Below are 144,179 nucleotides of genomic sequence, written 5' to 3' on the forward strand. Positions count from 1 at the left end.
AACTTCTTTAAAACCTATTTCTTGAAAGGACACAAATGTATCGCAGGTAGTACAGAGGCAACTAGAATTTTAAAATAGGGCTGGCCCTGGAAAGCTATACCATAAATCAATGAATACTGAATCAAACACAATGACGGAATAAGGGAGAAAGCCTGGATAGGAGACAGCCTGCGTGCCTCAATAGAATGCCTAAAGAAGGAATCGCAGGACAATGGTAAGTTTTATCAGAAATGGAAGTTAGAGAAAGGCTGCTTTGGGAGGGAAGTGTTGACCGTGCCCTGCTGAGCTCTGCCACAGGGAGGGAGGGGTCTGACCTTTGTAGCCTAGCTGTTTAGTGCTTGTGGCAAAAATATCCACATGGGGGTGACAAAGACTCTCTGTGACCAAACAGTCAAGCTCCCCTGAGCCTTCTTTTTATCTAGGCCTTGTCCTTGAACCCTGTCTTTGGCCTGCCTAGTCCAGCTTTAGCAAGAATTCTGCTAAGTTAGTTCAGAGAGAATCCCCCACCCTCTATATTGGATCAAGTTTCTCCTCCCTTGTCTTTGACATATAAGTCCTTGAACCGGAATTCAGCAAGAATCCCATTAAGCCACTTTATAAGAATCCCCTCTATCCCTGATGTCTCCTCCTAGTGATTTTTTGTGACGGACCCCCTCACCCTGCTTACTGGTTAGAAATCCCTGAATTCAAAGTTGAGCCTGATTGCTCCTCTATTGCCGTAATCTTGACACCTATTGCAATGCAAATCTGAACAAGTTTCTACACTTTCCCTGCTTCCCATTACCCCCGGGAACCCTCAGATTCTGCTCCTGCCTCCCACTCTGTATTCAGGCTCAAGTTCACTGATGAAGTAGGCTCAAGTTCACAGATGAACTGTTTTGTTTTGTTGTTTTTGAGGCAGAGTCTCGCTCCCGCTCTGTCGCCCAGGCTGGAGTATGATGGCATGATCTCGGCTCACTGCAACCTCTGCCTCCTGGGTTCAAGTGATTCTCCTGCCTCTGTCTCCTGAGTGGCTGGGATTACATGTGCCCACCACCATGTCTGGTTAATTTTTGTATTTTTAGTAGAGATGGGGTTTTGCCATGCTGGCCAGGCTGGTCTCGAACTCCTGACCTCAGGTGATCAGCCCGTCTTGGCCTCCCAAAATGCTGGGATTACAGGCATGAGCCACTGCACCTGGCCAGGTTCAATCTTTATAAGCACCCTGCGATCTCTGTTTCTGAGCTTTTAAAATAATATCTTTTCCTTGTCTAACAAACATTGTTTTCTTTCTAATTAATATCTTCACCTCTCTCAGGCCCGGCCAGACTTTTAAAATCTGGGTTATGTGCCCTTCTTCTGTGATTCCATGGTACCCTGCACCTCTTCTATCATTGTGCTTGTCAATCTATATAATTCATTTTGTCTGTGTAATTAACTTTCTCAAATTTTTATTATCAGATCATAAATGAGGAAGAGAAGGTAACTGTATTTTTATTGTACCGTCGTCATGTTGTTTCACATATGGAAAATGTCTAAAACATTGAGAATTACAATTGAACTTGAGATTTGGGTGGGGACACAGATTGAAACCATATCAGACATCTATAAGGGCTTCAGTTTTATAGCTGAGATAGTTTTCCTCATAGAGTCTCAGGCAGGGTTACTAAATGTTAAGGATAGATTGAAGTAGGTCATTGAACTGGACTACAATCTATTTTGAAGCTATCTAACTGTTTAGAATCATACTAGGTTTGCAGTTCTGTTGAAATTCTGTCTTACCTAAGCAAGACAGAGCACATAATTTATAATATAAAATAAGGCAGCTCCTGACCAGCTGTTATGTATTTTTACAGAAGAGCTGGCAAATGTAAGCATAAATTGCAGTAAGATATGCAAAATAAAGACTGGATGGCAAGGGGGGGATGGGTTAGAAGTGAAATAGCCTATGAGAGACACTTCCCTAGAGATAGTTCCCATCTCAGTATGTGAAATGTTTATAGATAGATCCTAACAAGTATAATTTTTCTTAATGGAACTTGGTTCTGGGATTCCATCATGCATCATTTAAAAAAATCAAAATGGAATCTTCTCAAGATTAAAACAAGTACGTTAATTCAACAAGGCTTATTTCATTGTATACAAAAATATACAGTAGTTCCAGCTACTCAGAAGGCTGGATTGAGCTCAGGAGTTGGAGGCTGTAGTGCACTATGATCAGGCCTGTGAATAGACACTGCACTCCAGCTGGGCAACATGGTAAGGCCCTTTCTCTAAAAACGATACATACATATATATGTGTGTGTGTATACACACACACACCTCTCAGGTATATATATTTGATAATCTGTTGTATTTTTACATTTTTCCTTTATTATGATTTTCTTAACTAGAGATTTTATATTTCAAGGAAGGAATGGCATGATGAAACCAATAAGATCTGGCTGGTCTTTCTGTTTCTTGTTACCAGATTCTAAATCTTTCCCCTTATCTGGCTCAGGATTCAGGTGTACAGCAGATAATTCCATTCCCATCAGGGTATTGACTGAGATTAAAAAAAAGGGGGGGTGACCCCTGAAACCCCACCTGCCTCACATTATGAATTCCTCACTGGCAAACAATACTCCCCATTGTCTTTGCTTCATTCATAGCTCACAGTGTCAAACCTGTTAGAGCCTGGAAGCAGCTGCCCAAACTCACTTAGATTGCAGTGAGCTGAGATCCGGCCACTGCACTCCAGCCTGGGCGACACAGCGAGACTCGTCTCGGAAAAAAAAAAAAAAAGAAAAAAGAAAGAAGAGAAACAAGAAAAAAGGGTAAACTGAAGTTAGGAGGAGATTCAATGTATCAAAGTATCATTTTATGTTTTTGAGTGTAAGAATACTCAATATTCTTATGGGCGTGAATTTATATTAAAAAATGATAAAACCTACCATGTATTAGGTACTTTACATACTATAACTTATTATACACATTCAGTTAGGTACTTTCTCTACATGATAGAACTTAATATATACATTCAGTATACACTTAATATACACAAATATACCCAGTTTGATTCCCTCCATTTTTAAAGCCCAAGTTCTTTCCTCTAACATATGCTGCCTCAGAGAAAGCAAAGCCCCAAAGACAATCTCATTTGAGATTTTATCAGCTTGTTTATTTAGTTAAAAAAAGAAAAGAAAGAGGAAAAAAGGAACGCATGTATGAAATGAGTCTGTCTAGGGTATCCAAAGATCACGAGGGGCCAGTATTTGCCATTGGAGGGGCTGTTTCTTCCTCTCCGCCTCCTTGCTTCCCTGCGCTGCACCTCTAGGTGAACCTTCAGCGTGCTGCGCGGTGATGCGAAGGTGAGGGCAGTGCGCAGAGGAAGTAAATGGGGACTGCAGGGGACCAGAGACGTGAGATAGCCCTTAAAATGCATATTTAATCTGTCCTTGTCACTTTCCACAGCCACCACCCTATTCAACTACTCAGTAATAACCTTGTAATTCTCCACTCTCCAATCTGCCCTCCCCAAACCCTTCTCGGTAGGCAGCTCCTCAGAGGATCACCGGGTGGAGTCCTTGTCCCTTCTGAACCTTCCGTGGCTGCTCACTGCTCCGAGGACCAAGTTAAACATCCTTGAGGTTGTTAACTGCATGTCCTGGCCCCTGCTCTGTACAGTAGCTTCTACATCTGACCGTGTATCCACCTGTTCACCGTGCTTCAGCCACCTGGCCCTTTCCTCCAGCTTCTTTGCACAACTGGTCTGTTTTGGCTCCTGCTTTAATCTCAGCTTTGATGCCACATAGGCCTTTCCTAGCTGATTCCCGCCCTCACCCCCGTTACCCGCCATCTAATTAGAGCTCTCTAAATGTGCTTCAACAGCACCCTTCATGTCACTGATTGCAATTTGCATTGAATACTTGCCTGATTATTTTTAACGTCTGCAAGTGCCACATGGGTTTAGCCCTACTCCTGACAAGCACACTGCTGAACTGAGTAACTTTTGAATGAATGAATGAGTGAAGGTCCTACTTGGCACTGTCATCATCCTATCATCAAAATATTTCGAGTCCCTCGGTGTTGCTATCCTTGGCATGCCCATCCCCGCGGGCTGGCAAAACCCTGGAGGGGGCAGCCTTCCAAGGCACCGCCGCGGACTCAGCCCCTCCAGGAAGGACTCCCTCCGCACCATGCGGCGAGGGGCGGGTCCGGCGGCGAGGTGTCCTGCTGCCTAGCAGGTTCACGTGTACTGGTGCAGGTGGGGAGGAGGGGAAGGAAGGAGCGCAGCAGGGAGCGCCAGATACGTGGAGGGGAGCGCGGGCGGCGCCTGGCTCGCCTCCGGCCTCGCCGTCGGTCAATGCCTGGGAGCGCGACTTCCTCCTCTGGGGGCCGACGTGCGGGGCGGGGAGGGGCGGGGCGGGAGACGCCCCCGCAGGGCTGGGCTCAAAGCCGCCCCAATGGGATTCGGTGCGGGGCAGCGGCTGCGCCCGGTCCCGGCGCCGCGCTCTGCCGCGGAGGAGGCGGCGCGGCCCCGGCAGCTGAGGCGCGGGGTCCGTCGAGGGGAGGCCGAGCCTGCCAAGCTGGCGCCCAGCGGGGTCATGGTGCCCGGCGCCCGCGGCGGCGGCGCGCTGGCGCGGGCTGCCGGGCCGGGCCTCCTGGCCCTGCTGCTCACGGTCTGCGCCCCGCTCCGGCTGCAGGCGGAGGAGCTGGGTGAGTGGAGAGCGTCCGGCTGGCGGCGGGACCCGGGGCCTCGGGGGCGGGCTGCGGGCTGCGGGGCGGGCCGGGCCGGGCCTCGGGGGACGGAGCGCGGGAGGAAGTCGGGCTCGCTGCCTGCCATCCGCGGAGTCCGGCTCTGCCCGCGGGGCTGGGGGCGAAGTAGGTTACTGCATTACGTATCGCTCCCCCACCAAACTCCTTCCTTCCCCCCAAACCAGAGAATCAACCTGGCGTCTCTGCACTCTCTCTCTTCGCCGCCCCCCAGCCCATTTCACTTAGTTTCCAGACTTCCTGACTCTGCTGGCCCCGTGAGAAGTGACCTGACCCCGAGGGTCGCCTTAGGGGACAGCCGTGTTTAGGGCGGGTTCTCTCCAGCCGCCTTTTGACAAAGCCGCCCCTCTGCCGGCGCTGGGCCCGGCCCTCCCTGCCGCTGCTCCTCCCGCGCGGAGTTGGAATCCTGGCGTGTGCGTTCTGGGCTCGTGCGGAATGGCCGGGGCACGTTTGCCGAGGTTGGCCTTGGACGCGGGCGAGCAGGCGGTGCTGCCACCTCCTCCCGAGTGTCCTGCTGGCGCCGCAAGTTGGAATCCTGTGGCTTCCTGTGTATCTGAGCGGGTAGACTCTCAGCCAGGCTGCTTTTTCTCTGGAGCTGGTCTTTGACTTGGAGTTAGACCTAATTAACCCACAACCGAGTTTACACTCTGTCTGTCCAGCAGATTAAAGCAGCAACCCCGTTAACCAGCCCTGGGTGTCCCTGTTTCATTCATCCTCATTAATTAGTGTTTTTTGGTTTTTTTTTTTTCATAGCAAGGGCCAGCTTTCTGCCGAGTTGTTTCAGTGTTTCCTCTCCTCCCTTGCTCCTGGCCCTATATGCCTTTAATGGCTCTGAGTCTATCCGGAGTACTTTGACAGCTCCCCCAGCCACCGTGCTTTCTGGCGAAACAACAATCAAGACTAAAACCGGTGCTGGCATTTTTTTTTTTTTTTTTTCACTGAACTATGCCTCCATTCTGAAACATTGATACTCGAGATGGTGGTGGTGGTTCCTAAGTTTATGTGACATACCAGTTTGTTTAAAAAACAAAATCCCTAAAACCCTGAAGTTATTTTGTCTGGTACTGTAGCACAGTACTAGGCAGACTGTAAAATTACAACAAATACGTAAGATTTTGTTAAATGCGTAGGACTTTTATAATGGATGTTTTAAATATTTTTATTTTTTTCTCAACTCACTGTTTGAAGGTGCACCTTTAATACTATATGTCTGTGAGAATCATTCCAACAGTATGTTCCTGTACTAATCTGGCCAAAGCTGTCACTTAATCTTTCCCAATAAAGTTTTAAATTTTGTATGGTCATCCAGGCTGTTAACTGGGCACTTTGTGAGAGCAGTTCTCTAGGAACAAGTGTGATTGCTTAGATTCTTTTTAAAAAAATTATTATCATTATTATTATTTTTGAGACAGGGTCTCACTCTGTCGCCCAGGCTGCAATGCAGTGGCACGAGCTCAGCTCACTACAGCCTGAACCTCCTGGGGTCAAGCCATCCTCCGGCCTCAGCCTCCTGAGTAGCTGGGACTTCAGGGGCATCACACCACACCTGGCTAATTTTTGTATATTTTATAGAGACAGGGTTTAGCTATATTACGCAGGCTGGTTTTGAACTCCTGAGCTCAAATGATCCGCCCACCCGGGCCTCCCAAAGTGCTGGGACAACAGGCATGTAGTTGCTTAGATTCTTACTGGGCTTCAAATCTGAAACTTTATTGCAGTTGACTGATGGAAGAAGATAGTATCATTGGAGTTTCCATGAAACATCCTATATATTCAGGATGTTAAAAGAACCAGTGAAGGAGCAGATATTCAATCACACACAAAGAGTAAAGCTTAGATTTGAGACATTTACTGAAACACATCTAGGAATTCCAGCGCTGATACTTCTTGAGTGAAATATCAGTTACTTTTGAATATTATTTTTGAATATTTCTCACATCTGTGATTTTCCCAACTAGCACTTGGTCACTTATTTTTTGAGTTTTCACGGAGTTAAGCATGCACACCTATTTTTAGATCTTGAGATATACTTTTGGCTATATAATTGGATGGTGGTCATAAATGATAGTAGTGCTTTCAGTGTTTAGGAGAGAGCAGCTTTGTCTGTTTTTGGCGAGAAGAAAATAGCAATTTTTGCATTTCAGTTTCATTGTTTTTGTAGTCAGCTTAGCCTGGTGCTTCTTGGTTCTCCCAAGCTTCCCAACCTATCTGATCACGCATCTCCCTAGAGATGTATAAAGTTCCCACCCCTTATTTTATTTATTTATTTATTTATTTATTTTTTTAATTTTATTTTTTTTTTTGAGATGGAGTCTCGCTCTGCCGCCCAGGCTGGAGTGCAGTGGCCGGATCTCAGCTCACTGCAAGCTCCGCCTCCCGGGTTCATGCCATTCTCCTGCCTCAGCCTCCCGAGTAGTAGGGACTACAGGCGCCCGCCACCGCGCCCGGCTAGTTTTTTGTATTTTTTAGTAGAGACGGGGTTTCACCGTGTTAGCCAGGATGGTCTCGATCTCCTGACCTCGTGATCCGCCCGTCTCGGCCTCCCAAAGTGATGGGATTACAGGCTTGAGCCACCGCGCCCGGCCCCCCACCCCTTATTTTGAATCAAATTGTAGTGGGTGAAGCTTGGGAGTATACACTTGGAAAAAGTTACCTCAGGTAATTCTGATTCTAATCAGCTATGAGACCGTGAAAACATTTTATAATGTTAGGGTTGTGATAAAATGCTACCATCTGTGTTATAAGCAATTTCGTGTTAGACTTTTATTTATTGTGTGGTTTTAGGAAACAAATGCCATAATTTAACCTCAATGTTTATAAGCCTAATCAGTACAATTAATTAAATTTTTGTGTGTCAGAGTCTGATGACCCCGTAAAGCTATACTGGGTCCTTTGTAGGGCAACTGTTTGCCTATCTGGTGTTTCTCTTGAATTACATTTTTAAAAAAGTGTCCACCCCTCCCGTTGTTTGCAGCCAGCCAGGTCCCAGGCATTTGGGTTTAGTGGCCAGAGCTTGGGATTATTTCGGCTCCTTATGGCCCTGTTCCTCTGGATCCACTTAACTAAAGGTACATATTTACATAGACTGTTTCACATAATTTTGACCTTTGATAACAAGACATTAAGTTGATCATTAGTTTTTATTCAACTTGTATAAATTAATAGATTTGGATGTAGTCCAAATTTACCTTGACATAAATTTTTGTAGCATAAAATACCCTTCATTTGTGTAATGAATTTCTGCAACCTAAAACTCTCTGCTTCTCTGTCCACCACAAGATTTGCAAATGGTTATTAGCTAAAGTTTTCCCCCTTGTGATATAAATGAAGAATCAAAATGAGCGCTTGACCTCTGAGGAAACTTCTAAGTATAGATTCAAATCTTGCATACTTAAAAATTCTTCAAAACCCTCTGCCCAACTCTTAATTTGTTATTTAGAAGGTCTGCTGTTAAATCATCTGTCATTTACTTTGGGTTAGACATAGGATCAACTGATAGATGATGTTTTAGGTGAGTGGCTTTTTCAGAAGTCAGCACAAGTTTATTCAGTCACCTTCTGTACCAGTGTGTGCACTTACCCTTCTCTTGTCTCACCTGGACAGCCAGCCTTGTAGACTATAAGATCCTGAGGGCAGAGACTGCGACTATATAGTCTTTGTCTTCCTGGTATCTGACAAACGTGCTCAGTGTTCCTTGAGTTGAACTGAACAATCTCTTTGTGTTTAGGATATATTTTCAAATTACTTCCTAACTAGTGGAAACCAAGTAATAAAGAGCCTACTGACATTCTTTATAAAGGTGTACATCTGCTGCTTCTACTAATTAATTTTGTTTATCAAGCCCAGCTCTCTTGGCATGCTTATTTCTATATGTAAGGATGCCTTTTAAATGAAAATACAGCAGAAAAAAGGGAACAAGCCAGCAGAACAATATGTACAATATCTTTTGGCTCTGGTAGATATAATTTGTACACTCAGAAACAGTAAGTTATATATTAATATTTCAGAGAGGAAAGAGGTTATGTTAAAGAATTCGTTAAACAAATCAAATGATATGTTTAAAGCAGAATTCGAACTCTGAATAATGTCCCAAACGGCTTTTATTAACTTCTCATGTTACAATTTGAACCCTTTAGCCTTGTGGAACTGCCACAGACTTGAAAATCATATTTAAAAAACCACAACTTGGAAACAAGTAAGGCATCTGACATTTATGAGGAATTATGTCTTATTTTTAAGACACATGGGGGCATTAATTTAATTGCAGCATTTAGCAAAGGTTTTAGTTGTGTTAAAGCAGAAAAAAAAGTTCGTTCTGGGAAATATATCCCATGGCGTTTTAGACCTATTTCTATGTGTGTCTTAAAGCATGAAGTCAACTCTGCACATATTAGAGCAATTAGTTATTTTTCTTTATTAAAATAAACAAATCAATAAATGTTAGCTATCCTAGTATTCATTACTGTTTATTACTATTGATTTGACAAATATTGAGGCCTCTTTGTTCTGTCCCCTCCACTGCCCCTCTGACCTCATTCCCTGAAATGCTCCCCCATACTCAGGCCTCTAGCCGTATTTTTTTTGTTTTTCCTTGTTTTTGTTTTTGTTTTTGTTTTTTTGCTATTTCTCCAAAATGACAGGCACCATTCTACATCAGAACCTTTGCTGTTCTCTCTGCCTGGAATAGTCTTATTCCACAAATATCCACAAAGCTTGCTCCTCCTCCAGTGTTTGTTTAGATGTTGCCGTCTCAGGGAGAACTTTCCTAACCACTTGAAACCCTCTCTTCATTCCCAGAACTCCATGTTCCCCTTCTTAGCTTTCAGTTTTATCTAGAGCAGGGATCCCTAAGCCCTGGGCCGCAGACTGGTACCTGTCAGTGGCCCGTTAGGAGCCGGGCCACACAGCAGGACGTGAGCAACAGGTGATGGAGCATTACCACCTGAGCTCGCCTCCTGTCAGATCAGCCAGGCATTAGATTCTCATTGGAGCTTGAACCCTGTTGTGAACTGCATGTTTGAGGCATCTAGGTTGCCATGCTCCTTATGAGAATCTAATGCCTGATGATCTGAGGTGGAGCAGTTTCATCCCCCTCCAACCCAGTCCCATAAATGGAAAAATTGTCCTTCACGAAACTGGTCTCTGTTGCCAACAAGGTTGGGGACCACTGCTCTGGAGCACTTACCCTCTTCCAACAAAGTGTATAATTTACACTTTAAATTGTCTGCCTTCCTCCTACTAGAGTATAAGGTCCATGAGGAGTTTTGTGCCTTGAACAGTGACCATACTGGGAGCTCAATAGGGGATGGGAGCTTAGTGAGGATGGGGTGAGAAGGCAGTGAAAACACAATTCCTGCCCTGTAAGACTCAAACCTCGCTCTAGTTAAGAAAGCAAAACCAGCCAGAGGCGGCTCACACCTATAATCCCAGCACTTTGGAAGGTTGAGGCAGACTTGAGCTCAGGAGTTTGAGACCAGCATGAGCAACATGGCGAAAACCCATCTCTAGTGAAAATACAATAAAACTAGCCAGGTGTGGTGGTGTCCTGTGGTCCCAGCTACTCGGGATGCTGAGGTGGGAGGATCTCTTGAGCCCGGGAGACAGTGGTTGCAGTGAGCTGTGATTGGGCCACTGTATTCCTGCCTGGCAACAGAGCAAGACCCAGTCTCAAATGAAAAAGGAAAAGAAATTAAAACCTGGACACAGCAAAGTAATGAAATTGTATGTCTCATCTAACGTTGAATGTAAAAGTCTGAAAGTATGTATGTAAAATAGAGAAATTCATTCTGGCATATTAGAAATTTGGCATTGAGGGTGAAGGGAAAAATATAGCCAGGATTTCAGATTGTTTTTTTTCATTAGACCGAGGAGTAGTTTTGCTTTTTTGCAAACTGAGGAGTCATGTGGATGTCATCTTCCAGATGTTCATTGTCTGCTTTGTATATTAAAAAAAAATAGTTGTTTGCTTTACTGGGTGAGGGAGACTTAATTTATGGGAAAAATAAAACAAACCCATGTGATGACTTCTTACCCGATGTGGAAATAGAGTCGTGACTGTGAGCCCTGGTATGCTGAATCTAGAACCAACTGCCACACTTGCCTTTCAGTGGGAGTTGAAGAGGAGGGGTTTTCAGGGGTTGGGGGATAAACATTGCAGGATTCCCTAAGATCCATGAAAGCAGAGATGAATCTCAGCCTCTTCTTTCACCACTAGCACCCAGTACGGTGCCTGGCACATAGCTGGCGCCAGATAACTAGTTCCTGAGTCAGCGCATAAATGCTGTGGTTGAGATTTGAAAGAATTGAAAGGAGGATAATATTCACTATGTTATTTTAAACAGAAATTGTATATATGGCTATTGTGGAGCGTTAGGAAACACTGTGCATGTATTTAAGAAAATAACTAGGCCGGGCGGGGCGGCTAACTCCTGTAATCCCAGCACTTTAGGAGGCTGAGGTGGACAAATCACTTGAGTCCAGGAGTTCCAGACCAGCCTGGGAAACATGGCAAAACCGCTGTCTCTACAAAAAATACAAAAAATTGCCGGGCGTGGTGGCACACGCCTGTAGTCCCAGCTACTCCGGAAGCTGAGGTGGGAGGATCCCTTGAGCCCGGGAGGCAGCTGTTGCAGTGAGCTGTGATGGTGCCACCATACTCCAGCCTGGGCAACAGAGTGAGACCTTGTCTCAAAAAGAAAAAGGAAAAAGAAAATAACTAAATTCAATTCTGAAAAGAACCGGGAATCTCCAAGAAAGACCCTTTTACAGGCAACAGCAGGAAAACTGCCATGAGTGAGGGACTGGCAGTCTTGAGATTAGAGGGAGGAGCAAATGATCCCCTGATTTAGACCAGGGGTCCCCTATGGTCTGCTAATGCTGACACATTTAGGGCATCAGGTGCCTACTTCACCTCAAAGATCATTTGGGGACAGTGTCTAGGCATTTGTGACATCAGCACTGTGTTAAGCCATATTGTCGTGTATGACTTTACTGTTTACTGCCATTTCTACTTGATTTATTAATCTCATTCTTATTAGCTGTTTCCTTAGGAGCTACATGCTGTGTAGTAATACACCTAATATTTGCAGAAATGTCTTGTGTCTTGTATATAATTATATATGATTGCATTAGTCTGTTCTGTGTTGCTATGAGGGAATATCTGAGGCTGGGAAATTTATAAAGAAAATAGGTGTATTTGGCTCAAGTTTCTGCAGGCTGTACAGGCATAGCATAAGCATGTGGTTGGCCTCTGGTGAGGGCCTCAGGAAGCTTGCAATCATGACAGAAGGAGAAGGAGAAGCGCGTGCATCACATAGTGAGAAACAAAGCAAGAGAGATGCTCTTAACCATCTAGCTCTTGTGTGAAGTAATAGCAAGAACTCACTCATCACCAAGGGGATGGTGCCAAGCCGTTTATGAGGGATCTGTCCCTATGATCCAATACCTCTCACCAGGCTCCACCTCCAGCATTGGGGATCATATTCCAACATGAGATCTGGAGGGGACAGAACATCCAAACCGTATCAACAATAATTTTAGGCTAGGTAGATTTTTTTGTAGGAAAAGCTGCAAAGGATAATACTGAAATAAGGTAACAGCTTAAGTAGCTCTGTGTTACCCCCATACCGCCTCCCTTTTAAAAATAGAGCTGTGCTTGAGCTTCTTTTTTTAAAAAAAAAAAAGAATAAATTTCTCTTAGATTGGAGCTTTCTTCCCTACTTTCCCAATGATCTTCCCTAATGCTTACAACAGAAGCAGAGTAGTTGTGAAACAAAGTAGGGTGTCAATAAATAACATTGTACTGATATATCATAATCTTGGAAAATGTTACACATAGAACCATTGAGGACATGTTTTGGTTCTATATATTCTTGTAAATACACACACACACACACATCTATAGCAAATACATGTGTGTACATACACATTTACTATTGTTTTTATTAAATATTATGTAGACACAAAATTATAGACTATAAATAAAGGTATAAAGAACAACAATAAAACTAATACCTAGGTTCCCCCCTCTGCTACCTAGTCAGTGTATGCTTTTATATTCTGCTTTTTTAAACCTATGTTTTATTGAAAGTTTTTGTTACTTGGAAAAATTGCCTCTTTATATTTATTTTAGAATTTGCCTTGAAGTAAACCAAAAACTTATTTCTAAGTCATTTATTGCTACTGAGAAATATATAATGGGAAGGTAGAATTTTTGTCTGGGCAAACTTATAATCGATGTGTCTTGTCAATGTTTTTGTTTTATGTTATTCAAATAACTCTTTCTTACTAAGGGAGTCAGAAATAATTTGCCTATTCATACTTTATTTGAGAAAAGCACATAAGTTTAAATATACTAAGTGTCAGAAAGTTAAGGTGTATTTTTTTTATCCTTCTTTGGTGAGATTCTTCATTTGTATTGAATGGATCAGGCTTGTTCATTGTTAGACTATTTGGAGTTTATCTTTGTTGAGACCCACATTACTTTTTATAGTCAGCATCTTCAAACTCAAATTATAACTGCTATTGTGGCCTTTTTATTCAGTGTTCAACATGTTTACATTTACTGAAAAAGAATAGTCTTTATTTTCTTTCATCACAAAATTAAAATCATTGAAAACTAATAATATATATAGCTCCATTTTTACATTTGAGCACATTTAGTGGCTGTGCTTAAAGGTGGTGTGTAAATGATTTTTATGAAGCACAGTATTCTTGAAAAACAAAGGAAAGAAAATCTTTATTTCACTATTTCTGACAGAAAACAAGACAAAAGGATCTTAAAAGTGTGATGTCCAGTTAAATTTGAATTACCAAGGGGTAAACTTTCCTACAGGGAAAATAGATAAACATCTCTGCGTTTGTTGCCTAACTTTTAAATGGCTGAGTGGATTTAATTCGGCCTTTTTATTGCTTTTCACAAAAGAAAGTTTACCTCATATGAAAATGTGGTTGATTTCAGCCCAAAAGAGAAAACTGTAGAGACTTAATGACCCATGGGACCACTGGAACATGAGGTTCATGTATTGAATGCTCCCATTCTGAGGATTTTAGAATGGAGGCTGCTCATTTTGAGAATAAAATGAACCAAAGTTTGCCCCCACCCCGCCCACCATTTTTCTGGGATCCCTGGAAAGCTCCGGGGCTTTGCCAAGAGACTAAAATAAGAGATGGCCTATTGCAGACAGAGAAATGGCCCTGTACCTACTGTTGCTGCCAGCTCAGAACGGTCTACAAGTCTTTTGAGACTCCAAAATCTGTTAATAAACTAAAAATTTATTAAGGATTTCTTGACTTTTTTCCTATCTCATTTGAATCTCTAAATATTTTCTTGCATAGCCACAATGTTATGAGCACACCTAAGAACACTAATAGTTGTTCTTTAATATCATCTAATACTCAAGTCATATTCACATTTCCCAAGCTGTCCTAGACATGTCTTTTAACCTCTGGTTTGTACAAACAAGAATCCAAACAAGGTCTACATATTAGTTATTATGTCTCTTTAGTCACTTTTAATCTGTCACTGAGCCCCACCCACATACTTTTTCTTTTCCTGCAAGGAAACCAGGTTCAGTTGTTCTGTGACACAGCTCACATCCTACAGTGTACTCACCACTTCAGAGTAGTTTATCTTTTACTTGGTGCATTATCTGTGTATTTCTGTATAAGCCCGAAATCTGACCTAACAGCTTGATTAGATTCAGACTAAGTGTTTTTGGTAAAAGTACTCAAAGGTGCTATGTACTTCTAATTGTATCACAATAGGACACGTATATTATTATTATTGTGATTATTGCTCCACTTTTAGTGATGCTCAGAATCACCAGTGACTTTAAGAAGTGACACATTGATCTCTCCATTATAAAACTGCCATTTCTCTATGACTTACAAGTAATTTTTGGAATGTTAGTTTCTTACTCAATAAAAGTACTTCCCCATCAACAATTCACTCTATGGTTTAAGCATCCAATCACTGTTGTTGCTTGTCCAGTCTGGTTTTTCATATAGACAAATTTTAAACCTCTATCTTCATATGTATTTTGAATCATTGTATGTTTTTTACATCGAATTTAATCCAAACAATTCTGAGAGCTGTTGAGGGAACTGAGATTCAGAGAAACAATTATTTACCAAGACACATTTACTTTGTGTGTCCGAAGTGGAACCCAGGCACGTACCTTACAATTCTAAATGCCTTGAAATGGTTTCCTGCCCTTTGTCTCCAAGGATACCCATCATATGTTCCTATCCAGGGGAGAAAAAGTTAGGAAAGAAGTCATGGGGGAACACAGTTTGAGGGGGTTACTTATGCAATTAAGCCTGAAATTCACAGTCTTTGGTTTCTCTTAGAGGTGATCACATTTGCCATAGAAATACTAAGATTTTTTTAAAGTCCCAGCTGGCAGCTAACCATTGCTTTTAGAGTATTGCAATACATCCAGCAGTGCAGAATATGGAATGCGCAAAAGTAGTACAATTTTCAGGACTGGACTGTGATGTGAGTTTTATGAGATTTATTTTTTCTCTCTCATGTTTCATACCTTATTAGATGTATGATAAGATACCATCTGTCTCCCAACTGAGATTTGCTATTTTCTTGTCAGTAAACCTTGATTGCTTGTTCCCTGAATATGGTGCATAAACCTACGCTTGCACAAACCTTCTCATCCTATTTCTTTGTTTATTTTCCACAGTATGCTCAAGTAATTTCTGAATTGACACTTTTATCCAGGTTTCAGAAATGTCATTTTGGCTTAACTATAGATCCTGGAACTTGTTGTCTGTCCTAGACATATAAATGAAATCTGGAGTGAAAATAAGTATCAGATACAGATGTGTTCCAATTGTAGGAATAGATATTAAAATTAAACCATAAAAACTTTTATCTTGAGGATTTTCTTTCACTTTAAAAAATATTCATGGCAATAGAATATATCTTACAGGATCCAATAGAATAGTCACTAATAAGAGCTTTTTGGAAATGAAAAATTTTCCAGACCCTGCATTTTGACAAGATCCCCAGGTGATTCGTTTGCATACTGAAGTGTGAGAAGCAGCACTTCAATACACTGACACCTTCTTTTACAAAGCATCTTTCAGGAGCTAAGCAAAGTGAACAACCTTCGTTGGAAGTAAAATAGGCGCACCTCTCATTAGACCTTTCCCTTAACAGTCTAATAAAGAGTACTTCGATGATTAAAGAAAGGGTATGGTAGAACTTCTCATATCATCATTTTTACAAAAAAAAAAAACCCTCCTAATTAAACATGACTATTTTTCTCATGTTAATTTTGAGACAAAAAGAGTATGACTACAAAAAACTAAATGTCAGTTATGCTGCTCAGAAGTAATGTGAGGTTGGACAATGTCTTAAATATCGCTACCTCAGTTTTGTCACCACTTAGGGAATAGTGGCCTTAGAGCGTGTGATTCCATTCCATCGTCTTTGAAGTCAGACTAGTTTCAGGTTAGGATCTGATCCTAGCCCAGCCACATGGGCTGAGTTACTCTGCATCTCAGAGCCTTGACTCCTTCACACACAGAATAGAGATAATAAGAGGGATGTGTGGTGAAGAAAGGGTATTGTGGGCTTCAGTTTTGTTGTATAGGAGATGTCCTATCTTATAAGCTACTGGGTATACACTTTGATGTTTGTGAAATTACTCTTTGTATATGTATATCTGTATATATATATGTATGTGTATATATATATGTGATAATTTGTAATCAATTTTTTAAAACTATCATCAGATATGGTTGTCATGAAGGCTAAATAAGGTAATATAAAGTCCTTAGAACACTGTATCTGCTACTTTTTACAACGAATTTCTGGTAAATGCTAGTTTTTAGTAAGGGCCCTTTCATCATTTTATTTTTTTCCTTTCCCAATAACTTTTTGGCTCTCAATTTTTAAAAAACTATTATCTGTGAAAGTGAAGACTCACGTCTATGTGCAAAGGAGAAATGTTTACAGTTTTAATTTATAAAACTCAGTTTAACTTTGTCTTTACTTGGTAATATTGGATTTTCTGGACTCCATAGAGAAAAGTCAATATCAGTATTATACTTTATCTGAATACTGGCAGTATGCATATTTAACATGAAACCAAGGTTAGAAAGATAGCGTGTTCTAGTGGCAGGAAAGATTTCTTGACTTACCTTCAGCTGAAGCAGTGGCAGCTTGGATATTACATCAACATCCTGACATTAGTAACAAAGGTCAGCAGCCTCTTTTCTCTGACTTCCTTATTCTAAGCATCTATTGAACAGAGATAAAACAGTTCTCTTAGAATTGTTTTGCTGAACAAACAAGTTTTTTTTTTCTTAAAAGTCTTCTTTGAAATTAAGAAACTTCTCTTAACCAGTGTGTCCAATTCATTGTAGATGCCCACAAAGCACTTATAACTTAACAGCAACAGTGGGAAAAGTCTTGCTCGATTCACGAGTCACATAATATAATTTCAGTACCATTTTTAGAACTCCAGAGGCCAGAGTCCACTTCTCCACATAAGATCTTTAATCCCAGAAGCTCTATCATAGGACGTCTCTGTATGTCCCACTGGCGAGAGTCTAACCCAGGAGTTCACCAGTATGTCTCACAGAACGCTACTCCCAGGAGATGCCCCAAGAGGAAAGAGTTTTCTGGGAAATGCTGTAAACTGCAACATGCATCAGAGCTTCACTGTGCACTCTAAGGGCTTTGAGATGTTCTGTGGTAAAGAAAAAGGTGGGATTCTGCAAGCTTACTGACCTTGCAGCTCTTTTGAGGAGGGCGAGGGCATAACCTCCTGGTAAACCGCCCAGACTAGTACCACAGTGTCTACTTCAGGACATGCTGACATAGCAGTAAGTGGGCATTAGATAAATACTGGGAAATGCGTTCTAATTAGACTTTCTCAGCTGATTAAAGCACACGCACACAGCCTCATTCATCTTCCCCACACCCAGTTATGGTTGGTAATTTTACAGATGAGGAAAATTGATACACACTAGATGGGGGATTTCTTAGGATCATACAGCCAATGGGCAATGGCATTTGGACAAAGTCAGCTAATTCAAAGCAATATTTTTGATACTTTAATAATGTGTAGAATTTTAAGATAAAAGTAGTAGCAGTTAATGTATTGAACTTTTACTATATGGTTGCCTCTTTGCTTGATACTTTGCTTTTATTAGCATTCTCCCTTTTAATGCTCATGAAATTGGGCACTATTGTTGTCTTTATATTGCAGATGATGGAATTCAGTTTTACCTTAGAGAGGTAAAAAGACTCACCCAAGGCCACAAAACCAGTGTTAGGCAGGGCTGTGCCAGAATCCAGGTTGTAACCATTATGCTCTGTCACCTCCCAAGTATATGGAAATAATTTATGAATTAGGAAATGATAGGTGTGTCAACTCTCCTCCCCCACATCCACAAGCCTTCTACTAATCTTCTGCTTTTCAGCAGAAGTCTCAAGACTGGAGAGTGACCAAGAACTGCAGTGTTCACTGATTTTACATATAGCACATTAAAGAATAGCATTGGCTAGATTTGGGGATTTTTTTCCATTGGCAGCAAATTAGGAATCTTTTAAATATTTTAACATGGTAATCATCAATGTCTTTGGACACTGATGGAAGTAATCCCACATTATTTAGGGAATCAGAGAGGAATCATAGATAGGACCTCTTGAAATGATTTGGTTCATTTTCATACATTCAGATTGATTTATTTTAAGTGATACTTTTAGCTGATAGGAATGTTGAAAGTTTCCACGGAGAGACTTTTGACAGATTCCTTGTGTTTCCTTTTATTTTACTTTCAAATGTTTCATCTGCTGAGTCAACAGCATTATCAACCTCATTAGATCACTAGTCATATCATTAGCATCTATTTTATATGTGGTGAGAATAAAGTTGAAAGAGATTGTCAGTTTTATAAAACATGACCATGTGTTTCTAGTCTATAGCTGTAGCTTCTTTCAGCATAGTATTATTATCTTTATTCCTTTCAGAAAAACTAAATATTTTGAATAATTATTTGGTTTTTTCATTACAAGTTCTGTTTTGCCTTTGTTCATTCTCACATAGCAACTGAGGCCCTTTTGCCCCTGTTTTTCTTTTGCTTCTGGCAGCATGCAAGGTAAAAAGCTAAGCACAATTGAAGAAGAGCAAAATTTCTAAGGCTAAGAATGGAATTAATGATACCTTGGAAAATCTGTTTGCCCTACCATCAGACAAAACTCTGTAATAACTGCAAGCTCTCCTTTGTGGTTGAAAAGATTGTAGTCATCAAGAGCTCACTTGATCTTAGACATGGGAAGAAATTTTCTCACACCCACACATGGATGATTGTATATGTATTGAGACTTGTTGTAACTTGAATATTAGAAGAGCAAGGATACAACTAATGAAATCATGTTTCTAGAAATGGTTTTACTCTTGCGATATTTTAGAGCACTCTTTCCTAAGTTGCAGGTTGAGACCCATTAATAGGTGATGAAATCACTTCAGTGGGCACAACCAGTGTGCTTTGACGAAAACAAAAATGAAACCTAATAGAATAGGAAATAATCACAGTGCATTACATATAGTAAAATAATTGTATCACTTAATTTTTGTTCATTGTTTATGCATGTGTATGCATATGTGATTACTTGGGGTGTGATAAAAAAAATCTGTTCTAACTATAGGCCATAATAATAATTTTTTAAAAAAGCTTGAGTTTTCTGTCTTACTCTAGGGACTAGTTAATAATCAATCTAAAAAGTATATTTGCACTATTCATTTTACTCCACCCAAATCATTCTCCAAGAAGTACAATTCAGTTACAAGTTTTCTTTTAAAGTCTAATCATGCTTTCTAGTATTGCAGAACTTAGTCCATACCAGGTATATCTTACTTTTTGCTTTTCTTTTAGTGGAACATGATTTCTTATCAAAGGGAAGTAGTCTTTTAGGGAAGTTATTGTGTTCCTTTCGTAGTGGGTGGAATTAAAGTAGACTAAATAAAGGATTGGCTTGTGTATACAGGCATCTAGGATTTGTTCTAAGCTTATTTAGAAAGTAGCATGTATATCCACAATTCCTGAATAGCAGATGTTAAAGGCTAAAAGGTAGAGACCTATCCATTAATTTCAGGCATTTGGAGAATAGATATTGTCCATATCTCTGTATTTGTACATGTCAAGTTAGTCTCAATAATTTACTTGTTAATATATGTTTCTCCTCTTGACTGTGGACTTCTTGAAGTGAGAACTACAGTATACTAAGTTCCTAGTTGTTTGTTTCCTGAAATTTTAATGACAGTCTGAGACTTCTTCCTATCTGTATTATGAGGCTAATGTTGAAAGTAGCCTTTAGTGTTACAAAGAATGTTAGGTGAATTTGGTAGGTTTAATTTTATTATTTTTCTGCTTTATATGTATTCATATTATAGAAAATTTAGAAGATAAATGTATAAATAAAATGAAAATCACTTGTAAACTTATACCATAGAAGTAGACACTTTAAATATTACATATCTATGCGTGTACAATATATTCTGTTTTAAAGTATTTTTATGTTAAATATTCTTCTAAAACATGAGTAACTTCCTTAACATCACATTGCTTGGAGATATCAGTTTGGCTATTCTTTTCTAATTTAGATTGTTTCCAAATGTTCAGAATTAAAATCTGTATACTTAAATTCTATACATAGATCACTTTGGGAATTCTAAAATATTCATGAATACTTGCACCTTTTTCCAGAATCTAAGCTTCATACATCAGTTTTATTCTTGTACATTGTTTTGAGGAAGTGGTGGTCAGTGTCACAAACCAGCTGTGGCTCCAAACAGACACCAGGATTTAGGCCCATTACAGAGAGACCACCCTGGAAGTATTCTATAGTTGAGAGGAGCTTTCAGTCTAGAAGAGGAGGAAATGATACTTAGTTTAGTCATCATGTGCTTTGGCAAGAAATTACAGTCGAAAGGAAGGAACAGATAAACATTGTGTAGTAGCCACTTTGAAGAGTGGTCAGATTCCTTATGGCAAAACTTCCTCCTCCCCTTTTCATTGCCCGTTCCCCCTATTTTGATGTTAGATAGGTGGCACTTTACTGTGTCACTGCCCACAACCCTACTTGGAGTTTAGTCATAAGACTGTGGTTTTATTTTTTTCCCTTAAAGATGGATCTTTATTTCTTTTAATTTTTAATATTTTAATTTAATATTTCTTTTAATTTTTAATTTTAATATTCTTAGAACCGTGAGCCCTCATCATTCAGCTATAGCAACCGTCAACATTTCTCCATATTTTTTCATTTATTCTGCTTCTCCCCTTTTTTTCCAGGTGTTTTAAGGCAAATCCCAGACCTTATGTCATTTCAGCCCTACATATGTCAGTAGGCATCTCTCAAAAAAAATGGCATTTTCTTATGTAGCCTCAATACTACTATCTCACCTAATAAAATTAATAATTATCTGAAATTATTTAATATCCCAATTATCTATTTAAAAGATTTTATAAGGTTGGTTTTTCAAATCAGGATTCAAGCAAGTCTCACTTAATTGTTATGGCACATAAGTGTCTTTTAAATCTAAAATAAACACACTTCTTTATGTGTGCCTCTTCATTTAATTCAATCCTGAAGAAACTAGGTCAACTGTATTTCATAGAGATCTTTTTATTGCAGATCTGTTTAAATGCTTTAATTTAAAAAAATTTAGGCCAGGTGCAGTGGCACACACCTGTAATCCCAGCATTTTGGGAGGCCAAGGCGAGAGGATCGCTTGAGCCTAGGAGTTCCAGACCAGCCTGGGCAGCATAGTGTAGCCCCTGTCTCTACCAAAAAAAAAACAATCAGCTGGGTGTGGTGTGCGCCTGTAGTTCCAGCTACTTGGAAGGCTGAAGTGGGAAGATTGCTTGAGCCCCAGAGGTCGAGGGTGCAGGGAGCAGTGATTGTGCCACTGCATTCCAGCCTGGGTAACAGAATGAGACCCTGTCTCAAAAAAAAAAAAAAAAGAAAAAAGAAAAAGCATACAGGATAACAAAATACAAAGAGTATAAAATAGGAAAAGTAAAAGCCTCCTCACTTCCATCCCCAGCCAGACAAACTTGATTTACATTCTTTTTTCAATTCTTTAATTAGCCTTTTTATTTTCAGATCATTGTAGATCCCATGCAATTGGAAGAACTAACACAGAGAGATATTGTATACCTTTTACCCAGTTTCCCTCAATTATAACATCTTTGCAAACTACAATACCATATCGCAACCAGGATACTGACATTGATACATAAGACAAAGAAGATAAACAAATAGATTTTTAAGTAACTTTTGTCATCTTTGTCAGTTATTATCAATTAGAGAGTCAGGCTATGAGAGGTAGGCTACCTAAGTGTCAGAATGAGGTCATAAGAATAATGCTTCTCCTCATCTCTACTAAAAATATAATCAGCTGGGCACGGTGCTGCGTGCCTGTAATCCCAGCTACTCAGGAGGCTGAGGCAGGAGAATCACTTGAACCCAGGAGGTGGAGGTTGCGGTGAGATGAGATTGCACCATTGCACTCCAGCCTGGGCAACAAGAGCGAAAATCCATCTCAAAAGTAAATAAATAATGCTTCTCTATTGGTTTTCATGTGTATGCATCTCCCTTCTTCAACACATGACATTGTAGGCATTTTGTCTCCCTAGCAGTTTTTCATTTTCCCCTTTGGCGTCTTTCTACCTAATCGTTTGAAATCACCCAAACTGTGGGAAATTCCTGATGTGGTTGATACCCATGGAATAAACTTATTATATTAGTCTTGCCACAGAAAACTCCATAGTCTACTTCATAGGTTAGAGTGATATTAGAACTTCTGATGACAGTTTGCTTTTTAATAAATTAGGACTCAGCACTTATTTTGCGATTCAGGTCTTTGGCAGAACAAAGACTCATGGGGTTTTGTTCTGATAGTTAATGGAAGAGAGACATTTTCCCAAAGAAGTACAGATCCCCAGGCAAAGTAACGATGGAAATGTTGGCGATTTGAACTTGCCTGCATTGTGCCAGCATTGCTGGGTAAAGAAGTTTCCTCTTGGGCCTTAGAGTGGAAGTGGTGGAAGAGAAATATAATTACAGGGCTGAATAAAAGTGATACCCTGGCCGGGTGCAGTGGCTCACACCTGTAATCCCAGCACTTTGGGAGGCCGAGGTGGGCGGATCACGAGGTCAGGAGATCGAGACCATCCTGGCTAACACAGTGAAACCCCGTCTCTACTAAAAATACAAAAAATTAGTCCGGCGTGGTGGCGGGCGCCTGTAATCCCAGCTACTCAGGAGGCTGAGGCAGGAGAATGGCTTGAACCCAGGAGGCAGAGGTTGCAGTGAGCTGAGATCCTGCCACTGTGCTCCAGCCTGGGCGACAGAGCGAGACTCCATCTCAAAGAAAAAAGTGACACCCTAAGATTTTCCTTTGCTGACACGTTACTTTAAAAAAATAAAATTTAGAATATGATAGTCACATGTAGGTTGATTCATATAATTGCTCCTTATTTTATTTAACTGTGTTTTCTGGGAAAAAAAGTTTTTCTCTTCTTTTATGAGCGGAGAATCTCATAGTCCTAAGAAAAGTGACATTTAAATATTTGACCAAGAGATTTCTTGGTGGCCTGGAGAGGTTGTGTTGTGTTTATATTTAGATGCATATTTGTTTGTACTAATTACCCTAGGATTGCTTTATGGGGGTGCCCAAAATACATGCTTACAAAGGTAGGGCAGGTAATAGAAGTAACAAGGACCTGGTGAAGAACTAAGGTGTTTGGCTTCTTTTAAGGGACAGCCACTGTATCACTAGCCCTGTGAGAATGCCCGATCATGTGGTTGCCACGTCTTTCAGTTTTTGTTGTTGTTGTTGTTGAGATGGAATCCCACTCTGTCACCCAGGCTGGAGTGCAGTGGCATGATCTCAGCTCACTGCAACCTCTGCCTCCTGGGTTCAAGCGATTCTCCAGCCTCAGCTTCCCAAGTAGCTGAGATTACAGGCTCGCACTACCACGCCTGGCTAATTTTTGTATTTTTAGTAGACACAGGGTTTCACCACGTTGGCCAGGCTGGTTTCGAACTCCTGACTTCCGGTGATTCGCCCACCTTGGCCTCCCAAAATGCTGGGATTACAGGCATGAGCCACCACTCACAGTTTGTCCTTCAGTTTTAAAGAGAAACTATAAATTGTATTTTTTATTAAAGCCCTTTAAAGCCAACAAATAATTCAGATTTTAAATCAAAGCCCTGTGCACTGTGTGCTCCTGCACAGTATGCTTCTCTCTAGTATCATTTTCATTTAATTCTTGGCAATTTTATGTTTACCAACTGCCAGGGAGCCCAAGGAATTTAGCTGTCACCTCAAACTTAACCAGACTTACAACCTTTATCCCTAAACCTGCTCCTTCTCTGGACTCTTTTTGCTGTTTATATTGGCCTCAGTGTTCCAATCATTTCTGAACTGAACAAGGCCTTGGTGTTTTTTCTTCTCTTGTCCTTCCCACTATAATTCCCCAAAACCTGAGTCTGTTGATTTTGTCTCAAGAATTTCCCTGTCTTCTGTTCCCTTCCTTCCTGTTCCAGCCACCCCCGTTGCTAGCCCGCCTACTGCTCATCCAGATTCTGTCCCCATTGTAGTTCCTGTAGCATTGTCCAGCCAGGTTGATCATCTTTTTCTAATACCTCTTTTGTTATCTTCCTACTCCAAAAATTCTATGTGTCCTTGTTGCCTACTATGTAAATTTCACTAATTCTGCCTAGATCTCAGGGCTTCATAGTAGTTTTATCTTGGCTGTCTAAATTTCCCCCCCGGCACTCCTTAACCCATTGGTCCATTAAAGCCAACTCTACTTCCCCAATTCAGCCCCCTTTCAGGGGCTGCCAGGAATCTTGTGGGAGTTTCTGGATAATGGGTAGATCCTTTCCCTAGGCCTTGGCTGTTGAGATGACGTAGATTCTGGAGTTGTTAATTTTTTTTTTTTTTTTTTTTTTGATAAACCTCTATTACCATTTGGCCCCGACACCTCAAGGCAAGAAGGAAGTGGAATAAAGGAAGACTCCAGGTGAATCCAACTCTAACTGGGGAAGATGCTGAGAGGGAAGAAGGCTGCTTTGAAGTCCTCAGATTCCCAGTATACCCAAGTTGAGGCTTCTCCTTCAGAGACTTTGGGACGGAGAGGTCTTATTTTACTACCTTTGAGAGTTCCTACTTCAGCAGCTTTCTGCCTCTCTCCCTCCAGCTGAGACCAGAAATTTTTGCTTTGAAACATGAAGCTATACTAACCACAGGCATTTTGCAACCTAAATGCAGCGTATGCTCATTCTCCTTGCAGCCCATCTAGTTGTGCGTGTCCTTAGATAGTTGTGTGATCGACTTGGTCACTTTAATCAACTAGAACAACTTGTAGGTTAATAGGTGAACTTCCCTATTCAGAAAAGTCTTCAGATAATTTCTTGTTTTGATGAAATGCTGGTAATTTGCTGAAACATTCTTTCTTGCCTCTCTCCTTTGCATTTTGTTTAGACCCCTGATGTATATAACACATAGCACCTAGAATTATAGTTATCTGAATGTGTGACTATTTGCCATTTTACTCTGAGTTCTATGAGGTAACAAGTGCTGCTTTTGTGTTCCCAGCTTTTAACACCATGTCTGGTTATGAAAAGCACTCAACAGAGTAGATCCTTGACATTTTCTGATTGTACATCCCAAGTCTATGAGGAACCTTAGAATCTGTGACTGTCATTAACTACGACATACATTTAAAATGATTATTAGGCCCAGTCCCCAGCTAAATAACTTGCAGCTAAACCGAATTATGTCAGCTTAAGCCTCAGATTCTGACAGGAGCATTTTCTGTACTTTATCTCATTTAATCAGCACAACCACCTTCTACAGTGAATAATATTTTTTCTCCATTGTGAATTATTATATGACATCGACTTTGGGAGTGGCTTGGCAAATGCATGCAAGGCCTGCTGAGCAAGTTTGGATGGGTGAATAGATTATTAGAAAAAAATAATGATTAAATGATTTGTTTCCTAAGGGCTTTCCATTCTAATATGTGAAACATTTTGATCAACAAGAAGATAAAACTGGAAAACAAGAGATGAAATAACAATAGATATTGTTTAATAATTCAATCTTCTTTTTTGTTTTTTGGTTTTCCTTCTCCCCCAAAACAATAAAATACGTAGCTTGGAGATTGTATTGGACTCTCAGTCCTCAGTAAGAATTAATTACCTTTTCTTCTTTTATTCCCCCCCGCCTTTTTTTCTTTACCAGGTGATGGCTGTGGACACCTAGTGACTTATCAGGATAGTGGTACAATGACATCTAAGAATTATCCCGGGACCTACCCCAATCACACTGTTTGCGAAAAGACAATTACAGTACCAAAGGGGAAAAGACTGATTCTGAGGTTGGGAGATTTGGATATCGAATCCCAGACCTGTGCTTCTGACTATCTTCTCTTCACCAGCTCTTCAGATCAATATGGTAAGAAAAGAGACCGGGGTTTCTCTGAGCATCAAAATTTTCGATATTTGCAGAGAAGGGCAAGTGGTTTGTTAATGAACAGTATATCCCGAGAAGATTAGAAGAGAAACTTGCTTGTGTAAGCTCTTGGGGGGAACTTAGAAGAATACATTTACTTCCTAAGCTGAAACAGCAAAAGAAATCTAAGGAGATGTGAACCTTGTGTGTGTCTCAGAACCTTTGAGTGAGTGTCAGTGCTGCTGGGGAGAGAATTGGAGATACGTGACATTTGGTAAACCATCTACAGTTCATTATTCATTTGACAAATATTTATTGAATAGAAGAGTGACTATGTTTCGGGTACTCTGTCAGGAACTGGAATGTAACAGTGAAAAAACAAAATTCCTTTATGAAACTTGCATCTGCGGGGAGAGGAAGGTAGAAAATAAGCAAATATATCTGTAGTATGAGAGATGGTGAGAAAGAAAAGGAATAACGAAAACTAAGGCATCCAAAGGTGATGTAGAGCCTGCCTTTGTTTTTGTGCCACTTCCAGTGGGATGGTAGGGAGGCATCATCAGTAAGTGGACATTTGAGCAGAGACCCAAAACGAGGTAAGGGAATGGACTGTTTAGGTATGACTGGGTTCAGAGTTTCTGGGGAAGAAAACGGCAAGTGCAAAGCTCAGTTTCCTGAGTAGCCTTTGAAATTTAGTGTTTTGTGCTGTGAGATGTGCTGTTAGCCCTCTGGAACCTGAAATCGCAGTCACAATGACCCTTTGATCCTAAGCCCAAGGAAATTGGGCAGTTTGAAAACGATAACAAAATCTTACATACATTCTTTTGAGTATAGAGATTTTGTGAAATTCTCTGTGCACACAACTTTAAAAATGATACACGTTTTAGGTAAAATCCTGTCTGCCTGCTAGCTCTACTGATAATTTCTCAAACACTCACAGCTTTCTCACCTGTCTTGACCTTTGCACTCAGAGTTGCTTCCTCACTCCTGCTGCCTCTTCCTACAGTTCAGAAGCCCAGACAAGCCTTGTGACGATTCAGAGATCTAAACCAGCTCCCATGGGATAAAAAGATCTAAGATCGTTTTTTAATCCCTAGGAACATTGTCTGTTTAATGATGGTTGAGTTACTCCGACAGAGTCAAGATGGTAATTTCCATATAATTGTTGGTAACTTTTTAACTGTAGTTTGACTCAAATGGGCAGGATGACACTTCCAGGGATGCTGAAGGCCCCTGGGAACACTTACTGTTCCATTACCTCTGATAATCTAATGTGTGTTAACTTATGGAGGCATTTGTCAGGGAGTCCCTCAATAGCCAGGAGGTTTCTTTCAGATTTTGAGGAGGGGGTGAGTGTCAGAGATGCAGTGTGAAAAGTGATGCAAAGTGCTGCAGGGCCGGAAGCAGCTTTTCCACACGGGTCTCTTTGGGGAAGCATCTGCCTTGCCTGGAAGATGAGCATTTCATTCCACCTGCTGACATAACAGTGGAGGAATCATTCTGTTGCATAAGACTGTCACGTCAGAGGCTGAAGTGAGAGCAACTAAGGGAAGCAAATCCTCCCAAAGCAGGATGTGGAGAATGGATGTGGCTTTCCCACACCAGGGAGTTTCCTCCATCATCTTTGAGGTATATTCATAAATATACACAAAGGCAGAAAAGGTCAGGGGCGGTGGCTTATGCCTGTAATCCTAACACTGGGAGGCCTAGGAGGAATGATCGCTTGAGCTCAGGAGTTCAAGCAATCTAGCCTGGGTAACATGGTGAGACCCCCATCTCTCTATTATAAGAGAAAAAAGACAGAAAATAATGGAATTAACTACATATCTCAAGCTAGCTTGCAAGGTGATCATGATCTGCCTCCTCATTTCTAGATTCTTGAGCTTTCAAGCTTAGATGCGTCACTAGAAAATGAATAGTGAATTGCAATTCATTCATAGCAATAAAGCCAAGTAATTTTTCTCCTTGAATTTTTTTCTGTATAAATTGAATGTTTGTCTTTTGGAAATAAAATGTATACTCATTATAGAAATAAATATATTCAGTGCCTATTGTATGCCAGGTACCTGCTTGGCTCTTACATATATTGTCTAGAATCCCCTAATCCACCTTCCAAGGTAAATAATCAATGCCTTCCACAGATAGGGAAACTGAGGCACAGTGTGATTAGGTTAACATGCCCAAGATCCCAAGAGTGTACAACTGGGGTGAAAGAGAGATTTATATCTGTGTCTCTGTGGCTGCAAGACACCTACTCCCACTGCTGTTGTCTCCTGGTTTCACCATCACCAAAAACCACATTGCACTATCATCCTTCCCGGGTGGACTAGCCCATTATTACACTATGCGGCAATTTCGTCTAAAACACAAGAAGTCAGTAGTATTTTTGATTGAGGATGTGCTTAAGATAAACTATGTAATGATGCTCAGAATTTCTCTCTTTTGTGGCTACTTTAAAGATTTCCGGTGACCAAAAACACTAACCCGACCTGTATTTTAACTTAGTTAAATAAACCCCTGGTCTGTTTGAACATCCTCCAGGAATGCAGAAGGAGGAGGAGACAGAAGTGCTTTGTCTTTCAGTGGCTGGCGCTCAGAGAGTGGACATTCCTGTGCAGCTGTTGCCCAGCTTCCTGGAAGCGTGGAAGGGTGGGAGGCACCTCTGCAAGCTGATGTGGCCACAGGATCTGGCATGGCTGCGGAAGCAGGGCCCTAGTGCCCTTGCAGACTCCCAAGGATCTAGAGCTATATTGCCTGAACCAGTGAGAGAGGGGAATGCCTGCTGAAATTCGGCAGGGAGAGAAGGCGTGTTATGGAATACCACCTTTAATTCCAAAATATGATGGCTTCTAATGATTATATGTGTGGCAGAAACAGCAGCATCGTTTGAGTTTATCCTGCCTGATATTTTTTATTAACCAACTAATTGTTAAAACCCACTGCCAAAGGATTTTAAAACTTAAAACTATCAGAATTTGAATGTGGAGTAAGTGTTTTGAAAAAGAATAATGTTTCCTGGCATTAATGTTTGCAAGCTCTGCCAAGAGTGGACATACTTGTGATGACACTAACCATTGTGAATATGCTAAAGTTGTATAGTGTTCATCATTATGCAGTTAATGTTTAATGGTTCCCCACCATGTCAATTTTGTTTTAAATATTTGGTTTATATACTTTGGGTATTTTGATAATTCACATTCTTGCTAGCAAAAATGCGTTGTAAACAAGTGTAAACACCCACAACAACTTTCACAGTAATCTAGCAAAATATGCACTTGATCTCACTGTTTCCTAATACAGACAAAATGGGATTATTCTTCTTCTGTTTGTCATATGATTACGGCTGATCTTTCAGATTCAAGAATCCATTAGAAGAATGTACTTGTATGCCTATGACTGAATTAAGACACTAAGATATGTGTGCTATTAATATTATGCTGGCCAAAACAAAACAAAAAAATCTTTAAGAAGTATCATGCTTTTCTTAGTAGACATCATTTTCACTATAGCTAGGGGAATTCTAGGTTTTTGTTTAACAGACCAAAGTAACTGAGACTCCCTTTGAAAAAATGCTAATATCCGTTTTCCAGTCTGTGGTCCAATTCAGGATCATAAAGCAGTTACTTGTCCTGACTTCTCAGTCTTCCTTTATCTTTTGAGAATACTGACCAGTTATTTTACAGAATGTCTGTCAGTTCAGTTGGTTTGATGTTTCCTCGTGATTGAATTCAGATTATGTATTCTGGGCAGACATAATACTACTACTTTTTAAAGAAATCTTTAAAAGGCTTGCTTATGACAGTTTCTAACATTAGAAATTATGAGGTCATGTGTCCCTTCAAGAATGAGAACTAAATCTGCATTAAATTTCTTTGCTTCCCTCTTGACTATTTGATTAAATGACTCTTCTTTTTTCAATCAAAACTGCATTGATTTTTAGGTTATTTCAACCTGAAGTGTCTTCCTGGAGGAGTTCTTTGTTCTTCAAAGAGGCCCATGTAATATGAAACTTTGAAAGGACTCAAATATAAGGTGTTGCCTTTTCGTAGAAGACAATTTTGGAGAAATCTGGGCACATAAGATAATAGAAAGTTGATTAAGGTAGCCTACCCAGGCTGTTCTAGGATTGAACACACTTTGAAACCTGGAATTTGAAGATTCAGACAAGTAGTTTATTAAAGAACATCTCTTTAAATTTAAACATATTGTATAAGACATTTAAGATGACTGCCTTGGTCCTGTTCTCAGTTCCCCCCTTCCTCATTTTACATATATGTGGTAAAATAACAGAAGGTTAGTTATATAAAACACTGAAATATCTTAAACTTTGAGGAAAAATAGCTGCTGATTCAGGCGTTGTGTCACACTAATATACACAGATTTAAAATATTAAATATATAATGTTGTATTTATTTAGAAGACTGAAGAGGGAAGGCTTTGCATTCATACTGAAGATACTACTCTTAATTTTACAGCCCTTTAGTGAGCTTGTAACCTTGACTTCCCCTCTGGGTAAATTCCATTTCTAGTCTTACTGACTAGAATGGACTTAGACTGGAATATTCGCTCAGAGGTTTGTTTTTGCCCCCACTGCCGGTAGGGACCTCAGAGGAGGTCATTTCTGTTTTCCTGATCTTTCAAGAAGGTTGAGTCTGAGTTTCCCCCTGAAAGGTGACCTCCACACTGGATGGAGTTTGGGGTGGTTCGGGGACTGCCTGAAGAGCTGTTGGAGCAGTCTTGGCAGGAACCAGACACTGGCCAGTCTTCATAGGCATCTCAGGGTCTCAAAGGAGCTTGTTCTGATGGAGACTCTAGACTTTCCCACCTGGATCAGTGTGGATCAATAAAACCAGGCTGGCCTTGAAAATGGATTGAAATTTTTGTTGCTGCCTCGATATTACACTTGTGTTTAAGAGCACAAACTCTGTAATTGGAGTCCCTTGCCTCAAATTCCTGCCTACTCACAGGTGTGAGCCACCACGCCTGGCCTTTACTGCTTGTTTCTAAATTGCTTGACCTTGAGCAAATTATTTAACCTTTCTGTGTCTCTATTCCCACATATTTAAAATGAGCAGGCCAGGTGCGACGTCTCATGCCTGTAATCTCAGCACTTTGAGAGGCTGAGGCGGACGAATCACTTGAGCTTAGGAGTTTGAGGCTAGGCTGGACAACATGGCAATCCCCTGTCTCTACGAAAAATACAAAGATTAGCTAGGCATGGTGGTGCATGCCCGTAGTCCCAGCTACTTGGGAGGTTGAGGCAAGAGGATCACTTGAATTCAGGCGATCCAGGCTACAGTGAGCCATGATCGTGCCACTACACTCCAACCTGAGTGACAGACGGAGACACTGTCTCAAAATAAAATGGGCAAAATAATAGTATCTACCACACATAGTTGACTGGCATACTTATATATGACTTTAAAGAACGATACCTGGTACATAGTAAGCACTTAGTAAATGTTAGGCATTATTATTCCTCCTCCTCCTCCCCTATCCTCTGCCCCTCTACTTTACTCTTCCTCTCCCTCTTCCCAGCCCCCTCTTCTTCCTCCTCCTTAGTTGTCTTGCATACTGTTTATTGTTTGTCTAAGATGCCCCTTGCTCCCCTCATAATACCCTGAGCACTCTGTTCACAAAATAGAGGCTGAGCTCCAGCAGCACACCCTACCCTACTCCTCCTGGTGGATTCCTGGTAATCCAAGAGTTTGCCCAAATCATGCCAAGCTGGTGGCAAGGGTTCACTGAGCCAGAACTAGCTCCATAAACAGATTTTCTACAGTCTCATGAGATGAACAGAGAACACATATTCTCCAAGCAACAGTATATTCAGTTTGGCTATTTTATTTACTTCACTGCCACTGCCAGTATATGTCTTTGCATCTTTTTCTCATTGAAGGACCTCTTGATTTTTCTCCTCTCTGCTTTCACCAGTCTCAATTCCTTCTGGGCCATTTAATGTTGTGTAATTAAACACAGTTGCAATAATTTCTTTCCTTATTTCAAAAATTGTTAATTGTGCCCCACCGTCTGTAGAAACTTGCTAGCTTAGCGTTGACGCATTGTCTTGCTTTCTTCTTCACTCTCATTTCTAGCCTCATTTCTGAGTCCTTCATCTCCATGCCGTTTCCCAAATGCATCATACAGTTTCATGGCCTAGTACATTTTTACAGTCGTTGATGTTATTCCTTCCATGTCCCCCTCTTTTTCTTCTTTTCCTGCTTTTTCTGTCCCTTCTAATACACACACCCCCCCGCACACACACCCACACACACATGTAAAAGTATACCCTTCAAGTTTCAAATTCAGAGCTGTCTGCCTTAGAACCTTTTCTGATGTTCATCAGTTTGTCCCTTTTCTGTTCTCATGTTCTCTTTCTAAAGTTTCAGTAGAGCATCAGTTTCGGGTTGGGATAATTATTGTAGCTTCTCTGTCAGATATAGGGTGCCCTGAGCCAGGAATTACATTTTATTCATCCTGTTTTATTCACCTATTATTTATCATAGTCTTACAATTGCAGTTGCTCAGTCAGTGTTCAAGGACTGAGATTATAAGTAGCTTGATTTTGGCAAACATATTTAAAAATCTGGGTTTTTACAAAAGATAAATTGGAGTGTCAGTATTCACACTGTAGGGAAATTTACACTAAAATTCCTCTATAAACATTCCCTCTGCATTTAAAGAAAGCTTTGGTTTACATAAAATTTTAAAACTATGCTTATTATGCGGAAAAGACCAGGTAATGATATGGAAGGTGCCTGTGAGTGAGCATTCAACTATGTGCAATGCACTGGGCTTAGTACCTTAGTGTTACTAACTCATTTAACCCTTATAACAGCCCTGTGCGACAGGTCCTGTTGCCAACCTTTACACATAAGGAAACTGAAGCTCAAAAAAGGCCAACTAACATGCTTATAAGATCACTTAGTGGGACCTGGGATTCAAGTCTGCTCAAATGCCCAGAGGCCCTGCTCTTAAGCACTGCACCACCCGATTCAGTGTTTGTGTTTTTTGGCTTTTTTTTTTTTTTTTTTTTTTTTTTAATTGAGACGGAGTCTCGCTCTCTCGCCCAGGCTGGAGTGCGGTGGCCGGATCTCAGCTCACTGCAAGCTCCGCCTCCCGGGTTTATGCCATTCTCCTGCCTCAGCCTCCCGAGTAGCTGGGACTACAGGCGCCCGCCACCTCGCCCGGCTGGTTTTTTGTATTTCTTTTAGTAGAGAGAGGGTTTCACCGTGTTAGCCAGGATGGTCTCGATCCCCTGACCTCATGATCCGCCTGTCTCGGCCTCCCAAAGTGCTGGGATTACAGGCTTGAGCCACCGCGCCCGGCCCAGTGTTTGTGTTGAAAGCCATCCGATCTGCGGCTTGTGCCTAAGAAGACCTGAGTTGTAGTTCTTGTTCGTCACTTGCTGGAAGAAATGGAAACTTCTCCAGGCCTCCCCACAGGAGTATCCAGAGAATAAAGTGGGAGTCTGAGAAATCACTTACATAGAGTTCCAGTATAAGTTTAAAGTTCAAAAAATGTTTCTTAGTCAAAATGCTAAGAGGAGGCATGGTGGCAGTGACAGAAAGAAACTCTTTACTATAGGATCCTAATTGTAGTCAGTTAAATTGGTTGTGTTCTGCATCATGATTTGTACCAGGAAGTTCAAAAACTGTTCTCCTCCATTTTCTGTACTTCCACTTCCAATCACTATTTTTTTAAGCTTTGTCAGTGACTTACAAGTACAATGATGTGAAGTCAGCTGTTAATGTTTGTGGTACACTAGCAATGAGAGAAATAGGAATAGTTGGAAATAATACTAAGTGTTTAGACTCCTAATCACAACAGGTTTCTGCATGCCATTTTTTAGAATGATACCTGTCTGACATATTGCAGTAAGATCGACTCATTACATCTTATCTGTTGAAGTTTTTTAAATCCCAAGGAGGGAAAAGCCCAAGATTGACAGTCTCGGTTTTACAAATGGTTTATATGTCTCTGAGACATATTATGAAGTAGAATGAAAAATGTTTATGGCTTTTAAAGATAAAACAAATAGACTTCAAAGAAATTTCCAGCTCACAGAGAGTTGTTTTGGGCTGCAAACACCCTAGAAGTGCGTCCTCCTCTATGGTTGAGGCTACTTTGGTGGAAATTATTGAGAGGGACTGCTTTTTCTTTGTTTTGTTTTGCCTTTTATGCCAAGATAGAATTCAGAAAGAATCTTGAACATATAAAACGTTATATCAACCAGAATGCTTTACTCTAGGTATTTTTTAACACAACCATAAGCCTCAAGGAGAAAAAACTATTGGGTTCCTCCTCCTCTTTCCCCATAAATACTTCCCTGGAGACTCACTGTGATTCAGTTTCAGTAATTGCCATCTTTCATTGGGAGAGAAGTAATGGCTTAAGTGGGTAGTGAACTCCCTGCGTTGACACACTTCTTGACCTGGGTCCTGTAGCCCCAAGGAAAGCCGCACCTTTGTCTCAGAAGCCGCGTGGTTCATTTATCATCTGTCACTGATTTTTGTGTGGGAATGAGAGACCAAAATTCTCCAGGGATACCACTTACTGTTACGTGACTATGGTTTTAATGGCACAGTCCAGGAATATCCCTTTTTTATGCTAATTTCTCTCCTTTTCAAAGAAAATGGCCTTGACAATTCTGTAATTTTGTACAATGACCCTACTGCAATTAGCAAGCAAGGACAAATCCGCGATTTGACGGCGTCAGAGAAACACATCGAAAATGGACACAAATCTAGTGGCGTTTGCAGCTTCAGCATTTCTGGAGACTGTTTTATCAGCACGCCTCTGAGCACAGATCTGGGCCACGAGGAATACCACTTTCCTGGCTGCCAAATATTCCACGTGGCTGACTCCACCCACATGTACTACCAGGGAGGGTCACTTAGGTCAATCAAGCATGTTCTTATCTGTCGTAAGAAAGAATTGTGTGCGTCAGATGATGCTCCAGAATGTTAACGAGGGTTTTCTGGAGGTTTTGTGGTGGTGGTGGTGTTGATTTATGACAGATCTTTCAGGAGTAGGTTTTTATTTGCTCTCTCAGTGGTTTTTACCACTGACAGTATGGTGGTTTAAAAAAAAAAATCAGAAATAATACTACTAAGAGAAAGAGGTTTATTTATTTCTCTAATGGCATACATACTGTTCTTTAAACATGTCTCTTCTATAGATAAAACAGTAATTTAGTTTTATCAGTTTTAAGATAAAAGCCTTATACTCATCTGAAGTGACTTGGAACAGTTTTTAACCATACCATCATTGCCTTGTAATGTCCAGAGTTTTAGGCACACAGTCCAGGAGAATAGAGGAGTACTATACATTGTTGTACAGACTGTCCGATTGCCAGAGAATCAAGAGGATTTCAGACTTGGCTTGTAGCAGACAGTTTATTCTTCCTTGTAGGACAGCTTTCTTTTATTCACACATGGAAAGATAAAGGGTTTCCCTTGCAGCTGCTAATGAAATAGTAGCCCCAAACAGGGAATGTGCTGAGAGGAACTGGCCTACTGTGCTCAAAGAAGGCAATTCCTATAGTTCCTGGCCCTTTATTCCCTTTGTCCAAGGAATCAGCCCATTGTCTGCTGAAGTCTCATGTCCGGTGCCAAATGCCACAGGGCTGTTCCATTTGGTATCTCTGATAGTTCTTCCCACAATATAGCGCCGCCAGTTACATTCCACAAAAGATAAAAGTTTTTCTTTTTTCCTGATTTTTCTGCCTACTTGATTAACTGCTGTGCCCCAGTGTGATGGGAATTTGTGACTGCAAAGTAAGATGGAACCTGCCATGCAGACAGATAGATAGAAGTGAGAGAAGGTAGGAAGTTAGATGGCAAGTCCAAGTGCTATAAAACACATAGCACTGCTGGTTCTGAAGCAAACATCCATGCAAAATTGTGCGTCCTATTTTTAGGGAGGGGTTGGATTTCAGTCTGACTGAACTGAAGTACGTTTGCCAATCTAAACACTGCCTGAGCCCAAGAATATAACCACAATCAAAGTTAGAAGTCACCGAGCTCTCATGTGGATTTCCAATGAAACTGTCTTTGTAAATATTTAAATATAGGTGTAGATCCTTTTTAAAAGTCAGGAGACCTTTGGAGAGGACCAACAGTGAAGTATATCGCGTGGGCAGGGGTGAGTGGAGAAAGATTTTCTTTTCAGAAGACGAGAGAGAATCCTTAAAGGAGTCTGGCGGAACACTGAGGACATTGCTTAGGACAGACTCCCAGGATCATTCCGTGGTTTCCCATTAATTATTTTTCCCCTCACTGCTACCATATTTTTCCATTTTTCTCTCTTGCCTTTTAACTCTAGGAATGTAATTGTTAACTTCTAGTCTATGAAAAGGAATTTTCATCTGTCAGACCTTGAGGCAGGCAATAATTTGGATGTTTTGCCCTAGGCAATACTACAGCCAGTATTCAACTCCTGTCCCCCACCCTGAATTAAAACTCACTATTTTGATGTTTGTAATCATGATGAAATGGTCAAAATAACTCTTCAGGCCAGGCACTGTGTCCCATGTCTATACTCCCAGCACTTTGAGGAGGCTGAGACGGGAGGATTGCTTAAGGCCAGGAACTTGAGACCAGCCCGGGCAACATAGTGAGACCTCATCTCTACAAAAAATCAAAAAATTAGCTGGACGTGGTGGCACACACCTGTAATCCAACTTCTTGGAAGGCTGAGGTGGAAGGATTGTTTGAGCCCAGGAGGAGCCGTGATCACGCCACTGCACTCCAACCTGGGTGACAGGAGAAAGACCCTGTCTCAAAAAAAAAAAAAAAAAAAAGAAAAACAAATATCCTCTCGATGATATTTATACAGAGAGGGTATCTCCTACCCCCTCTAGAATGTAGTTACAATTTTGCAGCACAGTAATAAAAATATGAAAGGGATTGATGTCTGTGTGGTAAGGGTAATTAAAGGGGTATGTGTTTACATTTTCCTTCTTTGATCGGCTTCCAGAAATATTTACATGCTTATCATAACTGGGAGGATGAAACCAAATTAGAGTTCTACTATATTTATATGTTTTTGGTCTAGGAAATCATATATATTGCACAACTTAGTATGGTGGTATACACTCTTATTTGTGTAAAATATGTATACTTTTTGCAACTTTTCCTTTCAACTGTTTCCTGAAATCTAAAAAAAAAAAAAAAAATCTAAACAAGTTCTCGCTGATAATCAATTTAGACTTGCTTACCTTACAGTTTGTGTTTTGTGGGGTTTTTTTTTTTTTTGAGATGCAGTCTTGCTCTGTCACCCAAACTAGACTGCAGTGGTGGGATTGTGGCTCACTGCAACCTCCATCCCCCAGTTTCAAGCAATTCTCCTGCTTCAGCCTCCAGAGTAGCTGGGATTACAGGCACCCACCACCATGCTTGGCTAATATTTTTTTGTATTTTTAGTAAAGATGGGGTTTCACCATGTTAACCAGGCTGTTCTTGAACTCCTGACCTCCTGACTCCGCCCACCTTGGCCTCCCAGAGTGCTGGGATTACAGGCATGAGCCACCGTACCTGGCCACCTACAATTTTCATTAGAACTCATTGGAATGCTATAGAAATGTAAGGAGAGATTACTATCATCATCACCATTTGGGGAGGGGTGTATTAGTGGGTTAATATAAAAAATGTGATTTGAAAATATTGTAACTTATTAAAAGCAACAAGTTACAGTTACTTCATAATATTCATCCTTAGGTTTACAAAGCAAGTATCTTCACCCCTCATATCTGTGCAAAGAACAGAGGAATTTCAAACATATCTAAAACAAACAGAGTAAGTTGGAAAAGTCAAGTATAGCTGTCTGACTCACCTTAACTTTGCAAAAATGCTTATCATTCTACTTATTTAGTCTGAATTGCCTATCTGCTGTGCTTGTGAGCAAGACTAAAGTTTATAAAAATCCATATTATTCATTACACGAATTTTTTTTCTTGCTTCTTTACACTTCTCTTCCTGACTTCTGCATAGTATTTCAAAGTGACAAGATTAAAAATATTTTACGAATCTCTTAGTTGAATTTGGCTTTTAGAAACTGTTGTAAAAAGAGCATTTCTATTCAATTCAAACAGTTTTTGGGAGGCTGTCACCTGCCAGGTACTGTACAGTCTGTTGGAGATAAAGGGATGGATATAAAAGTTCCTTGCACTATGGAACATAGTCTAAAGAGAAAATAGGTATTACTTATTTTTTAATATATTCATTTATTTAATAAGCACTTATATAACTCTTACTATGTGCTAGGTACTATTCTAAGTAATTGGAAAGTATTAACTCATGTAAGTAATTAGATATGATGAGTGCTTCTAAAGGGAAGTGAACGTTTTTATTTAGATTTCACTATAATTTAGTAATAGGAAATGCTAGAAATTTGGCATGTGAGGTCAAGGATATAGCGTTTCTTTCTTATTCTATCACATCTTCAGAATGTGAAACTTGGAACAGAGAGAAATTGGATACCAGGAGGGCAATGCTTAGTTGTGTAATGATCTTCTGACTCTTTGGCAAGTGTATTAGTCCATTTTCATGCTGCTGATAAAGACATACTTGAGACTGGGCAATTTACAAAAGAAAGGTTTAATTGAACTTACAGTTCCACGTGGCTGGGGAAGCCTCAAATCATGGTGGAAGGCAAAAGGCACATCTCACCTGGTGGCAGACAAGAGAAAAGAGCTTGTGCAGAGGAACTCCTTTTTTAAAAACCATCAGATCTCATGAGACTTATTCACTATTGTGAGAACAGCACGGGAAAGACCTTCCTCCATGATTCAGTTACCTCCCGCCAAGTCCCTCCCACAACACGTGGGAATTCAAGTTGAGATTTGGGTGGGGACACCCAAACCATATCATTTTGACCCTGGCCCCTCCTAAGACTCATGTCCTCATATTTCAGAACCAATTATGCCTTCCCAACAGTCCCCCAAAGTCTTAACTCATTTCAGCATTAACTCAAAAGTCCGCAGTCCAAATCTCATCTGAGACAAGGCAAGTCCCTTCTGTCTATGAGCCTGTAAAATCAAAAGCAAGTTAGTTACTTCCTAGATACATTGGGGGAACTGGCATTAGGTAAATACAGCCATTCCAAATGGGATAAATTAGCCAAAACAAAGGGGCTGCAGGCCCCATGCAAGTCTGAAATTCAGTGGGGCAGTCAAATCTTAAAGCTCCAAAATGATCTCTTTTGACTCCACGTCTCACATGCAGGTCACGCTGAGGCAAGAGGTGTTCCCATGCTTGGGCAGCTCTGCCCTTGTGGCTTTGCAGGGTGCAGCCTCCCTCCCCAGTGCTTTCACAGGCTGGTGTTGAGTGTCTGCAGCTTTTTCCGGTGCAATAGATCTACCATTCTGGGGTCTGGTGGCCCTCTTCTCACAGCTGCACTGGATGGTGCCCCAGTAGGTACTCTGTATGGGGGCTCTGACCCCACATTTCCCTTCTGCACTACCCAAGCAGAGGTTCTGTATGAGGGCCCCTGCAGCAAACATCTGCCTGGGCATCCAGGCATTTCCATATGTCTTCTGAAATCTAGGTGGAGGTTCCCAAACCCCAATTCTTGATTTCCATGCACCCACAGGCTCAACACCACACGGAAGCTGCCAAAGCTTGGGGCTTGCACGTGAGAGCAGCACGTGAAACACCTTCCCCCATGATTCAATTACCTCCCACCAGGTCCTTCCCACAACACATGGGAATTCAAGATGAGATTTGGGTGGGGACACAGCAAAACCATATCAAGCAGTTTTGTCCCTATTGGTTCTGGTCAATATAACCCAGGTTTTATTCATATTGACTTGGAGCTGTCTTTTTCTTTTATTCTTCTTCCTTGATCATGATTGTTGTTGCCGCTATTTCCATACTGTTTTGAGAGAAGTTAATAAATAATACCTCTCTTCAAAGTTTGTTTGCTAATCCCTGTTTCATAGAGATTGTCCTACATATGTTACTTTCAAAATGACAATTTAAAAGCTGAACTTTAGTTTGCGTAGTCTTAGGAAGAGTTTTTGTTATTTTAAGCTCCAAGTGTAATTTTGCCCTTTGAAAGTTCATTGAGTTCCTATTGCTTTTCAAGAAACTTATTTTAGAAACGTTATACCCTTAATTGTATAATTTGTACTATAATATTTCAAAACGCTTTAGAAGTTATTCTGCTTTTGTATACGTTTTATAAATCACAATGAATTGGGGGGGTTAACCAGAAGTTACTGTAAAGGAAATATCAATGTGTATGCTGCATGTTGATAAAATTCTTACCATGCTTTGCCAAGTCTTTTAACTTTAAAACTTCCCTGAAAAAAAATGATTTTTTTTTAGTTTATTTGAGCAAATTTAGGAGGCCCCTAAAATAACATTTTTGTAATAAAATTTTCTTTACTACCTAATGTGTTTAACCTTTGTCTTTTTACAAAAACCAAAACCTATCTCTTGGGTTGCTCACAGTTAACTAGTTCCAGCCTATTGCTTGTCTAGAGTAAGTCACTTTCCCCTTGGCTTAGTTCACAATCAGTCAGAAATTATGAGTCCGGGCGTCAAGCTAAATTTCAGTTGGTAAAGATTATAATCATACATATGTATTGTCTAGTAAATTTGGCCTTTAAAGGAAAAAAAAATGCCATATACTAATCATTTGTGCTGGTATAAATTTTGAAATGTGCCACAAGTGTGCTTTGTTTTTAGGTCCATACTGTGGAAGTATGACTGTTCCCAGAGAACTCCTGTTGAACACAAGTGAAGTCACCGTCCGCTTTGAGAGTGGATCCCACATTTCTGGCCGGGGTTTTTTGCTCACCTATGCGAGCAGCGACCATCCAGGTATAACGGAAGAATCAACACATATGTCTAAACCTTATCTGTGTAAGAATTCCTCTTGCTACTTATCACCATCCCTGGACATAATTGTGGTCTGGGATGCAGAATTAAGATATGAGGGAGAAGAGGAACATTGTATCTTTGTAAATGGTTAGGTCTGAACTGAATCATGTTGTAGCACAGGGGTGTCCAATCTTTTGGCTTCCCTGGGCCACATTAGAAGAAGAAGAATTGTCTTGGGACCACACATAAAATACACTAACAATAGCTGATGAGCTAAAAAAAAAATTGCAAAAAATTTTATAATTATGTTTTAAGAAACTTTAGGAATTTGTGTTGGGCTGCATCCAAGGCCATCCTGGGCTGCATGTGACCCAAGGGGCATGGATTGGACAAGCTTATTAGCATGTTTGATTGATCAGTTGACTTATATGGGATAGAATTCATCTCATTTTTCCTAAAAACCTTACGTAGCACACCTTTGTGTTCCCCTCCTGATCTTCTGTCCTCACTATTCTCTGGAGCCCTCCCCCAACCTCCTTCCTAGCTCAGAGGCAAGCCTTTTCACCAGTGAGCCCCTCCCCAACACACACCAGTACACCTGCACAGGAGGCATGCACAGTGTGTGCAGGATGAGGAAGTCAGTGTCACACAGTGTAATAACTGTAAAGCTGAAACTTGTATGGGAGAGAAGGGAAGGGAAACACGAACACTGGTGAGAGAGAGAAGCATGGGCTCCTGTCCTGGGCTCTTGTACTTCAGAGTAATTACTGTGCAGCCCATACCATGTCTGCCTGTAGTCATAGAGGTTTCTGCTGTCAGTCCTCTCTGGCAGAAGAGCTCTGGGAATGAGGTGTGCCATTCATTTTCCTCTTAGCCAATCAGCTCTGACTAATCACAGCAGATGCCTGCATGGCCAGTATTTACCATATACTGCTCCCAAAGAACTATTACAGTAAGTGTGGAATATTTTGGAAACCATACTATGTTGATCTAAATGCATCGAGATCCACTGTATCTTAGCCTCTATTGCTGAATATTTGTTTCGTTCTGTAAATTACTCCAGAGAGCACCTTCTTTTTTAAAATGCTTGGTCCTGGTTGATGAAAGCTTATATGCTATAGGTTTTCTTGGTAAAGGTCTGCTTCTCTGTCACCAGATGCCACCGGCTAAATTATTGAATTAAAATGTTTGTGGGAACCTTCTCTATGAACTATGTTGGGCTTTTGAAATTGTTTTCTTCCTGCCAGGGGACATTATACATACGGTCTTTGTAGGCATATAGTGGGTAGCAACTAAAGAGCGTTGTTGTTTTTTTTCCTGTTGACTATAGATTCTGCTATCATTTACTAGATGATTGTGTTGGAAAACTATCATTGGTGGCAGAAAAAAGAAATGAAAGGAACTCATTAAATACTGGAGATGGTGATTCTCAGTATTTATTTTTAAAAGGAAAATTCTGATAACTATGTAGTGAATAAATGCTTTTTCAAAACTCTCTTTTATTTTAAAAGAAAGCTTTGCAGCATGAGTGTCCTAGTTTTTATTCATTCTATTGCAATTATCTTTATGACAGATTTAATAACGTGTTTGGAACGAGCTAGCCATTATTTGAAGACAGAATACAGGTAAATATAGGTATCCTAACTGTGTTGCCGTAGTTGTGTATTGCTGAACATTTTGTTTTCCTTCACATTAAACCAGATACATTTGTACTTAAAGCTCTTTTTAACCATTCATGTTGTAACTAATGAGGAATATTTGAAATAGTTTCTTATATAGCAGGAAGTCAGCAAACATTTTCTGTCAAGGGGTAGATAATAAATATTTCAGGTTTTCCAGGCCATACAATCTCTGTTGCATTTATTCATATAATCTCTGTTGCTGTTATAGCAAAAAAAAAGCAGCCATAGACAATGTATTCACTAACAGACATGCTGTGTTTCAGTAAAACTGTATTTACAAAAACATCAGTAGGGTGGATTTGGTCCACAGGCCATAGTTTGCTGACCCCTGAGTTCCACTATAGGGCCAGGGAATCATTACTGAGTCTAGACTGTATTTTTTTTTTCCTGGCTGGTATTTGGGAGTGACTTTTACAATTCTTTCATTTGGGAGGAGGCGCATTTTGTCTTTACCACTAGAGAAAAACCTACTGCAAATAAGAAGATGAAAATTCTCAACCCAGCTTTAACCTGAAAAACTACTTAGCCACTTTGATGCACATTTCCTTATCTATCAAGTAAAACAGTCTAAAGCGGAATTTCTTAGCCTTGGCACTGTTGATATTTTGCGTCAGATAATTCTTTATATTGCAGGGCTGTCCTGCGCATTGTTAGATATTTAGCAGCATCCCTGGCCTCTATGTCCTAGATATTAGTTGTGATAACCAAGAATGTCTCCAGACATTGCCAAATGTCTCATGGTGGGCAGAATCGCCCCCAGTGGAGAACTACTGTCTAGAGATCATTGTCAACAACACTAACAAAAACTTTGACTTTTTTTTTTTTTTTTTCCAAGACAGGGTCTTGCTCTCTTGCCCAGGCTGGAGTGCAGTGGTACAATTATAGCTCCCTACAGCCTCAAACTCCAGGGCTCAAAGTATGCTTCTGCCTCAGCCTCCCAAGTGGCTGGGACAACAGGTGTGCACCATCATAGCTGGCTGATTTTTAAATTTTTTAAGAAATGGGTGTCTTTCAATATTGTCCAAGCTGATCTCTGACTTCTGGACTCAGCTTCCCAAAGTGCTGGAATTACAGGTGTGAAGCATGGCCCCCACCTGTGACTCTCTAGAGTGCTTTCCTAGTGCCCAGTATAGCTCTCTGCACTTAGCACAGAGTAAGTAGCTCTTGTGAACATTTCAACATGTCTGCAAGGAAGGTTCTGTTACATCCTAAAAAACAAAGTACAAACCAATTAAGACTTGCTGAGGGCTACATACCTCGTAAGTGTAGCCAGGAAGTCAGGCTTAAGAGCCCATAGTCCTATCTCAGACATTTGGACATTCTAATGAATGAGATTATTTTATGTGCAGAAACAACTCTAGTGTTAACTAATATTAAGTCTAATAGGGGGAATAATGAAAATGAGCAATAATTAAATGTTGCTTTTAAAGTTACTGTTCATCCAGTATACACATATGCCAATAATATCTATTCTAGCTCTACCTCTGCAGTCCCAGCTGGTGATAGGGCCTCTGGGTATCAAATGGTCATTTCCTGTTCTCCTAAAGAAAGGGAATATATCCAAGCTTACAAGGTGGCATTATGGTGCCAGACATCTCAGCTTTAGCCCAGCCATTTTGTAGTATTTAGATTAAAGAAAAGGCCTGGTGACTAATACAGGTCCACAAGCGCTCATGTGTAATTATGAAGTATAGAAAGTTTTGAAAGCCTTTTGTGACTCATTTGGTGGTGATTGTTGATTACTGTGACCTTAAATTAGTTTGACAGCCAAATTGGACTAGGTTAACATGAGACCATTTAATCTTTACATATGTTATTTAATATGACTATTAAGGCATTTGACACAGGTATTTTAATGTTTTTTATTAATGTCTGCAGACCCCACCAGCATATTACATCATATACATCATTAGAACTGTTTCACTTTTCTAGAAGCCAAGAAATTCTGAATTCTGAAATACAGCTGATTCTAAGGGAATTGGCTCTAGGGAATTGTTACCCTATAATGGGAATTCTCACTATTTTCATTTCTTAATTCCATGAGTACTGCTGCAATGCAGGGACTCCAAAGGTCAATGGGAAAAAATTATGGAATATTTATTTGGATAGTTTTGATAATTACTTGTTACATATATAATTTGCCAAGTCAGCAAGAGGACACTGAGAGGAAATGAAATACAAACAACTTCTGTTCTGGAATCTGTTTGGGCTGGTACACTCTTTTTAAACAAACCAAGTAAACATTATGTAAAGTGGTATATATATAGAAGTAAGGGCACATGGCATGCATCTTCAAAGCTGACAACATTCTTATAATACTTTGGCTTCCTTTTTGTGTGTTTTTTATAGATGTTTATAACTTTCTTCATATCTTGTTGATATGTTGACACTTGAAGGGACTAGAGATGAAGAAACAATCTAAGAGAGATTATATGCAGTGTCAGGGTCCCACTGCTAGCTAGGTAGTGCCAGAGACTGGGCCTCTCTGCTCCTAGCACTGACACCCTTTGGCTGCACCACATGCTATGACATATTTCTGGAAAGTTTCTTGAAAAATGACTGTTAAGTAAATTGAATCCTTTTTTTTTTTTTTTTTTTTTTTTGAGACAGAGTTTTGCTCTTGGTCCCCAGGCTAGAGTACAGTGGTGTGATCTGGTCTCACTGCAAACTCCGCCTCCCAGGTTCAAGTGATTCTTCTGCCTCAGCCTCCCAAGCAGCTGGGATTACAAGCATCTGCCACCACACCGGCTAGTTTTTCTGTATTTTTAGTAGAAACGGGGTTTCACCATGTTGGCCAGTCTGGTCTTGAACTCCTGACCTCAGGTTATCCACCCGCCTTGGCCTCCCAAAGTGCTGAGATTACAGGCGTGGGCCAGTGCGCCAGCCTCGGAATCCTAATTTTAAAATATATACTTTTTTTCTGATTGCAAAAGTATTTCATAACTAATGTGGACCAGACCATCTAATATGGTAGCCACTAGCCACGGGTAGCTAATGAACTCTTGAACTGTGGTGAGTGCAAATTGAGGTGTGTTGTATAAAATGCACCCCAGATTTTGGAAGTTAAATCAAAAAAAGAGAAAATATCTTACTGGTGTTTATTGCTGTTTATTACATGTAGAAATGATAAAATTTGAACATGCTGGATTAAATAGAATATATTATTAATTTTGCATGTTTCTTTTTACTTTTTAAAAATATGACTACTTGAATATTTAAATTTGTATATGTGGCTCCCATTATATTTCTATCAGACTGTACTAATATAATGGCAATATTACAGTATATATAACATGGAAAGTGAAAGTTCCTCACAATCTTACTGCCAGAGAGAATCTAGGGATATTCTTGTCTTTTTTATCCATAGAAAACAAAATTGTTACATATTTTAAACATTTCTTATAGAAACAAGATTATACTATATATAATGTTTAGAAATGTTTCTGTTTCTGAAAAATATTTATTGGACGTCTTAGAATCAAGTAAAATGCATTAGGGAAGCTCATTGTTTAATAGACTTTATGATGAATCCTTATATAAAACAAGAAATTATTGTGTAAAAGTTGCCTTCAGATGAACATTGTAGATCAATCTGTATTTTCACAAATCAGGTTTCTAATTTGCCATTAATGCAAGATATTATATGGAGGGCAGAAAGTACTTTAAAACTTTAAGTACAGTTTAATATTTTTTGGTTGTGTAATTTAATAAAATATAAATTATTTATTTTTCTTTTTCCAGCAAATTCTGCCCAGCTGGTTGTAGAGACGTAGCAGGAGACATTTCTGGGAATATGGTAGATGGATATAGAGATGTAAGTAATTGAGGGTAATGGCAGAGAATGAATTAAAAGGAGTAAGTGCTTTACTCTGTGTAAATTAATTACTGAGTAAAGTCAAAAACAAACTCTAGATAGATGCATGAGTCTCTCTTCTCTGAGAATAAATGAAATAAGTATAAAAACCAAGGTTACCCATGCATTCATTCCTATTTCCAGCATTTCCAGCTAAGCTTATTATAAATGAAATGAAAAACAAACCTTTACCATCTGAGAGTATTATCCCATCCACTTTTTGTAAGAGGTTATGGATTTGCATCCTTTTTGTTATGGTTTATTTCTTTAACATTCCAACTGGTTCCTGTAATAGAGCAAAGGACATGAATATTCACATCATAGAATAGTGACATTGTGTCTGAGGCCAATGAAGCCATCCACCCTGCTCTTATTCCCCTCTCTCTTTGCAAACCAAGTTCTTATGTCCAGGAAGACTGCCTGGGTTATGTAGTAATACATTGTTCCTGCATGTCCTATCTCAGATACATAATCCTCCACTTGTTTCTATTTACAGATTTCTGTTCTGGAAATCTAGTATCTGATTTGTTTAAAAATTTACATTGCTATTTGAAGTAGTTGGGTTTATAGCCTAGCTTTTGAGAAGTGCCTTAAGTTATGAGAAATCTATAGCAAAAACCTATTGTTGTGAAGCTGTTCTTAAAGTTATTAACGTGTATTTTTATGCCTGTGGGAAAATAACCTTTATCTACTTGTTCCAGGTGATTGATAAATCCTCTGTGGCGTGGGGGAAAAGTTTGACTGTAATTTTCTCTTTTAGCGTATTCTGATCCTGGGAACAGCAGATTTTGTTGTTACTTTGCCTTTAGTTCCACTTTTCCATATTTTTATTTACAAGATTGACACAGAATACTTACTTGACCTACAAATTGACTCTTAAAATGTTTTACATTATTTCAGTTTGAAGGTTTACTTGGCTCAAACGATTCTTAAATGACTACAGGGAATTAAGAGAAATAAAAAGTTGACATTTTTTCCCAGCAAAAGAAAGTTTTATTTATTATTTTCCTGTTCTATGCAAGAAATGTAAGAATTATGTACAGTAAGAGAAATAGCATAGTTTTTTCTTACTGTGGATGTTTATCTTACCTCCTGACAGAGCTATATTTTTTAGCGTAACAGGTAAATGATTTCCTGCATGGTAGATGGGAGTACATGATCCTTAAGTGCTGGCAAACAGGTTTCCTATTTGACTCACTAACTGATTTTGCACTGTTTGCTTTTAGAATGATTTTATCTGGAAGGAAATTTTGTGTTTCGAAAGCTACTCTCTTCGAAGAACTCGGATTAGTGCCTTTTTGTATATGTCAATGTCATGGATGTATTAGATACTTATTGCTGCATAATAATATTACCATAAACTTAGAGGCTTAAAGTGGCACATATTTATTATCTCATTTTCTGTGGGTTAGGAGACTGGACATGGTTTAGCTGGGTTCTCTGCTTCAGGGTCTTATAAGGGTGCAACAAACGTGTCAGCTGGGGCTGCAATCTCATTGGAGGCTCAACTGGGGAAGGATCTGCTTCTAAGCTCATGTGGTGTTGACAGCATTCAGTTACTTGTGGATTATTGGAATGAGGGCCTCGGTTTCTTCCTGGATTTTGCCTGGAGGCCATCCTCAGTTCTTGCCATGTAGACCTTCCCAGCGTGGCCACTTGCATCCTCAAAGCAAACAAGGGAGAGTCTTTGAGCAAAGGCATCTCCTAGCAAGATAGATTACACTCTTATATGATGTTATCATGGGAGTGGTATCCCCTCACTTTTGCCATATTCTTGTAGACTTAGAAGAAAATCTCAGCTCCCATCCACACTCAGGGGGATCCAGAGGAATCCCACAAGATGGGATACAGGGAGTAGGGATCAATGGGGGTTATCTTGGAGTCTGCCTCCACAGTGCCTTCATCTTGGGAAATGTATTCAGTTGTAGCAAGTCTTTTCAGAAGAATTTTGCAACATCAAAGCATATCCTGTAGGTCAGGATAACAGAATATGTAAAATAACTAACTAGAGGAGCTGTTGAAGAAGTAGGTACCCTGTCTCAGGGAAGAATATATTGTCTTACAGAGCTATTGTAGAAAAGGTATTGGCTTATTCTGTGTTACTCCAAAAGACAGAACTGGGATCAATGGATAAAAGTTATAGGGATGCCAATTTCAGCTGCATATAAGGAATAATTGAACAATGCAAAATGGGATAGGCTGTCTCGAGAAACAGTGATTTCCTAGTCACTGGAAATGTCAGGTGTAGATGTTAAAACCATTTGTCAGGGATAGCCTGTCTTTGTGTGGGAAGGCTGCTGTGGAGTAGAGACAGGGGTGGTCTGTCAGGAGGTGTGAGGGGGAAACTTTAAAGGCCTTTTTGAATTTTTGAGATTAGGTAGTTCTGTCTCCTACTGACAAATTTAGGCATCCAAATTGGTGTATGTTTCCAATGCCAGTGAAGGAATATGGGCTTCTCTTAAGATCTGCCTCACCTGCCCCCAGAACAGTTTTTCTTTTGGCACCTTCTCCCCAGCCTGCTAACTAAACCATCTGTTTTTAAGCAGAACACATCACTTAATTAATTTGTTTCAGCAATTCTCCTCTCCCCAGAATGTTCAAGAAGTACTGTAAAGTAGAGACAGTAAACATGTAGTGCGCTGCAGTTTAGGAGGAGAAGGGGAGAAACTGGGCCTCTTGTACACACCCAGAAAAAGCCAGAAGGAAATACATTATAATGGCAAGTGATTATCTCTGGGTAGTGACAATATGAGTGAATTTTTTTTTTTATTGTTTCCATCATCTCTATAAAGAATGCACGTTTTATGAAGAAAACATTGTTGATATGGTAATTAGGACTATAACAGCACAGAAATAATTCATATTATGGAAAGAGGCATATATTTGATAATTTAACATTTTGCTACCATTCCACCAACATTTTTACACATGTGCTTTATTCTACCTTACTGGTTTTGGTTCATGTTTTATTAAATGCAATCTAAAATGTTTACTTTTTTGTTACACTTCCTTTTAAAACATTGTCAACACTATTTTAATACAAGTTGATTTTTCCTAAAGGAATAGTTAAGAAAATGCTGGGATGATTTGATAGTTGCTTGAAAGTTGTTTAGCCTTAGTTCACACTGATCTATTTGGCCATCATTTATGGCTTAGTGAGCCTCAGAGATGTTTATTGTAGATGATGCCATCCACCTCCAATTGCCTGAGCCATGCAGGTATTCTCTTCAGCTGGCCATTGCATTCCCTTCCCTAAAGAATTATTACATTTACATTATTCTGTTTAAGTATATTTTGTTTAAGATAATTTACTAATTAAAACCATTTGTCAGGGATAGCTGAACGTCTTAGTATCAAGTAAAATTCATTAGGGAAGCGCGTTGTATTTTTTGTTTGTTTGTTTGTTTGTTTTTTGAGACGGAGTCTAGCTCTGTCGCCCAGGCTGGAGTGCAGTGGTGTGATCTTGGCTCACTGCAAGTTCCACCTCCTGGGTTCACGCCATTCTCCTGCCTCAGCCTCCTGAGTAGCTGGGACTATAGGCGCCTGCCACCATGCCTGGCTAATTTTTTGTATTTTTAGTAGAGACAGGGTTTCACCGTGTTACCCAGGATGGTCTCGATCTCCTGACCTCATATCCACCTGCCTTGGCCTCCCAAAGTGCTGGGATTACAGGCGTGAGCTACTGTGCCCAGCCAGGAAGCTTATTGTTTAATAGACTTTATGGTGAATCCTTATATAAAACAAAGAATTATTGTGTAAAAGTTGCCTTCAGATGAACATTGTAGATCAATCTGTATTTTCACAAATCAGGTTTCTAATTTGCCATTAAAGCAAGATATATGGAGGGCAGAAAGTACTTTAAAACTTTAAGTACAGTTTAATATTTTTTGGTTGTGTAATTTAATAAAATATAAATTATTTTTCTTTTTCCAGCAAATTCTGCCAAGCTGGTTGTAGAGACGGTCTGCTCTACAGAGCAGAATGTACATAGGCTAAGTACATATGCTAGGTAATATGTACCCGTGTACATAGGCTAGGTAATACGGCTTTCCAATATTTACATTTCAGTGAGACTTAGACTTCAAAATAGCTAAAAAATAAAGACATAAATTGTACCATCTCTTCAAAAGGGAATTTTCAAAAGTCAGGTTCAATAAATGTGAATTTTAAAAATCAATACCAGCCAGGCACGGTGGCTCATGCCTGTAATCCCAGCACTTTGGGAGGCTGAGGCAGGCAGATCACAAGGTCAGGAGATTGAGACCATCCTGGCTAACATGGTGAAACCCCGTCTCTACTAAAAATACAAAAAATTAACTGGGCATGGTGGCGGACGCCTGTAGTCCCAGCTACTGGGGAGACTAAGGCAGGAGAATGACGTGAACCCAGGAGGTGGAGTGCGCAGTGAGCCGAGATCGCGCCACTGCACTCTAGCCTGGTGACAGAGCGAGACTCCGTCTCAAAAAAAAAAAAAAAAAAAAAAATTCAATACCAAAAAAGTGGCAACTTAAATAAACGTCAATTTTCTTTAAGTTGCATTGATGAGGGAGTGACTGTTTTGAAGAAAATAATCCTGGAAAATGCTGGTAATTTTATCATAATAATATGATAGTGAAACATGATGGCTAGTCTTTTGGAGATGTATCCTATAGCCTACAATTAATATTAAAAGAAATGGCAAAAAATCACAATTACTTTTGCAGCAACCTGTTATGGAAAGCCATAGCTGCAATTAAATAAAATTTTTATAAAAAGGGTATACACCATTGAATTCCTTCAATACTGGGTACTGGGAGAAAGGATAATATTTGTTGGCCAATGATGCTGTTAGATCCTGTTGCTCGTTGGCCTGCGAACCTGTCCTCTTATAGCCAAGGAGGCTCTGGAACATTCTAAGTACATTGAGAGCTCTCTATAGGCAGGGTTCCTAGGATGAAGACCAGTGATCCCAAGGACAGTGGGAATAGCTGCCCAGCAGACCACTGAACCAATTTGGTTTTCATTCTGGGGTTTAGCAAGGAAGACAGGCCTGCATGGGTCCTATAAAAGGTGCACTGGGTACCCTTTAGAATCACAAAGTGACAGACCTTCAGAAAAGACACTAGACCAGCAGTCCCCAACCTTTTTGGCAACAGGGACTACTTTTGTGAAAGACAATTTTTCCACAGACTGGGTGGGGGATGGTTTCAGGATGAAAGTGTTCCACCTCAGATTACCAGGAATTAGATTCTCATAAGAAGCGCAGAACCTAGATTTCCTCACATGCACAGTTCTCAGTAGGATTTGCACCCCTGTGAGAATCTAATGCATTTGCTGATCTGACAGGAGGTAGAGCTCAGGCTCTAATGTGTGTTCGCCCACCACTCACCTCCTGCTGTGTGGCCCGGTTTTCTAACAGGCCACTGACCAGTACCAGTCCACAGCCCGGGGGGTTGGGGACCCATGCACTAGAGAGCATCCAGTCTAGGCTTGTCGTTGTCCAGAGGAATGAGAAGCCAGGTCAGGAGCAGTGGAATGACTTGCATATACCTCGTGGAGTTAGAGGCAAAGCCAGGATGACAAGATAAATTGCTAAATTTAAATTCTGGACTTTTCCTTTTCAGTTGGCTCCTCCATTTTGTTTGGACCCAGGAGTCCAAACTGATGATAAGAAAGCTTTTTAATGAAAGAAAATTCAGGAAAAATATACAGAAAATTCAGGAAAGATAACAATGCAAGCTGCATTCTTATTAAAGAGTACATCTTTTTCTCTTCTAATTTTAATTATTTTTTTTCCTCCAAAATTAGGGAGGGTAGTATTTGCATCTCTATTTCAGCATTCTCATGTTTTTTCTTTTTTTTTCTATCGTGAAATCTTTCCTCTCTTTTGTTATGATAGCAGTTATTGCAAAACTGACTCACTTTGCCAAACCTAATGTAGTTTGGGAACTAGGAACTCTCTAAATTGACGATCACAAAGTTCTCAACTTTATTGCAAATATATTAATTGCAAAATATGATTTGTCTCATTGGTCCTCATAGTATTGTAACTTAAGTCTAAGGGAACTTTTCCATTGTAAATAAGGTAAGCAGCATTGTCATTAACAAAAAGAGAAATTCTTGAGTCCAGTTATTGAGACACAATTTCATGAGCTGCCTTTCTATGTTGGCATTAATACTCATGAAGAAGTGGAGCATAGCTAAGGTTTATTGAGGAAATTATGTTTCTTATCCCCTCACTCCTGGGTCTGAGTGCCTTTCACCCTTCCACAGAGGTCTTTGCTTGGGGACCGACAGGCCTGGGCACCCCATAGAAAGTTCTAGTCATTTCTGTAGCCCCAGTTCCTGACGGAGCCGATTCCAATCCCACAACCGCCTGTAAAGCAGAGCCGGTCTGCTGCTCCTGCTGCATCTGTCAGAACAGCCAGCAGCCTGCTGACACCTCATACTGAACATCTCAGGGCTGAGCTGGCACTGGCTTTTTGATGCCTCCTGAGGGGATTCAGGAAGTGAGATGGAGGCTGTCAGCCCTGAGTTGCTCATCATCCCTCTAGGAACTTCGTTAAGCTTTCTGTTCCATTTAATGTTCTGTGGCTGTCATTACCATTGTCGTTTTGGTACCTTGATAAATCTCTAAATTAATTTAAAAATGAATATGTGGAATTGAAAGTTCAGCCTCATAAATGATAACTTGGCATGTGTGTCTAATAGCCTAAGTATAAGAAACTGGATCTGTTATCGATTTCTGCTTAACAGGCCACTCCAAAACGTAGTGGCTTGAAGTAGCAGCCATTTTATTTGCTGATGAGTTTGAGGGTGAGTAATTTGGGCTCCACCCACACTGAATTGGATTAGTAAGCTCCCTTAGCCTGGAATCGCTCTTGTGGCTACCATCATATGGCAGATTAACTGGGGCTCGAGAGTCTAAGGTGGCTTCAGTCACATGTGTAGCGGTTGGCTAGGCCCTGTTATCTGCAGCAGAACAAAGTAAGCCACACGGCCCAGAGTCAGTGAGGGAGGTGACCACTCCACATGGCCATTGGCAGGCTTTATTCATTGGGGCCACTGCTATAAATTACCACAGAAACAAAATAGAAAACGCCAACTATATTTTAACTGTGTTCTTTTAAGTTCTGCATAATAATGTTGCTGTGTTTCAGACCTCTTTATTGTGCAAAGCTGCCATCCATGCAGGAATAATTGCTGATGAACTGGGCGGCCAGATCAGTGTGCTTCAGCGCAAAGGGATCAGTCGATATGAAGGGATTCTGGCCAATGGTGTGCTTTCGAGGGAGTAAGTACTTTTTTTCAGTACCGTTTGTTCTGAGTAGAAGGTAACCCTGAAGGATGATTAATCAGCTCACAACTTTGAAAAGACAGCAGGGATGTGATAGCAAGGGTTTGTCAACTGGAAAAATATGCATGAGTGCTTAGAGCAGCATTTCTGGTCTCTGCATGGATGATAAATGTAGCAATCAGAAAGCTCACTGTTATGCTGACATGTAAATTAAAATGGCGCACTCTGAAGCCCTGGGGCAAAGGAGTATTTTTACTCTCGGGTGCTTTTGTGGGAGAAAATAAAGGCTTAATCCTTTTTGGGTTTTTACAACTTCAGTAAATTACTGGTTGTCTCCAATATTATCATCAGCTGAAACCCTTACAGAACACTGAGCTCCCTGGAAGACTCCTAGAGACAGTCGTTTAGTGATGAGTTTGGGAAGTGAAAAAAGGTGGCCTTTGTTAACACTGTTTAAAAAGATGGCCTTTGTTAACGTTATATTCTTCATTTGTTTTTATCCTATGCTCTTTTAGCTTCATGAGAAAAAAAAAATGTGTTAAGTGCTTTAAATGGTTCAACTTAAGCTTTTCATATTTTCGGATTTCCTCAGCCACTAGAAAGTGTACAACTAGAGCTGTCTAAAGCTCAGTGTCAGCCTGCCTTGTGGTCCAGACGTCCACACATATAAACAGGCAGCTCAGAATGGCCAAGTGGGAGACACTCCCAGAGTGGAAACCTAGTGAGGGAAAAGTGCTCCTTGAACCACTGTATTTCTCTCTCTCATTCTCTCCTTCTGCCTTCTGCAGTTCTGTTTCTTGGACAGGTTTTCACATGGCCTGGGTTCCAAGAATAAGGCACAAGACAGAGGTTTTAGGCATTTTGGGATCCATCAGTCGGGGAAAAAATGTCAGGACCTATATATTCTATCACTCATTAATCTGTATGATGTTCTCCCCCTGCCCCTGCTATTTTGTCCTAGCCCCCTCATGCATCAGAAAGAACATGGTCATATTTTACTGTTCCATTTTCACAATGGATGGTGGGCCATCTTATCTTGGATAGGTTCTCAAGTTAGTCAGCATAGACACGGTGACTCTGATGTTATTTTGATAATTGTACAGTAGTGTTTTCCTTCCCCCTCCTACTTTTTATTTAAATGTATTATAGTTAGCAATGTCATAGATCAAATAGGTATCCTGACCACAAGTTGTGACATTGCTTTTATTGGAAAATGTGTCTTAAGTTCTGCAGAACCAACTTATGAACTCACATATAAACTTTGGGCCTAACACCCATTTTATGATTGGGATTTTTGGCTCATGCTCACAGGCAGTGGCATTTGGAAGCAGTAACTGAAGGTAGGGGAGAGGTGGTTAGGTCATCTTCACGAAGAAGGTGAGTCTTGTGTTTGATGGAAGGCAGGAACAATGCTTAGGGGGATTATAGGGGTAGGGTCAAGACTGAGGAGCAATGTTAGAGAGGGGTGGTGGTTAGCAGGGTGCCATTGGCACACCATGCTCGCGGCCAGGAGGCTGGCTAGTGGGTGTCTATGGAGAAAAGGCAGAGCCTCTCACTGGCAATTCTGAGTTTAGGGTCAGGGTGGGGGTAACTACAGAAGATGTTCCAACATAACTGTTTCACAAGCCGTGCAAGTAGTACTGTACGTAATCCACAAAAGACTTCCATCCACCAAGGACAGCGGTGCATGCCGGGCACTTGGACATGCAGGCTTACCTCACAGTATTTGTGTTCTCTGCCTACCATGACCCTCCCATTTACTTTCCCCTTCTGGATAGATTTTTAGCTATGAGAGGACACAAAGTGTTCTTTTCATATTACCTGAACATTCAAAGACAAATAAGTCTCTAAATTTGTGCCAAGGTTTAAGATCCAAAAGTTTAGTAACAGTATGCTCTTAGAAACTAAAATCTTTACTCAAATGAATAAAATGATACATATATACTCACATATATGTAACATTTTTTACAAATATTTGCCACATACTTTTCAGAACATTAAGATTTATTTTAAAATGTACACCCTGATTTATAGTAAAAGTGATCACTTATGCACAGTAAATCTTTAAATGCCAACTTGACCTTGACTTTTGAGGATGTATTCTTTTTTATGTTTTTTGATGGTTTCTTCTGTTGATACAAGGGTGCTACTTCAGGAAGATAACAGGCTCTAGCCTGAATTTGTTAGGTGCTACCACCTCCAGACAGGAACGAAGAACTACCCTTTGGCTTTCAATCTGTTTTTTGGAATCATTTGTCTGTATTTGTATACATTTGAATGCTCTTTTTGTAGGAAAACAGGATAACAAAAAGTTTAACTTGGATTTTATCTTACTTTTGAACAAGCATTATTAAAACTATTGAATAAATTAGACTTTATGTTCTCAGTTAACTTCTGCTACGTCGACTAGACTTAATACATACATATATAACATTTTATATAATTTGAAAAGTGTATATTATATATTTTATAATATATAATTATATAATTTTACATATATAATTTATATAATTTTATATATTTTATATAATTTGAAGTTAAACTTCCATGCAAAAAGCAGAGTACAGAAATCTAAACCATTAATGAATTAGAAAAGGTTTTGCTTCATATTCCTTATAGTTATTTGTACTAATTGTCTGATTTCTATTTTGGGAGGAGTATAGAAAGTTCAGCATCATATCAAGCTCTCTTCTTATTTCCAGATCTGTGATTTTGCACTGACTTTTTGCACTGAGCAAATAGTTAACTGTATGTTCACACAGCCTCCTCCACTCATTTAGAGTTGAAATCTTCAGGGAGCAGTTGTTTTTATCTGTGGTGTTTTGCTCTTGGGGAAACACTGTACATGCGGTCATTGAACTTATGTTCCCACACATGATTGTTTGGCATTCAGGAAAAACCAGAGAAGGAAGTATTGCAGCTGAGGAAGGAGTCCCTAAAGTAAATATCCAGGGCTCTTCTGGGATTCATCTCCGGTCAGGTCATTTCCTTGATTTGAAGAGACCAGAATGGTATCAGGAAGAGGGACTGACCTCATACAGAGGACGATGGTGCTAACCATCAGAAGCAAAAACCTTCTTTCTCTTTCCATCAGATGATTCTTGATTGCTTCTGTAGCCCTCTGGGAAGGCTCCTTACTCCTGTAATCTGATTGAATTCATTCACTCTAATGTGTGAATGCTTCAGAACCCTAACCTCCCTAGGGTGTTTTTATTTTAAAAAGAATAGGCCTATTAACCTATAGAGTTATTTAAGTGGTCTGTATTTAATTCATTCGGTGGAATTAAATGGAAAAGAATTTTCCAGTTGATAATGAAGGAAAGCCAGGAAGAGAGCTGTTAGAAGCAGAGCTTCTCCTGGTTTCTTCTCAGGATTAACTACAGAGTTATCCTTTTCATACTTTTTGGTCAACAACAAAACTAATATTTCATGGCAATGGGAGTGAGCTTAGTTTCTTAGGGTTGTCGCAGCATTATTTAGGCTTATTTGAGCCACATTTCAAATTTAACAGTGCAGGAACATTAGAGAAAATGGAAAAAGAGACAAAAAAGAGGTTCTACATAAATCTTAATACAATTTTAATATGATTAGCGCCTTTCTCTACGTGTCAGGAGAGTTGAGTTCTCATCCAAGCTTTTTTGCTAACCGTGAACTTAGGCGAGTCCCAGGACCCGTGTGGGTCTGAGTTTTCTCATGTAAGTAATGATTGGTGCCTGCATTATATTCAGTGCAGAGATTATAGAAGAACCTATATGTAGAATACTAGGGTTTATGGAGTCTGCCAAGCATTGACAATGTGAAAGAGAAAATCTATTCTAGAGAGTTTCACTACCCATTACTTCTAAAAAGAGCTTTTGATGGGAAGGTACTTATACTCTTGGCCAGAGTACTTTTGGATTCTTTGTGGATTTCATGTTTTAGTACTCTCTGTGTCCATTATTCCCATCTCTAATTCAGAATTAAACATTTAAAATAATAAGCAGCACTCTGAGATTGTAAAATAGTTGTAAAAAGTTGGACACAACCGGGGCATCTACCTTTTGGTATTTACCTCTAGTATCTAATACTGTGTGCATAAAGCTAATGTTGAGGCCTCCAGATTCTCCATTCGTTCTATGTATTTTTCATACCACTGACTTTGTGAGGGATTATTTTAAAGGTTGATCTGGTCTTAAAGGTAGATAAGGACATTCCTGTGGCCTTAGGAATCTCTTCTGCACTGAAGGAGACAACTGCAGAATGAGGCTGATGCGATCATCTCTCGTGTGATAGTGACAGAAGTGGCAGTGAGGCCAGCTCACTGACATGCTGTGTGTTTTCTCCAGCTGTTCCTTGTCATCCAGGAGCAGGAGCTGGTTCAAGGCTTGGTGCTGGTTGCTACAGTAGGTAGGAGTGTGGCTGTGGAGAGAGAGAGACAGGGCAGAGACTGTCCCAGAGTAACACTGTGAAACAAGATCCTCAATGAGAGTCAAGAGATCTGTGGGGAAGGCAAATGGAAATGAGTGGGATACTCTAAGGTGACTGCTGGAACTAAGGGAGATTTCAGGGCAGTAATCCTTTCTGTCTTCATCATCTTGCATTAATTAATTGAGATGTAAGGTTATTCCTGAGACTGTATATCTACACATTCCTTTCCAATAAATTCAGCATGGTGGAAATAGCACAGGATTCTGATGCAAAAGCAGCATCTCAGAATCCTAGCCCCTTGTCACCTGTATGAATTTAGGAAAGTTGCTTACCTTCTGTGGGTCTAAGTTTCCTGTTCTATAAAATACTGATGATGAAGATAATACCAGTAGGTTTGCAGGGATGTTGTGAGGATCATGTGAGGAAGCATAGGTGGGAAAGCTCTGGGATGTAGCTATATTAGTCAATAAGATCTAGGTAAGCAACTCACCTTCTCATGTTTGTCTTTATTGTTTCAGTGGTTCCCTGTCAGACAAGCGATTTCTGTTTACCTCCAATGGTAAGGATCATGTTTTCCTTAAGAATTTGATATTTTCGGTGGCTCACACCTGTAATCCCAGCACTTTGGGAGGCCGAGGCAGGCGGATCACGAGATCAGGAGATCGAGACCATCCTGGCTAACACGGTGAAACCCCATCTCTGCTAAAAATTCAAAAAATTAGTGGGCGTGGTGGCGGGCATCTGTAGTCCCAGCTACTCAGGAGGCTGAGGCAGGAGAATGGCATGAACCCAGGAGACGGAGCTTGCAGTGAGCCGAGATTGAGCCACTGCACTCCAGCCTGGGTGACAGAGCGAGACTCCGTCTCAAAAAAAAAAAAAGAATTTGATATTTTAAAAGTCTTCAGTAGTAGTTTATTCCTCCATACCCTTCAGATTATATAGTTTAAAAGGTGTTTTTTTTTCTTTTTTCTCAGGTTACATAGCACCTTTTTTTTTTTTTTTTTTTTTTTTTTTTTTGAAGCAGAGTCTCATTATGTTGCCCAGGCTGGTCTCAAACTCCTGGGCTTAAGCAATCCTCTTCCTTCAGCCACCCACACCAAATCTTCTTGACTTAACCATCCACAGGACAATAAGCCTAATTAATATTAAGCAGAAAATATGTTTCTTTGTAATCTAAACTCTCTCTCAAACTTTTGCCAAAAATAGTAAAAAGTGAAGTATTTATTTTAAGATAAATCCCTTTATCTTAGATTTTAAGAGAAAAAGCTTTCAAATATTGCAATTTGGTTTGTTACTATTTTGAATAAAGTTACTGAAAATGAGTATACAGAATAAAGGCTTTTTAGCTTCTCCATCATGGAATGTATTCTACATAAATATTATCTCTCAGCATAAACCATTTCAAGGAAGACACTACGAATATTTCTTCTTTGCCTTTATTTGCTGACTTCACATTGGCATATTGGGCATGGTATAGTTAAGGTCCTTTGGATGAATATTGGGTACAGCTTACTGATCTTCAGAGGACTTAGACACATCTGCTTTTCAAGTACGTAGAAAAAATGGGGTTCCCCTCTGATTCTAAATATTTTAAAGTGAGAAGGAACACAGCATTTTAAACCTTTAATACAGATTGCACTTTGTTGAAATCAGGATGAATTTAGAAGGTTAGAAAATAAAATCTACAGTGGGGAGGAAGAGGTGTCACTTACAAAGGATGTGACTCGGAGGTCTATTAAAAAGAAAAGCAGTAACAGCTTCAAGGCATGGTAGTACAAATGAGTGAAATGCAAGTCTGGAACATTTAAAAGCTGGTAATTAAACACTTGATTCCATGTCAGATTAAAAGTCAACCAGTTGAATATTTCTAGGTGAGATGGGGTACTACTTTTTATTTGCTGTTATTTTATGTCTGTATCTCAAATATCTTACTGTACTCTTTTTTCCAGGTTGCAGCAGATCCTTGAGTTTGGATCCTGACGGGCAAATCAGAGCTTCTTCCTCATGGCAGTCGGTCAATGAGAGTGGAGACCAAGTTCACTGGTCTCCTGGCCAAGCCCGACTTCAGGACCAGGGCCCATCATGGGCTTCGGGCGACAGTAGCAGCAACCACAAACCACGAGAGTGGCTGGAGATCGATTTGGGGGAGAAAAAGAAAATAACAGGTGCAGAAAGTAACACAAGTGCAAAGTGCAGGGGTAGTTTCCTGACTGTAAATGACTTGCAGTTGAAAATACGCTTATCGTGTACATAGGTGCCTCTCTGCCTACCTCCAAGTTCTTGAAATATTTGAAAATGTAACAAATCTTTACATTCTTTCTGTGAAAAGAGTCTGTATGCAAGTTGTAAATATGGATATATGGATTAGAGAGATATTTTTTTTTCAATGGTGAAACCTTTATATGGTATATTGTCAGTGTGAAAACATTAATCTGTGAACAGATTTTTAAATGCAACTAATATAAGTTGGCCTGTGAGATGATTTGAGGTTTCAAATGAGGGAGAAAAAAATGAAACTTGAAATTATAATACATGTTATATTTAACAAATTTTTAAAAATAGCCTGTAAATATTATTTTCTTACAAGGAATTAGGACCACAGGATCTACACAGTCGAATTTCAACTTTTATGTTAAGAGTTTTGTGATGAACTTCAAAAACAATAATTCTAAGTGGAAGACCTATAAAGGAATTGTGAATAATGAAGAAAAGGTAAGAAGTAACCCTGGAGGCAAGAGAACTGAGTAGGAGAACAGGCCTCTATATATTTTCATCAGTGTGTTTACATTAAATATCTCATTAATAAAAGACAGTGAGACCAGGCGTGGTGGTTCATGCCTGTAATCCCCAAGCTTTGGGAGACCAAGGCAGGAGGATCATTTGAGACCATCCTGGGCAACATAGCAAGATCCCACCACTACAAAAAAATTTTTTTTAATTACTCAAATGTGGTGGTGCACACTTGTAGTCCTAGATACTTGGAAGGTTGAGGCAGGAAGAACACTTGAGCCCAGGAGTTCAAGATTACAGTGAATAATGATTGTGCTATTGCACTACAGCCTGGGCAACAGAGTAAGATCCTGTCTCTAAAATAAAATAAAATTTTTAAAATGATGATGGGCTGGTCACACTGGCTCACACTTATAATCTCAGCACTTTAGGAGGTCAAGGCAAGGGGATCACCTGAGGTCAGGAATTCGAGACCAGCCTGGCCAAGGTGGTGAAACCCTGTCTCTACTAAGAATACAAAAATTAGCCAGATGTGGTGGCTGGCGCCTGTAATCCCAGCTACTTGGGAGGCTGAGGTAGGAGAATCATTTGAACCTGGGAGGCGGAGGTTGCAGTGAGCCGATATTGCACCATTGCACTCCAGCCTGGGAGACAAGAGCGAGATTCCATCTCAAAAAAAAAAAAAAAGATGGTGCTTTCTTGGCATCCAAGAATAAGAAATGTGTCAATAAAAACCTTGAGAGATCTTTGTGATTTAATTCTTTTCCACTTCAGGAATGAAATACTTGTGATTTTCTTGGGAAATGATAATTGGCAATGTGAAATGGCTGCTTCAGTATAAGCATGGTGGATATTTGAGTTGGACATTTGTCTTGGGATCCTGTTAGTGGCAATGAGAATTTGGAAGGAAACAGCAAAAGTGAGAGAGCTGAAGCCTTGCACTCTTGAGTTTGTTTGTCTGTAGCACCAGCTAAATGTAGAAATATTAAGGTCAAATAATACAACAAGGCAATTTTAGCTTCTTTATCCAAAATGAAATTTAAATCAGTAAACAGATGAGCAGCATGATCTTAGTTAGATAAATTGGCCCTTGTTTACAAAGCCTTGTATCTTCAATATCGACAGTGTCTAGAAAAATGCAACAGACATAGAATCCTTGCCTTGGTTTCATATAACCAGGTATAAGTGGGATGATAAACATTTAAAAACTAACTAATAGAATCTTAAGGTAAAAATAACTTCCTTCTATAGGTGTTTCAGGGTAACTCTAACTTTCGGGACCCAGTGCAGAACAATTTCATCCCTCCTATCGTGGCCAGATATGTGCGTGTTGTCCCCCAGACATGGCACCAGAGGATAGCCTTGAAGGTGGAGCTCATTGGTTGCCAGATAACACAAGGTAGGGCTCAGGGCAAGCCAGTGAGTTACTCAAGTTTGGTCATATTTTTTTTTTTTTTTGCCTATCATTGTTACTAATGTGGTTTTCCCAACATCCCTCCTCTCTCAGGTAATGATTCATTGGTGTGGCGCAAGACAAGTCAAAGCACCAGTGTTTCAAGTAAGAAAGAAGATGAGACAATCACAAGGCCCATCCCCTCAGAAGAAACATCCCCAGGTAAAGCAGTGATTGTTTTGTGGTTTCATAAGGAGCATAACTAGTACCCCACCCAATATCAGTAACTTCAACAAAATTTATTTTTCTCTGTCATATAAATGCTGGAGGTGGATGATCCAGTGGTATTGGCACATATTGTAAAATGATGTATGTTTACAGCTTTTCGTTGCAGTATTATGAATAGAAAAAGATTAGGAATGAACTTATGTGCCCTTCAAACACTAGGTACGTATTTTGTGGAAAAATAAAATGTTAGCACATTCATGCAATGGGACACTCTGCAGCCACAAAAGAAAGAATGTATTGGTAATATAAAAAGCTCACTGAGATGTAGAGGCAACTTAAAAAAAAATAAGCAAAATACAGAACTATCTTAAGTAGCACGCCACCCTTTCTGCAAAAAGGAGAAATAAAGAATAAATATTCATTCCATTGTCTCTGGAAAAATGTCAAGAAACATAATGCAGCTTTCTGTGAAGGAGGAAGAGAGGTAGGAGGGACACATTCCATTCCATACTTTTGTATACTTTTTGCATTTTGAACATGTAAGTGTATAATCTGTTCAAATAATGAACATTAAAAGTACATTTTTTCAGAATATAAAATAATTTGCATATCAATTTTACGAGATTTGGAAAGATTAGAAAAACACAAATAAGAAAACAAAACTTAGTCATAAATCAGTATCCATAGATAATCACCAAATCTCACTGTTTCCAGTCAACTATATTTATATTTCTAACTTTAAGACAAAAATGGTAGCATATTATTCTGTTCTGCAGCATATATTTTTCATTTAACATTGTGTCATGAGCATTTTCCAATGTTATTGGAAGGTTGAAAACCCCAGTTATTAATGTCTTTATAGTATTTTTCACATGGGTAAACCGTTATTGACTTGACCATTTCCCTGCTGTTGGATGCTGAAGTTGTTTGATTTTCCCCAAATTTTCACTCTTAAAAATAACACCACTGCTGGGCGCAGTGGCTCACACCTGTAATCCTCGCACTTTGGGAGGCCGAGGCGGGCGGATTGCCTGAGCTCAGGAGTTCGAGACCAGCCTGGGCAACACAGTGAAACCCCGTCTCTAATAAAATACAAAAAATTAGCTGGGCTTGGCAGCATGCGCCTGTAGTCCCCGCTGCTCAGGAGGCTGAGGCAGGAGAATTGCTTGAACCCAGAAGGCGGAGGTTGCCCAAGCCGAGATCACACCGCTGCACTCCAGCCTGGGTGACAGAGTGAGACGCCATCTCTAAAAAAATAAAAAAATAAAAAAATAATAATAACACTGCTGTTACTTATACACAAATTTTGTTTTCATCTGAGTCCCTTTTCCCCTTCTTCATGAATTGCACTTTTCCATTCCTAAGCATCCCTTTATCCTCTTCCCAGAGATCACAGAAGAGAAAGATGAAGAGCAAATATTTCTCCTTTCCTTTGTGTATTTTCTACAAACTTGGGCACTGCCTTGGTGGCTGTCAAAGTGTCCTTTTTTTAGAGAAAAAGAGCTGTAGGAAAACATGACGTGGTGTTTCATGCAACATAGTGGAAATGCTGTTTGAGGTCATCAGGCTGCACTTCCTGTCAGTCCGCAGCCCCAGAGCTGTGTTACGAGGATCCCAGTTTTCCAGGCTACTGTTATGGTACAGGTCCAAACCCGCCTGCCATCTGGGGAAATGGGTTGCTTGAGCCAAAGTAGGAGCTCCACACTGTGCTGAAATCATTTACCTGTCTTAAATAGTTCTCACCTGAGGGGTGGGGGGGGTTGGTTAAACTCCCCCCTCATTTCAGATTTTTGGAGTTTAATATGGGCCAAGCAACAAGCCCAGTGTACCTGTTAGTCCCTGAGGAACATTGGAAACTGTCTCTGGGGGGCTGGGGGAGAAATTTTATTTTCCCAAACTTTAGCCAAGATTTTGAATCCTTTGTTTTTGCTTTCCAATATCAGTAAATGCCTAGCATGTATTCATTTTCCACCTGCATTAAATACTTAAAGACTTTCAATTCCATGTTCAGTTTTAGATCATGAAATGTGGTTGTCGGTCATTTATGTTGTAACGTGATGGCTTTCCCTCTTCTTTAGGAATAAACATTACAACGGTGGCTCTTCCACTGGTGCTCCTTGTTGTCCTGGTGTTTGCTGGAATGGGGATCTTTGCAGCCTTTCGAAAGTATGGTGACTTTACATGTTTAAATTTCTTCTCTAATTATGCAAACAAAAAACCAAAATGTTTATTCTTCAGAAATGCATACTTACAAAAGCAGCATGACTTGTTTCAAAATAAAATGTTAACTTGTATTTTAAAAACAAGTTAGATAAAAGAAATGATCAAGTATTACTTTATTAATCTTTTTTTATAGACAGGGTCTCCCTGTCTTCCAGGCTGGAGTGCAGTGGTGAGATCACTCAAACTCCTGGGCTCAAGCAATCCCCCTGCCTCAACCTCCTGAGTAGCTAGGATTACCACCATGCCCAGCTAATTTTTTATGTTTTCTAGAGATGGGATCTTGCTTTGTCACCCAGGCTGGTCTCAAACTTCTGGCCTCATTTGATCCTCCCACCTCGGCCTCCCAAAGCACTGGGATTTGAGGCATGAACCACCGCATCCCACCATGTATTACTTTATAAGCAGTTCTTGTCATTTAGAGACCTTTGGTAAAGACCTAACCTTTGAGTATTGTTGAAGTATCCTGAAATTGACATATTGCTTTAGAAGTGTCTGTGCTTTTCCTCCCCGAAGAGTAAAAGGAATATTAAATAGGCTGCTTGGGGTATCACCAAGCTGCCCAATAACTCAGCCTCCCCAAGCCTCAGTTTCCTTATGTATGAAATACAGTTTACCCAGATGAGTTCTGAATCTCTTCCAGAACCCTAAAATACATGTTTATTTTCACAAATGTTAGCTGTTGGATCTAAAAAGAAATGGAAAGTATTCTGAAGTTTTCTCTTTTTATATTTTAAGCAACTTCAGAATCTATAATGTGTATATTAGTACAAATAGAATGAAGAATAGTTTCTGCCGTCATGAGAGAAGGTACAAAAGTCTCTGGTTCAGGTACATACTCATAAGCTAAAGCATGCCTTAGTGTAATGTGCTTGTATGAAATGCTTTTAAAGACACCCACAGTTTTGGACTGGAGTATAGTAGAGATGAAGTGAGACCATGTGGTCATGAGGAATTGCTTCAGGATCACTGCATGAGCTAGTCATAAACTAAAGGCATCGATTTCTAATATGCAAAATAAGATTAGTATATATTCTTGTGAAATCTTGTGACCTTTCTTATAAATGAGATAAATTTATAGATAATTCTACATATTTGTATGATTTTCTAAAGCACATGGCAGCTGCCATCTCATTTAATTATCACATCAACCTGTGAGGTAAGTACTATTATGATCCTCATGTTACATAGGGAGAAAGAGGCAGATACAGTGGCTTATAAATATTCAGTAGGACTTTCTGTTTTGATAGGAAGAAGAAGAAAGGAAGTCCATATGGATCAGCAGAGGCTCAGAAAACAGGTTGGTTGAAAACTCTATCTAAAAATTTTATCTGTCTTTGAGGAAGGGACAGGATCTGCTGATTGAAAGCATAAGGAGGCCAGTGGCCTGCATTTATTTGGTTAAAAGAGATAAGCCCTGTAGCCTTTAAAGTAGCATATCTATAAGGAAGGAATTTATTGTGTCCTGTTTCTTTATTTTAATGGCCACTTTACTTTTGTTCAATGACATCCCCATCACTTGTCAACATCCTTTTTTCTTGGCCACTAGAGTTTAGGCCACGACACTGTCTGCCACCAAGGAGGTACGGCAAAAGCCTTATCAGTGAACTGAAGTAGGCCCGTGTTGTTAGCATCTGCAGGCCTGTGCTGTACTTTCCACCCTGAGAAAGTGAGAAAAAGACCAGGCAGGGCTGGTGTGCAGGTTTCAGATAATCCTGCACACCAGCCCTCCCTGGTCTTTTTCTCACTTTCTCAGACACAGGCACCCAAGCAATGAGTTAGCCATGGTCCAGAGAGAGAAGGCAGTGGGGGCAGGACCCCTGAGAAAGCTCGGGGACCATTTGAGACTCCACCTCCTCAGGGTCTGAACACCAGCTGCAGTGTCTCTTCTGTGTCACAGATGCCATGCCAGTGCAGATTGTGGGAGACCACAGCCAGATGATCTCACGAAGGGAGAATCTGGGATCTGAAGAGGGCAAAATACCTTTTAAAGGCACAGCGGAAAGCATGATTAGAATAGTGTTTGCTGTTGTGGTTAACGACCTTGACATGCTGTTCTTAGCACACACACCTGAGGAGGACATTTATCACTGTCAGCTGTCAGGAGGCAGCCTGACCTCTGACTCATCAAGGAACATGTTCTGGAGGATGCGCATTACATTTCTGACATATTCATTTGTTTCGTGTTACCTTTATTCCAGACTGTTGGAAGCAGATTAAATATCCCTTTGCCAGACATCAGTCAGCTGAGTTTACCATCAGCTATGATAATGAGAAGGAAATGACACAAAAGTTAGATCTCATCACAAGTGATATGGCAGGTAAGTGTCATATTTCCAGAACAGTGCTGTTAGATTGGAGGTGCCACTTGTGGGGGAGGGAGATAGGAGAGAAATAAAGCAAAATCCTTTTCTATTTAGATAGGGTCCAATAAATCTGAAATGTATCTTTTCTGCGTTCTGTACAGAATTACAAACTGACTCTGAGATATTACTTAAAAGCCCTATTCAGCCAGTCTCTTCACCTGCAGGGGATATAGTGACATCCAAAGTGATAGCCCTGATGTACTACTGGTATCTGGAAGCCCTGAATCTATTTTCGTTACCAAAGCTTTGATTAAGGCACTGGTAAAGAGGGACTAGAAGGAGGAATGAAATACAGTTCCTGCCCTGAGGAAGGTGAGATAGGAAATAAAGGAACCCTCTCAGTATGAGAAGGGCCTCAGTGTCCCTGACAAGCCATCATCAAGAGTCAAGCTTCCCAAACTATCTATGGGGAAATGCTTTTTGTGTCTTTTTTAAAAATTTCTACTCCATCATGAATGCATACACTGTAAAATGCAATATAAAATACTAGTAAAAAGGAAATTTTAAAGACATACAAAATACAAAACTGTAATTTTTTATTAGATTAAACAGACATAAAATTAAAAAGAGTGACAAAGAGTAACTTAAGAGTAGTTTCTTGACACTTAATCTCAATTTCTGCATCTGTCTCTGTGGCACTGCTAAAAACAGTTCTCAGATACATAGGACTCTGTGGGGCATGCTCTGAGTAGCACTGTGCTCTCTCGCTTCTCCCTCCTCACATGCAGCCTGAGGACTTGCAGTACAGGCATCACTTGGGGGCTTGTTAGAACGGGAGGCCATAGAACCAGAAGCTCCCAGGTGATGCATGTGCACATCAATGACTGGGAGTTGTCAACGTGTTGGTTGAGCCACTTTGTGGGCAAGGAGAGCATCCTCTGCAACCAAAATCTATCCTCTTGTTCCTTGGAAGTGACATGAAGTGAGAACCTATTTTCTGTACTCTTACTCCTTTCATTCTCCTTCAGGTTCTAATTCAGCCTCTCCTCCTTCCTCGCTGAATGGTCCTTCTCAGGCTCCTTAAATGTGGAATGACACGGGTTCTGTCTAACCCCCACTCACCACAGTCTCTCCCCTAAACAGTCCCACACCCTCCCCAACTTCCAGCAGTGCCCTTCCATGTATGTCTGTCCATGCTGCTTCTCACACCCAGACTTCCCTTTCAGTCCCCAGTCCATCATTCTCAGCAGCCTGCTGGATGCCTCCACCTGCAGATGTCACCCGTTCCTCAGCACCCACAATCGAATCCATTGTTCCTAACCCTCAGCACACATGCTCTGTGCATTCCTTGTCTAATGGCCTCTCGACTGCACATCCCAGCCTCATCCAGGCTTACGCTCTGGAAAGGGTCCTTGCCTCCCCTCTTTCCTCACACCCCACCTCTCATTGGTAACAAATTCCTGATTCCTGTCCCAAAGAGTCACCTGTCCTCTTTCTAGTTTGTGACCTCTATGTGCATTTCTCTTTGCTTTTTTACCTCTCACTTTTCGATCTTTTCTTCTTCAGTCAACCTCCACAGTTACCTCTGAAAGTGCCAGTCTGTCGTTTCCCACAGAATTAAACCAGACTTCTAGCAAGACAATCAACGCTTTTCCATGCCCTAACGTGTGGCTAACACAATGTGTGTTCGAATCCTACTCCATCACCCCATTGTGCGACCTAGGAAAAGTTAATTAGTCTCTCCCTGCCTTGGTTTCCCATTTGTAAAATGGAGTAACAGTCCCTACCTCAGGGAATGTTTTTGAAGATTATTAACATTTTGCTCTTGGAATAGCGCCTGGCACAGAGTAGGAGCTCTATAAATGTGAGCTCCTAGCTTCATCCTCACTGTCACCACTAGGTCCTGACCTATTGCTTTGGTCCTCATATCCTGTTAAACAAACTACTCTGTGTCCCTCATACTCTGGCCATATCAAACTCTATTCTTGGGGCTGTTCTTTTCTCCATTTCCACACTGTGTGACTTCCACCTCCAGAGCATCTCCAGAGCCAGTTTCAGAGCCACTTCCTCCCTGAAGTATCTCCCCATGCCCCAGGACGTGGTCATCGCCCGCATCTCTGAGAAGACCCTGTGAGGCTCCCTGAGCAAGCGGTGCGGTTGTGTACTGCCTGTGGGTGACTTCTATGGCGTTCACATCAGGGTTTTCCCGCAGTGCCTGGGACACCTGAGGGCCCCCGGCGGGAGAGTCAGTCACCACAACCTGAAGCAGAGTATCCCCGTCTGCCACCGAAGGGCCGGCCCGTGTGCGGTGCCTGCTAACTGCCATCTGTCCTGTGGTTTCAGATTACCAGCAGCCTCTCATGATTGGCACCGGGACAGTCACGAGGAAGGGCTCCACCTTCCGGCCCATGGACACAGACACCGAGGAGTCGGGGGCGGGCACAGATGCTAGCGGCCACTATGACTGCCCGCAGCGCGCCGGCCGCCATGAGTACGCGCTGCCCCTGGCGCCCCCGGAGCCCGAGTACGCCACGCCCATCGTGGAGCGGCACCTGCTGCGCGCCCACACCTTCTCCGCGCAGAGCGGCTACCGCGTCCCCGGGCCCCAGCCGGGCCACAAACACTCCCTCTCCTCGGGCGGCTTCTCCCCCGTAGCGGGTGTGGGCGCCCACGACGGAGACTATCAAAGGCCACAGAGCGTGCAACCTGCGGACAGGGGCTACGACCGGCCCAAAGCCGCCAGCGCCTTCGCCACCGAAAGCGGTCACCCTGACTCTCAGAAGCCCCCAACGCATCCCGGGACGAGTGACAGCTATTCTGCCCCCAGAGACTGCCTCTCACCCCTCAACCAGACGGCCATGACTGCCCTTTTGTGAACACAATGTGAAAGAAGCCTGCTGTGGTACTGAGCGTCGGGCTGTCGCAAGGCACTGGAAAAAGGGAGCCTGCTGGCCCAGAGTGTGTGTGCGTGTGTATGTGTGTGTGAGATTCAGTAGGATCCTAGAGACAACCTGTCATACTGTTTACAAAATTGTACAGCTGGTTGCGTGCTGACCGTTAGGGTGCGTCTGTTGGGTTTTGTTGGACTAGAAAAATGAAAATTTTCTGATGGCTTTTTCATTCCTCTGACTGTGATACTGAGCTGCTTTGGTGTTAAAGGTGTAATCTGTACAGAGTTGTATTTAACAAGAATAAAAGTAACTTAAGTTTGCTCTATCAGATTTTAGTTCTGCACAGAGGTTAAGTGGGAAAATGCAGCTGTTGCAAAACGTATATAAATAGTGTGTTCATGTTTTTCAGTATATTATCTGATACTGTGTTAGCAGCAGGTCTGCTGAAACCTAATCTTGTTGTTACTGTGAGTCATTTCCTCTCCTTTGATAACTAGAACTAAAAGCATTTTTAACATTCTTCTCCTGGAAGAAATGAATTACTTGAAGCATGAAAAGCACACCAGGGTGGCTATTTAGCAATTATGACTGTAGATTTAAAAACAAGCAAAGAAGGAACACCTCAGCAGCTGCCCGTTTCCTTAGTCTCCACTTCAGAGGGGGATGCGAAGAGGTGGACCCAGCTCCCGTGACCATGAAGGTGGCACAGGAATTAGTGTGAATGGCTGTGTCAGATGTTTTCATACCTCAGATTAAAAATATTGCTGAGGTCAGATGCCACACTTTTCATGACTTTCTTCAGAAGTAGCACATTTTCGTGACTTGCATTGTCCTCTGAAAAACAAAGTTATTTGGAACATGTTCATACAAAAGTGACTCTGACCAAGTCTAAATCGAGCTTTTCTACTGACATGAAACTGTTGGAAACTGATCTGACTTTGTAAGAGATAATTTTCCCCTCAAGGAGGCGTCTGTAATTCCAGAACAGCCCAGACCTCAGCTGTACCTCATGTTCAGTAGTTTTTATTTGGGTTTGTTTTGTGAGTTAAGTATGGGGGATTTGACCTCTTTTGCCAAAGAGGAAAATGTGTGTGCGTGTTTTTTAATAGAAAATATGGACCAAAAAAATTTTTCCCTAAAGAATGTATTATAACTCTATTTGTATGTTTATTACATCCTGTGAAATGTATATATGTTAAAATAATGGGGGTGCTGGAAGGTCGTGGCAGACTAACTGCTGGTTAGTGTGGAGGGTAAATAGTTTACTTTGTGGAGTTTACATGGTTTTATGTGCACACTAATTATAATAAACTATGCCAAACCAAACTGCCCCCGACTCTCACTGGTGAGCCCTGCTTGCTGGGGTGTTAGAGGCACTCAAGGCTCAGCCTCCATAAAAAGGCAAGTGCCACAGTGGAAAGAGCAAGGGCTTGGTGCCAGATTAGGCCAGACCCCAATCTACCACAGAAGAGTTGAGAAGTCTTTGGCTGCTTATATAATGATGAGACTCAGTTCCTCATGTTTGAAAATGGTGGTGGTGTGCTTTCTTCCTCCAAAACTTACTGATAAAAATTAGTTGAAACATTTATCAAAGTGTTTATTCTATAGTAGGTCCTTTTTTCTAATGTAAAGCCTTCAGTGGGCTGTTTACAGAATTTTAATATTGGAATATTAGACCATGAGTATAGGCTTAGATCTACAGCCCTTCTTTACAATACAGCTGTCTTCGTCTATCACGGTTCTTCTGCCACATTAGTGATCTAATCATGGCCAGTGGGAGAACAGGACTTTGTTTTGGATCAGCACTTGCTCAGGGTAGACTCATTGTGTAGAACAGGTTGGGGGAGTGGAAAGGTCTGATAAACCCTACACAGCTAAACCTAAACTAGAGGATAAAGGCAGAAAAATATTACATCTTTCTTTTTTGGTGTTTTGCAAAATCAGCACATGATAAGGCGTGAATGAGACAATTCTAATTGATTTCTTTTATGTTATCAAATCCTACTGGGAGGTAAAGATTGTATTCTGCCACTTACGTCTGTGGTTGAAACACATTTGCTATGACAAGCAGGACTACACGTATACAGGCTCCGGAAACTTTGCTCTGGGTTTTATCATTGTTATTTAAATTTTCATATAATCAGCTTAGAAAATAGAAAGGATGTGAGAGATTGTTTTGTGTTCATTTTATACTGCTTTGGATTCTTAACATGAAATCACATTTATAGGCACAACTGTATATACCATGAATAGCTATGAGGCCTTTCCCCACTCTGACCAGTCACAGCAGTCCAAGTGTGGCCACCAGGTTGGCCTCACTATTCCTAAAATGCTTATCTTGCATTCATTCACGTACCAAATAGTTATTGAGGTTCTGAGAGCAGTGTTTACCCTGTACTTACTTGAGTTGAAAGAGAGGATGCCTGGTCTCTCCCCCAGATCTGAGAGCAGTTGAATCCCTCCAGTGAGAAACTACGGTGAATACAAACACTCACCCCAACCTGCAAGTATTTCCTGCCCAAAACACAGCCCATGCAGTCACCCCATGCCACATTGCACACCCACCAACACTGCTGTGTTCACATCCCACTACAGATCCCCCGTCTCCCACTGATCTCGCTCCCAGCTTCTCCCTGTTCTGGAATAAATTCCCCTAGAGGCTTTAAAGGTTTTTATTTTGTCTTTGGTATTCTGCGATTTTACTACTATGTGTGTTGAGCAATGAATTTGTTTCTGTTCACATTGCTTGGGACTTGTGCCTCTTGAATCTTAGGATTTATCAACTATGAAAATGATCAGCCCTCTTTTTTGATTATTTTCTTTAGTTTCTCCTGGAAATCCTATTGGATGCTCATTGGAGCTTCTCATTCTCTTTGATTCTGATACCTGAGTATTTCCCTTTATTTCTTATGAGATTAGCTAGGCCTTGTAAAGAATTCTGATTTATTTCATCTGACATTCCTAAGAATTCATAGTAGACAGGTTTTCTTATTTGGTCTGCCATCTTGCTGGAATGATGCCTCCCCAACAGAAACAAGAAAGCATATTTATTAAAATAGCAGGCCAGGCACGGTCTCTCACACATCCCAGCACAAGAGCCTGAGGCAGATTGATGGCATGAGCCCAGGAATTTGAGGCCAACCTGGGCAATGTAGTGAGACCTCCTCTCTACAAAAAAAAAATTTAAATCAACCAGTTGTAGTGGTGCAAACCTGCAGTCCCAGTTACTGGGGAGGCGGGAGGATCACTTTAGCCCAGAAGGTGGAGGTTGCAGTAAGCCAAGATCACGCCACTGCACTCCAGCCTGGGCAACAGAGCAAGACCATGTTTTTTGTTGTTGTTTTGTTTTGTTTTTTAAAAGAAGAAAATAGCACAGGTTTAGAACCATATAGAACTTGGGTCTAACTGGAGATTCAATTTTTGTAACTATGTGATTGCAAGCACATTACTGGTGCTTTCTAAATCTACTTCTTTATTCCCAGAGTGGAAATTATGATGAAAGGGCTGTTGTGCAGACTATGTTATAGAGTTTTGCATACATTAGATGATCAATAAAATTAGCTCCTTTTCTCTCTGCCCAATCTGAAGTCATCCAACACCATTTCCCTTAGAGTCCTTTTTATTTTTCAAGTGGAGACTGCCTGTCCTCCCAACCAATGCACTTAACTGTGGCACACACCCTTCTCCCGATAGACCACTTCCACATCCTTTCTCACTCTTTCACTGCCGTTCAAAGCTCTCCCTTTTTTCTCACCTAGCTCTACCACCTTTTTCTTTTTGCTGTGACACCTAATATCTTCCAGGCCACTTTTTTCTATTCATTGAGGACATTCACCTAAGTCTAGTTCTTCTTCATTCCTCCTTTGTAATCATACCAGAGAATGAAGTGCCCAACATGGTCATTTTTGTGGTTTCTTAACTTCCACTCTAGTAACCTCCACTCTATTTAAACCATTCCCACACATGTCCACATTCTTGTCGTCAGCAAGATCCCCAGCACTGTAAACCTAATCTCCAGCAATTCTCTCTTAGCTCAAAACCCTGAGTTCTTCGCCTTTCCACCTACTTAGTCACTGATCTCATTTAGATACCTAACCCCCAGATCCCATCATTTTCCTCTAGTTATTAATCTTTTTAGGTTGCATTTCCTTCCCTATCCATCATTGAACTGTTCTGCCTCAGCATTTTCGCTCAATTTTCTTTCCAGTAACCCCAAACCATGAGACCCCAACAACATAATTCGCCTTGAGAATATCATCTCTCCATCTTCATCACAGCAGCAGGGGAACATTGCAAAACTATTCACACTGTGGCTGTTACAAAAGCTCAGCTTCCAATTTACTGGGGGCCCATCACTCCTCAATGCTTTTATTTATCTTTGATCCCTTTTTCCCTACCCCTCAGCAATTATTCCAAAGCAGTGCCACTTTTCACACTCTCCCTTACTCTGATCTTGCCACTTCCTTCACCTAAAAATAAGTCATTAAAATCAGAACAACTTCCTGTGGATTCCTCTTCCCACAGAACCTGTATCCACTTCATTCCTTTCCTCATTCCTTCCTGTGTCAGTGGAAAAAGTGTTCTAAACCTTCACCTGTGATCTTAAATCCCACTGCCTTCCCCTTATCTCTTTGCTCCTATTCTCCCTTTTTCCTTTATCTTCTCCCTTTCATTGGAGGTCTCCCCCTCAGCCTTTAAACTTCCTCAAATCTCTCCCAAGTAGAAAGAATTCTCCCTTAATATCCTAAGCCCTTCTAATTACCTGTTGTCTTTCTTCCAAGAGTGATCTGCTCTTGGAATTTTCTTATGCCTTATTTCCCATCCATTCTTTTTCTAATGTGGTTTTTAGTCAGTTATATAGGTACACAAAACATAGTATCCCTTTCCATTTGTTCAAGCCCCTTTTGCATCCTTTCAGGGGATTTTAAAGGGTGCTCACATAAGTACTGCATATTTTTCGTTTAATTTATACTTAGGTGTTTTTTGTTGTTGCCGCCATTGTAAATTGTCCTCACCTCCTCTTTTAAGTATCAAGAACCAGTATGGCCTAGTGGTAAAAAGCATGGATTCTGGGGCTTAGGCTGCCTGGGCTCAAATTCTGCCCAGTTGTGACCAAGAAGGACTTACTTTCTATGACTCCATTTCCTTATTTCTAAATGGAGATACTAATGGTATATACCTTATAGGGTTGTGATTAAGATTACAAGGCTTAATATACATAAAACCCTGACAACAGTGGCCCATGAGAAGTGCCATGTGGTGGTAGCTATTATATGCAGTCTTCCTGTTTGATTTCTGTGACTAATTTGTATGCAAAAAGTCTTTACTAAATGTCCTTATTATTCCTAGTAGCTTTTAGTTGATTCTGTTAGGTTTTTCTGGAATTTGATTACATTTGCAAATAGTGCTAGTGCTATCTCCTTTCCAATATTTATGTGTACATTTAATTCTATTGGCAATACCTCCAGTACCATATTAAATACTTCTGGTAGCTCCCACCTTAGCATGATGCTGGCTTTTAGGCAGAGACAGATTTATTACGTTGAGGTAAATCTTATTATGTTAAGAAAGCATCTATTTATTCCTTTTCTTTTCCCCTCACAAGGAATATGCTTAATTTTGACCAAAGCCTTTTCAGCATCTATGGAAAATATGATTTTCCTCCATAGGACTCCTCCCTAGAGCCAGTCAGATGATTAATCACATAATTAGATGTCCCAGTGTTAAACATCTGGTTATAGTATATGAATCCATTACTGTATTAAATTTGCATGGATAGGATTTTACTTAGGATTTTTACATTAATATTCTTTTGTGGGTCAGGCGCGGTGGCTCACGCCTGTAATTCCAGCACTTTGGGAAGCCAGGAGGGCGGATCACGAGGTCAAGTGATCGAGACTATCCTGGCCAACATGGTGAAATCCTGTCTCTACTAAAAATACAAAACTTAGCTGGGCGTGGTGGCCTGTGCCTGGAGTCCCAGCTACTCAGCAGGCTGAGGCAGGAGAATCGCTTGAACCTGGGAGGCGGAGGTTGCAGTGAGCCGAGATCGAGTCACTGCACTCCAGCCTGGCAACAGAGCAAGACTCAGTTGCCAAAAAAAAAAAAAAATTGTGAATCAGGGCTTTTGTTTTCTTTCTTTGTGGCAATCTCGATCAGATATTATTAGCTTGACAGAAACGATTCTGAATTTTTCTTCCCGTTTTTGGTTCTCTTGCTAAGCATTAGAGTTAGCTGTTGTTTAAAAGTTTAGTAGCAATGCCCTGTGAAATCACATATTTTGGTAATTTGTGGGGAGAGCACTTTGCCAATTTCTTCTATTTTTCCTATGGAAATTGGTTTGTTTAGATTTTAAAACTTCCTCGGGAACAGTTTTGGTAAATTACATTTTCCTAGAAAAGTTTTCAAATTTATTCCTATAGAATTGAACAAAGTAGTCCATTATTATCCTTTTAGTTTTCTCTTTTATGGGTATTTCTCTCTTATTTCTTATTTTGTATATTTGCATTTACTCCCTTTTTTCATGACTAATCAGCAGTTCGCCTTTTTAAATTTTTGTAGTTACTTCTACTGTTTCAGAAGCCAAAAACCCGTTTGTTACTGCCTTAGGCAGAGATTAAAAATGCCCTCAACCATGGTGAACATGACAGTAGAGGGCACCTAGTGAGTATGACACATCCTCAAATGTCACAAAAGGACACAAATATCCTTGTTGCAGTATTGCTTCCTAAAGAATATGGGGACAGTATGCACACAAGCAGGAAATAACTTATTCCGTAAGTATTTGGTGGGGCAGGGGAATGCTATAGTCTTGACAATCTAGAAATCTACTATATAACTCTAGGAGTTCTCTCATTCTACATTACTCCACTACAGCCAAACAGTTTCTTGTGAAATTCAAACCCAGCACAGTCATCATTTTTAGAAATCAAAACTGTATCAAACCTAGGCTCCATCAAACCTTGCACCCTTTAAGAAAATTTTTTAAAAATTCTACTGCAGTTGGCAAGCATGGAAAAAATAAAAATAATTGTTGGAACAGGAAGACTGAAAGCTGACAATTTTATCTATATTTCCCTTTTCCTTCTTTGTGACCTATTAAAGTAGAATGAAGAGAGGAATTTGAGTCTTGGCTCAGACACTTAACTAGCTGTGTGGCCCTGGAAAAATTAGCCTTCAATTTATTGATCTTCATAGGAGTATTTTATTTGATTTTCAAAAAGCCTTACACTGCTAATAAAAGTAAAATTAATAATGCACCTGGAATCTGCTACCCCCTGCTGGCAATTTACCAAATTGCAAATTCTACCTTTCCAATGCATAGACTCCAAGTTTTAGTGTTGGCCTATATTTTATCTAATTTTCTTTGTTATAGTCCATTACCTACCTTCCTTTTTAAAAATATATTTCCATTTTTATAGATTTAGGGGGTAGAAGTGCAGGTTTCTTACGTGCATATATTGCGTAGTGTTGGAGTTTGGGCTTTTAGTGTAACCACCATCTGAATAGTGAACATTATACCCAATAGGTAATTTTTCAACCCTCACCCCTCTCCCACCCTCCTATCTTCTGTAGTCTTCAATGTCTGTTATTCCACTCTATATCTGTCCATGTGTACCCTTTATTTAGCCCCACAAGTGAGAACATGTGGTATTCAACTTTGTTTCTGAGTTAGTTCACTTAGGATAATGGTCTTCAGTTCCATCCATGTTGCTGCAAAAGACATAATTTCATTCTTTTTTTCATGGCTGAATAGTATTCAATGGCATACATTTACCACATTTTCTTTATCCAGTCATCCATTGATGGACACTTAGGTTGATTCCATACATATCTTTGCTATTGTGAATAGTGCTGTGATAAACATACGAGTGCCACTATCTTTTCAATATAATGATTTCTTTCTTTTGGTATATGCCCAGTAGTGGGATTGCTGGATCAAATGGTAGTTCTATTTTTAGTTCTTTGAGAAATCTCTCTACTGTTTTCCATAAAGGTTGTACTAATTTACATTCCCACCAATAGTGTAAGTGCTCCCTTTACTCTGTAGCCTCCCCAAAATCTGTTTCTTGATTTTTTAATAATGGCCATTCTGATTGGTGTAAGATGGTATCTCATCGTGGTTTTAATTTGCATTTCTCTGATTAGTGATGTTGAACTTTTTTTTTTCATGTTTATCATCCATTTTTATGTTTTCTTTTGAAAAATGTCTGTTCTTTTGCTCACTTTTTATCCTCCTACTTAGACGCCAGAGGTGTTTCTTTTACAACCAAATGCCCTCTTAACTTAAAACTTTAAATCAAGCTTGTTGTTCAAATCTTCCTTCTTTCCTAATTTCCCTGAAAGTTTTGTTGCAATCTCCCACTATGATGATAGATTTAACATTGTAGTAAATTGATTCTTTAAGAAATTAAGTAACCTTTATCCCTAATGATTTTTTTCTTCAAGTCTGTTTTTAAAAAATATTAATGTAACTGTATCCATGTTCTTTTGGAGAAAATATGCCCAGTGTATATCCTTTCTTCTATCACTTTCAATTTTTTTTTTTTTTTTTTTTTTTTTTTTTTTTTTTTTGAGACGGAGTCTCGCTCTGTCGCCCAGTCTGGAGTGCAGTGGCCGGATCTCAGCTCACTGCAAGCTCCGCCTCCCGGGTTTGCGCCATTCTCCTGCCTCAGCCTCCCGAGTAGCTGGGACTACAGGCGCCTGCCACCTCGCCCGGCTAGTTTTTTGTATTTTTTTTTTTAGTAGAGACGGGGTTTCACCACATTAGCCAGGATGGTCTCGATCTCCTGACCTCGTGATCCGCCCGTCTCGGCCTCCCAAAGTGCTGGGATTACAGGCTTGAGCCACCGCGCCCGGCCACTTTCAAATTTTTTATGTCCTTATGTTTTAGTATGCTCCTTTTAAAAAACATATTGCTGGATTTTTTCCAATTTAAATTAAATGTTTTCCAATTTCAGTTCTTTCTTTTAATGAGTTTAGAACCTGATCAAGCATTCTCAAAATTCAATTCTAGACTGGACATGGTGGCTCCTGCCTGTCATCCCAGCACTTTGGGAGGCAGGTGGATCACCTGAGGTCAGGAAGTTCAAGACCAGCCTAGGCAACATGGTGATACCCCGTCTCTACTAAAAATACAAAAATTAGCCAGGCGTGGTGGCAGGCATCTGTAATCCCAGTTACTTGTGAGGCTGAGGCAGAAGAATCACTTGAACCCAGGAGGCAGAAGTTGCAGTGAGCCAAGATTGCGCCATTGCACTCCAGTCTGGGCGACAAGAGTGAAACTCCGTCTCAAAAAAAAATATATATATAAAATAAAAAATTCAATTCTAGGAGTACTCCTTTGACTTTTGCCAGAATATGCTAGATGATTCTTACACTTTTTGTGTAGTTTCTTTTCTCCTTTATCAGGCCCAGCGCATCTCCCATTCAGGCTTTATTAGGATTTAGCCCTAGTTACAGTACTGGCGGCAGACTAGGTAGGGGCAGGTATTGCCTTAGGGAAGTGGTAGTAGCAGCCTCTGTAACATCTTGGAGCATAGACAAGGTACAAGGCCTTACTGGAGAAGCGTGGGCTACTTCTTAAGACCAGACAGTCCAGTAGAGACTGCAAAGTCTCTCAGGTGCATCCATCCAGATCTCCCCATGGTTCTAGGTTTTCCACACCAGGGCCTTGACTTTCACAAAATAAAAGGGGGTTGGCTGAACATTCAAGTATCTCAAACTCAGCAACTCTAACACTTAGGCATTCAGCCTGAAGCTCAGCTGTTTCAATCCCTCCATTGTAGGAGGTAAGGCCTCTTTGGGAGCCGCCCCACCCCATTTCTGTAGGTCATCAATACAATCCTGCTGTAACCGGCCAACTCTGCTATTCTTGTAGATGTTGTTCTTCCCATATTTTTTAAATGTCTGCATCATCGACCCTCCTGGAGAGTTCCCCTCTCCATAAGCTACTATCTGGGTCCAGAATCTCTAAAACTCCCCCCAAGTTGAGTGATTTGCTTGGACTCATCCGATTAAGCATAGTTTTATTCACAATTATGATTTATTACAGAGAACACAAAGCAAAATGAGGAAAGGGAAAAGGCATATGAGCAAAGTCCCAAGAAAATCAGGTACAAGCTCCAAAATTCATCTCCCAATGGAGTCACACAGGACATGCTTAATTCCTCTAGCAGTAACGTGTAACAATACATCAAGTGTTGTCCACCTAGGAAGCTTGCCTGACTGAACCTAGGAGTCAAGGTTTTAGGGGAGTCAGTCATGTAGGTACCCTCTACCTAGCATGTACTAAAATTCTAGATTCCCAGAGGAAAGTAGGTGTTCAACAAAAATCCTATTGTTTGTACAAACATTTCAGGCACAGTAAACCACTCTTACCAGCAAGAGGATGATGGGAATACTCCTGATATCCAAGTTGCTGGACTCTGGCCAAGGTCCAACCTTGCAAGCAGACCTAAAGACAACAGGTTCAGGCCTATTCTGTTAACTCTTTTCTGCACACCATTTGTGAAATAGCCACTGAGCCATGATTTTGTGTCAAGGACTAGATAAACCGTACTTACCAACTAGATATCATTGTCTTTGCCCTTTGTGTGGATTCCTAATGCCCATCTTATTACCTGTTTCCTCAAATCTCACTCATGGTCACTTGTGTTAGTCTAGGCTAAGAAGCAGACGCCAACACCAAAAAGGGATCTGCTGTGCAACAGATTTATTAAGGGCAATGCCAGTGAGGAAAAATAGGTAGGGAGCTGGGGTTGATGGGAGGCTGGAAAGCAATGAGACCACAATGGAGGTAAGACCCAAGGTGAACGAAAGGAGGAAGGAAGGTTGGGTGACAGCAACTTGGACTACAATGTAATCCTAAGGGAGTTTGGCAAGACCATCATGGAGTGCTCAGCTAAAGTTGAGGAGTCATCATATAATATCCCTGTCATAATCAGTCATTGACTGGCAGCAGCGTGGAGAAGCATAGCCTCACCATGTACACAGGGATGAATTTCAGACCACAGTAGCTGGGCTTTCAGTAAGCTACGCTCCCTCCTGCACGAGAACTGACAGATGCATTCTCATGGCTGCCGCCATGGTGGTTATAACTCTCAAAACACACCTGAAAAAGGTTCACTATTAAACAAATATTCAGCACCAACAGCGCACGGTAATTTGCAATACTTTTAAAGTTGTTTTTTTTTTTTTAACATTACAGTTATAAAACCACCTAAAATAAAACACTGATTAACAATGAAAATGCAAGTTCTCTTTAAAATTTCATAAACTGACCAAAAAATTCATAAATTGACCAATATCCTATGGGGTTATATTCTGGGGAAAAGGCATCTTTTCAAATCACTTGGTGAACTGGGAGCTTAAATCAACACACAGAAAGCATATATGTATTAGCACTGAATCAAGATTAGTCAGTGACAAAAATGTATTTCTAATATTCATAACATTTCTAAATGTTTATAACTCAAGTAATTCATTTACAAGTATTTTCCAAAAATTATTTGACATATAACTTAGGAACTTCTAAATTATATATACTTAGATGTCAAAATGGAAGAATATCCTTTTAAATAGTATCTTAAAAACAGGATTTTCTAACTTTTATCAATGTTTTCCTCAATATTTATAACACAATATTATAACACAAAATTAAGCCAAGTCCTTTGCACAGACTTTATGACATGTTGGTACAAATAATAGAAGCTACTATAAATAAATAATAAGCCAAAATATTTAATGTCGAGGAAACAAAATGTTTATTTTAAAAAATGAGATCAATATCATTTTAATGTAGAAGATGCCATCTTTATTTACAAGCTAATAAAAAAATATTAAACTCAACTAGATATAATACATTATCATAAATGCAATAGATTTGAGGCCAACTGTAAGTGTAAGACTGGATAGATGGAATAGGGATTACATAATTAGGATGTCAAATACTGTGCATCTTACACATGAATCACATGAAACCTTTTTGTTTCTAAACATGAAAACAGAATAAGTCCACTGTGGTGGGGAAAAAAAAACAGCACCACAGACAAGTTGTGCTAACTTTCGAAAGCTGTTGACTTGTAATTATCAAGACTCACAAAATTTTCATTTTTCTCAAATTTATTTTAACAATAGTCTCACTGCCAAAATGCTGCTTTTCCATTATATTCATAACTGAGGTACTGTAGAAGAGAATTTTAGAGGTTAAGTGTAAATATATACACACATACATACAACCCTCACATTCTATTAAAACGTTTTCTCAACCATTCTGTTTGTGTATACATGTGTGTATTTCTCCTTCTGTCCCTTTCTCGATGAAATGGCTTTGCAACAGTTCCCTCCTTGTTTGGTTTTGTCTTAGAAGTTTCAGGGACATATGAATTTCTTTCCTATAAATGTGAAAATATTAAAATTGGTTCTCAGTCCTTTGGAACTAATAACTAATTCTTAGTTCATCCCCAAAAACCATATATTCTAAAATGATCTTTTAACTAGTTACTTTCTAACACCTGACAGGAAGCTCACAGCAGCATCTGAGCAATGGTGCTCTCCCGTAGGCTTACAAACCACAGTGAAGCAGGAATGAAAAGGAAACTGACCTGTGGAGTTTTAAACTACCTGGAAACTTTTCATTCTATTTATCAGTCCTTAAAAGGAATTTATATCATAACCATCTCATACAATCCTTCAAATTACACAGTGACCTCATAAAAATTCCAACTTGAGGTTTTAAAAACAAACAACCTCTTCATACACTTATTCGGTAGTTCTTGAAAATCAAAGGGTTATTTCCTAAGGATTCAGTCATAGCAGATAAAGGATGTTCTCTGAAAAAAATGCCATGGTTGTTCCATCCCAGGCTGTGTTTTTAGAAGATAAGAATAACATGGTTCCATGTCACAGCAAAAAGGTTTTCAGGTCTGCTACAATGGACAATTTTTTTGACTAAATAAATACAGTGGCTAAAATTCAGTTTGCAGATCTCATGTCATGCATGGAAGGTATGTGTTTGGCATAGGGGATAAGGAAAAAACAAGTTGTATTTTTTCCTTTTAAGAGGCCTACCCTTTCAAGAGCAAACAATAACATGTAACTTGCTTATTCATTTGTACAATTAAATACTAGCTTTTGCTCAGAGGCAAATGCTATAAAGTATTTTAATATCAGTAACAATATATACTATGAAGTGCACTTCTATTACAAATTAACATGGTGATATACAGATGAACACCACCACCCAAAACAAACCATAAAAGAGCAACAGTTAAAACATTAAATTTATAAATAGCAAAACCACAAAATAAAGTATATATATTTTATAGATTTACCCTTGAACAAATATATAGTGTATCTGGGAAAGACAAAAAAAAATGTGTTTTATCACATAACATCTGAATACCAGAAATGAAGATACTGATAATATTCTAAAAGCCTTATAGGCTTTCTCCCACTTAATATTCCCTTAACTGTATATCCTTTAAAACAGTGATATTAGCAAAACTATCACCTCTTTAATGCAATGTTTTGACTTTGCCTAGCAGGTTACAATGACCTGCAAAATATTAAATCAGAGAGGAAGCACTCCATGTTTAATCATAGGACAAGAGACCTAACAAATTTATAAACCTGCATGTGAAGAGAGTTTTAGTCAAACATAAACTGACATGAAAACCCAACCAAAACAATTACTGTATCAAAATGTCTTTATCTCTTCTTGCACACCTTTTAGATGATTGGAAATCATTTACTTAGAAAGAAAACTGCCATTTGATTTGAATATACTGTGTTTCGTGACACAGTAATAAATCTGAACTTTTACTACCAGAAACATTTATCTTTAAGTGCCAGGACTATCACAAGACAAACTTTATGAACAACTCAAAATGTATAAAACTGTCTTTTGTGGATCCCAGAAAACAAGCATTTGAGCCTTAACATGAATGGGTAAACGCTCCAGTACCGTGCACACAGATCAACATAATTGAGAACAGATGTTTTACACTCATCTGCATTTCTTTTAAAAACCAAAAAAAGTAAAATGTTTAGTAACTTTTGAGAATCTATTTCTAGTGCAGCATTGATTGATAAAGGACTGCTTAAAGAAAACTATTTCGTACTGCATTGAATAAAGCTGAAATGCAAACTCATTACAATAAATGATCATTAATAATTGGTTTTGATTTCAGGATGCACAATAAATTTTTTTGAAGTCTAAAGCCTTTCTTTCAGTTTCAAAAATTAAGTCAAGCCTATATTTCTACAATTCATTGAGTCAAGCTCTGTCTTCTGAAACACCACGGTTAACATTCTAGAATATAAAATATGAATTCACTTACTCTCTGTAAGGGTATTTCTTATAAAATTGCAGTTAGCACTGTCCTCCTTCTAAAGGGAAAACAAACCAAATAAAACAGTAGGGTTTCATTTGGTACTTAACAGCCCAGTAATACCCCTTTGGGAACACATGCTTTGGTGCTTACATGTTCAAGAAAATCAAAATTGCTTTACATGCAATAGCTAATCATGGTCTACCACAGAAAACAGTGTGTTTTATGCATTTAGAATTGTTCACATGAAGCCCTGAGGTACCCGCCTTTCATTTAGGCAACAAACAGCCTCCTCTGATTTTGTAGTCTTTGTCACCATCTTCCCCAGTGCCCCAAATTCAGAACAGTCTGATTAACAATCTTGTCTGGAGACATGGTCAATTTAATAAGATTTTTTATGATACAGAGTGTGCAGATCGTCTAATTTTGAAGCACTGTCATCTAGCAGAGTTTCACTTGCAGTGCCCAGGTCTCCATTTTCATGTGTGTCAGTTACTGCCTTCTTATTAAATCCTGAAAGAAAGGAGAAAAAAAAAGCAGATACTTTCTGGTTTAAAAAGTTAGTTTTGGCCAGGTGTGGTGGCTCATGCCTGTAATCCCAGCAATTTGAGAGGCCAAGGTGGGTGGATAACCTGAGGTTAGGGGTTGAGACCAGCCTGGCCAATGTGGTGAAACCTCGTCTCTACTAAAAATACAAAAATTAGCCGGGTATGGTGGCACATGCCTGTAATCCCAGCTATCTGGGAGACTGAGGTGGGAGAATCACTTGAAGCCAGGAAGTGGAGGTTGCAGTGAGCTGAGATCGCACCACTGCACTCCAGCCTGGACGACAGAGTGAAATTTAAAAAATAAAAATAAAAAAATAATTCATTCTATTTACCAATCCTTAAAAGGAATTTATATCATAACCATTTCATACAATCCTTCAAATTACACAGTGACCTCATAAAAATTCCAACTTGAGGTTTTAAAAAACAAACCACCCCTTCATACAGTTATTCGGTAGTTCTTGAAAATCAAAGGGTTATTCCTAAGGATTCAGTCTCAATTAAAAAAAAAAAGTTAGTTGTATAATTTCATTGCATGAAAAACAAAGGAATGCCCACTGTAATTAACAGTAGTAATCTGAGGCAAAAATAATGCCTTATATTAATCATATCAGCAATTCCTAACAGGAATTCTTCCTTCTTCTCCCTTATGGCAGGTATCAGATACTGTACAGATTTAAAAATACTATATTGGGCTTATCTAAAAATTGTATTAAGTTTCCTAATCAAGTTTTCTTTTCCTTTTTTTCTTTTTTGAGACAGGGTCTCACTCTATTGCCCAGGCTGGATTGCAGAGCTGCCTTGACCTCCTGGGCTCAAGCAATCCTCCCACCTCAGCTTCCTGAGTAGCTGGGGCTACAAGCATGTGCCACCATGTCCAGCTATATTTTAAAAAATGTTTTGAAGAGACAGGGTTCACTATGTTGCCCAGGTTGGTAACTCCTGGCCTCAAGCGATCCTCCTGCCTTGGCCTCCCAAAGTACGAGGGTTACAGGCATGAGCCACCATTCCTGGCCCCTATCAAGTTGTCTATAAGACTTAGAATAATACATATAATTGTAAAATTCAGTCAATTCTACTTATATAAATATCTACTGAACTGTGAATTATATTTTTATTTTACATTGTTACCTTCATATTACATTAACTTCACTTAATTAAGGCATATACTAGTCAATTGCTTAAAATGTAATTTGTTGGCAAGATGATGTCTAGCTAAGATTTAAAATTAATTCTGGTCATCTATAAAATACATAATAGGCTTATAAATAAATGAGTGTTGACTATATCACCTATTTACTGAGCTATAAAGTATAGACATGTGTGAAACAATAACCAATAGATACAGTTTTTAAGTAAGTCAGTTAAACGTGATACATACACACAAATTTTTAGGTATCTGAGTCACATTTTAAGTTTCTGCAATTTGCATAAGTGACAGAGAAGCCTTTAGCCTCAGTTACAAAAAAAGGAAGAGACAAGTCTTCTAATCCTGACAGAAAACAACAAAAAGGGTGAAACACAATGAAACCATCTGGAGAGCAGCCCAACAGTATAAGTCTTTGACATATTGCCACAATAGTTTTGTTCAAGATGCACAGTGAAAACAATAACTGCTACTGCTATCTTTGTGCAGACAGTTTACAACACACAATTTTATCAGAAGTGTAACAGTTTATCAGTTCACCATAAAACTCCATGCCAGGAGTTCAACATTTTTGTCTCAGGAGGTCTTTATACTAAGCATTGAGGACTCCAAGAAGCTTCTGTTTATGTGGATTATAGTCACTGATGTTTCCCATATTAGTAAGTAAAACTGAAAAATCTAAAAAAAATTCATTTATTTGTTAAAAATTACAATAATCCAGAATGTTAATATAAATAACCTTTGTCTAATGACAAATAACTCTATGTTCCAAACAAAAAAAAATCTAGTTAGAAGAGTAGCATTATTTTACAATTTTACAAATCTCTTCAATGGCTTTATAGATGATAGCTGTATTCTCATACATCCACTTCCATTCAATCTGTTACAAATATATGAAGAAAGTTCAACCTCACACAGATATGTAGTTGCGAAATGGAAGAGTATTTTAATAGCCTTTTCAGATAACTGTCAGTATTACTCTCTGATATTATACAAAATTTGACAATTATACAAATTTGAAACCTTATCAGTGAACTTTTCACACTGTTATATTAAAATCCATTTGCCTATCTTGCATTCTGAATTGATCTTTTGCCCATGCAGAATTTTATAATATCATTTACTGGTGATTTGAAAATATTGGACCATGAAGTTATGTAGCAATTCCAAAAGTTGACACACTTCACTTTACTGTACCAAAAAAATCACATTCATTAATATCATCATCAATCTCATCCGAAAAGCTCCTAAGTGTTAGGAAGCTGTCAAGCTCATGGTGATCAGTGCATGTCTCACAAAGTTCTAACTTTTACTTGAGAGCTCACATTTTATCATTGGCAACAAATATTATCAGTTGTCTTTCTTGAAATGATGGACTTTGTTCATTTTTAAGAAAATGGCTTCCAAATAGTCCGAAAAGTCATACTTTTCAAGTGATTCTTTCAAGTAAAAATTGTCTTCCATGAAGAATAATGGCTAGTTCAGTCACTTATGTACTTTCCCTTGAGAACAGCATCTTTGTTCAGTATGCAGAATAAGTATTTATGCATACTTCCCATCTCATCACAAAGAATATTAAAAAGACATGTACTCAAAGGTCAATATTTAAAAATTAACTGTTATTGCCATTTCATCAAAGGTATTTTTAAGCAAAATTGGTATCTTCTTCTCCTTCTTTTACTATGAATGGATGCCAAGGAAGAAAACAAAGATTACTAGTACAGTTACTAGTATTAGCAACACTGCCTTGATTAGTGCTAAGGCAGTTTTACCCCAATTGCTTTTGCACCAACCCAATACCATCAATGCAAATATCAACACAGCAAAAAAAGACAAATGATGTCTTAGTATTATTACGAAATGCTTTGACCTCATGAACTCTGCTAAAATATCTCAGAGACCCTCAGAGATGCACAGATCACAATTTGAGGACCACTACTCTATGTAAAAGGAAGTGCTAGAGTTTTTCCTTATAATATGTGTAAATGATAGCAAAGGAACTAAACCAAACATCCCCAAGATAATATAAGTTGATTCTAATAGCAATCATAAGATGACAGTATACTTCATACTTATTCATAATTAGCTTAAAATTCATTGTATTATGAGAGAGGAATTTGCATCAAGACAGAGAGACAATGTAGTCTACAAGATAGATCTACTCAAAATAGTATATTGGTATTTGTTTCAGAGTCTAGAAAAAATTTTATTTATTTTTCAAGGATCACTTGCAGTAGAGTAACTGGTAATGTACTTGTCTTAACAGTCCAAGATGAATATAGAAGAACATATGTGGTAAATAAACTGTTCGCATAATGTACAATAAAACAATAAACAAGGGAAAGCGCTTCATTCCTTTGATTTCCTCACAGTTAAAACAGTTTTACTGAAGAAATTCTGAGGCCTTCACATTTTTCAACATTTAAACATTTAATAATAGTTTAATAATAATGAATATGTTAATAATAATTTTTAGAGTGATTTTTACCTTGTAATACTTTGATTTCCCCACTTGTGTCTTTGCAACTAGCACCAGGGTTACCACCTCCTTCTAACTCATCAAGGTACAAACGGTAACGATGTCCACTCTCATCTTCATACTCTACGTTTTCATCATCAGAATCTACTTCAGGAGCCACATAAACTACTTCAAATTCAATCTCTCCTCTCTAAATGAAATGAAAATGAGAAAGTCAAGTTATTGTAATTGTAATTTTAAAAGGATTTCCAAATTCTTTGTGGGAAGGCTTAGTAAGGGTGGAGAGATCTAAGAGATAGCTCCTTTCCAGAAAACAAATAATAAAGTTCTAGAATCTAAACAGGTAGTGAGGCCATCATGTCTAGATCAGCCTCATGAATTCTCTCTATAGTTCCTTTAAACATTATAGTAGCTCTTTCTACTGACCATAATCTTTTTGCTAATAGATCTAAAATTTGAAAGGATGCTTAATTATTAAATTTATAGAATTTTGGAACAAGTATTCAAAATTATTTGCTATTTTGTACTGCACACAGCAATTCAGCAAATACATCTAAATAGTCAGATATTAAATAAGGATATCATACAAACCTTTCCTTAACTAATTCAAGAAACCCCTACAAAATGATTTTGTACACTGCCATAAGGACATCATACAAACCTTTCCTTAACTAATTCAAGAAACCCCTACAAAATGATTTTGTACACTGCCATAAGGACATCATACAAACCTTTCCTTAACTAATTCAAGAAACTCCTACAAAATGATTTTTTGTTTCTTATTCAATAGGTCTTGAGTAAGAACTTACACTGAGTACCAGACGCAGACATACTGTTAATCAAAGTATTCTGTCTCATACTAATAGTAATTACTATATATGTTTACTATAAATTATAGCCTTCAATCCGCAGAATAATCCTACTATAGTGTCTTTTAACATGAACGAGAAACCTGAATGAGTCCTGGAGAAAGGAGATAACTTTCCCTACATAATGAACAAGAATAAAGAAAAATAAAAGTTTGACTCTGAAGTCCTTGATCTTTATATTATGCTAGATTAACTGTGTAATAGTTGTAGTGCCATTCTTTAACAATGACACATTCAAGTAAAAAGTTACAGATCATGCCAGGCACGGTGACTTACACCTGTAATCCCAGCACTTTGGGAGGCTGAGGCAGGTGGATTGCTTGAGCTCAGGAATTCGAGACCAGCCTGGGCAACATGGCAAAACCCATCTCTACAAAAAAAAAAAAAAATTAGTTGGCCATGGTGGTGTGCACCTGTAGTCTTAGCTACTTGGGGGGCTGAGGTTGGAGGATCTGTTTGAGCCTGGGAGATTGAGGCTGCAGTGATCTGTGATTGTGCCACTGCACTCCAGCCTGGGTGACAGAGTGAGACCCTGGCTCAAAAAAAAAAAAAAGAAAAAAAAAATTCCAAGTTATAATTGTCATTTAATAAGAGACTCCAACCACTACATATAAGTGTGGTGTTGGCAACTGTGAAAATTATGGTTTGCCTTTGCTCAAAAGAAAACATGCCATTTTTGATTGCTACTCACTAAGTTAGACTCATTGGTGCTCTTCTTTCCAAGCAGTTTAAGGTTATACATCAGAATTTTAATATGTGCTTAGTTAGCATTTTCTTAAAACTTATGACTGCCCATTGGTAGCTCCTTCACCAGTTATCCCACTCTTTTACTACTGGATGACAGTCAAGATGGGTTGATAAAACACTCACTTAAGAGAACAGCATAGCATTCTTAGATCTCTCTTGTCAGATAATGCTTTAAAAATGCCATTTTGCAGAAAGAGACAGATGATGCAGTGGTCTTCAGCAAAGTTTTAAATGACAGAATTAGATCTGTGAGTAGCTGTCATGGAGACACAGATTTCAGGCTTAATATGAGAAAAAGCTTTCTAAAAATCAGTACTGTATAACAATGGAACGGACTGTTTGATATCAGCCAGTCTTCCCTTTAATATAATTATTGAAGTAGTGATGTTGCAAAGATTTATGCATCATATAGAATTGAACCAATGAACTATATTCACTTTCGACTCTGAGATTCAATTCTACAGACGCATACCACACTGATAATCCAAGAAACATCTCAATGTACTACCAATGCCTCTAATTCCCTCAACTCTATTCTTGAAAGAAATAAACAAAATAAAACAACATTTTAAGTACAACTGTATGACAAATATGACTCCTGAATATGAATCTCAATTCTCTAATTTATTTGCTCGGCAACTTTGAGTAAATCCTTTCATCTCTAAGAACTTTAGTTTACTCATTTTAAGAGTTTTGGGCTAGATAGTTTCTATGTGTGATTTCAATTTTAATATTCTATGACTAAAATCAATCTGCTTCTAGCACTGTCTTTTCTGTAATACCTTACATATAGTGTTTTAGGCATTAAGGATGTTATTTTTTCAGTCTCAGGTCCTGTTCTGAGTACTTTATATGTATTAACATACTTAATCCTCACAGCTTTCTTTTAATCCCTTCCACACAGGTGAGGACACTGAGGGACAGAGGACTTAAGTAACTTGCTCAAAGTTATGAAGTAAACAAAATGGAATGGTCCACTTTCAGTACATTTGACTGAGTGTCATCTACAAAAGCATTAAATCAAAGGAAACAAGATCTATGTATAAACACTTTACTACTTTAGAAACTCTGTAGGGAAGTATGCAGTGTTCAATAGGTTCATAACCAATTGAAAGATACAGTTCTAATTATATGAAGGGAATTTACCTGCTGAGAAAGAATGGTTACAGCTTCTTTATGCTTTGTGTCCCTTAGGTTAACTCCATTGACTGCCAAAATAGCATCCCCAACGTGCAGCCCTCCACATCTATCAGCAGGTTGACCCGGATGGATCTCAGAGATAAGGATTGGAACACCATGTTCTTTCCCACCCTAACAACAACAACAAAGGGCAGTAAATTATTCTTTGTAAAGTAGAGTTACCGATTAATCTAGAGATAAAATATTTTCTTAAAAATATCTTTCATTAAGCACCTATGCTGTCTCTATAAATGCTGGGTAAAATTTCATTTGCTACTTAAGTAATGGTAAAAATTATCAAAGAGTATTGAACAGTAAATTGGCTAAATTCTTAAATTAAAAAAAAAAAAAAAACTTATGTGTTAGTACTCCATAGCACCATTCCATTTTATCAAGTCTAAATCACTACAAATGACAAGACCAATTATTTTAGGTGCCACAATTTCAGAGAAGTTAAAATATGAAAATATATGCAATGTAGAATTGAAAAAAGTGCAGTATTTGGTACCTATCACTCTCTAGCTTGTATCGTTGTGTGTGTGTGGGGGGGGGGGTGTGTGTGTGTGTGTGTCTTATTTGTACTGCTAAAATGTATACTCTTTGAAGGCAGCACATTAAAAAAGGTAAGTATTCAAGAAATACAGATTAGATGAGCTTTTTATTATAAGAAACATTTCTACATCAAGCAATACTAAAAAAACAAATGAACTTGCTCAGTGCCTAAGTATTACCAAATGAAAATTAAAGTCACCTTGTTCATTAAAGCACTGAGACTACAACAAAATGACTCCTAAAGGCATTGAATTTAAAAAAAGAATATATAATATATGGACCCCAGAGCCAGTGAAATCTGACAGCTAATAAATGAGACAAGAGAAAGATATACATACTTGGAGAGAGAACAACACAATCTGAAGCCATTTAACCTAGACGAAAACAACCATATCTATTCCCAAGGGCTCCTAGAGGCATCACACTATATGGCACAGAACTATTAAGTGAGTCATAATAAAAATGTTAAACTATGCTTACTAAAGGTATACTTAATAGCTGCTAGGAAGATTTATTTCTTAAAAAAATGTTTACACAAAAGCAAACATTTATCCCCATGGGGATACATTTTAGTTATTTAAAAAATATATCCAGAATATTCTGTTCCCCAGTGATGTCCAACAAAGGAATATGATTATACTAGATAACTGTAGAAAAGGAGACCGGAAGCACTACTTCTTACTGTAATTGAAATGCCAAGGCCTTCGTGATCTTCCTTAAGGAGGAGAACTTTTCTAATTGGACCAACACCTTGGCTTTTCTTTAGGGAATCTTGATCCTAATTGGGAGGAAAAAAGAAGAAAAATTAGTATCATTTAAATAGCATACCAAATAGAGTAAACTCATACTATATAACTTGCTTTTACAAATCTGTATTAACTTCCTGGAATGGATAAACAGTATATGGTTAAGAAAGTAACAGATAAAATGGAAAAATGAAAATAGCTATTCTATTGATGCAAAATGTATAGATGACATTCTCACATTTTTGCCAATAATATTTAAAATATTGATACATTTATTTTTAAATTGTAGAACATTATAAAAGAAATTATTTCCAGGAATTAATTGAGGAACAAATATCCTCAAAAAATAAAAGTGACTGTCTATCTTCACTGGATGTCTTTAAGGTATACATTGATTTTAGCTGAGTCGTAGAGTTGAAAAACAAATTTCCAATTGGACCAAATTACTTATACATTCCTTGGTGCTCTGGAGTCTACCTCTTAAATAAAGGGCCTTGATCCACTAATAATTCTTTCTCTGGTACCCTTACTCTTTCTGTCTCTACTAAGCTGTTTTCCTACTCAGCAGATAAATGAATTACAAGCCTTTTCCAGTTTTAAAATACTGATCATGTGCAAACGCAAAACAAAACAAAAAAACCTTTCAAACCTTCACTATCTTCCTTAGCAACTATCATCCTCTCCCTTTCCTTAACCTCCACATGAAGTTCATCCTCATCATATCTACTTCCTTGCCACTCAGATTCAGTCCTCTGAGCTCCATAATTAGAGTTTTGCCCCTACATGCACAACTGGAATTTTCTTTTCTGTGCTCACTAGTAATCAATATTGTTACACACAATGAACACTTTGTCACTACCCTACTTCAAACTTGCAGAAAGTTGATACTGTTCACCAACCCCTCCTTGAAACCCACTCTTTCCGCTGGTTTTTATTACACTACTTTCCTAGATGTCCTGTATCTGACAGCTCTATCCCAGGCTCCTTCCTTCAGTGATCCTTTTCCTTCTCCCACTCCGTAAGTTTCTATCCTTGGAACTGATGAAGTCAGTTCCAAGATTTCAAGTATAATAGATGGACAGTTTCCCTAATATTTCTTCAAAGCAGATTTCTCTCCTGAAATCCAGAGTCATATATCCAATTGGATGTATCTTGGACATCCCATTGTCACCTCAAACACTACTTGTCTAAAACTGATCTCATCCTCTTTTCCCCAAATCCTACCTTTTCTTCTATTTCCCTTATCATTGAAGGCCAGATCTCACTCAGTTGCTCAAACTAAAAGTCCAGATTCTTCTTTTTCACTATTTAACCAAAAGCAGTTAGTCACCAATCAAGCCCTTCTGATTATAATCCTATCAAATCTGTCCTTCTTCTCAAATGCCACTTCTCCTGTCCTCATCACTTTCTCCTTAGATGACCATAGTATCTTTCTATGTCCTTGACTCCAACTTGGTCCTCTTCACTATACCAAAATAACTATTAAAAAATGTAAATTTTATGAAATCTGCCATTTTATTTAAAACTTCCATGATTATCAGGTTAAAGTTAAAATTCCTCTATTTAGTATAAAATAATTTCTATAATCCAGCCACTACCTAAAACCCAACCTCATATTTAGCTAATTTCACAAGCATGCTTTTATCACTCAGACACATCTGATACAAACTACTTTGTCTTCCTCCTAACCGTGTTACTCCATTTGCCAAATCTACTGGACCTAGAAGTTAATGGGGACCACCAGTGTCCTAGAGAAAACAATGGCATAAGTGCTTATTGTTATCCCCACTTCTCTTCCACCAACTCTATGTGCATATCGATTCTTCTTATAAAAATCTTTGCAGAAGCAACAAACTATTTTACTATTTAACGCCATACATTATCTGGTACTAAGCTATGTGAACCCTTGGGAGACACGCTTTCATATATTAAGGTCTATATTATCAAGCAGCTGTTATAATAAAATTCAACAAAGATTTATCCAGATAGAAGCTTTTATACAATGGTGGCTATAGAAGCAGACAACTGGCTACAGATCTCAAATTCCATCTTAATCCAAGACCAAACAGGTGTAAACGTTAGTTCAGCATCTACATTTGGATTCAGTTACGAAAAGTTCCCTTAAAAAACTACCCCAAAATATTTGCTGAATTATCAAAATGACCACACACTCTCAGCTAAGATTAAAACAAATTTAAGCATGCCCAATCATGATCCAGGAAAAACTGGAAATATGATCCAACATACTAGCAATATGCATTTGCTAACAATGGCTCACTGTCTGCAAAAATACCACTCTCAGAGCATTAGTAAGTCTGTGAAGAACTACTAAAATTTCTATGGGTGTTGAAACATTACCTACTTTGAATAAGTTGAATCCCATTTTTACTTTTTAAATAAAGGTTTCAAACAGTACTAGAATAAAGGAAAGAATGGAAAGCAATTGTGATTAAAGAAAGAAAGAAGAGGCTGAGTGGGAAGCAGCAGCAAAGCAAACATACATGCCCTGGTGGTGCTTGCATTGGTCGTTTCAAGTCATTACGTCCTCTGCAGGCTCTGATCACAGTTTTGTGACGATGCAAATGTATTTCAGCTTCTAACTGGTTCCAAAGCTTATCATGAGCAGGTCCCTTCATATCTCGTCCTAGCAATTGTATTTGTTGGACCCTTCATATTGGGAAAAGAGTACATTGAGTTGATTTTTTCATTATGTTCACTATAGTGAGAATTCAGAAAAATTACTGAACGTAAGTAGCTTTTGCATGAATCTCAAATTAGTGATAAAACTAATACTCAGGAACTTCTTGATGTCTCTCAGGTATAAAAAAATATGAACACTCTGAAAAGAACAGGTATCTTGAAGGGAAAAACCAGTAAAAAAATTTTTTTTAAAGGAATTAATGTGAACTCTTTTAGTCATATACTTAATTCAAATAAATCTAAAAAACAATTGATGAGATTAATGTCAATCTGTTTTACGTCTTGCAGGCAAAGTCACTGAACTCAGATACCATTAAATGTTAGCTTTTAGATGAGATTAACTGTACAAAAATATTTCTTCTAATTAGAGTTTCTTTTCACAAAATGATTATTTTAAATGTGGTTAAAAGTTACTAGAACCAGCCAGGGCAACATGGCAAAACCTTAAAAACAATTAACCAGGCCTGGTGGCATGCCTGTGGTCCCAGCTACTTGGGAAGCTGAGGTGGGAAGATCACTTGAGCCTGAAAGGTAGACGATGCAGTGAGCCAGCGTTGCACCACTGCACTCCAACCTGAGTGACAGAGTGAGACCCCATCTCACAAAATTAAAAAAAAAAAAAAAGTTACTAGAAAATGTGTACTTCAAGATGATATAGATTATTTTTTCTTTCATGTTTTTAATGTGACATTAAAAGAATATGCACAAAATGATTCAGTACTAATAAGTCACCAGAGTTAATAATTTACTTAATAAATACAAGTAGAATTCTGTGTATGATTATGATAAAATCACTGTCATTAACTAAATACCAACATGTCTTTTTGAAGGGCAAGAAAGGCTGGGTTTCAGTGATCATAAAAAGAATTCCTTATGGAAGTTCTGCTATGCACGTGAATATCAGTTGTACTGGTCTCAAGGCACAAAATAGTTGGAAAGTGCTGCTCTATAGAGCTGTTAGCATTTCACAGTAAGATACTATCAGTGTTTATGTGTGTAAACTAAACATATTTAGTATGGATAAATAGATCTGCAATACATAATGCTGTCAGTATTAATTTAACAACAGTAAGTTAAAACCAACTGTAAAACGATTCTGAGGGAAAAGATTAATGCTGCATTTACTGTAAGAAAAAAGAGTCAGCCAGGTGCAGTGGCTCACGCCTGTGATCCCAGCACTTTGGGAGGCCAAGACAGACGGATCATGAGGTCAGGAGTTTGAGACTAGCCTGGCCAACATGGTGAAACCCCATCTCTACTAAAAATACAAAAATTAGCTGGCTGTGGTGGCAGGCACCTGTAATCCCAGCTGCTCGGGAGGCTGAGGCAGGAGAATCACTTGAACCTAGGAGGCAGAGGTTGCAGTGAGCCGAGATCATGCCACTGCACTCCAGTCTGGGCAACAGAGCAAGACTCCATCTCAAAAAAATAAAAAAAGAAAAAGAGTCAACCTCATTAAATATCCAATTTGTCACTTAAGAGTACAATAATACCCATTTTTTACACACCTTCCTGCCAGTTCCTTATCCAAGTACTTGGCAGCTAGTCTCGCCCCATATACTTCAGCCTGGAGAACAGCTATATGTCTACGAAGGGCTTCATTCTCTTTTCTCAACAATTTCACTTCAGCTTCAAGTTGCGCTTCTTTCATTTTTTCTTTTTTGTTTGCCTCAAGCTCTCTTTCCTATGTAATTTTTAAAAGTATATAATTTAATGAAAATAAAAACTCTTTAGCACTAGACCATGTTCTTGAAAATGCACAAAAGCCTACAGTTCAACAATGTATCATCTCTATAAAATGGAACACAAAGATCTGGATCTAGTTCTTTTGAACTAGTACCATAACATCCTGGAACTACTTCTAGATAAAATAATTGCATGCCATGGGTTACCCTGATATGGAGGATAGTAAGAAAAGTAGTCTACTCTAAGCTCATGTTATCACATATTAGTAAAAGTGACTTCAATGGGTAGTTAAATCTGCTATCTACTTCTAAAACTGACTTAGAAAACTAGACTAATATAAAAATAATCATTCTGATGGTTGTTCCCAAACATTTAATTAACTTTAATGCAACAAGTCTATAAAGTCGACTTGTCAGAAATTGCATGCAAAGTTATGCATGTCTGTCTTAAAGTCAGAATCATTCAGTTACACAGATACATTTTATAGCTAATTTATCTTAGAGGACCACAAGAAACTTATAAGGAATAAACTAGAGGATATACTAGTTTTCTAATAAACATTTTATAGTCATGAAAAACTGCTAGTAACAACTGCATTAAAACATTTACACATTACAAAGTTTCTATAGATTAATCACATCTATGGAGTGGATTACCACTGAACTTTGTTATCCGGTTCATCTATTTGTCTGCATGTTAAGAGTGAATGCAGAACGTTTTTCTGAGGAAAACACTGGCCTCACTTGCCTCCTACGTTCCTCTTGGTAGATAGTCCATATATGTGAACATAAAGGTGTTAGCCAGAGACTTTAACCGCAAGATCTTCACCATCAAATTTTTATCAGAAGTTCATATATGAGAAATAATGTTCAATTTACCTTAAAAGCATAAAGTATAATCTTTCCTACAGATCAAGGGTTGCAAATGTAAATGCCTTCAGGATCCAAGTGCAGAAACAGGCAGGTACAAGACAAAATAGAGTACAAAACAGAAGGTACAAAAAATTCTGCCCATAGGCAGGCAAATTCAAACTCAAACACACACACAAAACTATATGGCCAAATAAAACCCTTTTGAGAGTTAAATAAGGGCCCCAGCAGACATTTTAAGTGTTATTTGTAGGTCAAAAAAATCACCTAAACACTGAAAACTTGCATTTATCCTGAGCAGAACTGCTTTTACAGAATCCACAAATCCTATGAAAACATGGTTACATTTGTTCATGATATGTGGAAGACATTATTCCCTATACCACCATGTCCCTTTTGTGAGGATGTAAATAAAAACCTACCTTAGCACCAGAGAAATTGTTTCTCTTGAGGAAATGATGAATAGTATTGTTTCTATTGTATGCACTGATTATTTTACATAATTATTTCCCTTTTTATTCTGGATATTGAGAAGCTAAGAAACAAATTTAAGCATATTTTCAGCAATTCATGGAATATATTTTGGTACTAATTTAACGTGTCTCCTTTGGTCTACTGTTTTGAACAACATCAAAATAGATATATTTGAATACTAGTCAATAAATACCATAATCCTAAAGAAAAAATTTACATACATACACACAAACACACACACACATACAAGCTAAAACTAACGACAACTACCAAATGCTAGATATATTTGTCACTTCTTTGATTAAAAATATTTGTTATATATATGACAAACATATGAAAGATTAGGAGACTCTTTCAATTTCTGGGAAAAAAAGATTAGAACATAATTTCTAGATACTAGTTTTAAAGGATTTGAAAATCTCAATCTAGAATCCTCCTTTTAACATAATTTTGGAATTATTAAAATCTTTATTTCAGAACCTATGTCCTAAAAGGGCAAGTATCTGTTTCAAAAGAAACCAGTTTGGAGATATGAACAAAAATCTTTCTTATGACATTTTAAAGTTGATGCAACTTTTAAAAAAGCATTCCTAGAAGATCAAGACTTCTTTGGTTTATGGGCTAAATAAACTTTATGTTGACGATTACCTACTTTCAATTACTTTAATGAGTTATTTATACTACATTAATGAAACGTAGGAGACGTACTAAGCTACCACCGACTGGGGTTTTAATGATTTAAATCCCTAATGAATCTGATAAACTCTCAGGCCTCAAATTAACAGAGGTAAGCAAGAATAAGACTAAGAAAACTGAAGTTAACCATTTCTAGATTTCCAGAAAAAAAATTTTTTTGATTCTTAGTTAACCTGTTTGTTACTAGGTAACACCCAAGATGTTCATTTTACATTTAGATACCAAAGATTGGATCTTCAAAAGGGGTAAAGCCATAAGACAAATTGGAACTTGATTAGGTTGGGATAATGTGAAAAATATTAAAAATGTATTGTTATTTTCGAAAATAACTTCTGCTAAAGCATTTCAAAATTCGATTGTTTCAAAGGCCACACGATTATTCTCAAGACTCTTGAAAAGCCATAACACATGCAGCAGATGAAGAAGAAACCAACATGCACATTCTTTTCTGGAAATAATTTCAAATAGAAACTTAAGGGGGTTAAAAACTAGGCCTGCTTGATATATCTTCAATACCCGAAGTGGGAAAACCTATGGCTCTTTGAAGTAGAGGTGTGAGCAAGTTACAAGGCTCAAAAATTGTCAAAAATTGTCAGGCTCTGCAAATAATGGCTATAAATCATTAATAAAAGAAAAATGTTTAACAACATGCAGTGAGAAAAGAGCAATGGGCCATCCACTGAACTTTTCAGGTACTGGAACATTTAAAAAATTGCCATCATTAATGCTATTTTCAAATACAATGAGTGACAACATATAATATGCAAATAAAACACTAAGAACACTTCAGCGTGACATATTAAAGCAAAACAGAAACAATATACTTACCAGCTCCTCCACAGAGGGGCCAGACTTCAGATATAAGAAAAAAGTTTTATAATTAGAAGAAGATCAAACAAATGATTTTATTTAGTGGTATAATCATTATAAGGAAAAACCCCACATGTTGAATATCATTTGGGTAAAGTTCATTAGAACAAATATATTTGCAATCTATAAACAACAGTAACTGTAATAGCATTAGATTAAAATTTTTTGTTTTATCAAAATTAGTCAGCATAACTAGTACAGTGTTCTTTTCACCATACTCTTTCAAATTCTAATGTTAAAACTTCACGTAAATTCTTTTCTAGAGAAAATTTAGATTGTTTTTGAATGTTAAAGTCAAATAGCTCGAAAAAGCAGTTATGAGCTTTTATTTCAGTTAAATAAAACCCTTTTAACACAGATTCACAGACTTTGAAAACTTAAGAGTTTAACTTAAAATTATTTTCATGAATTTTAACACATCAGTATTAGGAACTACTTAACCAAATGAAATTAACTGAAAACAAGTAAAGCTTATAAATGTATTACTCTCAGCATATCATCAATATCATCTCATGTCCTGCCTCTGCCAAGCAATAGCTGTCTTATTTATTGCTGTGTTCCATATACAAACAAAATATCTGATATCTTACACACTTAAAACATATGTGGTACACAGTGGCAGGAAAAATAAGAGCAAAAGAAAAGAATGTGCTACTGGCTGGTACCCAATTCCATTTTTTATTTCTTCCTTATTAACAGACTCCAGTTTTACTGTAAGTGGCCATATGACCAATAGAAGACTGACATGCAGCTGGGGATGGTCAATGAAATGCTGGCAAAAATTACTGAGAAAGATTTCATAATAAGTTATTTAAAGAAGGCTAACACAACAGAGAAGCATCTTTTTGCCCTTTCCTTAGATTAACCCTTCTTCCTGCCTGAAATGCAGACATGAAGAAATTCTGAGGATGGAAACCATGAGCTAAAAATGGCAGAGCACAGTGATGGAAGGAATCTGGATCTCTAATATTTGTGGAGCTGCCATATCAACTCTACATTTCAGAGAAAAATAAGCACTGTTCAAGAATAATCCCAATGTTACTTGGGATTTCTGTTATATGCAGCTGAATTTAATCCAACTGATACAGTAGGGCAAAAAAAAAAATCTTCTATGTTATAATCACAAATATCTTTTAAACATATTTATACATGTATTTTAAATAGGAAAAATTCTATCAGTTGATTGTTGATATCACGGATTATTTATAGGTGATGAGATTGTAGATTATCATAATGATCATAAACTTTATATTTCTTATATTTTCTAAATTTCCCACAATGAGCACATACATTTGATAATTTAAAAGTCTCATTCAAAACTGTCCTCTCCACCCTGTAAAATACATGCAAGGGCATGTCACTCTCTAAACTACTTACCAATTTTGCCTTAATGGTACCAGAGTCAACACTTTGACCAGTTTTAGCATGAAGCTGAAGCTGAATAGAGTGCAGCTGTAAAAGCTGATCATGTACTTCTTTCTCCAAAACAACTTTCTCTGCTTGGGTTTCTGTCAGTTCAGATTTCAGATCCACCAACTGTGCCTTATAAAGAAAACAGTAAAAGAAATTAAGGATGCTTAATTTTCTTTCTTTTGACTAATAATTGTTATTCAAGAATGACAACAGAGAGACTACCTTTGAAATAAATACATGAACATTAGAATACTATTATCTAAGATACAAGACATCCATCTAAACTGACAGAAAATCAATAGTATAAGTCAAGATATTTCAGTAGCAAGAGAAATCTATAAGCTGTATTTTCTAATAACACAGAATGCTACTTCCATTTTACTTTGCTTACTTTACTTTACTTTTACTGTTTCACCTTTATCTTCAAAGCTTATGAAAACACACAACTATGAGGTGGTTCGCCATGTGGTAGAGACAACGTGTGCTGTGGTGGATCACTAACATTCACAGTATTACAGAAGATGCCAGTAAGTGAGTTGTGTTCTGTTTTCAATCCAACGAGTACTAGCCCAAATCATCCCAATCATTATCTAGTAAAGTTATTTTAGGTGCTAAGGTATCAACTTCTGAGACTACAGTAAGCCTGAAGATCAGAGTTAACTGTTAAGTCTTCAGCTTTATCATAGCAGAGCAACTCATTAGGACCATCTACCAATTCAGTTTGAAGTTTTCATTTTTGCACAATTGATATGTTGTTTTACAGTTGTGCACAGGATGTGTCCCTTGTGTTTTTGGTTTTCCCAGCTAGCTAGCAGATTAAAGATCAAGACATGCCTTTGTTTCCTACTCAACTCAACATAATTTTGCTAAGCATCTAAGGGCCCAGAACTATGCCAGCACAATGAGAAAAAAAATTGTAGATAATATTTTTAAAAATCAGAGATCATAATTTATGCCCTTGACAAGCTTTCATATCCACTGGGTTGATAAATACACATATGTAGACCAACTAAAAAATGTGGCAAGTTATATATAGAGAGAGAACTGACCCAGTCCCATGGAATTCAAACTGAAGGAAGGATGAAGGATCCAATTCATGGATGAAGGATGGTCAATGCAGAGAATTTTATTGAGTGAATGGAAGTGGCTCTCAGCATGAATTCACATTACCTCATTCTTCTTGGGCACCAGACAAGAATTTGGGACTCACCAAGTGCAGGTACCCAAAAAGGCTATCACACTGGCCCTCTGCCCTTACTGGCGGAGGGCAGTCGCCCCACAAAAGGCAAAAGGCCCAGTGAGCTGATAATACAGTTTTGTCCAGCAGAGCTAAGAGAACCTTGTAACACGCCCTCTGGGGCCTTGGGTCGCAGGCACCCCGACCTGGATGCTGCCACACGGCCTGCATGGAGTTTGTTCCTGCCGGTGCTAAAGCAGCTGGCCAGTTCCTACATCTGCTTGCCTACACACTCCCTCCCATGAGGGGTGGAGTGAAGCGGACCCAAGTGAACCAAGTTTGCTCCTGCCAGTGCCAAAGCTACCAGCCAGTTCTCACACTCGTTCGTTTGTGTGCTCCCTCCTGCCAGGGGTTGAGCGGGGTGGGCTGAGTAAACAGGGCACCCCTGTCGTGAGTACTGTGAAGGGGTCAAGAAAATATCCTGCAGCAATATGAACTCCTTTATTGGGTATGAGTTACAAATACCTTCTCCCATCCTGTGGCTTCTTTTCACTTTATAAATATGTATTTCAATGAACAGAGTGCTCAATTTTAATGCAGCTCATTATGTTAATAGTTTTCTCCCCAACAGTAAATGCTTTTTTGGCACGAGTTCTACCTTATCTGGTATCAAGTTTGCAACTCCTAGTTTCATTTTATTTGCATTTACTCAGTATAATTTTGTCTGATCTCTTATTTTTAACCTTTCATCCTATTTGCCATGTTATGTTTGTATATAACATAACACACATGTAAAGTCTTCATTGCTCTCTTTGGTGGTTTTAGAAATGTACTTTTTAATTAAATCTTCTGGAAGCTCTGTATCTTTGTTCTAATGATTACTGTGACATTATATCCTAATTTCCTCTTTTGACTGTAATTTAAGGTATTATCTTTAAGGTAGTATCCCTTCTACGAGCAGTCATGAAATTAGCTAATTAACATCTCACTTCCCTCACTCTTCTCAAACATTTAACAAAATGTTACCCTTCGATTCCCAGCTAATAACAATGAGCGATCATCAAGCTTATTTCACATTTTCAGAATACTCTTCTCCCATTTTGAGAATTGAAAATAAAATCTATATTGCAGTGCATATAGCATTCAATATTATTCCATCAGGTTTAACTCCAATAGTCTTTGTTCTGCTATCAAATATATTCTATGCTCAGTACCAGACCTTTAACCAAAGCTACTCCAATGATTTCAGCTCACTCCCAGGAATAGATTTATCAGAAAGGTTTCTTTGGATTAGTGGGAAAACAACCACAACCTCAAAGTGTTTTTCCTATTCTCTCATTCCACAACAATCATCACAGAAACTTCTGTGACCGAGTGTGGGGGATTTCACCCCACCAACAAACAAGCAATCAATTTTGCAGCAGACATCAGTTGGGTGTCCTCCAATTCAATTTTGACACTATCTACCTGGAGATACTGTCAGATCCCACAGATTGAGGGCTCTGTCCCACAAGACTGCCCCATTCTTTTCAGACACTAGTTGCAAGTTTATGCTTCCAGAAGTCCTGACTGAATGGCTTCAAGTTGGGGTTCCCACATTTCCCTTTTTCGGTTCAATTAGTTTGCTGCAGCAGCTCACAGAACTCATGGAAGCACATTTACCATTTCATTATGAAGGATATTACAAAGGATACTGATAAAGAGATGCACAGAACAAGGACTGGGATAAGGGACATGAAGCCTCCATGCCTTCCCTGGGGGCACCACCCTCCATGAACCTCCATGTGTTCATCTATCCAGAAGCTCTCCTAACCCTGTCCTTTCAGGTTTTTATGGAGGCTTCATTACACAGGTGATTTGGTTTGGATATCTGTCCCCTCCAAATCTCATGTTGAAATGTGATCCCCAATGTTAGAGATGGGGCCTGGTGAGAAGTGACTGGATGGATCATGGGGTAAATTCCTCATGAATGGTTTAGCACCATCCCCTTGGTAGTAACTGAATTCTCACTCAGTTCATGCAAGATCTGGTTGTTGGAAAGTCTGCAACCTCCCCCACCTCACTCCTGCTTCTTTTCTTGCATGTGATCCATCTGCTCCCCCTTCGCCTTCCACTATGACTGTAGGCTCACTGAGGACCTCACCAGAAGATGCTGGCATCATGCTGCCTATACAGCCTGCAGAACTGAGCCAATTAAAATTTTTATAAATTATCCCCGTTTGATATTTCTTTATAGTGACACAAAAACAAATTAACACAAGAGGCATAACTGGTTAAAACACTGGCTACTGGTGATCAACTTAACTCTAAGCCTTCTTCACTCCCTGGAGGTTGGGCACCAAAATCAAAGTAATTTTTTTATTCAGAGTTTCCTATTAATCCACTTGCCTAAACTTTAATCCTCTATCTGTATTCTTTTCTAAGAATACACAACAACTGCACAATTTTCATTTTAAATATAAGCAGGTTTTTTTTTAACTGTCTTATGGATAAATACCCCTATTATTTTACCTTAAGCACCCCTCAAAAGCCTCATGTTTTGAAGGAGGAGCAAACTAAGCCAAGAAATTTGTGAACATCAAGTTGCACAGCAGGCAAATTGGATCCAGCTCACTCATTACTTTTAGCATGCCATAGAGCTCTTTTGATAAAGTTTTAGAAGGTCCAAGTTAACAACCTAAAACGTCTTTATTTTACACATGAAGAAACTGAGACCTAAGAGATTATGTGAGATGCCCCAAATTACAAATTGCATGGTATTAAAACTCAGACCTCCTCCTGACATCCATTGTAATTCTCGCAATAATAAAAAAAAATGGGGAAGATATAGTCCATGAGCTCCAAATCAGAGCACATTCCCCAAATATCAGAACTACACAAAGCTTTAACTAAACAGGGGATTCTGAACCCCATACACACACCCCATACTCCTACACATGCACACAGATAGGCACTGGTACTCGTGAGCATACACAGGCATGAATACACAGACATACCTGCAGGCATGCAAACAGGAACAGATGCAGGTACAGATATGCAAGCAAACAAAGCACACATTCCCCAAGTTGTTTAGGAATTACAAAGAAAATAATTGACTTCACATGGCAATTTAACTATAATGAACTATAGCACAAAAAGCTGCTGATAAAGATGTAAATATTATGTCACATCTACCTATAACTGCTTCTACACCTTTTGTTTTAAAAGTATGTGTACAAAAAGTAATCACTTCACCTTTTAAATATCTGTATTCTCTTTATGTTTTAAAATGTAATTTAGGATGAAAGTACAGATTGGAATTTAAATCTCTAGCAATTATACTATCTAGTGCCAGTATCCCAAATTTATCATAGACATCTATCTACTTTTCTCATATAGTCAAAAAAACAAAAATGTAAAAAATAAAAATCACATAGAGATGGCAGGATCACACTATAAAAAATACTAATGTATTAGTTATTGAGTACTATATTAAATTTAGTATAGTAAACTGAGCTTCCAATTAATAAGAGAATCTTTACAGATTATATAAATTCCCTTTTCTCATTAAAGGAAGCAAACAATTCCATTTTATCTGGCAAAACTGTCTTTTTTCCTGAAACTAAACTTTTAAAAGAATGCATCACAGAGACTTTTTTTTTGAGATGGAGTCTCACTCTGTCACCCAGGCTGAAGTGCAGTGGTGTGATCTCGGCTCACTGCAAGCTCCGTCTCCCAGGTTCACGCCATTCTCCTGCCTCAGCCTCTGGACTTAGCTGGGACTACAGGCGCCCGCCACCATGCCCAGCTAATTTTTTGTATTTTTAGTAGAGGCTGGGTTTCACTGTGTTAGCCAGGATGGTCTCGATCTCCTGACCTCGTGATCTGCACGCCTCAGTCTCCCAAAGTGCTAGGAACAGAGATTCTTATATAAAAGATCCTAAGCTACCTGACAGACAACAGAGGCAGAACCATTCTTCATAAGACTTTTCTCTTGTGACAAAACTCAAGAAGAAAATGTAACTAATGAAAGCCATTTTGATGCATTCCTTTTCTTGTATACCTTCAAAATATCATTTAATTTAACTCATTCATTTTATTATAAAAAATCTCCCTCTATTTTTTCTCTCCTCTATGTGCTTGAGGTGGTCAAAATCACAAAAATCTAATGAGTCTTATTCTAAAACACAAGACTATGACCAAACAGGAAATATACTCAAAGGTCAAATTGAAAATCTCTGCCATCCTTCAAGACAGGAAATAATACTCCTCCTTACTTAAAGTCAGCTCTTGAAGCAGTCATCTGGTCTACGAAAGTTCTGTGAGAAAGCTGTATCTGTTTATATTTTCTATCCAACCATAATGACCACTAATTTCATCTGCCATTAGTTCTCCCCCAAAAAATAACATTCTATGGTCTAGACAAGCAAATGTAATCCTCATAACATACTCTGAGAGATGCACTTTTTATCCAGATATGACAACTGAAGTACAGAGAGGTTAGGTAACTTCACCATGGTCATTAAAAAGCCAGTAAACCAGGTGTACATAACTACTAGAGAAGCTAAGGCAGGAGGATCACTTGAACCCAGAGTTTGAGGCCAGTCTGGGCAACACAGCAAAACCCCCATTTCTTAAAATAACCAACCCTCCCCAAACAATATATATATATATAACTACAAATTGTAATGAGCTGTATGAAAGAAACTAAAATAATTAGCAGAGTGGGAGTGTATGACTATTCTTCTGGGAAGAGTTTTGGTTATTACTAAAGCAGCAGGTCCCAAGGTCTATGGGACATTTTCAGGGAATCTGAAAGGTCAAAACTATTTTCATTATAATAAAACATTATCTGTCTTTTTCACTATGTTGACATACTGAAAGTACAAAAGTAATGATGAGTAAAATGTTGGGATTTTAGTACAAGTCAATGCAGTGGCACCAAACTCCATCAGTAGTCATTGTAGTCTTTACCGCTATGCACTTGCAGTTTTTGTTGCTGTTGATGTTTTTATTTATTTATTTTTTTTGAGACAAGGTCTCACTGTGTTTTTCACGCTGGGCTGCAATGGCATGATCACAGCTCACTGGGGCCTTAGAACTCCTGAGTAGAAATAATCCTCCCACCTCAGCCTCCTGGGTAGCTAGGACTATAGGAGTGCATGGTCATTTTTAAATTTTTTTGTAAAGCTAGGTCTCGCTATGTTGCTCAGGCTAGTCTTGAACTCCTAGTCTAAAGCAATGTTCCCACCTTGGCCTCTGTATTAGTCTGCACTGCTATAAAGAAATACCTGGGACTGGGTAATTTATAAATACTATTATTTTAAACAGAAGAGGTTTAAATGGCTCATGGTTCCACAAGCTGTACAGGAAGCATGGCTGGGGAGGCCTCAGCAAACTTTTTTTTTGAGACATTGTCTTGCTCTGTCACCCAGGCCAGGCTGGAGTGCAGTGGCATGATCTTGGCTCACTGCAACCTCCACTTCCTGGATTCAAGTGATTCTCCTGCCTCAGCCTCCTGAGTAGCTGGGATTACCAGTGCCCTCCACCACGCCCAGCTAATTTTTGTATTTTTAGGAGAGATGGGGTTTCACCGTGTTGGCCAGACTGATTTTGAACTCCTGACCTCAAGTGATCTGCCCACCTCAGCCTCCCAAAGTGCTGGATTACAGGTGTGAGTTATCCTCTATTAAGCCAGGAATGTAAAGGTTTGAAAAAATATAAAACAATGCTGTTCTTCTAAAACATTTTTTGGTTTTAGAAAATATAATTACGTTTTAATTTAAAATCATTTATATTAACATGTAATGAGTTTATTGTAGTTATTTTTAAATGATGTAATAAAGTTTTCTCAGTTTAATTTCTAATACAGTAAATTCTACATTTATACTTTTTTTATATTTTGTGTATTTATATATTTATACATATAACCCACATTTAAAAAAAAAAAGCTCTTTGGGGTTCTTAAAATTTGTAAGAATGCAAAGGGGTCCAGGAACCAAAAAGTTTGAGAACCTTGACTTAAGAGCTTCTGAAAAAAGGCTCATGTGGCTACACCATATAGAGTAGGGGTAGGCAATCTTTGGCTTCCCTGGGCCACACTGGGCGAACTGTCTTGGGCAACACACAAAATACATTAACACTAACGATAGCTGTGAGTTAAAATTAAAAAGAAGAAAACAAATCATGCAAAAAAAAATCTCATAATGTTTTAAGAAAGTTACGAATTTGTGTTGGGCTGCATTCAAAGCTGTCCTGGGCCACATGCAGCCCACAGGCTGTGGGTTGGACAAGCTTGATATAGAATAAGACGAAAGAATGGTAAGATACATCATAGGGCCGGGCGCGGTGGCTCACACCTGTAATCCCAGCACTTTGGGAGGCCGAGGTGGGCAGATCACAAAGTCAGAAGATCAAGACTATCATGGCTAACATGGCAAAACCCTGTCTCTACTAACAACACAAAAAATTAGCCGGGCGTGGTGGCGGGCGCCTGTAGTCCCAGCTACTCGGGAGACTGAGGCAGGAGAATGGCTGAAACCCGGGAGGCAGAGCTTGCAGTGAGCCGAGATTGCACCACTGCACTCCAGCCTGGGAGACAGAGTGAGACTCCGTCTGAAAAAAAAAAACAGTATATCATAGGAGGGATACCCAAAGGTCAGATCATGCAGAGCCTGTCTGCCAAAATTAAGAGTTTGAATTTTATTCAAAAAGCAATTGATGAATTTATGTTTTTAAATTAATTAATTAATTTTTATTTATTGTTTTGAGATGGAGTTTCGCTCTTGTTGCTCAGGCTGGAGTGCAATGGTGTGATCTCGGCTCACTGCAACCTCCACCTCCCGGGTTCAAGCGATTCTCCTGCCTCGGCCTCCCCAGGAGCTGGGATTACAGGTATGTACCACCATGCCTGGCAAATGTTTTAATTTTAGTAGAGACGGGGTTCCACCATGTTGGTCAGGCTGGTCTCAAACTCTTAACCTCAGGTGATAACGCCCGCCTTGGCCTCACAAAGTGCTGGGATTACAGGTGTGAGCCACTGAACCGGGCCCTAATGTTTTTTTTAAAGGCATTTATGTGTAATATGAGAGACAACATGAATGAACTGAGTTGGGGGATATGAAATGGAAACCAGTTGATACATGTGACAAGTAATTTGCTGTAAACCTCAAATGAAGATCCAATTAATCAAAAATGTTTCCATTTTCATTTCAAAGCCCTCAGTTGCTCTATGATCAAACTGGAGATGGGGTGGGGAGGAGAATCAACCTACCCAATATTTTAGGAATATCACAAGTACTAAATCCATACTCAATATTCCTATTTAATGTTTAAAGTTATTTTCAATCAGTTTCAATTTTTTCCCAAAATAAGATACCATGAAATATTAACTCACAAATTATATGCTTGTGAATTACATACCAGGGGAATAAATGAACCTGCAGATCAGTCTTTCAGCAATAGGGCAGGCACTGTAGACGTGAATATAGAGTCAACAAGACAGATACCTAGCTTCATCCTAGCTCTCATGAAGCTTATATTACAGAATGATTGTGGGTAATCTTTGAAGATTTATAGCAGAACACCAAATGTGTTTCAAAAAATTCATTCATTCAAATAAACACTGAATACTCACTGTATATCACAATCTGGGGACAAAAAGATGAGTAAGACATGGATTCTAGAAGTTCCCTATCTATTAAGAAAAACTAAGAATATATTTCCAGGCTGGGCATGGTGGCTCACACCTATAATCCCAGCACTTTGGGAGCCCAAGGCTGGTGGATTGCTTGAGCTTAGGAGATCGAGACCAGCCTGGGCAACATAGTGAGACCCTGTCTCTACAAAAATTATAAAGAATTAGCTGGGCATGGTGATATATGGCTGTACTCCCAGCTACTCAGGAGGCTGAGGTCAGAAGATCACTTGAGCCCGGGAGGTCAAGGCTGCAGTAAGCCATGATCGTGTCACTACACTCCAGCCTGGGCAACAGAGTGAGACCCTGTTTCAAAAAAAAAAAAAAAAGATAAAAAGATTACATTTCCAATTGTGATGCAAAGTGTGGTAAGCACCATTCACTATTTGAAAGACATGTGTGATGTACCAATTCAAAAAGAGGTAAAGGGAGGCAGTCAGAAAGAAGTTCTCTGAGCTTGGAATGGAGATCTGCTAATACAGGGAGTGGAAAGGGAAAGGTGAGATATGAAAACACCTGACAGGTGAGATAGGGAGTAACTAGATCAAAATGGCTGGTATTTAACACATCAGTTTCAAATTTCCTTTTTTTTTTTTTTTTTTTTGAGACGGAGTCTTACTCTATTGCCCAGGATGGAGTGCAGTGGCGCGATCCCAGCTCACTGCAACCTCCACCTCCCAGGTCCAAGCGATTCTCCTGCCTCAGCCTCTCGAGTAGCTGGGATTACAGGCATGTGCCACCACACCCAGCAAATTTTGTATATTTAGTAGAGATGGGGTTTCACCACGTTAGCCAGGCTGATCTCAAACTCATAACCTCAGGTGATCTGCCCACCTCAGTCTCCCAAAGTGCTGGGACTACAGGCATGAGTCACGGCACCCGGCCCCAAATTTCTAATTTTAAAAAGGGGCCAAATACCAATTCTGTAATCCATGTATAAACCAATCTGATATCTATACCAAAGGAATTACTCAGCAATGTGTTTTGGGAGCACAGAAGCAAAAAATACAAAAAACAAACAAAAAGCTCCTAGAAACCAAAACAGGTTCACAAAAAGATAATGCTACCTTCTAAATCAGCTTCACAAAGCATTTGATGGTTCAAATTATTTCCCCTAAAACATGGTTCTGACCTTCAAACAGCTTACATTCTAGAGGTAGAAAGATGTGGTAACTACTAATTATAGTACAATGTAACAAATCTAACAGTACAAGTAAGTTTAAGGGCTTAGGGCAGCCTCTGCCTATAAAGAGCAGAGAGGAGTAGAGTAAGGAAAGCCCTCACTGAGATGGTGATGTAAGTGGAGTCTTGAAAGATGAGTGGGTGTTTGATACTGTAGACAAAGGGTACAGAGAATACATTATACACCAAAGCCTATGTGAAAGTACAGGTGCCATAAAAGAGCAAGACCTATTTAGAGAACTGCAAATAGACCAGTTTTATTGAGGCAAAAGCAGCTTAGAAGGGGTGATAAGAGATAAGGAGACACAGACAGGCACACTAATCACTGGGCCAAAGAATTTGAATTTTAGAGAGATACAGAAAGAAGAATGACAGAATCAGATTCGTCTTTTTAAATACAAACTACTAATATGAATCACTCTAGAATGATCAGGCAACAAAAGGATGGTTTGGAGGGAATAATAATTAGGAGACTAGGTTAGGAATATGCAAAAAGCATAAGGACCTTAATTATGCAGAATATCCTAATCTTATCTCATTATCTTTCCCAGACCTGCTCCTCCTTTTCCTGTATTCCTTACTTCAGTAAATAGTAATGTATTAACTTCCTAGGGCTGTTACAAAAAATTAGCACAAGACTGGGCATGGTGGCTCACGCCTGTAATCCTAGCACTTTGGGAGGTCAAGGCAGGAGGATCACTTGAAGTCAGGAGTTCAAGATGAGCCTGGCCAACACGGTGAAACCCTGTCTCCACTAAAAATATAAAAATTGGCCAGGCATGGTGGCTGGTGCCTGTAATCCCAGCTACTTGGGAGGCTGAGGCAGGAGAACTGCATGAACCCAGGAGGCAGAGGTTGCAGTGAGTCAAGACTGTGCCACTGCACTCCAGCCTGGGCAACAGAGTCAGGCTCTGTCCAAAAAAAGAAAAAAAAAAATTACCACAAACGTGGTGGCTTAAAACAACAAAAATTTATTCTTTCACATTTCAGGATGCCACAAGTTTGAAAGAAGGTATTGACAGGGCTGGCTCTTTCTGGAGATCCTGTGCCTCTCTCCTAGCTTTTGGTGCTGTTGGCATTCACTGGCATCCCTTGGCTTGTAGGTACATCACTCCAATCTCTGCTTCTATCATCACATAGCCTTCTTTCTCTGTTTCTGTGTGTGGCCTTTTCAGTCTCCTATCAGCACACTTTCATTGGATTTAGGGCTCCCTCTAATCCACTACAATTTTATCTCCATCTTTACATAATTCCACCTGCAAAGACCCTCTTTCTAAATAAGGTCACGTTCTGAGGTTTTAGGTGGATATGAATTTTGGAGGGATACGATTCAACCCACTACAGATCCTGATCAATACATTTCCCAAACAGAAATCTGGTGTTATCCTTAACCCTTTCTCTTATCTTCTGCATCTACATAATTATCAAATCCTGTCAATTCTCCTTCCTTAGTCTTCAATTTATCTCCTTTTCATAAGCCCTGTTACCACCTTTCACTTCAATAACACACTTGTCTATAACAAACTCCTTTGCTATAACATTGAATGAACCTAGTTATTACTCTCAATACTGTGCCTGTACCTAAACCGATATGCATTGCTAAAGAAAGTCACACAACAGTACAGCCCGGTTGCACCATACTTTATGATAACTAATCCCAAGCCGGTCCTCAACAATGCCTGGCAGTCCTGTTTCTCTGGCCAACTGGCTCTCCCACTCTTCCATAACTATTTATTTTATCTTCTACTAGCCTCATGCTCTTACTCTCACCTACTTTCAGCAACTGACCTGGGCTCCTAGTTTACAGAGAGAGAAAAAAAAAAAAAGCCATCAAACAAAAACTTCCACAACCTCCTACTGTCCACTCTCATTCTCTCTGCCTTCTAAGTAGCTATTACAAAATCTTACTAATATTAATTACCCCACTCTTTTTCTATATTTCGCTTTTCTCTCAAGTAGATGCTTCTCACAGACTTATGTTTTGTTTTTATTTAAAAACAAAATGAAAACAAAACCTCCCTTGTACCCTACACTCTCACTTCTTGTATCTATTCAGCCACACTTACTCTTTCTGTCTGCTTTTCTCTCCACTTCCTCCATCCCCCATCAGACATAAATATGTGTTTGTGCAGAGACTGATTTCTCTAGCTCCGTAGCCTCAGGCCTCTTACTTAACTCCTGTAAAGTTGGAATAACCATACTAATAAACCTGTCTCACAGGACTGTCGTGAGAATTGGATGAATCAGTCTATGTAAAAGACTCAGAAGAGAGCTTGGCCCATAGTAATTGATCAATAAAGTTGGCAATATTGTTATTGCTAATAATCTAACACATTCATCTATCTATTCAGGCAACCAGCTGCACAAGATTGTCACTTGGATTTCTCCTGAACTCCCTCATCCCTCTATTGCAATCCATCTCTAGGTGTTTTTTTTATTTTTACCTCTCCAGTCACTCTTGTTCTGAATACTTTCCCCTACCTCCATTATCTTACTCCACACTATCATAATCTCACATAAACAGAAACCTTCTAAACAATTTTCTGCATTCATTCATGTCATTCTCCCCAACGTTCTCCATACCACAGCCAGAGCAAACTGTGCTAACTTCATATCCAAGGCTACAAACTGGTTTAAAAGCCTTCCCACGATTATGACAAAGCCCCAAATATTTTTGCATGGCCTATAAAGCCATGTAGAAACAGTCCCTCCCTGTCTGCTCAAACTTATCTTGCATCTGGCTTCTTTTGCCCTCTTCTCTTGTAACACATACCAACTGTCTCTCGAATCTTTAAATGAACTATGCGCTTGCCCATCACAGGTGCTTTTCACTTCCCATTCCCTCTACTGCAATGTTGAATGGCATTCCTATTCTTAGCTTAATTCATTCCTATTCACATATAATTCTTTTATGCCTTAGCTCAATAACTTCCTCAGGGAAGCAAGCCTTCACTGACATCCCAAAATAGGGTCTCATTACTCTTATGTACCTTTCACAGTATTCATCAAAGTTGCAATTTCTCATTTACATGATTATTCTCCCAACAAATTCCTCCAACATAATCCAAACTCCATAAAAGCCATGACTGCAATCCTTTTTTGCTCTCCATTGTATCCCAAGTGCCCAATACAGCATCAGGCACATAATTCATGTTCGTAAGTGCATACTGGATCAATACTAAACTTCAGCTTCAATGTTGCAAAACAGCCTGTTTAAAAACAGGACAGATTTAAAGCAGCAAAGGGACCAGCATATCACGAGTTCATTATCATTGTGGCTCTAGATCAAAGTTAAAAGTTTCTCTACTAATGGCTATAAATAGTAAATCACTTCAAAGAGATACTAATGGAGCAATTGCTGAGGGAAAGGAGGATGTGACAGAAGGTGTATTGTGCTGTTACTTTAAAAAAAGGAGTAAAAGGCAGAACACTATTTCAAGGCAGAGGTGGGTTTTTTAAAGCATTGGTTCACCACCTTTGTATTCCAACACGCCTACTACTGCTACTATTACTATTCCTACTGTAAACCTAAAAGGAAAAGGCTGAGGCACAAAACATACTTTAGTTTACCTGAGCCAAAATGAGGACAGCTACCCAACACATATTTCCCAGATGCCTGGGGAGTGCTCTGGCACCTGAGTTACAAGCAGATTTTAAAGGGAAAAAGGAACAAGGCAGACATAAAGTCGCTTGATAAGAATTCTCACTGGTTTACAATCACTGATTAGTGACTGACTATTCATTGTTGCACTATAAGGTATGACTTATGGTGTCCAGCATATGGTATTTTATGGCTACTTGGCGTCAGTTAGTCTAAATCCTACATAGAAGGTGGTTTCAAGAGATAACTACTTAGGTCAAAAGAGAGTGCCATAACTGTGGTTTCATTCCAATGCCTCTCTGGGCCTGACAATGGAAAGGAACTCAGGTTTTTTTTGTTTGTTTTTGTTTTTTTTTTTCTTTCAATAGGTGTCTGGGGAACAGGTGGTGTTTAGTTACATGAATAAGTTATTTAGTGGTGATTTCTGAGATCCTGGTGCACCCATCACCTGAACAGTGTACACTGTATCCAATGCGTAGTCTTTTATCCCTCATCCCCTTCCCACCCTTTACTCCAGATCCCCAAAGTCCATTGTATCATTCATATGCCTTTGCATCCTCCTAGCTTAGCTCCCATGAGTGAGAACATACATTTAGTTTTCCATTCCTGAGTAACTTCACTTAGAATAATGGTCTCCAATCAATTCCACCCACGTTGCTGCAAGTGCCACTATTTCATTCCTTTTTATGACTGAGTAGTATTCCATGGTGTCTGTATATATATATTTTTTAATCCACTCATTGATTGATGGGTATTTGAGCTGGTTCCCTATTTTTGCAATTGTGAGTTGTGCTGGTATAAACATGTGTGTGCAAGTATCTTTTTCGTATAATGACTTCTTTTCCTCTGGGTAAATACCCAGGAGTGGGATTGCTGGATCAAATGGTAGATCTACTTTTAGTTCTTTGAGGAATCTCCACACTGTTTTCCACAGTGGCTGTACTAGTTTACATTCCCACCAACAGTGTAAAAGTGTTCCCTTTTCATCACATCCGTGCCAATATCTATTATTATTATTATTACTTTATTATGGCCATTCTTGTAGGAGTAAGGTGGTATGGCATTGCAGTTTTGATTTGCATTCCCCTAATCATTAGTGATGTTGAGCATTTTTTCATGTTTGCTGGCCATTTGTATATCTTCTTTAGAGAATTATCTATTCATGTCCCTAGCCCTCTTTTTTGATGGGATTGTTTGTTTTTCCTTGAGTTCCTTGTAGATTCTGGATATTAGTCCTTTGTCAGATATACAGATTGTGAAGATTTTCTCCTACTCTGTGGGTTGTCTGTTTACTCTGATTATGTCTTTTTCTGTGCACAAAGTTTTTAGTTTAATTAAGTCCCATCTATTTATCTTTTTGTTGTGTTTGCTTTTGGGTTCTTAGTCATGAAGTCTTTGCCTAAGCCAATATCTAAAAGGGTTTTTCCAATGTTATCTTCTAGAATTTTTATGGTTTCAGGTCTTAGATTTAAGTTTTTGATCCATCTTGAGTTTTTTTTTTGTATATGGTGAGAGGAGGATCCAGTTTCATTTTTCTACATGTGGCTTGCCAATTGTTCCAGCACCATTTGTTGAAAAGGGTTCCTTTCCTCACTTTATGTTTTTGTTTGCTTTGTCAAAGATGAGTTGACTGTAAGTATTTGGCTTTATGTCTGGATTCTCTATTCTGTTTCATTTGTCTATGTGTCTGTTTTTATACCAATATCATGCTGTTTTGGTGACTTTGGCCTTATAGTACAGTTTGAAGTCGGGTAACGTAAGGCCTCCAGATTTGTTCTTTTTGCTTAGTCTTGCTTTGGCTATGTGGGCTCTTTTTGGTTCCATATGAATTTTAGGATTGTTTTTTCTAGTTCTGTGAAGAATGATAGTGGTATTTTGATGGGAATTGCATTGAATTTGTAGATTGCTTTTGGCAGTATGGTCATTTTCACAATATTGATTCTACCTATTCATGAACATGGGATGTGTTTCCCTTTGTTTGTGTCACCTATGATTTCTTTCAGCAGTGTTTTATAGTTTTCTTGGGTCTTTCACCTTCTTGGTTAAGTATATTCCAAAGTATTTTAATTTTTTTGCAGGTCTTATAAAAGTGGTTGAGTTCTTGATTTTATTCTCAGTTTGGTCACTGTTGGTATATAGCAGAGCTACTGACTTGTGTATGTTAATTTTGTATCGTGAAACTTTGCTGAACTCATTTACCAGTTCTAGGAGCTCTATGGATGAGTCTTTAGGGTTTTCTAGGTATACTATCATGTCATCAGCAAACAGCAACAGTCTGACTTCCTCTTTATCCACTTGGATATCCTTTATTTCTTTCTCTTGTCTGATTGCTCTGGCTAGGACTTCTAGTACTACACTGAATAGAAGTGGTGAAAGTGGGCACATTCTTCAGATAAAAAGTTTCTTTTCTTTTTTGTTTCTTCCACAGTGCTACTACTATTCCAGTCAATGCCTGTAATTCCAGCATAGCCATTATCAAGTGGCTCACCACAGCAAAAATTCACAAGCAGATGGAAACTATGAGAGATGTGAGCAATTTGAAATGGCCCCATGTCAAAATACACTGATATTCTCTGCTATTCCATTCTTCTCAGATATGACTCTTCCTAAATATTGCTATGGCAAAAAGCAGTCACATGGGTATCATTTATAATTTTAAGATGTAACCTATGTTCTCAAAAAACTAAAAATAGAACATATACACTAGGTATATAAGCCCCCTAAAAAGGAAATCAGTATGTTGAATAATATGTGCACTCCCATGTTTATTGTAACACTATTCACAATAGCCAAGATACAGAAGCAACCTATATTTCCACAACAGATGAACAGATTCAACAAAAAAAAAGTGGGACCGGGCATGGTGGCTGACGCCTGTAATCCCAGCACTTTGGGAGGCCGAGGTGGGTAGATCACGAGGTCAGGAGATGGAGACCATCCTGACTAACACGGTGAAACCGCGTCTCTACTAAAAATACAAAAAATTAGCCAGGTGTGGTGGTGAGCGCCTGTAGTCCCAGTTACTCGGGAGGCTAAGGCAGGAGAATGGTGTGAACCTGGGACGTGAAACTTACAGTGAGTCAAGATAGTGCCACTGCACTCCAGCCTGGGCGACAGAATGAGACTCTGTCTCAAAATAAATAAATAAATAAATAATTTAAAAATAAAAATAAAAATAAAGTGGTATATGTACACAAAGGAATACTATTCAGCCATAAAAAAGAATGAAATCCCGCATTCAAGACCACATGGATGAGCATGGAGTACTTTAAGTAAAATAAGCAAGACACAGAAAGATACATAATGTATGTTCTCACTCAAATGGAGAGGTTAAAAAATTGATCCATCATGCATGGTGGCCCACACCTGTAATACCAGACTTTGAGAGGTTGAGGCAGGAGGATCTCTTGAGCCCAGGAGTTCAAGACCAGCCTAAGCAACATGGTAAACCCCATCTCTACAAAAGAAAAAATGGAAAAATTAGCTGAGTATAGTAGCTCATGCCTGTACTCCTAGCTACTTGGGAAGCTGAAGCAGCAGCATCAACGGAGCTGGGAGTTGGAGGCCACAGTGAGCTATGATCGCACCACTGCACTCCAGACTGGGTAACAGAGTGAGGCCCCGTTTCAAGAAAAGAAAAAAAAAGTTGATCTCATAGAAGTAGAGAATAGAACAGTGGTTACTCTAAGTTGGGAAGGGTGAGGCGGGTAGGAATATGTTGGTTAACACAGTGGTCACCAACCTTTTTGGCACCAGGGACTGGTTTTGTGGAAGACAATTTCTCCACAGTACGGCATGGGGATGGTTTCAACAATAGACATTATACTCTCATAAGAAGCAGGCAACCTAGACACCTCGCATGTGCAGTTCACAACAGGGTTTGTGCTCTTATAAGAATCTATATGAGAATCTAGCGCCACTGCTGATTTCACAGGAGCCAGAGCTCAGGCTGTAATGCTTTCTAGCCCACTGCTCACCTCCTGCTGTGCAGCCAGTTCCTAAGAAGCCAGGGACCAGTACTAGTCCACAGCCCAGGGTTGGGGACTCCAAGGTTAACAAAATTAAAGCTAAATAGGAGGAAAAAGTTCTAGCATTCTATAACACTGTAAGATGATTACAGTTAATAGTAGCTTAATGTATATTTTCAAACAGCTAGAAGAGAAGGTTTTGAATTGTTTCTAACATGAATAATGTTTGAGATGATGGACATGCTAATTACCCTAATTTGACCATTATTCATTATGTGTATCCAAATACTACACTGTGCCTCCTAAACAGGTACGATTATTATGTCAAATAAAAACAAAAAAGAATAGCCCTAATAGCCTATTCAAGTAAAAAAGTAACCTATGATTTTTTTTGCAGCAAAATTTAATGTTTTAATAATAAACATAGTGTTTAATGTTAAATACATTACAAATTACCCAAATTGGAGGTGTTTCTTCATTATATAAAAATATTTTATTATAGCAATATGATTTAAGGTATTAACCTCTGAACCACTGAACGTCACCACATTTGTCATATCAAACCATAAGTGGTCTCAAATATGTCTTAACATCCATATAATTAAAACAATAGAACTAATTCAATCCTTTTACTAAAAAAGTAAAAAAGGGCAAGAAAATACAGAAATTGTTTCAAGATTTCAAACAATATATGGAGCAACCACTGAAATTCTATAGATGGTACAGCAGCAAGTCTGCTTTGAAAGGCACTGCTGACAATGAACCTCTTTCCACAGCAATACACAATTGATTCCATGAAAACGGCAGAAGCTGCTAAATGTGTACACAGTAACACCAAAGACAAATAAGTCGACTATAACTCAAAACACACAAACAAACAAACAAAAATCATTAGGATTTTCCCCCTCCCCGTTTTCCTAAGATCTTTAAATCAAGTGTTTCAAGCATGTTTAAAAAACATGCTCACATTGTGATATGCTAGCATTTCTTATTTTGAGAAATAATGCAACCTCCTAAATCACAACATAAGAGTCAGAATGTGCGATTTTAATTTCTGAAAAAAGAACATGCCTAATTTATTACAATTCTGAATACTCATCTACAATATTTAAAGACAAAAAAATGGAGCACAACCTCCTACTCAGAAAATTATCCTTCCTCCCAATTTCTATTTTTATATCTGACATCAAAAAAAAAAAAAAATCCCTGTTTAAAGTTTCCTTAGGTCATTTTAAAAATAAATATTGTTTCATTTAAAAAAAGTTGTTAATGCCCAGTTGATACTGCAGTTGTAAATGATATGAAATTTCTCATGTGATGTTTTAGTCCACTTTCTGTTGACAGAATACCAGAAACTAGGTAATTTATAAATAAAAGGAATTTATTTCTTACAGTTATGGAGACAGAGAAGTCCAAGGTCGAGGGGCCAGATCTCGAGAAGTCGAGAGCCTTCTTGCTGGCAGGGGATCTGTGCAGAGTATGGAGGCAGCATAGGGTGTCACATGGCAAGGGGGCTGAGCATGCTAACATGCTTACTCAGGTCTCTCTTCCTCTTCTTATAAGCCACCACTTTTACACTCCTATGATAACTCATTCATCCATTAATCCAATAACAAATCAATCTATGAGTGGATTAATCCATTCATAAGAACTGAGTACTCATAATCCACTCTCCTGTTAAAGGCCCCATATTGGAGATTCAGTACTGTCACATTGGGGATTAAGTTTCCCATACACGAAATTTGGGGGACACATTCAAATTATATCATGTGGCAAAAGCTACTTTTGATCGTTGTTGTTTAAAGCTAGAGAACTAATGACCGGGCACAGCGGCTCATGTCTGTAATCAAAGCACTTTGGGAGGCCGAGGCAGGAGGGTGATCACTTGAGGCCAGGAATTCAAGACCAACCTGGGCAACAAAGCACTCCATCTCTTTTTTTTTTAAATACAGTAAGATAAAATAAAATGAAATAAAGTTAAAGTACTATTTCTATAAAACATTAAATGTAATTTCACTATCAGAATGAAATCAGAAAAATAGCTTTCTTGTGAAAATTAATACTAATAAAGAAATCAAGAGATGTTTTCATTTACCTACAGTAAGAAGTGATTACCTTCATATTAGCACTTTTTTTTTTTTTTTTTTTTTTTTGAGATGGAGTCTTGCTCTGTCACCCAGGCTGGAGTATAGTGGCCGGATCTCAGCTCACTGCAAGTTCCGCCTCCCGGGTTTACGCCATTCTCCTGCCTCAGCCTCCCGAGTAGCTGGGACTACAGGCGCCCGCCACCGCGCCCGGCTAGTTTTTTGTATTTTTAGTAGAGACGGGGTTTCACCGTGTTAGCCAGGATGGTCTCGATCTCCTGACCTCGTGATCCGCCCGCCTCGGCCTCCCAAAGTGCTGGGATTACAGGCTTGAGCCACCGCGCCCGGCCATATTAGCACTTTCTAATCTTTTCAAAAAGGATAGAAGAAATTAACAGTTCTTGCAGTGGAGAAGAGCCACAATTCTTGGATATGTACATCTATGTTAATCAAGGATTAATTATGCCACATACTTCATGGCTAATAGGAGAAAAAGAATGCTGACCACTAGGCAAGGAGAGGATGTTTATCTGACATTCATATTGATATAGATACAATGGGCACTCTCAATGACAACGAGTAATGATTTCTTAGGAAAGCTAATGTTCGAAGAGTTTTGCACATCACTGATTATCCCATTTTTATCTATTATACTTTTTGAAAAGAAAGACCCATTCTCTTAAATTGCCTAGTTAGAAAATACTCTTTATGCAATAATGTTAATCTATCTTGATTTATAAATATTGTAATAATGCCCTTTTTAAATTTTCTGCACAACGTGATAGTTTTTTGTTTTTTTTGAATCACAGCCACTCCACCCTCACCCACACCCAGCATCAGAGATTAAAGCAAATGATGCTTTATACTCTCTCAAAAATAAATCTAGACTTTGGAAAATTACACAGTAATGTACAAGCATATAAAAACTCAATGTCAGAAGTAATTTCAATAATTGCAGGAAGCTCTCTGGAGGTATCTGCCTGTAATTTAAGGACCAACTATGGATGTAAACCGAGACAATGATACTATCGTTATGCACCACGAAATTTTCCTAAGAGCTTTGATCAGATTCCCCTAAATAGTTTATGCATGTCTCTGTATGCAGTAATAGGCGCTGACCTGAAATATTTAAAATGAAAATAATCAGGGCTGTATCTGTCTGAACATATACAAATTCGGTTTATCAATGTGAAAGTAGATCTGCAAAACTCAATTGTCAAAAGGTGGCCTACGGTATTTTCATGACAGAGAATCTTTGTTAGGTTTGTTAATGTAACACGTAAAAGGGGGGCTAGTGTATGTAATTAGTTTCCGCCTCAGAGAGATACTAGGAAGGTGGACGACAGTACCCCGGGGAGACTCACGTGTCGGTCTAGGGCCCTTTTTGTCCCCCACCCTCACCTCACTCCTCTCCTTCGCACACACAGACATGCACTCTCCCATCACATTTGGAAGCCCCGGTGGGCAGTTTTCTAGGGTCGTTTCACTGGAGCGTTAAATGGGATCTGACGCCACCGGGCAGCCCGGGGTTGGATGCCATAGCCGCCAGCGCCCACGGCTCACCTCCAGCTTGTGGTTGATTTGAGACACAGACTGGGCTTTGTGGCAAAGCTGTGCAAAGCAGGAGCTCAGGCTGGTCATCTTCTGTCGCCCCTCATAAGTGATATCCGCCTGGTCTGGATCGATCTCGCCCAGGAGCAGATCCACATCCACAAAAGCCTTGTCGAACTCCTTCTCCAGCACCTCCAGCCACCGGAACATGGATACCCCGCCGGGGGCCCCGGCGGAGCAGGAGGCGCCCCCTGGGCCCCCTCCGGCTGCTGCTGGGCATGGACCGCCCGCCGACATGGCGCCGTCAAGGGCCTCTCCCGACTGCTGAAGACCCTCTCCGCCCCACCCGCACGAAGGGAACTGCTGGGACTGAGGGGACCCCCCGCGCGCGCGCGCGCACCTTCCGTCACCTCGCTTCACCTCGCGCCGTTAACGCCAGCAACACAGCCACAGAACCGCAGGAGTAACGAGGCTGAGGCTGAGGCGGCAGCGGCGGCGACACACGGAAGATTCTGTCTGTCCCACCTCCCAGCTTGCCCCCGCTGCGCATGCGTAGCGAAGAGCTGGGCGGACGCAGCCTGGAGGGACAAAATGGGCGGGGCCAGGATGCGACCTTGGCCTATGAAAGGCCTCAGCTTGGGACCTGCCTGTTAGCCGCCATATTAACAACTGGCAAACTACGGCTTGAATCCCTGAGAAACGGAGCCGCGTGGTTTCTGCATCCTGGTTGGAAAGGCCCGAGGATGAGAAAGGTGTCCACGTCGCAGAAAGGAAGGATTTCCGCCGGTTTGACTTAACAGTTGGCGGGAGCTATTCCAAAGTCCTCCCAGAAAGTTGCTGCGGTGGCGTCTGGGGTCAGGGAGGGGAGAGCAAGGAAGGGCGGTGTGAGCATGCGCAATAGCCACGTTTTACCTTTTGGATTCCAGTTCCTGGTTAGGATGGAGTGGGCGTACACCCTGGCTGTTCTTGGTAAACCAACCCCAAATTCCAGGTGTGGACTGCGTAACGCTACGCATTGAAGCGGCTGACCAGATTTTGCGGAATTAATAGAAAACTTTTTGTATTGTGATTAAGGGTCAGGTAGACCTGGTGAACGTTCAGTTCTTACCCTCTGTCACATACTACCTGTGTCACCTTACATGTCTTAGTTAACCTCGAAACCAAGTTTCCAAATTTTACTTAACTCAGTTGTAAGATAAACTCTTAGCGTCACTTCTTGGCACACGGTATTCCTCTTAATACGCCATAGGTCACACATTTCAAAAGCAACTACAGTAGTGCTTCACTTAAGATGGGGATATGTTCTTAGGAATGTGTCCTTAGGTTAATCATCCCCTAGGGAACATCCTAGAGTGTATTTAAACACAAACCTAGATAGTATAGCCTACTACACACCCAGGCTGTATGATGTAGCCTATTGCTCTTAGGCTGTAAACCTGTACAGCATGTTGCCATTCTGAATACGGTAGGCAATTACAATACAGTGGTAACTATTTGTGTATTTAAACTTACCTAAACATAGAAAAGGTACAGTAAAAACATGGCATATACTCTTATAGGATCACCATAGTTTATGTGATCCATTCATGGCTGAAGCCTTGTTATTTGGCACATTTGAAAACGTACGGCGTTCCCACACGTGACATTTCAGAAAATCAAAATTGTGAATTCATATATTTACAAATATATTGAATGCAGAACTCTGTTGCGACACTGAAGACACAAAAATGAATGAGACATGACCTTTACTCAAGACAGGCTAGTGAGGCTACTAACTCTCAACTATAACTTTAACTTGAATTTTTCAGTGCCTTTAAAAGTATTCAGCAACTCCTCCCTTTACATTCTGCCTACTTCCACTGCAAGGGTAGACAATCCTAGAAAGGGAAAGAGAAACCTATGTGATTAGAGTAGGCTGGTGGAAACTCCTGCATTACCTAGAAACATGTTTAGATGAATGCAGTCTGCTGTAATCTGTTCTTGGGACAGACCCTTCCAGTTAATCACCACCCAAAGCCTGCACTGTGTGCCCTTCGCCGATGCAAGGCCACTGAGGAGCAAGAAATCACAATTTTAGTTTTGCAGTCTTTGTCCTATAGGGCAGACTGGTTAGCATGAAGCAATAAAGTCCTTTGGCTTGAGCAAACTTAGCTAATCAAAATGGATCATGAGATCCTGACCTTAGACTCAAGTAGGGACCTTCACACAGGTTTTAGTACACAATAAATAATGTAAAACTAAAATTTGCATCTTTCCCCATTCCGTTCCAAAATTAGATTTATTTTCATCTACAATATTTGCAAAAACATCATTGCTACAGCTATCAAGCTCCCAGCCACTTTATCTACACATAATACAGTTAGCAATGCATTTTCAGGAACTTGAAGTAAGTAATTTAAAAATAGCAGGGCAGGGGGAGAATACATTGAACCACAATTGTAATAGCTTTCAATTATTGAATCCTTACTATGTGTTAGGCATGATGCTATTTTCTTTACTTCTCTGATCCTTACAAAATCCTGTGAGGTATGACCACGTCTTTTATTGTTGTTGTTGTTGAGACAGGATCTTGCTCCGTCGCCCATGCTGCAGTGCAGTGGCACGATCACAGCTCACTGCAGCCTCACTTTGTTGACCAGGCTGGTCTGGAACTCCTGGACTCAAGCAATCCTCCTACCTAGGCCTCCAAAAGTGTTGGGATTACAAGTGAGAGCCACCACACCCAGTAATCACTTTTTAACAGATAAAGTCACAGACAGTTTAAGTGTCTTGGTAAGGTCACAAAGCTAGAAAGTGACTGAGGTAGTATATCAATCTAGGTGTCTTTTTCTCCTAAGTTGTTGCTCTTAACCATGGAATACAGAAGAATGAAGGAATCTATTTCTTCTTGCATAAGTTAGCAGTATAATAAACTAACAAGTTAGTTCCAAAAGTTCTTTTTAATTTCTTGCTAGTTAGAAACCGTATACAAATCTATTAACATATAAGAAATATTACCAAAAAATTGTAGTAACTCATTTTCTGTTACTTGTAACTCTAATTTATATGAACCACACTTGAGTATAAATTTCGTTTCTTTAAAAAAATCAACTTCCAGGTACATTGTGTGGGTGCAGCTGAGTGACATTTTAAGTGGTTATATGTTTCCAGTGCTCTAATGATTTGTGGGTACCCCCATTTTCAAGATTGCAGAACCCAGCTTCATATCTATTACAACTTTTACAACTTCAACAAGTCATAGACTCAGCTATGTCTCAGACGAGTTTCATGTCATGTTGTCCCTTCTCATTACGGTAGTATGGAGACATAATCTTTTGCCCACCTTGATTGAGGTTATGCAAATCTGCAAGTCACAGCAGAACATGAATGTGAAAAGGAGGGCTTATCATCAGGGCTTAATGTTCAAGTGCTGCCATCTGTTGTCGGTGTACTCTAGCTACACTTACTGCCTTATCCTTACCTACTCTGGAATTTGAGATTGTATGTAATGTTAATACTTGAGCGATTTGTTTTTCCACAGATATTAAAGTCTTGATACTTCTATTTGCAGTTGGATAGGCAGAAGCTTCCAATCACTGTTTTATGAATCATGCTTATGTGATTTTTAAAAAATATAACTTAAATGTGACACTCTTGTTTTAGGAACTTATCCCTACAGAGTTTTGTCACAAGGCATTACTAAGAATAAATTGGGTGGAGACTAAGGGAATTGGGGAAAGAGAGATGATGCTAAGGATTTGATAGGTACTGGTAATTAACTGTGGGGTCAGTGTATAGTTTAAATATTTATGGAGCATCATTGATTGCAAGGGCATTGTAATAAAAGGGTGTATAAGACCCACCTTGGACTAGAGAGGGAGATTATCACTTACTGAACTTTGCTGTGTTCCAGGCCCTGTACTAAACTTCACGTTTCATTTAGTTTCCAGTAACCCTACCAAGAGAAAGGGTTAAGTATGCGCTGTTGGTGGCTATAACAAGTTGTATGTATGGTGAATGAAGAAAGTAAAAATCCACTAGCATTTTACTTAATCAATGTAGGAAAGTCTTGGAATGTTGTATTCATACATATTATTTCTATTTATTAAATTTGTTATTCATATTTACTAACAGTTTAGAAATTTTCAGATACATATGCTAAAGAAGTAAGTTTAGGAATCCAAAGGGATTTATTAGCCTTATTCCCCTGATTATTTCTCTTGTATAAACAAAGGGATCTGGGTGTGGTGGTGTGTACCTGTAGTCTTAGCTACTTGAGAGGCTGAGGTGGGAGGATTTCTTGAATCTAAGAGTTTGAGACCCTCCTGGGCAACATAATGAGATCATGTCTCACAAACAAACAAAAAACAGGACAACTGTTTGCTCTCTTGTTTTTTAAACTTGAGAATTTTGGTGCAGTGATTTAGAATTAGCTCAGATACCTCCTCTTCCAGGAAGCCTTCCTTCTTTCTCCTCATAGGATGCTATGGGCTCCATCCCCAATTAGCTTCCTGAAAATATCTTTTACAGTGTTTATCATATTATATTGGCGTTTGTTAGACTGTGAGTTCCTTGGCAACGATAACTGTATCTTACTTATCTTTGTATCCCAGGTCCTAACACAGGACCTAGAATGTGGTAGAAATGCTGTAACTATTTGTGGGATAACTTCAATAATTAAGGTATTCCAGCATTCTACCTAGGAAACTCTTAACAGTCACTTCACTTTTCAAGACATACTTGTGATACATGCTAGAGAACATAGCTAAATATTAATCTATTTTTACATTGCCTCAGAGATTAGGATATCTATAAATTACATATTAGTGTTTCTTTTTTGAAACCTAAAGATAAAGTTTTATTTTACAATGATCTGGCTTATTTGACTAATAAATACGTTATAATTTAGGCTTCAAGGATTCTTTTGCTTATTCCATTGTCAAAATTTACTAGATATTACATTTTGTATAGTATATTCAACCTAAAACCAAAACATAACAAGTTTTTAAAAAACCCTTGTTATTATATTTTTATTTCCTTACACTATCAAAGCTGGACTATAACTGCTTTTCCCCTTTTCCCCGATGTACATTCTTCATCTACCACTTCCCACAGCTCCAGGATTGCTTCAGCCTTGTCTGAAACCACCATTTATCAACAGTAGTATCAGAGTTTCCTACTCATTTTGTCTTTTTCTTTCATCCACTGTCAAGTCATTGTTTATTTCTCAAGTGTCAGACTTTATGGATCAAACATAGACTTTCCCTCATCACCCTCTGTTATGTTTTTTATAAATTAGTCTACTAAGGGCCTCCCAAACAGTTGTATTCCAAATACCCTTCAACAATAATTATTTTTCAAATTTTGACTGAAAAGTATAAATTATCTAATTAGAAATTTCAGCCAGGCGCCATGGCTCGTTCCTGTAATCCCAACACTTTGGGAGGTCAAGGCAGGCAGATCACCTGAGGTCAGGAGTTTGAGACCACCCAACCAACGTGGTAAAACCCCATCTCTACTAAAAATACAAAAATGAGCCAGGCGTGGTGGCACGCATCTGTAATCCCAGCTACTCAGGAGGCTGAGGCACGAGAATCGCTTGAACCCGGGAGGCGGAGGTTGCAGGGAGCCGAGATTGCACCACTGCACTCCAGCCTGGGCAATGAGAGTGAAACTACGTCTCAAAAAAAAGAAAGAAAGAAAAAGAAACTAAAAGTCAGAAAAGTGTAGTGAAACTATTACACAAAAAACCCTATCACAACAATTGTTGGAGATAGTATTTGTTTTGTCCCCAGTTGATTGTAACTCACTCAGAATTTGTTTGGCTTTTGTGGCCATGGTGAGCAGAGAGAGTTAGGACCAAAAGACTTCTATAGTGAAAATTTGTCACTACACGTGGGATACTCTCCATATTTGAGCTCCCTCCCTCTAGGGAATTTCCCATTTTATGTTACTTGGTGAGAGAGAGAATCGTTCTTCCATAATAAGCTGAAAATGTCAGATAATCACTTTCCTGGCTCTGTGACAGGTATGTGACCTGGACTTAGCTAACTAGAATTATCCACCTGAAATTTTTAACATGGAGATAGTGAGGCAGGATTGGGAGAATTCCTTTTGGTAGGGATTGGAGAGGGAGGGGAGATAGCAGTTTCAGCAGCAACCATGCTAGTGATGGTGTTGTGCTAGATTCAGGTTTGTGGTAGAGGCTGGTACATTCGTGTTCTGTAGTGGCAGCAGGAATGGTGTCCTCACTCAACTGAGGTGCAGTTTTGCAATTTTGCTTGTGATTTTGACTATGCAGCCTTCCTTTATTCTTGGTCATTTCCAATTCACATTCGCCAGGCATTCTTATACTTCATTGTGCTACCCAATTTTCTTTCAGTAATTCTTTTTCTGCTTTAATTGGCCAGAATTTGTTTCTGTTGCTTGCAATCCATAACTTAAACTGATACACCAACTATCATTTGTTGAGATCCTACTTTTTGCCCATCAACTTGATAAACGTTAGTTTGCTTCATCTATTCCTTTCTGTAAAGTGGAAATTATTTCCCCCATTTTATCTTGTGGAAGAACAAAAATGAGGCTTAGAGAAGTTAAGTAGTAGAAGAATTTAATTTTCTGTGGTACTTTAAACATATGCTCTTTATGCAACGTGCTTTAGAAGGAGTAAATATATTTTTAAAAAATCATATACACAATTTGTTTAATCTTTAAAATGTCTTTTATCAGAGACAGGGTTTTCATTTTGTAAAAGTCTTCTGTTTAGCTCCTGGCCAGTTTTATTGCAGGAATAATGAGCTGATGCTTGTAATCCCAGATCAGGGAGAATTTGGGTTAGTTCGTTTCCTTTTTGGAATTCAGTTTCCTATGCACAATGGAAAAATGTGGTGTTGATTAGATAATCTCTAAAGTCCCTTCCAGTGCGGACATCCTATGAAAGCAATAAAAATGATCAACACATCAAAAACAAAGGTAAATACTCCTTCCTTCTTTTTTTTTTTTTTTTTGTTTGTTTGAGACTGAGTCTCACTGTGTTACCCAGGCTGGAGTGCAGTGGCACAATCTCGACTCACTGCAACTTCTGCCTCCTGGGTTCAAGCGATTCTCCCTGCCTCAGCCTCCTGAGTAGCTGGGATTACAGGTGTGCGCCACCAGGCTCAGCTAATTGTATTTTTAGCAGAGACAGGGCTTCGCCATGTTGGCCAGACTGGTCAAAATCCTGACTTCAAATCTTGACCTCAGGTGATCTGCCTGCCTCACCCTCCCAAAGTGCTGGGATTACAGGCGTGAGTACCTGGCGCGGCCAAATTCTCCTCCTAACTACAACAGAAGTTTCTGCATATTTATTTATCCTGGTATGATATGCCTTGTATGGTAATAAAATACTACATACAAGATATTAGGTAACTTCAGAGTTTAGGCCAATTATTTCTTGCCCTTTGCTTTTAATAAATCAGGGAAGGCCAGTGTCCATCTCATAGAGATACACATTTGTATGTACTGCAGCATTTTTAATGACGGCACTATTGACAGTTTGGACTCCATAATTCTTCATTGTGGGGGCTGTCCTGTGCATCGTAGCCCCCAAAATGAAGCAGCATCCCTGGCCATTACCCACTAGAGGCCAGTAACACTGCCCCTCTCCCCGGTGTTTTAATGATAATCAAAAATGTTTCCAGCCGAGAACATGGTGGCACCCCTGTAGTCTCAGTTACTCTGAAGGTGTGAAGTTGAGGAGGTGAAGGTTGCAGTGAGACAAGATTACATCACTGCACTGCAGCCTGGACAACACAGAATCTGTCTCAAATAAAACAAAACAAAAAAGTTTCCGGAGAGAGAGGGAAAATAAGGATAAAGAAAGCAAGAAAGGGATATCCCAGCTACTCGGGAGGCTCAAGCATGAGAATGGCTTGAACCCGGGAGGCAGAGGTTACAGTGAGCCAAGATCCTGTTACTCCTTTCGAGCCTGGGCAAATAAAGCGAGACTCCATCTCAAAAAAATAAAAATAAAAATAAAAAATAAAATGAGAGGGAGTATCCAGCCTAGAGAATCTGAACAAATAATCGACTCCAATCCAAATTCAAATACAAAGCATATTTCTTGAGATTGCTATCTTTCTTGTGTTGAAAGGCTAAAGCTGGATTCTGAGCTCTATTTTGAACACAGTTGCTAGGCGTGTCACTGAGTTGCCATACTTGAGAGACACCCTTGTTCCTTCACTTGGTTTCCCCTTACCCAAAGGAGTCAAGTAATAACAATCACGTAAGGTGTTGTTAAAATCTTTGGAAGAAAGTACTGCGTGCTTCACACTTAGCCTCAGGGACCCACAAGCTCCAGAGATAAAAACACCAGAGCTTTATACTTACGGTCCTTAGTCAATGTGTGAAAACTCCAAAAGTCAGCAGAAAGTGAACTAGAAGCTTAGCAATGGTGGCAGCTCCTGTATTGCTCCTAGCATAACAAAGATGAGACAGGCTTGCCATCTCCAGAAGAGGAACAACAAAACATGTGTGTCCTTCAAGCATGCAGGCTGTACCTTTGTTTTATATTTTTTCTGTAGTCTATAAGTATCAACAGGACTTTGCCTCCTGTCACAAAAATAAAAATAAAAATAAAAAAATTGACTTTTCAGCTTAACCTAAATAGGTATGTTCTGGGAAAAGACAGATCTTTTATTCTTCAAAACATTCTGAAACTTTTTATGATCAAAGTTATTTACATTTATAATGGGAAAATCAAAAAACAGCTTAAAACTCCAATAGTTAGAAAGTAGTTAAATTATAGACTACTTTTGATGGACTATTATTTTAGACATTTAAGTTTTTATTTATAGAAACTGAAATAATATGGAAAAATATAATAGTGAAAAGAGGGAAATGTAAAGTTATATATGAGTATGTTTGTAACCTGAGAAAATAAAACACTTCACAGTGTAAAATATTAGAAATAATGCCAGAATTGCAGTAAAGCTATAGAAATGCCATGGAAAAGAAGAAAAAAATTATATAGTATAATTTCAAGGCTCAAAGAAAAAGGAATCCTATGGTCAGCAACAAAGGATGAAGAATGGAACTCATCACTGTGCTGTATAATAGAAAAATTTGCTGTTATCAATGGCAGATGAGAGGACAGGATTTTGCAAGCGTTTTTATTTCAAGTAACTGGATATGAATTTACCTTTATAGTAATGCAGAAACATGTGCAACAAGTATTATTCTTTGTCTTTTCAAAGCCTAAACATAGAAAAGAAGAAACTTGTAATATTTGACTTTGGGATGTGACTCAAGGTGACTATTCTTCCCTCCTTGCTGTTTTTTTTTTCCAAATTTTCTTTCATTGAGCATTACTTTGATTGTTAGAAATTCTAAAAATAAAAATAAATTATATTACTCAACAAAAGAAACAACAAAGTGTTCGGAAAGTCAGAATAGTGACCAAAATCTCTTTACCATTCCTTATCTGTGATAGATAAAGAAAACAGAGGAAACTTTTAGCTTCTGTGAAAGGAAAATATCCTGGGCCCCCAAAATCACTAAGCTAAAGGGAAAAGTCAAGCTGAGAACTGCTTAGGGCAAACCTACCTCCCATTCTTTTCAAAGTCACCCCTGCTCACTGAGATAAATGCCTATCTGATTGTCTCCTTCTGAGAGGCTAATCAGAAACTCAAAAGAATGCAACCATTTGTCTCTTATCTACCTATGACCTGAGAGCCCCTCCCCGCTCAAGTTGTCCCGCTTTTCCAGACTAAACCAATGTTCTTCTTACATATGTTGATTGATGGCTCATATCTTCCTAAAATGTATAAAACTAAACTGTGTTCTGACCACCTTGGGCACATGTCATCAGGACCTCCTGAGGCTGTGTCATGGGTGTGTGTCCTCAACCTTGGCAAAATAAGCTTTCTGAATTAACTGAGACCTGTCTCAGAATTTGGGGGTTCACATTTTGGTAACCAAGGAGGGATTCTGGGTGTCGGTGCCCCTCACCTTTGACAAATCTCCTATGGGTGCTTGGTACCAGCTTGAACAATCTTTATGGCTCAAACCAACAGAATAATTTGCTGAGGCCTGGAAGCATCTCCTCCAGAGAATCCCTGATCTCCCAAAATTTGGTTGCGAACTAAAGTTTATTTTGCTGTACAACTTTTTTTTCTTTCTTTTTTTTTTTTTTTTTTTTTTTTTTTTGGAGTTTTACTTGTTTCCAACACAAGGAAGGCAAGTTTTTCTGCTTCCATGATGATGGTAGGCAGTGTTATATATAGTTTTTGTACCGCAAAAGAAATAGCACTCGAATATAAAATTTTCTTTTAATTCTCAGCAAGGCAAGGTACTTCTATAGAAGGGTGCACCCTTACAGATGGAGCAAGGGTGAGCGCTCACCTGGACAAAGAAGGGGAAGGGGTTCTTATCCCTGACCCACGTGGCCCCTGCTCCTGTGTCGTTCCCCTATTGGCTAGGGTTAGACTGCACAGGCTAAACTAATTCTGATTGGCTGGCTAATTTAAAGAGAATGACAGAGTGAGTGCTTTGGCGGAGTCAGTGCAGAGCTGGTAGCAGGTAATCGGAAGGAGTTAGGGTGGAGCAGGTGATCAGAATGAGTCAAGGTGGAGTACGAAATCGAAAAATGTTGCTTTACGAGGAAGTTAAGTTTAAAAGTAAAAGGCAAAGAATTGAACATACTGACATATTAATTATTTGAAAAGAAATTTAGAACTGGTATCTAACAGCAGGTAACTCCTTTGGGGAGTTTGAGCTTCCTTCCAACAGGGAAGAAGAGGTTTTCTTTCCCTGCTTCTAGGGTGATAGAGAGCAGTCTTCAGCTTGAGACCCACTGCTAGATAAGTAAGTGAATTGTGGTCTTGGCTAAAGTTAGTTAAGGTTAACAACCAGCTGGTCTTAATTCTCCTTACTATTAGAGCGCTCAGTAAATATATAAGTTGTGTAATCATTTCTTTTGCTTAACTTTTTAATTTGTTGCTGTTTGTTTCTGTTTTTTTTTGTTGTTTTGATCTTTTTACCACTGGGTTTGATCAGCTCTATCCGACTTGATTAAATCTGAAGGAAGTTCCAAATTATGGGGAATGAGGCCTCTGAAGTGGCTAAATTCCTACCAAAAAAAAAATGGTGGTGTGGTCGGGGGAAAAATATGGCCAGCAAAGGGGGGAAAATAAGGGGAAAGATTTTTCATTTGACTACCAAGGGGCTTTATTTACAAAACAAGGCCACCTTTTTACTAGCCAGACCAAACTGAAAGAGCAATGGCTGTACGTCTGAAATTGCAACAATTTGTCCTGAGGAAAAAGAGAGACCCTCTCATATTGTTTTATATTGTTTTATACTCTACCTGTTTTAAGAAAAAATAAGGAAGAGAAACCAAAGACAGGCAGCCTGGCGCCAGGCCCAAAACCTGGCCTGGGCCTGCCTGGCCTAAACCTACTGGTTAAAAATCAACTCATAACTTAGAAACTGATGTTATTCATAGATTCCAGACATTGTATAGAAGAACATTGTGAAACTCCTTGCCCTGTTCTGTTTCTCTCTATCAGTGCATGAAACCCCTGTCACGTATCCCCTAGATTGCTCAATCGATCACGACCCTTTCATATGAAATCTTTAGTGTTGTGAGCCCTTAAAAGGGACAGAAATTGTGCACTTGGAGAGCTCGGATTTTAAGGCAGTAGCTTGCCGATGCTCCCAGCTGAATGAAGCCCTTCCTTCTACAACTTGGTGTCTGAGAGGTTTTGTCTGTGACTCGTCCTGCTACATTTCTTGGTTCCCTGACTGGGAAGCGAGATAACTGAGGGATGGACAGCTGAGGCAGCCCCTTAGGTGGCTTAGGCCTGCCCTGTGGAGCATCCCTGCAGGGGACTCTAGCCAGCCTGAGTGATGCGATCCAAAGAGCTCTCCGGGTAGGCAGTTGTCCCAGTGGAACACCTCATCAGAGCAGCGCATAGCAGGCCCCTGTGGAGGATTAACACAGTGGCTGAACACCGGGAAGGAACTGGCACTTGGAGTCCGAACATCTGAAACTTGGTAAGACTAGTCTTTGGAACTTGCCCCCCTCCATCTGAGTGGAAGCGTGGCCTGATCACCCACGGTGTGCCTGGATTGGCACTTTTGTTCTGGTTTTGACTGACTTGATTTGGTAAGACTAGTGTTTGGAACTTGCCCCCCTCCATCTGAGTGGAAGTGTGGCCTGATCACCCACGGTGTGCCTGGATTGGCACTTTTGTTCTGGTTTTGTCGTCTTGACTTGAATTGCTGGATACTTTGGATTTGGTTTTGACTTGGCTTAAATCTCTTGGTACTGAGATTTTGAATTTCATGGTATTCTGATTTTGGTTTGATATAAACAATAAAAGTGTGTGTGTGCCCTCTTTACCCGTTCTTTGTTTTATGGTGAGTGTGTGTGGTAGCAGCGTGGTAGTTTGTCTTGAAAAAACATGGGTCAGGCCGGGTGCGGTGGCTCACGCCTGTAATCCCAGCACTTTGGGAGGCCGAGGCGGGTGGATCACCTGAGGTCGCGAGTTCAAGACCAGCCTGACCAACATGGAGAAACTCCGTCTCTACTAAAAATACAAAATTAGCCAGGCATGGTAGTGCATGCCTGTAATCCCAGCTACTTGGGAGGCTGAGGCAGGAGAATCACTTGAACCCAGGAGGTGGAGGTTGCGGTGAGCTGAGATTGCGCCATTGCACGCCAGCCTGGGCAACAAGAGCGAAACTCCGTCTCAAAAAAAAAAAAAAAAAAAAAAGGCCGGGCGCGGTGGCTCAAGCCTGTAATCCCAGCACTTTGGGAGGCCGAGACGGGCGGATCACGAGGTCAGGAGATCGAGACCATCCTGGTTAACACGGTGAAACCCCATCTCTACTAAAAAATACAAAAAACTAGCCGGCCGAGGTGGCGGACGCCTGTAGTCCCAGCTACTCGGGAGGCGGAGGCAGGAGAATGGCGTGAACCCGGGAGGCGGAGCTTGCAGTGAGCTGAGATCCGGCCACTGCACTCCAGCCTGGGTGACAGCGCGAGACTCCCTCTCAAAAAAAAAAAAAAAAAAAAAAAAAAAAAAAAAAAAAAAAGAAAAAACATGGGTCAGGTGCAAAGTAAGCCCACCCCATTGGGAACTATGTTGAAAAATTTCAAGAAAGGAAAAAAGCGGGGAGGCAGAATTTATATAAAAAGAATGTTATATGGTAAATTCTTGTCCTGAAATAAATTAACTGGTTGTTTAAAAAAAAAAACAGTTTGTAATAAGTCAAAAAGTTGAGATATGTCAAAAAAAATTATCTGTGGAAGTTGTAAAAGAAAAAAAGTTATAAAAAAATTTGTATGCAAAAAATGTTACATAATTTAAAAGTAATAAGGCCTCCTGAGTACTCTTGAAAAAACAGTTTATGTGCAAGGTATAAAAAAGTAAAATATACCTTTAGTAAAAAGATTTTAATGAGGCATAAGAATGTGGATTTTTACCTGCATTAAAATGTTGGCCGGGCGCGGTGGCTCAAGCCTGTAATCCCAGCACTTTGGGAGGCCGAGACAGGCGGATCATGAGGTCAGGAGATCGAGACCATCCTGGCCTACACGGTAAACCCCGTCTCTACTAAAAAATACAAAAAAAAACTAGCCAGGTGAGGTAGCGGGCACCTGTAGTCCCAGCTACTCGGGAGGCTGAGGCAGGAGAATGGCGTAAACCTGGGAGGCGGAGCTTGCAGTGAGCTGCGATCCAGTCACTGCACTGCAGCCTGGGCGACAGAGCAAGACTCCGTCTCAAAAAAAAAAAAAAAAAAAGTTAAAAAATTATTGTTTTAAAACTTTAAGCAAGTTTTAAAACGTTAATTGTAAAAAAATTCTATGTGTGAACATATTAGCTAAAGTTAAAAAGGTATCATCCAGTTTTTCTGTAAACTAGACATTAAAGTAAAAATACAACAGGTTTTCCTTACAGCATCAATCTGCTCTTTAACAAAAATTATAAAAGGTTAAAAAGAGTCTATAAAATCTTACCTGATAGTCAAACATAAAAAATTAAATAAATATGTCTACAAGGATTTATTAAAATTAATAACACACTAATATAAAGGTAAAATTTAGCTTATCTGGTATAAAAATCATACAAGAAGCATTATTAAATAGAAAATGGTATTTAGCTTTTTTTTTGGTCTAAAAACTAATACAAATAGGTGCTAAAGAAAACATTCATTTTACTGGAAGATCATAGAAGTTAAAGACTTAAACTTTGGCAATTAAGACAGCATACCAAGATGCAAATGCCTGGTTGAAATGGATCAAATGTTCCATCTGCAAGTTAAACAAAAGCAATTGTTATGCTTGTGCACATGGCAAGCCAGAGGCACTGATTGTCCCCCTTCCACTAAGGTGGTCCTCCAGTCAACCAGGCATGGACTGCATGGTAGCTCTTTTCCAGGATTCTACAGCCTGGAGTAATAAGTCATGCCAAGCTTTCTGCTATATCCCGAAGTCCCTGCGGGTCAGCCCCCGAGGGCCATCCAGCTTCCATCTCCCAACACCAAGTTCATTTCGTGTCTTTCATGGCAAGGAGGAAACAGCATTCCTTGGAGACCTGAAGGGATGCAGCGAGCTTAAGAATTTTCAAGAGCTTATCAATCAGTCAGTCCTTGTTCATCCCCGAGCAGATGTGTGGTGGTATTGTGGTGGACCTTTACTGGGCACTCTGCCAAATAACTAGAGTGGCACTTGTGCTTTAGTCCATTTGGCTAGCCCTTTCACCCTGGCATTTCATCAATCAAAATAATAATAATAAGAAGAAGACATCGTAAAGTGAGAGAAGACCCTTATAGTCTTTCAACTGTCACATCTATTTAGGTGCAGTTTAGAACCCCACAAGAAATACCAGATCAATTTAAAACTTGAAATCAAATAGTTACAGGATTTAAGTAAATATTTTGGTAACTGACAGTCAAAAAAATATAGATTAGATAAACTACATCTATTACAACCAACAGCAACAAGTTTTTCATGAGTTTAAAAAAAAAAAAAACTCATGTCAGCCCCAGCCCTGAGGCTGCCTGACCTGACAAAACTCTTTACACTCTATATGTCAAAAAAAAAAAAAAAAAAAAGGCAGTTGGAGTTTTAACCCAGACTGTAGGGGCCTGGCCAAGGCCAGTGGCCCATCTCTCAAAACAATAGACCAGGTTTCCAAAGGCTGGCGGCCATGTTCAAGGGCCCTGGCAGCAACAGCCCTGTTAGCATAAGAAGCAGATAAGCTAACTCTTAGGCAAAACCTAAAGTGCCCCCATGCTGTGGTGATTTTAATAAATACCAAAGGACACCATTAGCTAATGCTAGACTAACTAAATACCAAAGCTTGCTCTGTGAAAATCCCCGCATAACCACTGAAGTTTGCAGTACCCTAAATCTGCCACCTTGCTCCTGGTGTCAGAGAGCCCAGTTAAACATAACTGTATAAAAGCATTGGACTCAGTTTATTCTAGTGGGCCCAACCTCCAAGACCATCCTTAAACATCAGTAGACCGGGAGCTGTACGTGGATGGGAGCAGCTTTGCCAACCCCTGCAAAGTGACTCTGAAAAAGACAACAAGCCCTGCTCCAGTCACACCTGGAAGCTGACTGGTCCACACATGGCCGAAGCATGAGGAAACTCATTGCAGGACTCATTTTCCTTAAAATTTGGACTTCTTGTAATCCCAGCACTTTGGGAGGCTGAGACGGGCGGATCACGAGGTCAGGAGATCGAGACCATCCTGGCTAATACGGTGAAACCCCATCTCCACTAAAAAATACAAAAAACTAGCCGGGCAAGGTGGCAGGGGCCTGTAGTCCCAGCTACTCGGGAGGCTGAGGCAGGAGAATGGCGTAAACCCAGGAGGCGGAGCTTGCAGTGAGCTGAGATCCGGTCACTGCACTCCAGCCTGGGCGACAGAGCAAGACTCTGTCTCAAAAAAAAAAAAAAAAAAATTGAACTTGTACAGTAAGGACTTCAACTGACCTTCCTCAGACTCAGGGCTGTTCCCAGTATATATATCAAGTCATTGAAGTAGGACAAAAGATTGCTACAATCCTATAATTTTATAGTTATTGTAAGTGTACCAGGACTCTAAAAGAAACGTGTTTGTATAATGCTATTCTATCCAAAGTATGTAGCCCAGGAAATAACCAGCCTGATACCTGTTATGACCCATTTTAAGCCTCCCATGATCACAGTTTTTAAAATAAAATTAAGGACTGGTCCTTTTCTAAGTGACACAAGTAAAGTAATATCTAGAATAGAAGAAAGAGGGGTCCCCAAAAATGTAACCTTAAAATTTGATGCCTGTGTTGCTATTAATAGTAAGCAGCATGGGATGGGATGCAGTTCTCTAAATTAAGAAAAACGTTACACAGCAAAAATTAGTATATCTGTCAAGAATCTAATTTATGTGAAATGTGTCAATACTTGTCTTGTGTCATTTGGGCTACTTAAAAAAAAAATAAAAAATAAAAAATAAATCCTGTTTGGCTCCAAAAAGGAAAAGTCAGCCTCTCCTGAATGACTGGGAGCTGCAACCCTTTAGAATTGGCAATCACAAACCCTTCAGACCCCCCCAAAAAAATAACATTAGGCATTGATTAAAAAGGACTAGATCCTAGCGTAAGCATCCTAATAAAAGGAGAGGTTCAAAGACACTCTCCAGAACCAGTATTTCAGACTTTCTATGATAAACTAAATGTGCCAGTAACAGAGACTCCAGGAAAAACCAGAAATTTGTTTTTGCAATTAGCCAAGCATGTAGCCCAGTCTCTAAATGTTACTTCATGTTATGTTTGTAAAAAAAAACTGTAATAAGAGATCAATGGCCATGGGAAGCCGAAGAATTAGTTCCTATAGACCCAGTTCCTGATGAATTCCCAGCCTAAAAGAACCACCCTGACAATTTTAAGTCTCAATTATTAGACGGTATTGCACAGCTAGAGAAGGAAAAGGATTCACTCATCCTGTAAGGTGGTTTAGTTGTCTTAGGCAAAAGCTGTATAATAGCACCACAAAACAATCCCACCCAGAATTCCACCAGGACTAGACTGCCCCCACTGGGTTATACTGGATATGCAGACATAGAGCCTACGCTAAGCTGCTTGACCAGTAGACGGGTGGTTGTGTTATTGGCACTATTAAACCATCTTTCTTCTTACTGCTCATAAAAACAGGTGAACTTCTGAGCGTCCCTGTCTATACTTCCTGTGGAAAATGAAGCATAGTCATAGGTAATTTAAAAAATGATAAATGACCTCCTAAAAAATTATACAATACTATAGGCCTGCCACTTCGACACAAGATGGCTCATGGGAATACTGGACCCCCATTTACATGCTCAACTGAATCATATGATTGCAAGCTGTTTTAACAATCATCACTAATAAAACCGGTCAAGCCTTGACTATTCTGGCCCGGCAAGAAACTCAGGTAAGAAATGCTATCTATCAAAATAGATTGGTTCTTGCTACTTGCTAGCAGCTGAAAGAGAGGTCTATAAGAAATTTAACCTTACTAATTACTGTCTATATAGAGATAATCAAAGGCAAGTAGTTAAAGACATAGTCACATGTACCCGTACAAGTGTAGCAAAAATTCAACCCTGAAGCCATGTTTAAAAATTAATTCCCAGCACTAGGAGGATTTCAAACTCTTATAATAAAAGTTATAATAGTAATAAGAACCTTCTTACTGGTCTCTTGTCTGATACCTGTACTTGTCCAAATGATAAAAAGCTTTGTGTCTACTTTAGTTCACCAAAATGCTTCAGCACAAGTGTACTATATGAATCACTATCAATTTATTGCACAAAAAGACATGAGTAGCAAAAATAAGAGTGAGAACTCCCACTAATAAAAAGTGAGAGTCTCAAAAGGGGGGAATGAGGAAAGAGAGAGACCCTCTCATATTGTTTTATATTATTTTATACTCAGTATCTGTTTTAAGGAAAAAACAATACTTCATAAAACCAAAGACAGGCAGTCTGGCGCCAGGCCCAGAACCAGGACTGGGTCTGCCTGGCCTAAACCCAGTAGTTAAAAAATCAAACTTATGACTTAGAAACCAACGTTTCTGACATTGTATAGAAGAACATTGTGAAACTCTCTGCCCTGTTCTGTTTCTGTCTGACTACCAGTGCATGAAACCCTTGTCACGTATCCCCTAGATTGCTTAATGAATCATGACCCTTTCATGTGAAATCTTTAGTGTTGTGAGCCCTTGAAAGGGACAGAAATTGTGCACTTGGGGAGCTTAGATTTTAAGGCAGTAGCTTGCCAGTGCTCCCAGCTGCATAAAGCCCTTCATTCTACAACTCAGTGTCTGAGAGGTTTTGTCTGCAGCTCGTCCTGCTACAGTCCTAGTTGAAATATGGTAATGAGATTTTGAAAGATTTTTTTTAAAGGAACTCAATGGTTAAAAGTCAGCTTAATTAAAAGCTAACATCCAAGATGTGTGTATGTGTATGTGTGCATATGTGTGTGTCCGTATTTAAAAGGCCTTCATGTTTTTGTTTTTGTTTTTCTCCTAAAATCATGTCTTTCTTTGAGCAAAAGGTTTTTTTTCTTTCCCTGTTGACTGAATTCTGTTTTCTTTATTTACTTCTGCTGTCTCTCCTTTCTCTTGCACCCTCTGCTGCATGAGTGACTTAAAATAGTTTATAATAGCCTGGGACTCCTTAAAGAAAATGAAGGCACCAGACTCCCTTTGGGGAAGAAACCTGTTTTTCTTATGGAACCCCAAGAATGTAAATAGACAAGTTCGTCTCAGTTCTTAAACTGCTTAATTTTGTATGATGTTAACTGTTTTTTTCTTATTTTTGACTAAAATAATTACCACAAGAGAGATTACTCTTGGGTTTTTAAGGAAGATGGTGGTTTAGACACTTGAAAGTGTCTTTAAAAAAAGTTTTCAAGTGTAAAATTGTCACATGGTCTAACTTCATAATAATTTTCCCTTGTTGAAGATCCACAATTCAGTGTGGGCTCTGCCCAGAGCTCAGAGATCCATAGGTAGTCCCTATTTAAATAAAACTGGTCTCCTTATACAATCCTATGATAGATTTCTATAATTTTATGTTTGATTTGGCATCCATCGTTAATATCCCTGCAGCACTACCAAACTTACTCTTTCTGTACCTTATGATGTAAATTTTGCTATTTGAGTTTCACCTGAGTTGTTTCCTTTAATATGCAAATTTAAGGCTATTTAGCTGACTACTGCCTAGGGCTGTGAAACAGATTATCAAGAATCTGAAAGTCTCAGGGAAAAACAAAAGGTTTTTATAAATCTATCAAATGTACTTCTGTTGGCATGCCTAATACATCTAGGTATTTATGCATTGCGAACACAATGTTTCACTACTGATATAAAAGAGCTCTAATTGGCTTAAGAAAATAAAAACATTTGAATCAGATACTTTATCAGGAAAAAAGAAAAGACTAGTCAAATACTTTTTCATTTACATAAGTAAAATCTTTAGTAAATAAGCTAGCTTTAAAATTATTGGTAAAGTAATATTAGAAATGTCTTAAGAATTGCCAGCATACATTTTTGTTTGCATTTATTAATCAAGCAATTTCATACTTTTCCCTGCCAAATACTACAAGGTGTCAAAATTGGTCATGGGGTTACAAAACTATAAATCTAGCCCAAGACAGAATGATCTTTGCTTGTGTAATTTTTAATAAATAAGACATTAATATTGGTTTAATAAAGATAGCTACATCTTGAATTTAGTAAGATTACCATAACTTCTAATCTTGTGGCTTTAGCCAGTCTAGTCCACAGACCTTGTAAAAAGTAAAGCAGAGGTTCCTCTTCAAAGACTTTCCTCCCCATTTAATTAGGAATAAATAGTAACTTCTCTTAGAAGCAAAATTTATTCAAAGACCTGTGCTAGCATTCTTAAATATCTGCTAGCCATGATAAAGAAATCAATGCACTTTATGTTCTTAGCTCCCACAATTTAGCCTAAATATTTGCCCTGGCATGCTTTTTTTTTTTTTTTTTTTTTTTTTTTTTTTTTTTTTTTTTTTTTTTTTTTTTGTCGCCCGGGCTGGTTTTTTGTATTTTTTAGTGGAGACGGGGTTTCACCATGTTAGCCAGGATGGTCTCGATCTCCTGACTTCGTGATCCGACCGTCTCGGCCTCCCAAAGTGCTGGGATTACAGGCTTGAGCCACCGCGCCCGGCCCTGCCCTGGCATGCTTATACTGGTCCAAGCAAGCATTAGGTCATAGCCTGTTCCTCTTGCTTATTTGAAGGTGTTTTTACCTTTCTCAGCATTACACAAGTTACTTCCTCCTTCTCTTGTTTCCCTCTACCTTTGCCTCTTTTAAAAAGTTCTAAATTGCTAGCCAATCGGGACAAATACAGAATGTAAGGTCCCATTCCGGCCAGTGGAAACCGAACACAGCAGTGGGGGGATATGTCAGGTTATAAATGACTTGTCTCCTTCGTTTGGTGTGCTCTCATGGCAAAACTGCTGGCGAGTGTACCCTTTCTGCAGAAAGTATAAAAATGTCCTTGCTGAGTAAATTAAATTTATGTTCAAGTGCTATTTATTTATGGCACTGGGGAACAAGCATTTCAAACAATTTGGTGACAATCCATACGGGGATATATTCTCCTCCAGGGGTGGTCTCCAGTCCTCTCTCATGAGGGAGTGTGCTCTTCTGCCTCCTTGCAGTGGCCTCAGGGATGAGAAATTGAGACCCACCTGGTGTGACGAATAAACTCAGACTCTCAGCAATGCAGAGACAAAAAAAAGAAAGCAACTGGCCAGCAACCTAGCCACATACTGTGGTGACAACTCTCTGCACAGACCAAGGAAGGAGAAGCTGCAGGGACTGGTAAAGTATTTCGTTGGTGGTCGGGACTAAGGAAAAAGCTGCAGGACTGTAAAGCATTCCTTGGTTAGGACATACCAAGGAGGGAGAAACTGCAGGGGCGGTAAAGCATTCCTTAGTTGCGACTAGGGAAAGAAAGCCACGGCAGGGTGGTGAAGTATTCCTTAGTTGGGATGTCTTGCAGGTTAAAAAGAGGTGAGAAATCCCCATGGGGTGGGTTCTGTAGCAGGACGAGCTGCAGACAAAACTCAGACACCGAGTTAAAGAAGGAAGGGATTTATTCGGCTGGGGGCATCAGCAAGACTCCTGTCTCAAGAGCCGAGCTCCCCAAGTGAACAATTCCTGTCCCTTTTAAGGGCTCACAACTCTAAGGGGGTGCGCATGAGAGGGTCATGATTGATTGAGCAAGCAGGGGGTACGTGACCGGGGGCTGCATGCACCAGTAATTAGATAAGAACAAAACAGGATACAGATTTTCACAGTGCTTTCTTATGCAATGTCTGTAATCTATAGATAACATAACCCAATTAGGTCAGGGGTCAGTCTTTAACTACCAGGCCCGGGGTGTGGTGCGGGGCTGTCTGCTTGTGGATTTCATTTCTGCCTTACAGTTTTTACTTTTTCTTTCTTTGGAGGCAGAAATTGGGCATAAGACAATATGAGGGGTGCTCTCCTCCCTTAGTTGAACCTCAGAAACAGGTGAGAAATCCCCATGAGGCGGGGTGGGGGACTGGGTTGAACCTCAGAAACTGAGGT

The 144,179-nt window shown here is 39.3% G+C and overlaps 2 protein-coding genes across 6 annotated transcripts; one reads left to right on the plus strand and one right to left on the minus strand.

Moving 5' to 3' along the window:
- Positions 1-4,418: 4,418 nt before the first annotated feature.
- On the plus strand, positions 4,419-71,365 carry DCBLD1 (discoidin, CUB and LCCL domain containing 1). 4 transcript variants are annotated; one of them, XM_028847057.2, is made up of 15 exons: positions 4,419-4,677; positions 26,016-26,228; positions 40,919-41,053; positions 42,627-42,678; positions 46,477-46,549; positions 53,728-53,861; positions 58,790-58,830; positions 60,221-60,436; positions 60,859-60,983; positions 62,253-62,400; positions 62,509-62,616; positions 64,701-64,788; positions 66,093-66,142; positions 67,044-67,163; positions 69,492-71,365. In XM_028847057.2, exons 1-15 carry the CDS (start codon positions 4,425-4,427, stop codon positions 70,022-70,024), a joined length of 2,289 nt encoding a protein of 762 aa, XP_028702890.2. In that variant the 5' UTR covers positions 4,419-4,424; the 3' UTR covers positions 70,025-71,365. The 4 variants fall into 4 exon arrangements, with proteins under 4 accessions (XP_028702890.2, XP_028702892.2, XP_028702891.2 ...); XM_028847059.2 differs by having other exon boundaries at positions 66,097-66,142; positions 69,492-71,362; XM_078001182.1 differs by lacking the exon at positions 4,419-4,677 and adding an exon at positions 7,714-7,802.
- A 10,466-nt stretch (positions 71,366-81,831) lies between these two features.
- GOPC (golgi associated PDZ and coiled-coil motif containing) lies at positions 81,832-123,103 on the minus strand. 2 transcript variants are annotated; one of them, XM_015137529.3, is made up of 9 exons: positions 122,598-123,103; positions 101,312-101,476; positions 99,893-99,916; positions 96,848-97,023; positions 95,141-95,306; positions 92,576-92,671; positions 91,309-91,473; positions 88,556-88,736; positions 81,832-84,885 (listed from the first exon to the last, which is right to left on the minus strand). In XM_015137529.3, the coding sequence occupies exons 1-9, from the start codon at positions 122,880-122,882 to the stop codon at positions 84,755-84,757; spliced, it is 1,389 nt and encodes a 462-aa protein (XP_014993015.2). In that variant the 5' UTR covers positions 122,883-123,103; the 3' UTR covers positions 81,832-84,754. The 2 variants fall into 2 exon arrangements, with proteins under 2 accessions (XP_014993015.2, XP_014993016.2); XM_015137530.3 differs by lacking the exon at positions 99,893-99,916.
- Between the last annotated feature and the right edge of the window lie 21,076 nt (positions 123,104-144,179).

Source organism: Macaca mulatta, chromosome 4, assembly GCF_049350105.2.
Source record: "Macaca mulatta isolate MMU2019108-1 chromosome 4, T2T-MMU8v2.0, whole genome shotgun sequence".
Classification (NCBI taxonomy): domain Eukaryota; kingdom Metazoa; phylum Chordata; class Mammalia; order Primates; family Cercopithecidae; genus Macaca; species Macaca mulatta.

Excerpts from the sequence above, each read along its gene's own strand:
- DCBLD1 (XM_028847057.2), top strand. The coding sequence starts at position 4,425 with ATGGGATTCGGTGCGGGGCAGCGGCTGCGCCCGGTCCCGGCGCCGCGC. Across the intron at positions 62,401-62,508 it reads TGGTTGCCAGATAACACAAG|GTAATGATTCATTGGTGTGG; the intron begins GTAGGGCTCAGG and ends CTCCTCTCTCAG. Across the intron at positions 64,789-66,092 it reads ATCTTTGCAGCCTTTCGAAA|GAAGAAGAAGAAAGGAAGTC; the intron begins GTATGGTGACTT and ends CTGTTTTGATAG.
- GOPC (XM_015137529.3), bottom strand. The coding sequence starts at position 122,882 with ATGTCGGCGGGCGGTCCATGCCCAGCAGCAGCCGGAGGGGGCCCAGGG. Across the intron at positions 101,477-122,597 it reads AAATCAACCACAAGCTGGAG|GCACAGTTGGTGGATCTGAA; the intron begins GTGAGCCGTGGG and ends TTTCTTTATAAG. Across the intron at positions 88,737-91,308 it reads TAACCATTCTTTCTCAGCAG|AGAGGAGAGATTGAATTTGA; the intron begins GTAAATTCCCTT and ends CATTTCATTTAG.